A 144,179-nucleotide genomic window follows, 5' to 3' on the forward strand; every position below is an offset into this window, starting at 1 on the left:
ACCCTCTGGAGCAAAACATTACTGTGGAGGGACTCACATCTCCCTGGCACACTCTTCCCCCTCTGCCAGGAGCTGTCAGACTTGGCTGAGACTGACCCAGTCACCCTTCACTGTATCTTTGGGGAGAGAAGCCAGGACCAAGTGAGTGGGGAGGGGGAAGCAGGAGGTACAGGGAGGGAAACCTGGGCAGAGTGCCAGACAGGACAAAGGGACTAGGTGTCCTGGGAGAGGGGGGAGGGTACCTCATGGGGACACCCAGGGAGTTCAGCGGTCACACATTGGAGCAGCCCTACCCACACTGCTATTATTTGGCAGGACTCAGCAGGCAAATTCTTCAAAGATGTCCTCATTAGTTCTATTATGAAGTAACTTCTAGGACAAAAAATTTTTTTGCCTCATATAAAGGCATATAGATATTATTTTACAGAATAACTGGGCTCTGAACCCAGATATGGCTGGGTAGGGCTTGACAGTGGCACACCAGGCTCAGCAGGCCATACAGGGCAGGGCTTCTGTATGGTGGGTTTGCACTGGGTACAGAGGTTTCCTAAGAAGAGGACGCACCCCACGTAGAATACTGGTAATAAGTGGGCCTGAGAGGAAGCACCACACTTCGACCAACACCACACAGAGCAGACCTGTTACTTCTGTAAAGGACTAAGGTGAGCTCCCCCGAGGGCACTCAGAGAGGCAAATTTTAGACCAGGGTTCAGAAAACACCTCTATCAGGGCCAGGGAGTTGTTTTCTTTCTTTCTTTTTAATTTTCTTTTCATTTCTTAATAGTTTTGAAATGTACCATTGCATCATGCACATTAGGTAAGGTCCCCCCAAATACCCTCCATCCTCCCATATTTCCCCTCCCCTCCTCTCTGTGACCTCTTCCCTTCTACTTTCTGGACTATAGTTATGTTTTGCCATTTATATTAATGTGTAGGTAGGTGATTATATATTGATTTCATAGTAGTATTAAGTACTTTGGATACTTTTCCAATTCTTGAGATACTTTACTAAGAAGAATATGTTCCAGCTCCATTCAGGTAAACATAAAAGATATGAATGAAGTCTCTATCTTTTTTATGGGTACATAGTATTCCATGGTGCATTTGTTAATCCATTCATGGGTTTATGGGCACTTGGGCTGTTTCCTTGTCTTGGCAATTATGAATTGGGCTGCAATAAACATTCTGGTGCAAATGTCTTTCTTGTAAAATGATTTGTGATCATCTGGGTATATACCTAGTAGAGGAACTGCAGTATTGAACAGTAGGTCTACTTTGAGTTCCTCAAGTGTTCTCCAAACTTCTTTCCAAAAAGGACGCATTAGCTTGCATTCCCACCAACAGTATAGAAGTGTTCTCTTCTCGCCGAACCATGCCAACATCTGTAGTTTGGGGATTTTGTTATGTGTGATACTCTTACTAGAGTTAGATGATATCTCAAACTGGTTTTTGATTTGCATTTCTCTGATGATTACGGATAATGAGCATTTTTCATGTGTTTGTAGGCCATGTGCCTGTCTTCATCAAAGAAGTTTCTCTTCAAGTCTCTTGCCCACATAGAAATGGGGTTATTTGTTCTTTTCTTGATTAGTCTTTTTTTTTTTTTCCTTTTTTGAGACAGAGTCTCATTATGTCACCCTCACTAGAGTGCCATGGCATCACAGCTCACAGCAACCTCAAACTCTTATGCTTAAGTCATTCTCTTGCCTCTGCATCCCAAGTACTTTGGGCCTACAGGCGCCCACCACAATGCCTGGCTATTTTTTGGTTGCAGTTGTCATTGTTACTTAGCAGGCCCAGGCCAGGATCAAACCCACCAGCCTTGGTGTATGTAGCTGGTGCCCTACTCACTGATCTACCGGCACTGAGAGAGGGAGAGGGAGTTTTGGACTCTGTAGGCATATAGTCTCTGTGGGAGCTGCTCAACTCCAATACCACTCTGTGGAGACAGCCAGAGACTACACAAACGCACAGGAATGGCTGTGTCCCCATAAAACTTTATTTATAAAAACAGACAGTGGGCTGGATTTGGCTGAGGGCCAGTTTGCTAAGCCCTTGATGGTCTCCAGGAAATGAGTCTCTACTCCAGCCTGAGTGCCCTGATGTTGACAGCCAAATAAAAACCACTTGATCTCATCGGAGAATCACCTGTGTCAGCAAAGCTCTAATCTGTAAGTTTCAGCAGGAGGACAGGACAGTCAGCCCACTGTCAGCAGCAGCAACTCCAGTGAAGCCATTTCACTGCAGCAATAAAGCCACAACTGTATCTTATCAGCTGACGTTTTTTTCTCTCCTGCTTAGTGCCTGAAACGTGAACCAAGACTTTCTTCTGTTGGGAGGAACTAGATCTGCAATGGGGAGAGAAGGCAAAGGGAATTGAAGAAATTCCACTGAAAAATATTTTGCAGAGTCTGCTGTGGCAGCACCTATAGTTCCAGCTAATTGGGAGGCAGAAGTGGGGGATGCCTTGAGCCCAGGAGTTCCAGATCAGCCTGGGCAATATAGGAAGACCCCAAGTACTATCTATAAAAAAAACTAAAAACACACACAAAATGTGAGGCCCAGTAGCAAAGGCAGACTCCTTAAACCACAGAGAGCTGCTCTTCTGCCTCTGGGGCTGGGAAGCCTGGTCTCTGTGGGAAGAAGTGGGGAACACGCCCCACAGTGACAGCCCTTCCTCCTGCAAGTCTGACTACTGGACTCCCCTGGGTGGGGGGACATGGGGCAGGGGGAGCATTTAGGAAAGGGAAACACATCTCTCCCTAGAATACGGAGGCCCTGCTGTGTAACATGAAAACCTAAGATGCCGGCGGGAACCAGAGTGGGGCCTGGCTGGTTGAGAAGAGAATGGATATTAACTGGACATGGAACCGGCTTGTGTGGGCAAATGTGCCTGTAACTGCCAGGGACAGCAGCTTGTCTGCTTTAGAACGCAGTTGCCCAGTGTGCTCTGTTTCCTCCTACCAAGAGGCTGGAGCGCTCCCTGCAGATCCCTCCTGATCGGCCTGAGGACACTCACCATGGTTAGCGCCTCCACGCTGGCACCCATCAGACAGAGGTATCGGACCCCGTCCAGGATCCCATTGTTGGCAGCAAGGTGCAGAGGCGTTCGTCCACACTGAGAAGAGAGAAAAAGGCCTACGAGCTCTTCTTTTTTTATTTTTTATTAATATTAAATCATAGCCGCGTACATCAATGCGATCATGGGACACTATACACTGGTTTTATAAACAATTTGACACATTTTCATCACACTGGTTAACATAGCCTTCCTGGCATTTTCTTAGTTAAGACAATTATATTCTACATTTACTAAGTTTCACACGTACACTTGTAAGATGCACCGCAGGTGTAACCCCACCAATTGCCCTCCCTCTGCACATCCTCCCCATCCCTCCCTTCCCTCTCCCCCTTCCCCATATTCTTAGGTTATAACTGGGTTATAGCTTTCATATGAAAGCCATAAATTAGTTTCATAGTAGGGCTGAGTACATTGGATACTTTTTCTTCCATTCTTGAGATACTTTACTAAGAAGAATATGTTCTAGCTTCAACCATGTAAACATAAAAGAGGTAAAGTCTCCATCTTTCTTTAAGGCTGCATAATATTCCATAGTGTACATATACCACAATTTATTAATCCATTCATGGATCGATGGGCACTTGGGCTTTTTCCATGACTTAGCAATTATGAACTGGGCTGCAATAAACATTTTGGTACAAATATCTTTGTTATAATGTGATTTTTGGTCTTCTGGGTATATACCTAGTAGAGGAATTATAGGATTGAATGGCAGATCTATTTTAGATCTCTAAGTGTTCTCCAAACATCTTTGTAAAAGGAATGTATTAATTTGCATTCCCACCAGCAGTGTAGAAGTGTTCCCTTTTCTCCACATCTACGCCAACATCTCTTGACACAGCCAAGGAAGAGAATATGGAAGGACAGATATTGGAGACTCTCTCAATGAGTGAAATTACGAGGCACGGCCAACAAGTTCTTTTTATGCCTGTGGTTCCCAAACTTTGTGCCAAAGCACTTGAGGGGACTGCAGTGAATTCACAGGAATGATAAGGAACATTTGAGGATTTTGATGGAACCACCTAGTGAGGACACCAAGTGAACTACCAGCTCAAGGTAGTTCCGAGTCCCATCATTAGACTGTATCACCTTCCCTTCAATGATACCCTGTCTTTGCACAGCAGGGGTTGGAATTTGCTGTCCTAAAGACACAAGTATGAGAAAATCACTGTGGAAAATGAGGATGATGTGTCTAATCAGAGCCCAAGGTTTGGAAGGCTGTGTGCTGCCCAACAGGTGTACACATCCAAGAGTCAGCAATTGTGATTATGTATAAATGAAATAAAAAATAGGAGTTTTCTTTCAAGTTTTGTGTGTTATTTTTCTTAATGGCTATGAAGTTGTTAGGACATACTCACTAAGGAGTTTGTACTGAACCACTCAACTTGTTAACAGGACTGGCAGGTACTTCTTTTGCCCTAGAAAAGAATTCCTGAGACCTTAAGGATGCTGTGAGCTGAGGAAGATTGGGAAACTCTGATTTATGCTGTCTATGTGTAACTAATGGTTTCCACTATGAAGTTAACACATAGCAATATCCAAACAATATAGAAGCATATATGATAGAAAGCCAAGTCTTCCTTCCCTATTTCCGCTATCCCCTTCTTGATCTCTAGTTCCCTGCTCAAAGCCATATCTACTTAACATTTTGTCTTTGCAGCAACCTGGATGGACTGGGGGTCATTATCTTCAGTAGAATAATCCAGGCACAGAAAGGCCAATATCACATGTTTGTACTCCTCAGCGGGTGCTAAAAATGTGTACACATGGATCTAGGGAGTAGAATCATAGATACTGAAAGAATGATAGATAATGGAGACTCTGAAGAGTGATGGGGTGGGAGTGGGGAGGCTGTTGAGAAATTGGTTAATGGATACAGGTACATTATTTGGGTCATGGATACCCTAAAAGTCCTAACTTCACCACTATGCAATGTATGCATGTAAGAGTTGTACAAATTAAAAATAAAATTGGTGCATTTCTATTCAAGCTCTTATCTATGAATCTTTACCTTACTCGGGTGGACACCTAGGAGGTGCACTTCTGTTCTAGTATAAATACTGCAGTAACGTGCACACACATTCATGTTTACTATTATCTTCCACAATGATCTAGAAAGAGTTATTAAGCATTCAAATGCCCTAACATTAACATGAAAAGGAAAAAAGAAATTTTCAAAGGATAAAATGCCTGGAAGATGTGATGTAAAGAAGATGTCATTTTAGGCTCAGCACCCGTAGCTCAGTGAGTAGTGTGCCAGCCACATTCACTGGCTGGTGGGTTTGAACTCAGCCTGGGCCAGCTAAACAACAATGATAACTACAACCAAAAAATAGCCAGGCATAGTGGTGGGTGCCTGTTATCCCAGCTACTTGGGAGGCTGAGCAAAGAGGATCATTAAAGCCCAAGAGTTTGAGGTTGCTATGAGCTGTGACACCATAGCACTCTACTGAGGGCGACATAGTGAGACTCTGAATCAAAAAACAAAAACAAAAACAAAACAAAGAAGATATCATTTTGGTTATAGAATATGAAGTTTTATACAAGGGAAGAAAGCCAACCGAGGTGAGCATGTTGGGGTAGAGGAAACTCACAGTTTTGAAGGCCCCCAGTTTGGACAGACCAAAATGCAGACCCTTTAGTATGATATTCCAGGTCCTTTGCCACCTGGACCCAATGGCTCTTGATAGCTTCATTTTGTCCCTATCCCTACTTCCCCCAACATATATACCTACCCTATTTGACTACATGTTAGTGACAGCTCCCAGCACACACACATAGAGATACCTAAATAACTAAAAGTAGCCCAGCAATCCCATTCCTAGATATTTATACAAAGGAAAATTGTATCATTTTATCAAAAAGACACGTGCACTTGAATGTTTATCGTAACACGATTCACAACTGCAAAGATGTGGAATCAACCCAAGTGTCCATCTATTCATGACTGTGGTATCATAATACAATATGTGGTATTATGTATAAGGAAAAGAAATAGAAAATCAAGTTTGATGCCAATCCTTCTGAGGAAGGCCTGAGATCCCTCAAATCAGGGCATGCTGATCATCAGAGCATCAAAAACAACCAAGGGAGGCTATCTGTGGGCACAGGATTATTTGTTTTGTGAGACAGAGTCTTGGTCACCCTCAGTAGAGTGCTCTTGCATCACAGCTCACAGTAACCTCAAATTCTTGGGCTTAAGCCATTCTTGTGCCTCAGCTTCCTAAGTAGCTGGGACTACAGGAGGAAGGACATAACAATGCCCGGCTTTTTTTGTTTGTTTCTTTAGCAGGCCGTGGCTGGATTTGAACCTACCAGCTCTAGAGCATATGGCTGGTGCCCTAACCACTGAGCTACAGGCGCCTGAAGCAGCACAGTTCTGCTCCAGACAGGCTCTGAATTACAGTTCTGAGCTTTTCCATTGATTCCAAGAGGTTGAAACTGGGCAAATGATTTCTGCTTCAGCTGAGCAGAACTCAATGACAAAATCATCTATTGAAGGTCCTCTATGTACCATTGCCATGCTATATACAGCAAAAACACAAGTTTATATCAGCATTTAGAGACTACAATGGCCATTTGCAGTAGCAAAAATGTAGAGACTTTTCATTAAATAAGCCCTGAAAGTCTGAGATTTTCTTGCTGGAATTTTACAGATCAAAGGTCACAAGTGCACTTTTTTGCATTTAGACCTGGGTTGCAGCTGGAAAGAACACCTGTTCCCTGTTTAGGTTGGGTCAAAGCACATGAGATGCTTGACTCCCCCTACCCTGTCTCATGGAGAGAGCCGGTCCCAGATGCTGGGCACATGGGAGTTCCTGTTCATGGGGTGGCCAAGTCTAAAGGTAGTGATGTCAGGGTACAGATGTTCCTTGAAGTTGCTTTTGATGCGCTTCGAGAATCTGAGAAGGAAAGCCAAGGTCTTCATTCTACTTTATGTTATATTCGGCTGACTTGACAAGATTGGAATGGGATAAATGAAGAAAGCAACCGGCAGCTAATGGCTCAGGCCTAGGGTACTGGCATTTCATGTTCCTAGAATGTGAAGATGACCAATTTCGATTTCCATAGAATGAATCATAGAATATGCAAGAATAATTACTTTTTAGAGAAGTATAATTTTCCAGCTGTTTCGGACATTAATTCTCTTACCTGAAACAAATCATACTAAATCCCGCTGGCATTGTACACACCCTTGATAAGCAAACATTTCCCTGTAATTCAAATATTAATTTCATTTGTACTTTGTTTTTAATACAATCATAATAGAATAGTGCTTGAACTTTCATACAGCTATAGGACTCAAACCACATGAATATCCAACTGTTCTATATTCTTTGGTAATTAAAATCTAGATGGATGCAGGGAAAAAGGAAGACAGTAGCTAATTTCTAAGAGTCAACATACAGGTTATTTTATGAACCTAGGAGCACACAATTAGTTATTTTTATTTCTTTATCATTTGCCAAATTATCCCCTTCATCTTATGAAATTTATTTAGCACAAAAAACGGTATTAGGAATTTTTGAATAAAAAACTCTTAATGGGAAAGCTTAGGAAAAAATGTGGTCTAGGAATCTTAATCAAATTCAGTATCATTGGGTATTTTTGAAGATGCTCCACTTTGTACCATGTTCTCTGATTTTTCCACAGGACTGTATATACACATTCTGGATGCCCATCAGAGCTGAGCCAGGCTAGGCAGGAAGTACTTGTTAATGTGATAATTTTCGGTTACTCTTGGAAATTATTCAAAAGTAAACACATTAAAATATACCTTCAAATGGCAGAGCCCTGTAGAAAAGAACACATCCACCTGCATAACATTCACTTTGAACAATGAAGAGATGCAAACAAGAGATGCTTCTTGGCCCAAACCCAGAAGCAGGTGAACAGATGAACACAGGTGGAATCTGCAGGGATCTTGTTCCATGTGCATACCTTGAGATGTCCAAATTGCAGTTTGTGTCACAGAGGGCCACCACAATAGATGTGCTGCCATCTTTACTGGCCACCTGCAGGGAATGTTGCTGTGCCTGTCCTGGAAATGAACAAAACATCCCTGGTTAAGGAGAGTCTTGAGGACCTCCATGCGACACCGTCTCACAGCCAGATGCAGGGTGATGTGTCAGTCCTGCCAACAAACCCCAGGAGCACGAGTGCTTTTCACTTGGGTATGTGACCCAGACTCCACACTTCTGCTGCCTTTGGGTGAGATCTAATTGGCAATAGAATCATTACTGAAAAGCCTGAAGAAGGATTTAAAAAATCGTAAGTTGTACCCCATAAATGCATTATTGTACACAGTTATGATTTAATTTAAAAAAATCATAAGCTTTTCCTGAGGAAGTGAGTGGCATGCAGAGGTGGGAGGGCAGAGCAGGCTTTATATGTTCCACTCCGAGAGAGGGCAGGGGAGGAGAGGTTGGGTGGAGGGAGGGTGTTTGCTAATGTGCATGATGCGATGGTACATTTCAAAATTAGTAAGAAATGAGTATAATTGTGATGGATGTGTTACTTAGTTCAATGTAAACATTTCACATTGTATATCGAAGCAGTACCCTGAACCCCATAGATGCATCGATGCACAAAGTTATGATTTAATAAAAAATAAGTAAAGAAATCTGTATATTCCACTCTGAGTGATCACAGTCTGAGCTGACTATGACCTTGGATAATTAGGCTTGTGCCATACAATCAGAAAGAATCTACACTGCTTTTTGCCTCTGTATTTATAAAACATAAGAATTGTTGATACTCCAATGTCCTGTTTAATGAAAGTATTTGCAAAACACTTTACAAAACATTTACTCAGCAATCTTTATTAATTGCATCAGAAGACACTGAGAAAACAATGAGAAATAGTCTGCTCAAGGGCTATCATATAAATGAGAAACAGACCTAACATGCTTGTCCTCTGCCTCCTACAAAAATCAAGCCTGGGGATTCATGCAGGAATCCCTGATGAACAGCCATGTGGAGAGTTTTAGGTGCTGGGTAGAAAGTTTTGAAAAAATGCTCGCCATTCAGGAAATGCAAATTAAAAACACACTGAGCTATCACTACACGTTTGTCAGAATGGATAAAAATTTTCTTCGAAAATAGTGACAATACCAAATCCTGGCAAAGATGAGGAGAAATGGGATACATTGTTTGACAGCTTCATAAAAAACTAAACGTAACACCTTCATGGGACTCAGTGATTATACCCTTCGCTATTTATTATAGAGAAATGAAGACTTTTTTCACACAGAATCTCTACATAAATGTATATAGAAGCTTTATTTGTAATAGCCCCAAACTGGAAACAATCCAATTGTCATTCACTGTGTGGTAAAGTAAACTGTAGTACACCAGTGCCATGGAATAAAATGAATGAACTGCTGATAAATGCAGCAGCCTAGATGAATCTCCAGAGATTTGAACAGAGTAAGAAAAACCAATCCCCCAAAGTTGATTTTACATGTCTGAAAAGGCAAAATTATAAAAATGGAAACTAGATTTGAGGGAGTAGGAGCAGAAGGAAAGTGGATATGTCTCTAAAATGATGACACAAGAGATCCTAGCAGTGAAAGAAATGTTCAGTATCTTGACTATCTCAATGTCAATGTCAAAGGTTGTGATACTACCCTGCAGTTTTGTAAGATGTTACCACTGGAGGAAACTGGGTAAAGTGTACATAAGACGTCTCTATTGTACCTTATAACTGCATGTGAATCTATACTCACCTCGAACCAAAAAGTTTAATTTTTAAAAAACTCAAAATGAATGAGGAGGATATAGATGTCTTTGTTATCTTGATTGTGATGATACATACATATGAAAATTCATCAAATTGTACACTTAAATACATGCATACTTTCATGTCAATGATACCTCAATAAAACAATGGGGGTAGGGAAGGAATATAGTATTTTTTTTTCTTCCCTTTCTGAATAATTCAATCTGATAGCTATAAGGTGAGCCAAGCAAAATTGGCAGCCTCACAAAAGGGGGCACTTGGGGAGTGTTGTAGTGTCTCAGAACAGAGTGTCAGAGCCCAAGTAGGGTGATGAGGGGCTTGGCATAGAAGGCTTGTTTGATGTAAGGTGTTGGATACCTGGTGGGTTGAGGAGCGTGTCTACATAACACAGCTGCCAGGCACATTGATGTCTAAGCTGGAGTGAGCAGAGGAGGACATCCACACCTGAAAAGGACAGTGGTGGCAATAAGAGATGCCTATAGACAGGAGGATTAATTAAATATGTAAACATACATATTTCTGATAGTTGGAGAAATAAATTACTCACCTGAAATACTAAAAATGAACCTTGTAGTATAGCATGCAATTCGAGATAAGGGTGGGAACTCATGATTTTCAACATATATAGATACAAAACCTATAAATATGTATGCGTGTGTGTGTCTGTGTGTGTGTGTACACACATGTTCCTTAACTCTGTTCACTGAAAGGCCTTACAAGCCATTATACCTTAATAATAATGAGTACAAGTTGCACCTTGACCTTGAATTCTAAATACCATTCTCCATTAAAGGAATGAGGACTACTCAGAAAAATGCCTGAACAGATACAGGGAAAAAGTATCCGATAAGCTGAAATATATTTTTGTGTTAGAAACTAAGAAACAATAGAAATATATCAAAAGAATACAAAAGTCTAATTAAAATAACTACCTAAATCTGTGATACTCTGAGCACCAAACTAAATGCTGGTAGCATTTATTGAACTGAATAAAGTAAGAAACCAAGGGTCTATGTATAAATGCAAATGATAAATAGAAAATTTGATGTGTAATGAAATATTTGTTTTTGTTTTTGTATGGTATATTTAATAAGGGGAATGTCTTAATACTGACTTAGAATGGAAATGTGCACTACTAATGCAATAAAGGAAGATGAAGATGACAAAACAGTTTTGGATCTTGCTGTGGTTTTGTTTGAAACAGCGACACTTCGGTCAGGGTATCTTTTACTGGACACTAAAGCATATGGAGATAGGATAGAAAGAATGCTTCGCCTCAGCTTAAACATTGACCCTGACGCAAAGGTGGAAGAAGAGCCCAAAGAAGAACCTGAAGAAACAACAGAAGACACAGAGCAAGACGAGGAAGAAGACATGGACGCAGGAACCGAGGAAGAAGAACAAGAAACAGCAAAGGAATCTACAGCTGAAAAAGATGAGTTGTAAATTATACTTTAACCATTTGGATCCTGTGTGAAGAGGGAATGTGAAATTTAAGTCATTTCTTTTGGGAGAGACTTGTTCTGGATGCTACCCCCAGTCCCTTCCTCCCCTGCACTGTAAAATGTTGGGATTGTGGGTCACAGGAAGAAGTGGGTTTTTTAGTTGAATTTTTTTTAACATTCTTCTTGAATGTAAATTTGTACTATTTAACTGACTATTCTTGGTGTAAAATCTTGTCATGTGTATAAAAATAAAAAAGACCCCAAATTAAAAAGAAAAAAAATGAATCTCAAAAACACAGCTCATAACCTGAAGGATCTTACATCTCCTTGGAGCGAGTGTACTGAACTGTGAGAACTCCAGGATTTCTTCACCCAGCATATTTTTCCATCTCATGCACATGGTAGCCAAGTAGCTGTGGAGAAAATGAAGAGAGGAGTGCAGACCAGCTCTCCTGTCTCTAGCTTGGTTGTGACAATGCTACTAATTGTTAATGGGACTATCAGAGGAAGAGCAGGTTGCTAGCTGAGAAAGACAATGGTCAACGGTAAGTTTGGAAGATTTTACATGCAGGATGTTCAGGAAACAGGTGGTTTCACTGGCTTGAAACTTAAGAGAATTAATTTGGTTCTGAAAAGCTAACTACATGAGTTGGTAACTCATCAAAGGAAACCAAAGAAAAAGAAAAGAAGTAGGTGAAAGACTGTCCAGAAATGAACTGAGAAAAGGCTTTAGGCTGCTTGTAATAGGACAGCTTATAAGCAAGGACAATTATGAGCAAATGAGATAAGCAAAATATTAACTTTTTAAAAATCATAAACTATTCAAAAGTCAACATACAGTAGGATGTTCTACCAAGTTAATAGAATGTTATCACAAAAAGGTTATTTATGAAAGTGTATAATAACATTGTCGATGGAAAAGAAGCCATAATCCATAAAATAATTTAAAGAGATTTATTCTGAGCAAAATTTGAGTACGATGACCTAGAGCTATACTCAAGAAGCCTGAAGCCACACCCAAGAAGCCTTGAGCAAGCCCCTCTGGTGGAGTTACAGTTTGGTTTTATACATTTTAGGGAGACAGGAATTGCAGGTAAAGTTATAAATCAATACATGGAAGGCATACATTGGTTTGGTCCCAAAGAAGGGACATCTCAAAGCCAGGGCTTACAGATTATAAATTGGTCTAAAGACTCTTTAGCTGACTTAAGTTGAACCATCTTAAATTGGGGGCTTCAGTAAACTTCTTTCTAAAAAGGGACACAACCCTGAAAAGGATTCCCTTCCACTTCTTAAGACAAACAGGGGTGCAGTTTCACAGGGGATTTGGACAAGTCCTAGGGTCCTCAACAAATGCGTGGATCCCCGCGCCCCTGAAGGGGGTACCACAGAGTTCCTGTGCTATTCTAGACCTAGGTCGTCCCTGCTGGAGGGTCCCTGTCCTGCTGACCTGATCTCCGAGGGCGTGACAAATGGGTCTGCTACAGTGGTTAGCGCTGTGGCTCTGATGACTCTGGTCACCGCCCGCGCACAGCGCCTGTGGGGGGCGCACCCCGCGCGGTCCGAGGCGGCAGCGGGGCGGGGCCGCGCCCGGCGGGAGGCGGGAGGCTGCGGGGCTGCGAGGCGCGGGCGCCGCCTACCGGCCGGAAGTGACACACAAAAGCGGGGAGCGGGAGGTCACTCGCGGCTTTCGCCAGCACCACGTCTATGAAGTCTGTCTCCACTCGTCTTCCGAAGCCAAGGGGACACAGCCGGACGCCGGAAATGAGTGAGACTTGCAGCCGCCACCGCCGCCGTTATAAAGCCCAAAGGCCGCCGCGCCGCCGTTGCCACCCGGGTCGCCCGGCCTTTTCTCCCGCAGACTCGGCTCCGCCCGTCCAGGTGCAGGTTACCAAGTGGCCGGGCGCCAAGCAGCGACGGGGACACAGGGCCCGAGAGTGCCAGGCAGAGTGTGAGGCCCATACTACCACGCTGGGCAGGCGCTGTGAGTCCGCGACCGAGGGCGGGAGGGCGCATGAGGGAGAAGAAGGGGCGTCTACGGGGAGTCGGCGCAGGGGGAGCGAACAGCGAGGGAGGGACAGGAGCAAGGCGTTCCCCACTTAGCAGGTTATTTATTTATTTATTTATTTTTTACATATACATGTATTTATTAGGTTTCCATTTTTTTGCCTTCACAAAATTAAAAAGGCTTAATTTTAATAACAATAACAATGTTTAAAATAAGGACTAGAAACAAAAACCTCCTAAAGAAGGAACGAACATAAATACATTCAGAAAAGGAATCAGACAATTGCTACATTGAAATATTAAGCAATAATAATAATAATACAAAGAAAGCAACATTCACATTGTTAAATAAGAGTATGTCTATTATGGTATGTTTTGATTCTGAGATTCAGTATGGAGTCATCAGTTAACTTCTTATTTTTTTTTTCAGTCTCAAAAAATAGGCAACTAATATTCATAAATAAAAGATAATTTTGAAAAACAGATCATGCCAAATCTTGTAGACAATAGAAAAAGAAGAAATACTTCAAAATCATTCTACTTGATCTGGGTACACCTGATATTAAAATTGGAGAAGTTTTTTTTGTTTGTTTGTTTGTTTTTTTCAGTTTTTGGCCGGGGCCGGGTTTGAACCCACCACCTCCAGTATATAGGGCCAGGCCCTACTCCTTTGAGCCACAGGTGCCACCTGATGCTTACAAGTTTTATGATGAGAAGTTTCTGTAGGTTGACTTCTCATTCCTTTGTGGATGAGGAGGATGGAGAAGTTCAGGGGAGTGAAACAGGGGTTTTGAGTAGATCAGGGAGAGACATAACTAAGATGACGGTCCTGTACTCTGCACAGACTGGGCTTTCTTTCCTTTCCAGTGTGTCCCAGTGCTGAGGAGACTGCCTAGCGCCAAGTCATCGCTGGAGGAATGAGTGGATTGTGTTTAGGAGGTGTTGGAACTGGCCAAAAGTCACAAATGATGAATTAAGTGGCATCAAAGCCCTTAATTGTGTCATTTTGCCCAAAGGGTATCAGCCTCTTTTTAAAAGGCAGGTCTAGAAAAGGTAGAAAGTTGGATTTTTGCAGGCAAGAAAGATGAAAGGAGACTAAGGTAGGCTGTTCTGAGTGGAGCTATACAGGTTTGTGGTTAGTGGAATTTTCTTTGGAGGGGGGAAAATAAAGGCAAAAAGTTATTGAATGGACAGGAAGAAAGTTTAAAGTGGCTTGTCCTTCCTGAATAGGATGAAGAATTGGCATACTGAGGGTGTAAATGAGAAGGATAAAGGGTTAAATGTCAGACTGTATTTTTCAGATGGCAGGGTATTTCTGGTGATAAGTTCTGGAGTGTGACAGTAACTGAACTGAAATGAAGGTACAGGGATCTAAAGTGAGAAGGGGTAAGCAGTGGGAGGCCAGGCTGGTGGCTGCTCTGTCCCTGGATGTTGGAGCCTTCAGCTGATTTCTCCCACCTCAAGCTCCCTTCCCAGGGCCCACTCCCACCTCCTTCTTCTCAAGCTTAGAGACTGTAGCTATGAGCTTGCCAGACACACTGTCTTACAGTGAACGGAGCCCAGAGTAAGAGCCAAGAAATGAACAGAAAAATAAAACTGATGGCATCACTTAAGCCGCATTGTGAACCCTACTGCCTGAGGACAGTCTTGCTCCCTGACCTTTTCAGGCACCTGAGTCAGTCAACATATCGCATTAATGTACACAGCTATGATTTAATATTAATAATAAAAAAAACAACAGATTATTTTTATTGTTGAAAATCTGTTGTATTTGCTTCCAGTTACATCCAAATCCCACCTTGCAATAGAAAAGGACCCTCCCTTCTTGGTTTCCTCTTCCAAGTAGTGGGCTCAAAGCACACATTTTAAAGGGTAGGTAGGACTAATATTGGTCATTACTGACCTTTTCCCTGTTGAATTTGGTAGTCACTGCCAAACAGATATGCCAAGGTTGTGCAATGCAGTGTTTTGCTGCAGATCCCAATATAATGGGTCTTGATAGTCATCTCAGCAAACATCATTTTGTTCCTTTAGAAATCCTGCTGTCTCCTGAGGAATTCCACACAGACCCATACTCCTTACATCCTTATTCTCAAGTCATTGACTCCAATGACTGCTACCATTAGCAACTATCCCTGCATCAACCTCTAGTTCCTCCCTCCCAGGAGCACCTGCTAAATCCCCCTCCCACATGACGGTCTGGATAGGACTGTACAACAAGTGCCTCAAAGCTTCCATTTTGCGTCAGGGAACATAAAAGCCATTAATAACCCCTGAGACCAAGAGCTCAGAACTTCCTTGAAGACAAAACTGGCAAGTTAACTTTTATTCCTTTTGGAGTCCCCATTGGCAGGGAGCAGAAGCAGCAATCAATAGCTTGGGAGATTATCCTGCCACAAATGAAAATTACATAAAAAGCAACCCACAGAAGAAAATTGCCCTCCCTTGTCATTGTCAGCAGAACCTCCTCTCTTAGAGTGATGCCTTGGTAACCTTGTATAATAATTAAGTGGGATTACTGTTGGTGCCACCCTATTTTGGGTGGGTCACACCTGGATGCGCTGTGAGTGCAAATTCTGTCTCACTGCCTTATCCAGTGTTTCTCTGAGTCGAAGGAAGCAAGTATCTGGGCACCAGGTATGTCGTGTTCTGTGACCTCAGGCCAACTCCGCCTCTTTAAGGTATCACATTTCCCTTTGTTAGAAGTCTTCAGGCAATGGCTATATGGAAAACATGGCAGAGGGAGAGTTAAATGCTCTGAGTTCCCTACTCTTGCTTTTTCTACCAACTGGGTGTCTAAATCTATGATGTTCAAGCTATGAGAATCAAATTTGAAAGGCTGTGTATGCCTTTAAATATATTAATTAAATATATTAATAAAACTAGAAATTAAATCTTGTAGCCTATAAAATATGCTTCCTCTATAATCCTGGCTGTCCTCCTAGGAGTGAAAGGTTGCTTCTTTTGTCCTATGATCTGGGAGCTATGTCAGAGTGGAGACTATAGTGGAGGCAAGATATTGCAACTAGCTTCTCCTCTCTAAGTTTAGAATGAACATTGGCAATATTATGTCAGGGGATTCTCAGAGATCCTTTCACTTTACCATGCATGGTGAACCCACACTATCTTTACCTTCACACCAGCTCTCTCCTTTTCTTTGGATGCTTCAACCTCCAACTTATGATATATATGTATTTTTTTGAAACAGAGTCTCAAGCTGTTGCCCTGGGTAGAGTGCTGGCATCACAGCTCACAGCAACCTCAAACTCTTGGACTTAAGCAATTCTCTTGCCTCAGGCTCCCAAGTAGCTGGGACTACAGGTGCCTGCCACAACACCTGGCTATTTTTTGGTTGTAGTCATTGTTGTTTGACAAGCCCAGGCTGGATTTGAACCTGCCAGCTCCGGTGTATGTGGCTGGTACCCTAGCCACTTGAGCTACAGGTACGAAGCTGATATTTATTTATTTATTTATTTATTTATGACAGAATCTCACTTTGTCACCTTCGGTAGAGTGCTATGGCGTCATAGCTCACAGCAACCTCAAAGTCTTGGGCTCAAGCAATTCTCTTGCCTCAACCTCCTGAGTAGCTGGGACTACAGGTGCCTGGTACAATACACAGCTATTTTTAGAGATTGGGTCTCACTCTGGCTCAGGCTGGTCTTGAACCCATGAACTCAGGCAATCCACCTGCCTTGGCCTCCCAAGGCCTAGGATTAAAGATGTGACCCATTGCGCCCAGCCACTCTGATATTTGTCTTACTAGTCATCACTCCACTGAGCCATTAAACAGGTTTGACCTTAACCATGGATATGGATGAGGAAGAGGATCCATTTGGCATCTTTGGCCACTTTGCCTTTGATGAACTGAGTGGGGTGTCCCAAGAAGAGACCCTTGTGTTAGGATGGCTTGTAAGAAACCTCCAATGACACTGCCTCTTGGTATTTACACACTTGTGTATCACCCTCCCCTTAAATGTAGGTGGGACTTAGTGATTTGCTTTCAACCAGGAGACTAAGGAAAAGACGACAGGATATATTTCCATTTTGAGTTTACAAAAGATAGTGACTTCTATCTTGCTTACAGACTCTCTCCTTTCCTGGCTTTGATGAAAAAGCTGCCACACTGGGAAGGCCCACATGATGAGGAACTGAGGGACATCTCTAGACAATTCCAGCCAACAGCCAGCAAGGAACTGATGGCTTCAGTTCAACAAGCGTTGAAGAACTGAATTGCATCAACAGCTACATAAGTGAACATAGAAGTGTATCTTTCCCCACTTGAGACTTCAGAAGAGACCTCAGCCCCAGCTGACAACCTGCTTGCAGTCTTGTGAAAGACCCTGATGCAGAGAACCCAGCTAGGCCTCACCTGGATTCCTGACCCACAAAAACTGTGAGATAATAATTAGACATTTTTTAAGCCACTAAATTTTGAGGTATCCATTACAATAGATGACTAATATACCCCTAAATCACTGTAATCTTAGTGTAAGATGTTGCATGGCTAGGGACAAAGATCATCTCTCCCAAGGAAGATGATAGTGTGTCTTATGATATCCCTGCAGATACTTCTTTGTGATCAGAGACCATCCCTTGTACTCTTATACTGAAACAGTATCACTGTTCTCTCCACAGCCCTTACTAGTAGCTGCCAGGAGGTAAGGACTAAGTACAGGAATGGCAGGTGGAAGATGACCAGGGATGATGGAGTCATTATTTTCCCTCTTCATTTTTTTCTTTCTTACCCACTTCCTTTCCTGTTACATTTTCCTTACTGTCTTCTTTTTTCCCCAAATCCTTGGTAGCTGCTACCTGATGACCAATTGCTTGCTACAAGTGATTGCCAGGTGGTCTATTGCTCTTACAATGATACTATCAAGCCAAGCATCTTAAAGAGATTCCCCAGGGACAGGGTCTTCCCTTTTCTTCTAAATGCCCTCGCAATCAAGATGACCTTATAGTCAAGCTCAAATTGTGCTTTCCAGACACAGTACCTCACTATGCATAATAGATTTTGCAATAAGACCCACCCATTTCCTGGACCTTGCCCCTATCTACAGGAGAAAAACCCATCCGTACATGTTCTACTCAATAAAGTTCAACTGCCAGATACTCTGGAATAAGTAACTTTTTTAAAAATAAAAGGAAACCACTGTTTTCAGGAAAGTATTTTTATCCCTGGATCCTTTCAGAGCTGCCTAGTCTGTCCTCTATATGGCTTCAAAAAGGATAGAGAAAAGGGAAAGGGGAACTTCCATTTTCCTTAGGGGAAGGTGGGGAACATGGCACATTCTCCATACTTCTTGAGGGAAAGAAGGCTGGCCCTTATGAGCAGTAACAGTTATTCCTCACCACGAGATCCAAAAGGAAGGTTTCTCCCTCCCACTGATCTCAGGGCCTAAACACCCCCAATGCTTCCAATTCTAAAACTTCTGGAGGCAGAAAGGGGAATTTCTGGCTTTACTGTGCTGGAGTAATTTACCCCACCCTATAGCTGTAAGTAGTTTAAAGTGATTAGGGAGCAGGTGAAAAGATGGCTTGATCCAAGGTCTGTACATTAAGGATTTTCTCACTTTGAAAAGGCTTGAAACGTTTGAAAGTTTTAGCATAAACTTTTTGTACCTTTTATGGTATTTTAATTGCAAGACGTATAAGAAGGCTCTTATAGAGGATTCTAGGTTAAGACTGAGAAGGGTCATTATTAGCTTCCTGCATGAAACTCATCATCATTTAGAAGCTTAATGAGGCAAAGAATAGTAAGAGCATGCCCTCTGCAAGCACTTGAAAACTTTTTTTCTCTCCCAATCTCCTTTAGGCTATTCGGCGTCTTGGGGCTCTCAGATATAGCCCCTTCCACCCATACAGTGTTCCACACTGCTGCTCCCTCTTTCTTCTCTCTACCAATCCCTCTTTCCCCTTTCCAATATTTAAAAACTCTCCTTCTGTTTTACAGATCAATTGTGATAAACCTCAACCCTCATGACCAAACCCATACTGATTTCAGGAGCAGAATTCTCTTTAGCATTATGTGACCTCTAATGAGCATAACTGAAGTTCCATTTAGCAATGCCTTTGGTTTGAATCACACTTATGTTTACTTCCTCCATGCAAGGTTTAACAAATTTTTCCCCCATCTATTTTCTAACTTTACACCACAATTTCTATTGGCTCCACTATACTTTTTGGTTGCAGCCATCATTGTTGTTTGGTGGGCCAGGGCTGGATTTGAACCCGCCAGCTCAGGTGTATTTGTCTGGCGCCTTAGCTGCTTGAGCCACAGGTTCCGAGCCGGCTCCACTATACTTTTTAAAACAATGATGTCACTTTTCTCGATGATGTATGTGTATTTGTTTTCTTCCCCCAGGTTACCCTGTCTTTGAATAGTTGTAACACTTAAATTTTCCTTCTTTAGATCATAAACTGCTAGCAGCGTGCTGTAGCTCAGTACAGTGACCGCCCTGCAAATGGGAGGCTGTGCGTTTGAATCTCACCTGGGCCTGATTAAGAAAAAAAAAGAAAAATAGATTATAAACTGCTGAGATGAAGCCCTGTGTCATTTCCTCACCTCCAACTGAGTCCAATGAATCTATTTTGGCCACAGACACCTGATCCTTTTTTTCCCCTCCACGTGGTGAGGGTTTAGTGGTGATGCCAGCTCCTTTCTCAGCCTGACTTCTGCATCCACACCTTCCCTATTATTTCTACCTAAAAAAGAGGGAGACTTCACATCTGCATCCTTGCATCTACCCTCCCTTGATTCTAAGAGGTCTCTATGTTCAGAAAAATCTCTCCATATAGCCTTGCATCTCTGATACTGTTGTTTTTTCTTGTGGTGTATGTTTGTTTGTAACAATCCTGGTCCTGACAACTTCTAAGGTTACTAGGACTCACAACTGTGAAAACATCCTTTAAAGTAAGATAAGCTCCACCAAAATATTTCCAAGTGAGAAGAGGTTATAAAAATGGCTCACTGAACACACAGTAGAATCTCCGGAGTTGACCACCTCTGTTCATTGCCCACCTGCTTCAATTGACCCAATTTACACAGACGAGACGTGCACCCCGCGTGTAGGTATCAGTACAGTAGGCCTAGTTCTTATGTTGACCTCCTCTGTATGTTAACCCATTTGTTACAGTCCATTGAGTGGTCAACTTACAGAGGTTCTACTGTGTTCTTTAAAAATGGCCTTGCTCAGAAAAAAAAAAGAAAGAAAGTTTTAGAAACGGCTCCAGATTAAAGGAAACTAAAGACAAATAACAACCAAATGCAATATATAATTCCAAACTGGATCCTATAATGGATATTAACAAAGGATATTTCTGGATAAATTGACAACAATGGAATATGTCTAAGAGATTAGTTAAAAGTTCCGTACCACTGCTAAATGGCACTGCTAATTTATGTTGATAAGTTTACAGGGGAATGATTGAGTATGTAAGAGGATTTTTTTATTAAGAAATACACCATGAAATATTCAAGGAGAAATTGCATGATGTATGAGAAGTTATTTACAAATATTCAGGAATGTATGTGTATTTCTGTGTGTGTGTGTGGAGAGAGAGAGAGTATAAAAGAGAGAGGGAAACGATAGGGAAGGAGGGAGGGAGAGAAACAGATCACAAATGAGTCAAAATGTTAATGAGTGTTAAATCTATAAAGAGTATACTGTTGTTGCCATCTGTACAACTTTTCTATGAGTTCAATTACTTTCAAATTAATACATTTTAAAAACGGACCATTGACTATATTGTCTTGAGTTTTACATAACCTTTGAGATTTTTAGTTTTGATTCCCACAGTTGCTACGCCACACCCAGACCCCAGTTGTGTGTGATGATGGCATTGTTTTTTTTTTTAGGGACAGAGTTTCACTTTGTCACTCTTGGTAGAGGTCTGTGGCATCACAGCTCACAGCAACCTGCAGCTCTTGGGCTTAGGTGATTCTCTTGCCTCAGCCTCCCAAGTAGCTGGCACTACAGGTGTCCACCACACAATGGCTATTTTTGTTGTTCTTACCGTTTGGCTGGGGTCAGGTTCGAAACTGCCACTCTCGGTATATGGGGCTGGTGCCCTACTCACTGAGCCACAGGCACCACCCTGATGATACCAATTTTAACACAGTGGTCTCAGGTTCTGTCCCTGGCAAGAAGCTAGGATTCTCTTTCCACATTTGAAGCATGCTGACATTTGAACCGAGTTTTACAAAATATTGGAGAAGAATACTCCCAAATTGTTTTTTTTAATACATAATATAAAACAAAAATGGACCGAAGTTTTAAAGAACCATATTTATAGCAAGTAACCTCTAGTTCTTATTTGGTGCCAACATGTCATTTGTCTTCTGGAGTTTTGTGGTTTGAAAAAAACCCTGGTTTGCAGAGGTTTTTCTGCTAAGTCAGTTATCTGGATTTTTATCTTCCAAAAAAGTGTTTACCTCTTCTATTGTATCCTCTCCTGTTCTTGTCTTTCTTAAGCACTTACTATATATATATATATATATATATATATATTTTTTTTTTTTTTTAAGAGACAGAGTCTCACCTTGTCGCCCTCACAAGGTGAGCTGTGGCGTCACAGGTCATGGCAAACTCCAGCTCTTGGGCTTAGGCAATTCTCTTGCCTCAGCCTCCCGAGTAGCTGGGGCCACAGGCACCCACCACAACACCCAGCTATTTTTTTTTTTTTTTTTGCAGTTTGGCCAGAGCTGGGTTTGAAATGACCATCCTCCTCAGTGTATGGGGCCAGCACCCTACACACTGAGCTACAGGTGCCACCCAGCACTTACTATTTTTAATTTTTTTACTTTTTAAACAGTTTTATTCATAGTTCACATACCATACACTTTGTATATAACTAAGTGATTTTCAGCATGTCACAGGGTTATACATCCAGCACCAAAATCAATTTTATAACATTTCATGACTTCAAAAGGAAACGCCATACTCTTTACCTATCACCCCTTCCAGCCCTCATTCCCCACACCCCTTAACAACCAGTAATCTACTTTTTGTCATTATATAGATTTCCTTATTCTGAATATTTCATAAGAATGGAATCATATATGGTCTGGCTTCTTTCACATATCATAATGTTTTCAGGGTTCATTCGTTCATGTCGTAGCATTGTATTAGTACTTTTTATGACTGAGCAATATTCCATTGTAAGGATGTATCACATTTTTGTTTATTTATCCATTCATCAGTTGGTGGACATTTGTGTTGTTTCTGTCTTTTGACTGATTTTTTGTTTAAATTTTGCTTTCAACTGGCTTTCACTCATCTTAGTTTGAAGTTTTCTTTTTCTTTTTTCTTTTCTTTTCTTATTTTAGCGATTCTCTTGCCCTTAGCATCCCAAGTAGTTGGGACTACAGGCACCCGCCACAACGCCTGCCCGTTTTGGGTAGAGATGGGGGTCTCACTCTGGCTCACTCCTGCTTAGGCTGGTCTTGAACCTCTGAGCACAGGCAATCCACCCACCACGGCCTCCCAGAGGGCTAGGATTACAGTATGAGCCACCATGCCTGGCCCCAACTTTGACTGTTATGAATAATGACGCTGTGAAAACAGGTGTGCAAGTTTCTGTGTGGACAAATGTCTTCATTTCTCTTGGGTGTATACCTAGGAGAGAAATTGCTGGGTTTTAGGTTAATCTTGCTTAACATTTGAGGAACTGCCAGACTGTTTTCCAAAACAGCCACACCATTTTACATTCCCCCAGCAGTGTATGAAGCTTCCAATTTCTTCACATTCTCAGAAACACTTATTTGAGTTTTTGATTCTACTCATCCTAGTGGGTGTTAAATGGCATTTCATAGTGGTTTTGATTTGTATTTTCCTACAATTAATTATTTAATTGTAGTTGGAGAAAGAGAGGAGATAAACAAGTATATATGATCTACTCTATTTAACTGGAAACAAGTAACTTTTAAAATGCATGACAGAAAAAAATGTTTTCTTCTAAATATTTGAAAACATTCATATAGCAATCGTAAGTTTTCATCAACTCGTAATGTTTTCTACTCAGTATTTTTTCATGTTGTACTTACTGTGTGATTTAGGGACTGCATTATTATGCACTGAATCTGTTCTATAAGATTATGGCTTGTATGAAGTGGGTGGAGGAGTTCAAATGGTTTCTCAGGGTTGACTACAAGGCAGAGCAGAACTGATTGCCAAAGCCAGCACAGCTTAGTGTGGTTCATTCACTGTGTTGTAGATAAGTGTGATCTTCACGTGTTAAGTATCAAGGGAATATGAGAGTACTGACATAGGGCACATGGCACGTCTTCTGAGAGATAGATGGCAAGATGTGTAGATGGACTTTTACACTTTAATCATAATGTAAAGATGGGGTCCGTCATGCATGGTAATTGTGAAAGTTGGGTGGTGAATACATGGGTAATTATACTGTTATATCTGAAAATTTTTCATAATAAACACTTAAAAAATAAAAAGATGTTAAGTGCCTCATGATCAGAGATGAGGGGGCCGTAAAGACAGCTGGCAAGCGTGGATCAGTGTGCATCAAGACTAGGTTTGATGGCCTAGCATGGTGGTGCACACCTGTAGTCCCAGCTACTCAGGAGGCTGAGGCAGGATGATTATTTGAACCCAGGAGTTTGCAGTGAGCTATGATGATGCCATTGCACTCTATCCCAGGTGACAGAGTGAGACCCTGTCCCAAGAAAATTAAAAAAAAAAAAAAAGACTAGGTGTTAGCTATCACTCATAAAGCCATTTTCAGGAAGTGTTATTTCTTTGAGGATAGAAACCTAAGAAGGAAAGTGCCGCGGACCACCCTGTCGGTGGGCTTCAGTCCGAGGGAAAGCAGGAAAACGGAGTCAGGTTGGTTGAAAGGTCGACGCAGGAATGACAGTCTGGCACACAGCACTTGGTGAAGTATGCAGCAGCTGCGCTTTACTGAGTTTTAAGTACGGTTTTTATACAGTTTCCACAAAGCATTACAGGTTACACAAAGTAATTTTACAACTTGCTGACCTTTACAAGTTATATTTTAAGTTTGCAAACGTGGGTAGTTATCCATTACTACTTCTCAATGTTCTATCCTTAAGGGGAACAAAGGTTAGTGGTTATCAGTGAAACCTGCTTGCTTCCTCTTATCTGAGGAATGCTAACTTACTGCAACTTCTTATATTTAAACTTAAGTAATAGTAAAGATATAACTTGTTTAAAAGTTCTTCTATGGTATATAAATGTTAATTTCATGTTGATTATATATATGTTCTTATTTAGTGTTTATTATTAATCATATGTGATTATTCCATTGTGCGTTGATTGATTAAAAAGTAAGTGAAGTAAGATGTTTTTTAAGGAAAGTTTTACTGTGGGTGGTGATGGTGTATATCGTGCTGGAACATCTTGTTTAAACATCTTGTTTGTTGTGCCTGCATTGTCTTAGCCCACTGGCGTTTATGGTGGGGACTTGCTTTTGTGCAGGCTTACTTGGAGCCACTGAGTCTGGCACAGTCATACTTCTAGTGCTGTTTCTGGATCAACTATCATTGTGTTCATTCTGACAAGACTTATTGCTTACTTATCAGGACAAACAGACATTCAGCTTAACATACACGTACACTGTAACAGAAAGCCATACCCTTAGGTTAATGCGACAAAAAACAGCATGCTGGGCAACATCTCTGTCGCTGCGCACACTGGAGGTGCTGGGGGCTTCGCTCCGGGGAGCACAGACCTCCTTTCCATCGTTTTACAACGCGGACAGCGCCACCTCGCTGCGGCTTGGTGCCGAGGGTGCGGCAGGAAAGTTTTTTCTGTATAACAGAAAGAAAGAAGAAATGGAGAGATGGATACCATTTTTTGAAGATTTCTTTTGATGAAAAATTCCCATCTAACACCTTATAGTTCCTCTATGAATGATGAGTCCAGTACGTCTACTAAGCAAGTGGAGGTGGCCTAAGTCTGAGCAAAGTGGAGAAGGTTTGAAATAGATTTGAGTAGCATGGGAGAGTAGACTAATCCTCAATTTGTTTAGTAAGCACCTGATAATTATTTGGGGGATGAATGATGATTTCCACATAGTTCTGGGGTTGACGATGAATGTTATCACAGTGACACCAGACTTGTGAGGATTAATCCAATAGTGATCAGTTACATATTGGAATTCATTTCTGAAAAAGGCAGAGGGATGAGATTTTGCCAAATAGGAAGGATGAAAGGGGACTGAATGAGGCCTACAGGAAGTGGAGCTTTTTAAATATTGGTTGCCTTGTAGACCCTAAAGTCTGCCTTGATGAGGGAGGGAATGGAGGCAAGAATGTGGTAGATAGATGAGCATAGAAAAATGAATGACCTGGAGTTAAAGAAAATGCCCAGTTGATAGTACATATTGGAAGACTAGGGAGATGCAGTCAAAGAGTGGAATGTCAAGCTGCATTATTACAGATGTCAGAGGGGGGTTCCTGATGTTAAGTTCTGGGTGTGTCAGTGAATGAACTGGAATGGAGGTAAAGGACCCTAAGATGGGAAGATAAAGTATTGAGAGGCAAGGTTAGTGGCTGGTCTGTCCACATGGATGTCCAGGTCCTCCCCTGAACCTCCACCTCTACTGGACCCCATCCCCGCTTTTGTCCTTCCCAGGGCCTCCCCAAACCCTGCATTCTTTTAGCAACCTTAATCTTCAGATGCTGCAGAGTCAATGGCATAACTCTGGACAAGAAAACACAAGTATAGTAGAGTAAGGGGGCTTAGTGTATATCTGTTTTTTGTTTTTGTTTTCACATCCTGCATTCACAGATTTTTCCAGAAAAACTACCTGAAGTGCCTGCTAGGAAACTCACTCTATTTTTGAGTCCCAGTCTGTATAAGTGGAGTTATTTCTACTCCAGGCCCCTTTTTCAAGGGTAGATTTTTGCAAATTCTTCTCCAAAAAGAGCATTTGTAAAGGCCCTTGGTGAGTCCCCAATATCTGTCACCCTGATGCACAGCCCAGGACTCACTTCTGGGCCATGAGCTGCATGTATTTTAGGAGTTATCTACTGTGGCTCCACCTCGCCCATGAGAATCAAAGGCAGTACCTCCATTCTGATGGGTGGACTGTACACACAAACGGCAGGATGAAAGGAAGGCACTGAGGTCATCACCTTCCCTAAAGAGGAGGCCACCATGCCTGACAACAGCCCTGCAGACATGGCTTAGTACACAAAGAACAGCCCCAGGGTCACTTGTGCCAAATGGCATCAGTAAGCCCTGCAGCACCCTGATCAGCCTCAAGGAAGTGGTGCCTGGGTCAGACTGAGAAATGGGGGAGCAGGACAGGGTCATGATAAGGGGACATTGAGGCATAAATGCCTCTTTTCCACCAGCAAGAGCATTCCTTCCCATCTTCTTTTTTTTTTTTTTTTTCTTACTTTCTCACTCACTCTAGGCATCTTTTCCTTACTCTCAGCTTTGTTTTGCCCTGGGAGGTAAGGAGCTGCCTGGGTGACGTTCCTGCCACTGACATTTGTGTGAGCCTTTTGCTGTGCAAATGCCATCAATTTAGGCAGCCTATAGAAATACCTGGGGAAGGAAGCTCTTCCCCAAGGTGACTTTCCAGTAACAAAACCACAACATTGGGGTAAGAGTATGCTTCCTCAAGGTATGAACTTGCCCCACATGATGAATTCTTAGGCAGCATCTACCCTGCTCCTAAGACCTTCCCCCAACCAGCCCAGCACCCACCATAGCAATAATCCCCAAACACTCCCATGCACCTATGGTCAGCCTCTGGCCTGACAGCTTTTTCTAAAATCTGATGAAGTCACTATTTTCTGAAAAATATACCTGTCTTTGACCCTCTCTTCAGATACAGTAGACCTATCTTCTTACAGTAACTCTAAAGGATATAAAACAGCCAATGAGGGGGAAGGAAGTCCACCATACACTGTCCTTAGGGCAGGGCTCAGAGGCAGGAAACAGAGGCCATCTTCTCAAACTCCCTCAGGGAGGGCAGGAGCTTTGGGGGGCACATGATATCCACTCTTCAACAAAAGCTCCAGGAGACTCGTCATTTTTTGGAAGCCAAACTAGACATTAGGAAGAGCTGAACTAACTTCTACCTTTCCCTAAGCACAAGCTCTAGGTTGCTTAAAACCTAAAACAGTATACAGACACTCTTCTTATTAGAACTTTTTTGAGGAGACTCAATATCCTCAGTAAGGAGAATCAATATTCTCAACAAGTAATGTATTACCTGGGGCTGGTGGTGGTGGTGGTGAATTTTCCTACCTGGGAATGTTTCAGGAGCGTTATCTGTCTAGAGAGTAGAGCAGTTCTCTAAATGGTGTTCCCAGCAGCGGTAGGGTAGCTAGAGGCACTCAGTCAACTTGATGCCGGCAAATGTGACTGGACCAGGGCACGGGCCCCCTGTGGGGCATGGGTGGGAAATGATCCTGATGAAATAGCTGGTACTTAAATGCCAGACCTTTCTAGAGCTGTCTGCCCTTGTTTCTGATTTGTCTAATTCTTGTAAAAAAGAAAACTCTGACCAGCACTTTATAAAAACCTTTTACTGTGTTGTTGAAGGGATGGCCCTGGGTGGGCTCTGAGGTGGTGGGAGAGGGGGAAAGGCAAGCAACTGGGTTGGGGAAGGGTCTTCTGTGAGTTTGGAATCTAAGGGAGGAACAGGCTTGGTGGCAAAAAGACATCCAGTGGCGAGGAGGAAAGGTGGGCAGGTTGGGGGTTGTCAGACCAGGTGAGAGAATGGAGGTGGGAGGTGAAGGCTCAGCAGACTGGCTGGTTTTAGGTCTCCTATAGAGCTTTCTGAGTGGGAGGAGGATAAAGTGCATGATGTCTCTCTAGAATCCAAAGGTGACAGACAGAGGGAAGCATCTTCCAGCGTCTTCCGGAACAGAACTTTCCTGACTACAGTAATTACCCTATCACTTAATGGAGGGGAACTGGACATAACACATGATAGAAATTCATGATTTTGTGATCCTCGCCCCAGGGCCTGCAGAACACAGGAGGTACAAAGCTGCAGCCAGGACCAGAACACAGAAAGGAGGGCCTGCTGGCCTAGCTGGGCTGGGGCCACCTGAAGCCTGCACCCCCACTTTGCCCCCACCCACCACTTTGTATCCCTTGCTGCGCCTCCCTCCCAGGCCTTGTTCACTTACCCATTCCAGATATGCATAGAACATGCTTTGAAAATGGATCAGGAAAGAAGGGGTGAGATTAATCCTTTGTCAGAATAAAAAGCATTGTCCTCTCCTCCTCTGTTTCCCTCTGGCACATCCTTCAACCTGGAAAACCAGGAGACAGGGTGATAGGTGAGGAGGGTAGAAGTGTAAGAGTCACAAGAGTCCCTTCATGGGAGACCCTTGGCATAGGAGACTGATAGCCCACAACAGACAAGGTCGAATGTCAATAGTAATGTTAACAAGGTTCCTGTGTGTGTGTGTGTGTGTGTCCTCATTTATAAATTACTTTCACATTCATTATCCCTCGTGGTGCTCAAACCCACCAGGTGCAGCACAAGCAGCAAGGGTCACCTCAGAGAGGAAGCTGAGCTCCTGGGAAGTCAGAGGAATTACCCAGAGTTGGGAGACAGGATTCTGACTCCAACCTAGGGGTCAACCCCCCTCACCACCTCTCATGACCACATACTGGGCAACACCCAGGGCCACAGAAAGGCAGAGCAGGGACTCTGAGAAGTGTCTTAGATTACCTTGTCTTCCCAGGAGTGCCTCCTCTGAGGGCCCTTTTTCCCAGAGAAATTGTGTCTGGCAAGTGACTTCCTCAGAGGTCAGGGACCTGGGACCTCACAGAAGGAACAGGAAGGCCCCCCTTGGAGAGCTCAGGTCGAGTAGGCAGAACCTTACTTACCTTTTCATCTTCCACCTCTCCTTCCCTTCTTGGTTCCACCCTGGTGCTGAGAACAAAAAAATGACTGAGAGGCTGGGATTCGCTTTCCTCACTCCACTAGGAAGTGCAGACAGTCATTATTTATGAATAATGTGACTCTCCATTTTTGATAGAAATTTATTCCTTTTATCAATTTTTAAAAGTGATAAAATATTTTCAATTTTTCCTTCTTTTAAAAACTCAAAGGAGGATTGTGTGTGTGAAATCCTCACCTGATGCTCTCAGATGTCCTATGCTCAAGGAGGACACAGAATCAGAATCCAGTAGTCACATCTGCCCCCTCAGAGGACCCTGTGTCTTGGGGACAGAGCTCAGAAGCTCTTGACATTGCTCTCCATAAGGAAGGCTTGGTCGAGTGACACCTGACGTGGGGAATGTGATTCTCTATCAAGTGTCAGGAACCTGTTCTCCTTCAGAGAACCCACGCTCTCTGAGTGTGCCAACCCAGGACCACAACCTCACTGTATTTGAGATTTTATCCAGAAACCTTCCACTACACCCAGGCAGGCAGCCTGTGAGCCTGAGGTGGGACCTCACTCCTCCTGAGCCCCTAGCCCCGCCCCACCTCTTCCTCTACCAGAGTCATGTTCTACAATCTCCAGGCTGACCAGCTCATTTAGAAATGTGGGGATAGAAATGGGAACTAATGAAGAATCTCTCTTGGGTGTTCCTTACCTTATCAATCCCAGGCTATTGATAAAAATGTATCGACTACCAGGTATGTCAGGTACAGGAAGCATAAATCCAAACTCCTCAGGAAGTGCACTGGGGGTTCGCTGAGCATAAGCTCTGCCATGGCTCAAGGGTGGCTGTTCAGAAACAGAGAATATTCTCCATTTTTTGACTAGCTGGGCTCACTGAAGCAACTGAGAGCTGGGGGTGTCTGGGCTTGAGTGTATATAGTCTGGGCCTACACCACAGAGCACAGAAGAGTCACAGAGGGCTTGGGGGTGTGCAAGAGGAAGAGGGGATAGTCACAGCCCCAACTCCAGCCCAGCAGATCCCTCCACCCCTCCTGGGGCCTCCAGCCCTCTGCCCTTCCCTGCTATCCTGGTGTCCAACTCCACCCTTTCTTCATACCATATATTTGCCTCAGTGAAATTTTCTCTCTGTTTCATCTGTCACCCAGATTTTACCCGAGTCCCCTGTTACTGTGTGGAGCCCTTGACTTGGACCTTGAAAGTTTGAAATACTGCCTGGAATTTCTGCTTGTTCCCAGACGTTTATACTCTCAAGATCACACCTATCCTCAAATCCATGTATCTGCAGAATGCTTTTGCTTTACACTAACCTTGCTATGAAACCTGAAGTTCTTTCACTCTTAGTTTTATGATTGTTGAATAGCCAATTTTTGTTTTAAAGTCAGCCTTTCCTGTTTCAAATCAGAGGAACTGACTGAAATAATTAAAACTAATCATGTATTATTCAACATCCACAAAGCTAAAGTAACTATAAAATAAATGTTATGTAATTATAACTTTGAGTGATCTTGGAGATAAATGTATAGCACTTATTTTCTGAAGTTAGTGAAGCTTAAACTGTACAAAGACTTTTGGGGCATGCTCTACACGCACATCCTACACGCACAGCAGTACAGTATTTTCAAATCCAGGAATCATTTATTTTCTCCTTTTATTTCAATTTTTCCTTCATTATATTGTCCACACTTTTTCTAACCTTCATGAAATACAGTCCCAGCCCTCTACATCAGTTTTGTAACAGGTATGTGACTCCCCCAAGTCAAGCATAGGTCACTGTGCGCTAAGCTATTCACTCTCTCAGTCCTTGGTGGCAGGATGGGAACTAGGAGTGTCAAAGCCTTAGGGGAGAATCCAGTCTTGAGCAGCCTCACCTGCTTATTCTAAGGGCCATGTCAATGGAACCTTTTCCAAAGAATGCTTTGGTACCAAAAAGAAAAAGCTTGAAAAGATCTGCAGTCATCCCTGCAAATGTTCAAATATCAACTACCCGTCACACTTCATTCAGGCACTTCTTGTGGGGTTGAAATAATCCCAGTGGGCCCCCACTCCTTGCCCACACTTCTTTTCTAAATTCATCATGGCAGCTGTCCTGTGAACTGTCTCCTAACTTCTCACATCTGTCTTAAACTGCACCGCCCTTTATTTGACGCCCATAATGCTGTGACTTGATCTCTTAGTAAAGGGTGAGGCAGCCTCCAGCCTGGCAGGATCTCCTTTCAGTTCTGAGGGAGCAGGTTACCTGCCCCGAGGGTAACATCTGCCGCTCCCCCCCATGTGCATTCTCCATCAAGTTTTCATTTAATAAATATTTACTTCTGGAAACTAGATGACACAAAATCTGTAAGTTGGGGGCTCGGCCCTTGCCCTCATAATGCAGTTTTTGCATTGAGTCTTGCATAGTTCAAGAGCTACACAAATACAGAGCAGAGGTTTCCCCACCCCAGCCTTTGTAACAGTCAAGAGGTGTCGGTAACAAATCAGGTGCTATGGATTATAACTGTTCAGGCACATCATGCCCCTTCCCAATGCATCCCTGAATGTCTGCCCTCCCCAGTTTTCTGATACAAATTAATGATTCTTCGATATGATGGTCAAAGAACAGCTTTTCTCTTTCAACGTGGCATTCCTTGACCACATATCCTTACAAGCAAGTGTATGTGTGCCTAGGTTAAACATTGCAAGGAGTTTTAATCAAAAAGCTTTCCCCAAATGCTGTTAAGCTTCCTTTCCTTAACCTGGTAGAAGCTCCTTCGGAATTTCAGGGAAGAAGAAACCAGAGATATTGCATGCCTTTTTTTTTGTTTTTTGTACCTTCAATAATAAACTCCTTGCCATTGGTGGCACAGCCTCGTAGCTCTCATCCTTTCTACAGTAGCATCTGATACAAAAAATAAATTTGTTTAATTTATAAAGAATTTTACTATCAGCAGTCCCAGAAGATTTTTGCAACCATCCTGTGAGGTATCAGCAGGTATTACTCTGTTCATTTTATCAATGAATCAAACCATAGTTCAGAGAGGGTCTAAGTAATTTATCTAGATCACCCAGTGAGTAGCAGTGCCCTAACTAATGAACATCCTTTAATACTTCTGTTTTATACAGTATTAATAAGTGATTTTGTCACATAGAAAGTATGCCCTAGTCAGGAAACTAAAGGAGTTGTGTGGCTAAGAATATTCACTTTGTCTATTCAATGCTGGCAAATTTGAGAAGTTAAAACAAACAAAAGCTATTTTACCTAAGCTACCCCATCACTTCATAGCTAACTTTTCTTTTCCACTCTTCATAGTTTTTTTCTTTCCCTTTCAGACAACCTGCTTTTAGGAACTATATTACATATGAGTCCCAGTAAGGTATCATAAATAATGAAAGTTAAAATGTCATCCCTTCCAGGGAAACATTTCACATATTTCCATATACGTGGTATCTAACTGCTAAGCCTTGGAAGGACTCTTAGAGCATTTCAGGCAGCCATTGGTAGGTGACAGTGGTGGCTTCCAGGAGAGGGCGGCCTCACCACCACCCCATGGCATCTCCCAGTTGACCTCGCCCCACAGACAGATGTCTGGTCCCAAGTTCCACACTGCACTTGGTTATGTTGTCTCCACGAGAGCATGTTGCCCAAAAGCTCTATTAGAAGAACTCTGTGGTAAGACTTGGTACAGGTCAGTTACTAGTTTAGGATTCCCTTATGTTGTCAGTTTCTAGGAAGTTTCCTCCGTGCTTTGTCACTTGCATCCTGACCACTGTCCTTGGGATCACGTGCTTGGAGACTGCTGTTTTCAGTATCCCCAAAAGCCTGAAGAGCAGATTCTGAGGCAAAATCCTTTACAACTGTATTAAAGCACTAGCTGTGGAATGTCCTTCATACAGTCACACAACTAATGCGTCTTGATCGCATCCTAGTACTGTAGAAATGTCAACAAAATAAGACACTGCCTCCGCTCTTGGGGAGGTCACAGAGGCTAAATGTGATGCTAAATGCTAAAAAAATAAGTTAGAATAACTCCTGGGTTCAAGTGATCCTCTTGCTTCAGCCTCCCAAGTAGCTGGGACTACAGGTGCCCGCCACAACACTGGGCTATTTTTTAGAGACGGGGGTCTTGCTCTGGCTCAGGCTGGTCTCAAACCTGTGAGCACAAGCAATCCACCTGTCTCAATCTCCCAGAGTGCTGGGATTACAGGCATGAGCCACTGTGCCTGGCCCTTTCATCTTACTTTTTTTTTTTTTTTCTTGAGACAGAGTCTCACTATGTCACCCTCGGTAGAGTGCCATGCTGTCACAGATCACAGCAACCTCAAACTCTTGGGCTTCAGGGATTCTCTGGCCTCAGCCTCTCAAGTAGCTAGGACTACAGGCACCAGCCACAACGCCTGACTATTTTTTGGTTGTTCTCATTGTCGTTTGGTAGGCCTGGGCTGGGTTCAAACTCGCCAGCTCTGGTGTATGTGGCTGGAACCATAGCAGTGGAGCTACAGGTGTCAAGCCCTTTTCATCTGGCACTCTTGACTTCCTGGCAAATTGCTGCATTTTTCCCACTTTCTGTTCAGGACCAATAAAGGCTAACATGTGGAGGGTCCATATAAAAATAATAGGAATTTGATATATATATATATTTTTTTTTTTTTTAAGTAAAAGTAAAGAAATCTGGGTCTCTGAAAGATGTTACAACTTTCTCCAAGGTCAGCCAGATACACCAAGAGATGGCTTACAGTTCAAATCCAGACCTATGTGTCTCCAAAGCCCAGACTCCCTCTATTACACGGGATGTCTTTCCATCACCCAACACCCAGGCTTGCACCAGTGTTATTGGCAGAGCCTCAAGCCTCCACTCACCTCAGTGCACAAACTAGAAAGAAGTCCAGCTATCAGACAAAGTAAATAATAACAACAGTAACAACTACAAAAGGTCTTTCGCCTGTAAACATCTATCAAGTGAAGAAAGCTCACTTGTTTTATTCCAGAACTTCTCAGCCCTGAACCAGGAGTGCTTTCTCTGCTGGAGCCTGGTCCTCTCTCTGCCTTATCGACAGGAAGTTGAAGGGAAGTGATATTGTCCTGCTAGTGAGAATCACATATGTTGTTGCAGAAGCTTCTTGGGTCACACACAAGGTGGACGGAGTCACAACATATTAAAGTGGTAACAGCTCTTTCCCTCTGCAGAAGGAAAGATCCCCCAAATTGGCACTCTTGAGTTCCTGGCAAATTGCTGCATTTTTCCCACTTTCTGTTACATTCAAGCCCAAATGGTGAGTCCTGAGTGTACTGAATGCTTAGAGATTTTTAAAGTAAATTTTATCATCCTGTCTCATACATGCAGACAAGAAGAGAAGCTAAAAGGGCAGAGTGCATTGAATTTTCACAAAGCAGATGTACCCACGTAACATTGCCCACATCAAGAGAGAGCATAGTGGCAGCACCCTCGGACCCACCACTCTCATTCTCCCTCCTTGTCACTACGCCCCTCCAAGAGCAACTGCTACTCTGAGTTCTAACCATATTTTTTTGCCAACTAAAATTATATATGAGTATTTTTTACTCTTCTATGTTGGGCTTCTTACATACAAATATTATATTTGAGAGATTCGTTCTCACTGTTAAGTGTATAGTTTGTTCATTTCCATTCATGCACAATGTTCCATGGAACTAATAGATATCCACTGATTGACCAATTCGTCTATTATGGTCACTTGAAGAGTTTCCAATTTGAGACTGAGTATATCAGTGCTACTGTGAATATTCTACTATACATCTTTTGGTGAGCATATGTTCATATTTCTGTTTGTTATTTACTAGGAGCGGAATTGTTGGGTCAAGGGTACATATGTTCAGTTTTAAAAGGTCCAGTAAAAGATTTTTCCAATGTTGCATATTTTACCTTCCTACCAACAGTATAAGGAGAGTTCCAGTCACTTTATGTCTTCACCAAAACTTGCTGTTTTCTTTTTCATTTTAGCCAGTGTGTGTGTGTATGTGTGTATTTGGTGTTCATCACATATTCTTTTTTAAACTCAATTTTGTAGAGGTATAATTACATACAAAAAATGCAAATCACTTAAAAGATACAATCTGATGAGCTTTGAGAGATGTACACACCAGTAGAATCGCGGCCACAATGAACGGGTAGGATATTCCAAATCCCAAATGTTTTCTCAGGGCCCTTCTGCATTTTCTAGGAGACGCTCTGGAAGAGGAATGGGCTCGCTTCCTGGCCCAGGGCACCTCAGTGACCAGTCTCCAGTAGAGTAGTTTCTGGAATACTTCCCTGTGGGGCTGTGCAGTCTCCCCCGTGGTGGGCTCCTGTAAAACACAGTTTTTCCTGTATTTTGATGAGGGCAGAATTGGCAGGAGACCCAGGTAGCATAGCATTAATTCCATTTAATCTTAATTGATTTAAACTTAATTGTAAATATTTGCATAAACCTACTGACTATTATATTGTGCAAGGCACACCTAGATTTTACTAAGTTTCTTTCAGAATTATTGTGTGTTAAGAGTTATGTGGCTGTTTCCTCTATTGCATAAATGAATCTCATGGCCTATAAGTTTCTCAGCAGCAAATTCTTGACTTATTCAGAATTTTTCCTTATGCCTTTTTAATCAGGAAAACAGAAGACAGACTCACTCTGCTTCCCAGTAGTCTGGGGACCACTCTTCTCTCCACCAAATGCTAACAGCAGTGCTCACTTGGCAAGTCCTTGATTCTTTTCTTGCTTTTGGTTGAAGCTTCCAGGTTTGGAAGTCAAACAGAGGCTGGTGTAATCCCACCTGCGGTGCATCTTACAAGGGTATATGTGAATCCTAGTAAATGTGGAATGTAAAGGTCTTAGCAAAATAACTAAGAAAATGCTACAAAAGCTATGTTAACTAATGTGATGAAAATGTGTCAAACGATCTATGAACCAAGTGTATGGTGCCCTATGATCATACTAATGTCCACAGCTATGGTTTAATAAAAAAATAAAAAAACAAAAAACAGATGCTGGGTGAGTTTCATCTCTGGATCTTCTCGTCCGTGTCACAGTGAGTGAGCCCTTAGTCTCTCTGAGCTCCACCTTCCCCTTCTGCAAAAGCAGGATCATAAGGTATATTTCATGCATATCCGACTCCCCACACTCTCTTCACCTATTGAATGGTGGGTGCTACAAACACCTGCATTCCACAGGGGTTCTTCTATCTTTCAAACCCTGTGGGATACGCAGAGAATCACCAAAAAGGCCATGAGTTGTTCCCTCTATTAAAATGAGTAGGGGAAGAAATAGCAACTTTCGCCAGCCAAGGCCACTTCAGTAAAAGTCCATGTGGGACTCTGTGGGCTTTGTCTTACCCATGTAAGACTGAGAAATGCTTTTGCTAAGTGCCATCAGCAGAGTGCCTGCTCTCTTTTCACGAGGAGAAACAAAGACTTGGGTCTGACCTACAAAGGAGCACATTGCTTTGTCTTTTATGGCCCTAGCCTCTAGGGAAGCCCAGGGCAGGGACTCTGTTTGCTCAGATCTCATGACACCTTCCCTTCCAAGGAGCTAGACAGAGTTTATACTGGAGAGAACAGGTCTGAGAGCTCTGACTATTCTAAGGCTTTTCCCTGTGAGAGCAGGTCCCAAGCAGGTGCTGGGGAGGATGGTGCTGTTACATTACGAGGAATGGGGGAGAGAGGGAGGATTTGGCAGGTGGGTGTGCTGAGTGTCAGCTATCTGCGGTATAATATTGGTCAAGAGCATAATTAATTATACAGCCAGGAACTGTTAAACCATTCAATTTTGGAACAAGAAACAAAATTACTATCTCTAAGGTTTAAACAGGAAATAAACTTATCTGAGATCACACAGCTAGCTGAGATTTGTGCCCAGGTCACTGTGGCTCCATACAAGTATGCTCTTGACCATGGTATAATATTACCCCTGCTTCCATGTTGATTTCTACTTAATGTCCTGGAAACTCTGAAAGGTAAATTTTATTGCCTTTCATAGATGGGAAATGGACTTTGGCTTCTGCACAACACAGTTTTTCCCGTATCTTGACAAGGGCAGCATTGGCAGGAGACCCAGGTTGTTTGGGAAACAACATTTCCCAGATTCACAGGTCTAGAATCCTAGTTGAACTAGGATTTGTAATCAGGTTTGTTTGATTTTATTTATTTATTTGAGACAGAGAATCACCATGTGGCCCTCAATAGAGTGCCATGGAGTCAGAGCTCACAGCAACCTCAAACTCGTGGAGTCAAGTGATCCTCTTGCCTCAGCCTCCCAAGTAGCTGGCACTACAGGCACCTGCCACAACGCTTGGCTATTTTTTTTAAATTGTAGTTGTCATTATTGCTTAGCTGGCCTGGGCCAGGTTTGAACCCACCACCTCTGATGTATGTGGCTGGCGTCCTAACCACTGAGCTACAGGTGCTGAGCCTGATTTTATTTTTTTTTAATTCCACATGCAGGACTATCTTCATCATATTACCTGGTAATAAGGAAGATAATGATAGCTAAAATCATCAAATACCTACTGTGTACCAGGCACTGTTCTATGCATTTTACATGTTGTAATTCATTTTATCTTCATAAAAACACATAAAATATTTTGCAATATCATTCTCATTTACAGGCAGTGAAACTGAAGCACAGAATGATTATTTCCCAAGGTTGCATTGTAAATAAGTAAAGACCTTGGGATTTGAACGTGAGCAATGTGTCTCAAGAGCCACTTTTCAATCACTGTGTTAGACGCAACCCCAATGTCAGGACACTCCTACCACACATGGACAACTTTTGGGACTACTCTAATGTATCTGGGCAGGGTTGAAAGCCACAGGGTGAAATAAACATTGAAGAAAGAACTAGGAAAAAAGGACATAAGAGCAGCAAGTTTGTTAGCTAAGAAGGACTGCCATGGTTCTTTATGATCCACAAAATGGGTTTTCTTTGATTCTAATGTACAGCAAGACTGGCCTTGCTGTATCCACAGTGGAAATCACCCAAGTCTGGAATTGACATGAGAAGTTGATTTATTTTCCTTCTTTGTTACAGCAATTCACTGAAATTTATTTAGGACCACTGTCTTTCACTCAGAGGGAAACTCATAATGCAAACACATTAATCTTGGGAGACAGTATCTTTGATACTGGCAGTTTGGATAATTAGATTGTTGCTCTCAGTGGGCATGTCCTGTTCATAGGCAACAAAGGAACTTATCAGATTCTAATAACCCTTAGTGCATAGTATACAAACTACTGCACAGAAAGACATTTGCAATGTTCAAAGAAAATTCCATAACCTAGACTCTGGAATGTGTGGAAGTCCAATGTGCATTTTCCATCCATAACTGAAAGACCACTTCTCTCATTAGCCTGCCTAGAACATTTGGTACAGATTATTTAAAAGTTCTTCATTAAGGAAAATCTGGAATTAAAACCCAAGAGAAGTGTGACTCTGCAATCATCCAGGTTTGTATCCAAAGTCAAGACCCATCCAATATATTGGGTAAGTTTCTACCAATTAGTACACTTACAAGTTGAACCCTTCAAACAATGAGCAACTTTTAACCAGTAGTGTCCTTTGTCCATATCTCTAAGTTCAGAGAGTTCACAGACCTCCAAGCACCTCATATAAGGATGGTTCAGATGATAAGGAGGCCTTGGTACAAAGGCTCAAGCTTAAATCACCCTCCTAATTGGAGGTGATAAATCCTTTGGAATTAGTAACTCTCCTACTGCATCCTCTGGTGAATCCCAAGATGTATCTCTGTCTTGGACACAGACAGTAGAGCATGCATTCAGATAGAGATGCTCAGAGAAAGTTACTAAGCCAGATGGTCAAGATCTCCTGGGTATAAAAATCACCAGATGTCCACAAACAGTTATTGCAATCAAAGATACTAAGAGTGATGCCCCACTCTTTGGTACTTTTGCTCCCAACTTGGATTCTGCATTGTTCCACTCCAGTCCACCATCTTGATTTCATGGCTCTGACCCACACTTCTGTTTCTGTTTCTGTGAATTACCTCACTTTCTCCACTGCAGCCTGAAATCAGTGACTTTACCACTATAGACATCATCTATCCTTGACCTCAGAGAGTGTCCATGCAGGTATATTCCAGGTTGCTTTGATCAACGGTCATTTTTACTCAACTCAGTGGCTTTTTTCACAAGTTCCAAGGAATCTCCCTTGGGCCAGAGAGCTCTGGGAAATTGTGTGGCTCTAGAGATTTGCCTCAAAAGCTGTAATTTGGCAACGGGGGCAAAGAAGGCCAAATGGGTAAGACCCTAAGCTCAATCAGAGGTCTATTTTCAACTGAATTGTGTTACATTGGTTTTGGACAAGAGGATCTTGATGCTATTAATACAATTAAATGCTCAATAAGAGTGATCTAAGGGAGATGGCAAGGCTGGAGGGAGGTAAAGCCATCCTATATACTCCTCCTCCTGAAAGTATCACACTCCCCTATTTCTGCATTCAAACATGAATTTGTTGTTAGTTTTTCCTCTCATTTTCTCATTGTTGCATGTGTTATTGGTCTTCTCACTGTCCCTTCAACCCCCCACATGTTTCCCTCCCTGCCTCCCCAGCCCAACAGGCTCTCTCCTGACACAATCATTCTGCTCTCAGCACAGGGCACATATACCCCTGCTCTGAGCAGAGTACGCATTCTCAGCCAAGCTTGCCCGGGACTTTAATCCATTCTGTGGGCCTCCTTTTCTAACCTAGGGCATAATGATATTTAACTCACACTTGTTGTAATAACTGCAGAAATGCTATGTATTATAGTGCTGGGTAGGTTTTTCACTGTATAGACATTTTAACCCATTTGTGCCTCTTCCCTGCACAGCAGTGATCACCTCCTTCACTGTCACAGGGTAGAGATGGACCTCAGGAACAGCTTACTGGGTATAGCTATTATTTACTGAGTACCACGTGCAAGGCATGGGCTGCAGCATTTTACATTTCCTTTCCCATTTAGTGCTCACAAGAAATCCAGAGAGTTGTTCCATTTATTAGCCCTGTCTTGAAAATGAGAAAACTGAGTCACAGAAAGCTTATGTAACTTGCCCAACATTACGCATACTGTGTATGTAATTCCTGTCTCTACGAAATGTATCAAAACTGTAACCCAATTATAGTGAGTCCACTTGCTTAAGGCTTTGGGAGCATGGCTCTGGGCCATGGTCCTCAAATTTATCTAAGAATAAAACTCTTTAAGTTATTTTACAGAGTTTGGGTTATTTGCCACAAAGTGCTCCTCCTTTTCTAAGAATTTTTTCAGCCTACAATGATTTCTCCTTCCTCTAAGCTCCCACTTACTCTGTCAGTGTTTCTCATTAAGTGGCTAATCCCTTTTGAGCCTCCCACACAGCCCACACAGCCCACAGCTAACTAACTAACATCCCCTGCATGTGGTCTGTAAAGATGGCAGCACGTCTATTGTGGTGGCCCTCTGTGACACAAACTGCAATTTGGACATCTCAAGGTATGCACAGGGAACAAGATCACTGCAGATCCCACCTGTGTTCATCTGCTCACCTGCTTCTGGGTTTGGGCCAAGAAGCATCTCTGTTTGCATCTCTTCATTGTTCAAAGTGAACGTTATGCAGGTGGACGTGTTCTTTTCTACAGGGCTCTGCCATTTGAAAGCATATTTTATTTGTTTACTTTTGAATAATTTCCAAGAGTAACCGAAAATTATCACATTAACAAGTACTTCCTGCCTGGCCTGGCTCAGCTCTGATGGGCATCCAGAATGTGTATATACAATGCTGTGGAAAAGTCAGAGAACATGGTACAAACTGGAGCATCTTCAAAAATACCCAATGATACTGAATTTGATTAATATTCCTAGGCCACATTTTTTCCTAAGCTTTCCCATTAAGAGTTTTATATTCAAAAATTCCGAATACTGTTTTTGTGCTAAATAAATTTCATAAGATGAAGGGGATAATTTGGCAAATGATAAAGAAATAAAAATAACTAATTGTGTGCTCCTAGGTTCATAAAATAACCTGTATGTTGACTCTTAGAAATTAGCTACTGTCTCCTCTTTTCCCTGCATCCATCTAGATTTTAATTACCAAAGAATATAGAACAGTTGGATATTCCTGTGATTTGAGTCCCATAGCTGTATGAAAGTTCAAGCACTATTCTATTATGATTGTATTAAAAACAAAGTCCAAATGGAATTAATATTTGAATTACAGGGAAATGTTTGTTTATCAAGGGTGTGTACAATGCCAGTGGGATTTAGTATGATTTGTTTCAGGTAAGAGAATTAACGTCTGAAACAGCTGGAAAATTATACTTCTCTAAAAAGTAATTATTCTTGCATATTCTATGATTCATTCTATGGAAATTGAAATTGGTCATCTTCACATTCTAGGAACATGAAATGCCAGTACCCTAGGCCTGAGCCATTAGCTGCCGGTTGCTTTCTTCATTTATCCCATTCTAATCTTGTCAAGTCAGCCAAATATAATATAAAGTAGCCTAAAGACCTTGGCTTTCCTTCTTGGATTCTCTAAGCGCATCAAAAGCAACTTCAAGGAACATCTGTACCCTGACATCACTACCTTTAAACTTGGCCGCCCCATGAACAGGAACTCCCATGTGCCCAGCATCTGGGACCGGCTCTCTCCATGAGACAGGGCAGGGGGAGTCAAGCATCTCATGTGCTTTGACCCAACCTAAACAGGGAACAGGTGTTCTTTCTAGCTGCAACCCAGGTCTAAATGCAAAAAAGTGCACTTGTGACCTTTGATCTTTAAAATTCCAGCAAGAAAATGTCAGACTTTCAGCGCTTATTTAATGAAAAGTCTCTACATTTTTGCTACTGCAAATGGCCATTGTAGTCTCTAAATGCTGATATAAACTTGTGTTTTGCTATATATAGCATGGCAATGGTACATAGAGGACCTTCAATAGATGGTTTTCTTCTTGAGTTGTGCTCAGCTGAAGCAGAAATCATTTGCCCAGTTTCAACCTTTTGGAATAAGCAGCAAAGCTCAGAACTGTAATTTAGAGCCTGTCTGGAGCAGAAATGTATTGCTTGGGGCGCCTGTAGCTCAGTGGTTAGGGCACCAGCCACATGCTCTAGAGATGGTAGGTTCAAATCCAGCCCCGGCCTGCTAAAGAAACAAACAAAAAAAGCCGGGCATTGTCACGGGCTCCTGTAGTCCCAGCTACTTAGGAAGCCGAGGCACAAGAATGGCTTAAGTCCAAGAGTTTGAGGTTACTGTGAGCTGTGACACAACAGCACCCTACTGAGGGTGACCAAGACTCTGTCTCACAAAACAAAATGTGTGCTGCTTGCATGTAGTCTGCAGCCTGTGCCCACAGATAGCCTCCCTTGGTTGTTTTTAATGCACTCATGATCAGCACGCCCTGATTTGAGGGGTCTCAGGATTTCCTCAGAAGGGTTGCCATCAGGCTTGTTTTTCTATTTCTTTTATTCATACATAATACCACATATTGTATTATGATACCGCACTCATGAATAGATGGACACTGGGTTGATTCCACATCTTTGAGTTGTGAATCGTGTTACAATAAACATTCAAGTGCATGTGTCTTTTTGATAAAATGATACAATTTTCCTTTAGATAAATATCCAGGAGTGGGATTGCTGGGCTACTTTTAGTTATTTGGGAATCTCTATGTGTGTCTGCTGGGAGCTGTCACTAACATGTAGTCAAATAGGGTAGGTATTTAGTTTGGGGGAAGTAGGGAAAGGGACAAAATGAAGCTATGAAGAGCCATTGTGTCCAGGTGGCAAAAGACCTGGAATATCATACTAAAGGGTCTGGATTTTGGTCTGTCCAAACTGGGGGCCTTCAAAACTGTGGGTTTCCTCCACCCCAATATGCCCACCTCGGTTGGCTTTCTTCCCTTGTATAAAACTTCATATTCTATAACCAAAATGATATCTTCTTTGTTTTTTGTTTTTGTTTTTGTTTTTTGATTCAGAGTCTCACTATATTGCCCTCAGTAGAGTGCTATGGTGTCACAGCTCATAGCAACCTCAAACTCTTGGGCTTTAATGATCCTCTTTGCTCAGCCTCCCAAGTAGCTGGGATAACAGGCACCCGCCACTATGCCTGGCTATTTTTTGGTTGTAGTTATCATTGTTGTTTAGCTGGCCCAGGCTGAGTTCAAACCCACCAGCCAGTGAATGTGGCTGGCACACTACTCACTGAGCTACGGGTGCTGAGCCTAAAATGATATCTTCTTTACATCACATCTTCCAGCCATTTTATGCTTTGAAAATTTCTTTTTTTCCTTTTTATGTTAATTCTAGGGTATTTGAATGCTTAATAACTCTTTCTAGATCATTGTAGAAGATAATAGTAAAGAAACATGAATGTGTGTGCATGTTACTGCAGTATTTATACTAGAACAGAAGTGTACCTCCTAGGTGTTCACCCAAGTAGGGTAAAGATTCATAGATAAGAGCTTGAATGGAAATGCACCAATTTTATTTTTAATTTGTACAACTCTTACATGCATACATTGCATAGTGGTGAAGTTAGGACTTCTAGGGTATCCATGACCCAAATAATGTACCTGTATCCATGAACCAATTTCTCATCAGCCTCCCCACTCCCACCCCATCACTCTTCGCAGTCTCCATTATCTATCATTCTTTCAGTATCTATGATTTCACTCCCTAGATCCATGTGTACACATTTTTAGCACCCACTGAGGAGTACAAACATGTGATATTTGTCTTTCTGTGCCTGGATTATTCTACTGAAGATAATTACCCTGAGTTCCATCGATGTTGCTGCAAAGACAAAATGTTAAGTAGATATGGCTCTGAGCAGGGAACTAGGGATCAAGAAGGGGAGAGGGGAAATAGGGAAGGGAGACTTTGTTTTCTATCATATATGCTTCTATATTGTTTGGATATTGCTATGTGTTAACTTCATAGTGGAAACCATTAGTTACACACAGACAGCATGAATCAGAGTTTCCCAAACTTCCTAAGCTCACAGTATCCTTAGGGTCTCAGGAATTGTTTTCTAGGGCAAAGGAAGTACCTGCCAGTCCTGTTAACAAGTTGAGTGGTTCAGTACAAACGCCTTAGTATGTCCTAACAACTTCATAGCCACTAAGAAAAATAACACACAAAACTTGAAAGAAAACTCCTATTTTAATTTCATTTGTACATAATCACAATTGCTGACTCTTGGATGTGTGCACCTGTTGGGCAGCGCACAGCCTTCCAAACCTTGGGCTCAGATTAGACACATCATCCTCACTTTCCACAGTGATTTTCTCATATTTGTGTCTTTAGGACAGCAAATTCCAACCCCTGCTGTGCAAAGACAGGGTATCATTGAAGGGAAGGTGACACAGTCTAATGATGGTACTCAGAACTGCCTTGAGCTGGTAGTTTACTTGGTGTCCTCACTAGGTGGTTCCATCAAAATCCTCAAATGTTCCTTATCATTCCTGTGAATTCACTGCAGTCCCCTCAAGTGCTTTGGCACAAAGTTTGGGAACCACAGGCATAAAAAGAATTTGGTGGCTGTGCCTTGTAATTTCACTCATTGAAAGAGTCTCCAATATCTGTCCTTCCATATTCTCTTCCCTGGCTGTGTCTAGAGATGTTGGCGTAGATGTGGAGAAAAGGGAACACTTCTACACTGCTGGTGGGAATGCAAATTAATACATTCCTTTTACAAAGATGTTTGGAGAACACTTAGTGATCTAAAATAGATATGCCATTCAATCCTATAATTCCTCTACTAGGTATATACCCAGAAGACTAAAAATCACATTATAACAAAGATATTTGTACCAAAATGTTTATTGCAGCCCAATTCGTAATTGCTAAGTCATGGAAAAAGCCCAAGTGCCCATCGATCCATGAATGGATTAATAAATTGTGGTATATGTACACCATGGAATATTATGCAGCCTTAAAGAAAGATGGAGACTTTACCTCTTTTATGTTTACATGGTTGGAGCTAGAACATATTCTTCTTAGTAAAGTATCTCAAGAATGGAAGAAAAAGTATCCAATGTACTCAGCCCTACTGTGAAACTAATTTATGGCTTTCATATGAAAGCTATAACCCAGTTATAACCTAAGAATATGGGGAAGGGGGAGAGGGAGGGGAGGGAGGGGGGAGGATATGCAGAGGGAGGGCAATTGGTGAGATTACACCTGCGGTGCATCTTACAAGTGTACGTGTGAAACTTAGTAAATGTAGAATATAATTGTCTTAACCCAATAACTAAGAAAATGCCAGGAAGGCTATGTTAACCATTGTGATGAAAATGTGTCATACTGTTTATAAAACCAGTGTATGGTGCCCCATGATCACACTGATGTACGCAGCTATGATTTAATATTAATAAAAAAAATAAGAAGAGCTTGTTGGCCTTTTTTCTCTCTTCTCAGTGTGGACAAACGTCTCTGCACCTTGCTGCCAACAATGGGATCCTGGACGTGGCCCGGTACCTCTGTCTGATGGGTGCCAGCGTGGAGGCGCTAACCATGGTGAGTGTCCTCAGGTCGATCAGGAGGGAGCTGCAGGAAGCGCTGCACCCTCTTAGTAGGAGGGGACAGAGCACACTGGGCAACTGCGTTCTAAAGCAGACAAGCTGCTGTCCCTGGCAGTTACAGGCACATTTGCCCACACAAGCCGGTTCCAAGTCCAGTTAATGTACATCCTCTTCTCAACCAGCCAGGCCCCACTCTGGTTCCCGCCGGCATCTTAGGGTTTCATGTTACACAGCAGGGCCTCCGTGTTCATGGGAGAGGTGTGTTTCCCTTTCCTAAATGCTCCCCTTGCCCCATGCCCCCCCCACCCAAGGGAGCCCAGAAGTCAGACTTGCAGGAGGAAGGGCTGTCACTGTGGGGCGTGGTCCCCACTTCTTCCCACAGAGACCAGGCTTCCCAGCCCCAGAGGCACAAGAGCAGCTCTCTGTGGTTTAAGGAGTCTGCCTTTGCTACTGGGCCTTACATTTTGTGTGTGTTTTTAGTTTTTTTATAGATAGTACTTGGGGTCTTCCTATATTGCCCAGGCTGATCTGGAACTCCTGGGCTCAAGTCATCCCCCACTTCTCCCTCCCAATTAGCTGGAACTACAGGTGCTGCCAAAGCCGGCTCTGCAAAATACTTTTCAGTGGAATCTCTTCAGTTCCCTTTGCCTTCTCTCCCCATTGCAGATCTAGCTCCTCCCAACAGAATAAAGTCTTGGTTCACATTTCATGCACTAAGCAGGAGAGAAAAAACCGTCAGCTAATAAGATACAGTGGTAGCTTTATTGCTGCAGTGAAATGGCTTCACTGGAGTTGCTGCTGCTGACAGTGGGCTGACTGTCCTGTCCTCCTGCTGAAACTTACAGATTAGAGCTTTGCTGACACAGGTGATTCTACGAGGAGATCAAGTGGTTTTTATTATGGCTGTCAACATCAGGGCACTCAGGCTGGAGTAGAGACTCATTTCCTGGAGACCATCAAGGGCTTAGCAAACTGGCCCTCAGCCAAATCCAGCCCACTGCCTGTTTTTATAAATAAAGTTTTATGGGGACACAGCCATTCCTGTGTGTTTGTGTAGTCTCTTGCAGCCTCCACAGAGTGGTATTGGAGTTGAGCAGCTCCCACAGAGACTATATGGCCCACAGAGTCCAAAACTCCCTGGCCCTGGCTCAGTGCCGGTAGATCAGTGAGTAGGGCACCAGCCACATACACTGAGGCTGGTGAGTTCCATCCTGGCCCGGGCCTGCTAAGTAACAATGACAACTGCAACCAAAATATAGACAGGCATTGTGGCGGGCGCCTATAGGCCCAAGCTACTGGGGATGCTGAGGCAAGAGAATCGCTTAAGCATAAGAGTTTGAGGTTGCTGTAAGCTGTAATGCCATGGCACTCTAGTGAGGCTGACATAATGAGACTCTGTCTCAAAAAAGGAAAAAAAAAAAGACTAATCAAGAAAAGAACAAATAACCCCATTTCTATGTGGGCAAGAGACTTGAACAGAAACTTCTTTGATGAAGACAGGCACATGGCCTACAAACACATGAAAAATGCTCATTATCCGTAATCATCAGAGAAATGCAAATCAAAACCACTTTGAGATATCGTCTAACTCGGGTAAGAGTAGCCCACTTCACAAAATCCCAAAACTACAGATGTTGGCATGGTTCTGCGAGAAGGGAACACTTCTATACTGTTGGTGGGAATGCAAGCTAATGTGTCCTTTTTGGAAAGAAGTTTGGAGAACACTTGAGGAACTCAAAGTAGACCTACTGTTCAATACTGCAATTCCTCTACTAGGTATATACCCAGATGATCAAAAATTATTTTACAAGAAAGACATTTGCACCACAATTTTTACTGCAGCCCAATTCATAATTGCCAAGACAAGGAAACAGACCAAGTGCCCATCAACCCATGAATGGATTAACAAATACACCATGGAATACTATGCACCCATAAAAAAGATAGAGGCTTCATTCATATCTTTTATGTTTACCTAAATGGAGCTGGAACATATTCTTCTTAGTAAAGTATCTCAAGAATTGGAAAAGTATCCAAAGTACTTAATACTACTATGAAATCAATATATAATCACCTACCTACACATTAATATAAATGGCAAAACATAACTATAGTCCAGAAAGTAGAAGGGAAGAGGTCACAGAGGGGAGGGGAGGGGAAATATGGGAGGAGGGAGGGTATTTGGGGGGACCTTACCTAATGTGCATGATGCAATGGTACATTTCAAAACTATTAAGAAAGAAAAAGAAAGAAAGAAAGAAAACAACTCCCTGGCCCTGACAGAGGTGTTTTCTGACCCCTGGTCTAAAATTTGCCTCTCTGAGTGCCTTTGGGGGAGCTCACTTTAGTCCTTTACAGAAGTAACAGGTCTGCTCTGTGTGGTGCTTCCTCTCAGGCCCACTTATTACCAGTATTCTATGTGGGGTGCGTCCTCTTCTTAGAAAATCTCTGTACCCAGTACAAACCCACTATACAGAAGCCCTGCCCTATGTGGCCTGCTGAGCCTGGTGTGCCTCTGTCAAGCCCTACCCAGCCATATCTGGGTACAGGGCCCAGTTATTCTGTAAAATAATATCTATATGCCTTTATATGAGGCAAAAATTTTTTTGTCCTAGAAGTTACTTCATAATAGAACTAATGAGGACATCTTTGAAGATGTTGCCTGCTGAGTCCTGCCAAATAATGGCAGTGTGGGTAGGGCTGCTTCAATGTGTGACCGCTGAACTCCCCGGGTGTCCCCATGAGGTACCCTGCCCCCTCCCCCAGGACACCTAGTCCCTTTGTCCTGTCTGGCACCCTGCTCAGGTTTCCCTCCCTGTACCTCCTGCTTCCCCCTTCCCACCCACCTGGTCCTGGCTTCTCTCCCCAAAGACACGGTGAAGGGTGACTGGGTCAGTCTCAGCCAAGTCTGACAGCTCCTGGCAGAGGGGGAAGAGTGTGCCAGGGAGCTGTGAGTCCCTCCACAGTAATGTTTTGCTCCAGAGGGTGCCCCTTGCCTTGCCTCTGGGATGTACTGTCACTCCAGCATACAGCTGTGGCTCTGCCTTCAGTGTGCACATCCCTGTTCCTCCCTGTGTCCCTGCTTCTGAGGAGCCCCTACCTCCTTGTCAGTGGCCAGCAGTGGTGGGAAGAGGACCCAGTGGTGAGTGCCAGCTTTGCTCTGTGCCCTTGGGCAAGTGCTTTGGCCTCTCTGAGCCTTAGTTTCCTCCAGTGAGAGGGAAGACGATGATACTAACCACAGGGGCTTCTTGGAGGTGTCAGTGAGGTCTGTGAGTACAAGCACAGTGAGAGCTAGAAGCCTCCAGGCAGGTGGGAGCCATGCTGTGGACAGGAAGTGCATCTGTCTCAACCCCTGCAGCCACTTATGCCCCCTCCCTCCATTTCTCTGACTGGCCCAGGATGCTGGCAAAGGGATTGCCAGCAGCTTCTGCCGGCACTGTCTTGCATAGAATTCCCAGGAGTGAACCAGCCTGTCAGGGAGTTTGAGGTCAGAAGAAGAAGCCAAAGTAAGGACAATTCCATGTCCTACAGATCACTGTCCAGAGTCTTGGCCTCCAAATGTGTATGCCCCAGAAAAATACAAGATGGCTTTTTCATGTCCCTTTCCTTCTCCTAAAATAAAATTCATAGATAGAAACACTTCTACACAGATAATTTTAGAAGCTCAGTAGAATCCCCTAACTGAAATGTAACACAGACCTGGACGGAACATACGCAGAGTATAATACACTGCAGGTTCCTGCTGGGACACGGGGTGTGACCAGGGAACTTGGCAGGTATCTGGTTCAACCACATGATCACTGATGAAATTCCTACAAATGCCCACAGACAATGGAGGGCCCTATGGCAGCTCAAAGACCACAGCAGCACACTAATGAGATTTTCAGAGATGGAAGATAGAAATCCAAAATATAATTATCCATCAATTAATAAAATTGTGCCATGCTGGGATAACTCAATATACATTGAATAGTTGTCCTTAGCTCAAATGATATTAAATAGGTTTTGTTCCTATATAAATGCTCAGCAGATGGTCAGAATTCAGGGGAACCCAGGAGAATCTTCTCTGAGGGACATTTGTGTGCACCTTGTCTGGACACCTGACACCCAGCCCCAGCTGGGCACCCAACACTAAGGAACTAAAAATGCCACTGCAGGTTTCCATGGTGCCGCTAGGTGGCAGTGCCACTCCTGTTGAGAAAGTCTGGCCCCAATTTAGGAATCAAAAATGGGGGAAGAAAATTGGATCCTTTAGGAGCCCTACGAGTTTGTAGCAGCACAGTTATAACAGTAGCAGTGGCTCAGCCAGGGGAGATCAGCAGGAAATGAGCACCTGCTGGGACCTAGAGCTGGCAGGAAAGGTCCGGCCAGGAGTGACATCACACTGAGATGCCGTTCATGAGTCCCTCTGGGTTAAGTCATTTATACAGTTCCTGCCACGTGCTGGGGACACCATCTCTACCGTAGAGTGGCTCCTGGTCTGGAAGCGCAGAGCACGACGTAATTACAAAGTCATGTGGGTCACCACGAAAAGCCATACGTGGCCTGAGCTGCCTGGGGAGGGAGCTTCTAGGAGGACGTGACTGGCAGGATAGGTTTGATGGGTGCACAGGAGCAGATGGAAAGCTCCCGGGTAGGGGTGAAGGGAGAGGCCTCAGGCTACAGGTGACAGACACAAATGGGTCCGTTTTAGGGAGCAGGGCAGGGTGGTGGGAAAAGGGGCACCAGGATGACACAAGCAATGCATCATCACGTGGACCCTGTAGAAGCCCTTGGGTGTTAGCGGTGGAAGTTTTCACCCGTATGCACCTCCTCAAGGCTATGATCAGGGCTGAGTCTCCATCTCCCATCCTCAGCACTGTGCTTAGCACAGGGGAGGCCTCTGTCAATGTGAATCGTTAAGTATCCTGTGTTGGGGGCCTCCTGCTTCTCCCCTGTGGGACTTAGAAAGAAGAAAGTGACAAGGACATGGTGTCCCCTTCCCCGCTAAAGGAACCAGACCCCTGCACACAGAGGGGAACACACGCCCCAGCTGGTCAGGCAGGGATGATCTGATCTCCTGCTTAAACCGAAGCTTCACACCGGTTCCACCCAGTTTGTTGGGCATCAGATCACAGTGGAAACAGGCAAATCCATGTAGTCAGAACAGATCAACTATTGCCAGGGGCTGAGCAGAGGTGGGAGATGGCAAGTGACTGCTACTGGGTGCAGAGCTCCCTCTCAGAGCAGCGCTCTGGAACCAGACAGCAGTGCTGGAGAAACAACAGGAAATGTACAAAAACCTCCTGACTTGCACACCTGAAAGTGGTAACTTTGATGGTAGGTGCATTTAAAAAAAAAAAATCAATGGTGGGAGACGCCTGTGGCTCAGGAGTGGGGCCCTGGACCCAGATACCTGGGGTGATGGGTTCAAGCCTGGCTCCAGCCAAAACTGCAAAAAAAAAAAAAAAAAAACTTCAGTGGAAACAAAACAAAACACATCTGCAACATGGATAAAATTTAGAGAAGGGCCCATCGACCCATGAGTGGATTAACAAATTGTGGTATATGTACACCATGGAGTATTATGCAGCCATAAAAAAGAAGGAGACTTCACATCTTTTATGTTTACCAGGATGGAGCAGGAACATATTTTTCTTAGTAAAGTATCTGAACAATGGGGAAAAAAGTATCCAATGTACTCAGTACTACTATGAAATCAATATATAATCACCTACACACTCACACGAATGGCAAAACATAACTATAGTCTAGAAAGTAGAAGAGAAGAGGAGAGAGAGGGGAGGAAAGGGGGGCTATAGGAGGAGGGAAGGTATTTGGGGGACCTCACCTAATGTGCATGATGCAATAGTACATTTCAAAACTATTAAAGAATGAGTACAGTTGTGATGGATGAGTTACTTAGTTCCATGTAAGCATTTCACATTGTATATCAAAGCGGTACCCTGAACCCCACAAATGCATTAAAGTACAAAGTTTTCATTTAATAAAAAGCAATTTTATGAAATTGGAAAAGGGACGTTAGGAACCATGAGAATTATGATTTGTCTCTTTTTCTGTGACAAATCAGCTCTTTTTCTCCCCTTTTCAGGATATACACCGAGGACTCTTTGTCCAGCAGTTCAGGCCCTCACAGAAGCTGCCGCCAAGGATCAAGCTCAAGCTGTTTGGCCACTCAGGGCCAGGAAGACCACCCTGGTGGAGTCTCTCAAGTGAAGGCTGCTGAGGTGCTGGCCCAAACTGTCCTCCAGTAGTTCAAGCAGATTCCCGCCCTCGCCCCTGGCCACTAAGCCTGCAGGTAGGAGGCCCCTCCAGGGCCCTTGACCTATAGGCAGTGACTCTGCACTGCTCTGTTAGGAGAGAAGGTTCTGTTTCTGTGGCTTGATCCGGTGCCTTTAGTGACTTTCAATTATGGGTCAGGATGGCTGGTGGCCTTATGTGAGTCCCTCTAGTCCAGTGATGGCAAACTGCCCTGATAATAGCAGAACAAGGGCCTCGCAGACATCACAGCCACAGAAACTGAGGCTTATCATGCAACTATGCACGTGGCCCTCCTCAGGGCTCTGTCCTTGGAGGCAGAAGATACAGACCACATGGGCCCAAGCACAGCACAGTGAAGGAGGGCTGGGGGAAACCTCCCCTCTCATGCTTCTTCCTGGAGGGCTGCAGGGACACCCAGTGTTGTGAGGACCTGGAGCAGCAAAGTCAGATCCCCAGGGAGCCCCTTTCCTGCTCAGGTCAAAGTAAGTCAGGTAGTGGCTTCCAAAGGCCCCTCAGTGTTTCCACGCCTGTTGGTCTGGTCACAGGGACCCTACTGGGGAAGCTGCACCATCTCCCTGACCTTACACAGATAAGGTTACAGATTCACAGCAGGGCTGGCAGGACTCACTCCCAGCACTGCAGATCTGCCTCTCCTCCTGGGAGAGGGGCCCCTGCCGGGAGCAGAAGACAGAGCCCTCTTGGCGATGGTTGTTCCTGAACCCCTTTTGGAAGGAATTGATTGTTTTGAAGATACGAATAGAGGCCTTAGTAGAGTTTCCCACACAAAGTCAATTTGTGCTGTGTGCCTCGAATTTATACAAAAGAAAACAGATCTGTCCCTAGGTGGAACACCAAAGTGTTAAAGTCTGCTTTGGTGGCTTCCCTTCTCAGTGAGAGAGGAGGTCTGAGGAGTGTGTGTAGCCAGGGGACACTGAGATTTACACACCCTCTTCCACTTCCTTTCTCTGAATACAGTAGAATTGAAATGCAGGGAGGCAAGACTAATTAGAAAGGATTTCTAATTCATGTGATGCAATATGGCTGGGACACATGCTAATAATTACTGAGCCCCAACTGTGCCAGTAACTGGGCAGAATAAAGTGCGTGTGACTCCTTAGTCAAGCCACACCACAGCCTTCCAGGGAGTTTCTACCACCATTTTACTGCAGCCTGGAGGGGTCAGGTGGCTGCCCTGAGTCTCACAGCCGGTGAGTCAGTGTCTGGTGCCTGAGCCAGTGCTCACTAGTGATGCTCTGGGAAGATTATTTAAGGCACTCATTTTCCAGATTTGATGATCAGGGCCCTCCTCTGTGGGTGTCCAGGTCAGTGTCACCTTCTCGCTCTGCTCCTCCCACAGTTCCTTCCGTCACCCCTAGAGAGAAGCAGCTCCCTCCTGCTTTGGGGTAAAGTCCCTGTACTGTGAGTGGGTATAAGCAGGGGTATGTGTGTGTGATGCAGGTGTCACTGACCGGGATTTCTGTGAGGCCTCCTCAGGTGTGAAGGTCATGCCCCTGGCATGTGAGGTTCCAGGAGGGAGAGATTTCACCTGTTGCTCCACACTCAGCCTCAGAGGACAGGCACCCCTCCATCATCTCCCTCTGGTCAGTTTTCCATGTCTAGTCTTTGATGCAGCTCGGAGTGGCTGCTTTGTAAACTTGCCCCAGCAGGTGACAGCAATGTCACCAGTGCTTAGAGAGAAGTGGGACCTGGGAGCTATGACAGAACATCCTTTGGAGGGGACTAGAGGAGCCCCCAGCTGCCCTCAGCACGTGACCTTAGGAGTCTGATGAGGAGGCTGCTCCCCTGATCCTCGGCACCCCCATAGTCGGAGCAGCTTCCCCAGTCCCATGGCTGTTTCTAATTCAAGCCAACTGGCCAGGGGTGCACGGCTCCTGCTACCGTGTGGTTAGGCAGGGGGACACTGCTCTTCCTTCAGTCCCTGCCATTCAGTCCTTTAGAACCCATCTGCTGTCCCATTATCTCAGGGGCTGCTGGCCATGACTACTAAGGGGAATTGAAGGGAGAGACAGTCTCCCTATGTGTTTCCTGCTCCTGGGAGCCAGTGTCTTTGTGGTCTCAGGAAGTACAGCTCTGAGAAAGTCCTCTGGGGAATTGCAAGTCTTAAGAGAGTGACATTACCAGAAAGATACAGGACAAGGCAAAGGGGACCCCAAAAGGTGGTCTAGCTTGTATGGTTGCTGCTCCTTGGGGACACAAAAACCAAAGGTGTATATAAACCTCTTTAGAAGCGAGACCCTGGGAAGGACCCCGTAGGATTAGCAGGGCTCATACTGACCTGGGACCCAGGTGCTGCCACCTCCTCTCGGGTGATTCCCAGGTTGTGTCATGAACTCATTTCAGAGAAAAGAAACCTGAGCTCAGGGACATCGGGTGTGTTTGCCTAGGCAAAGTGGAAGGGCCCTGTCTGACAACTGCAGTAATCCATTGAGAATGAAAGGGAGGAGAAAGCCTGAATTTGTTGCTCACCTTTATAATCCAGATATTTCACCTGTAGTGAGATGTTTGCAGTCTTGTGGAAGATCAGAAGCTTTGGCCACACTGGTTTGGCCTCCCTGCCTGGTTAGTGGGGAGGAGGGCAGCTGCCCCACCTCGAGGGACACAGGCTCTGCATTTCACGAAGGTCTTGCTCACCCCTTCCCCCAACCCAAAGGAGCAGGAGAGGGAGCACAGAAGCCCAAGTCTGTCCTAGAAGAAAATTTAGTCTGTTAACTGTCACATTTCAAATCAGTGGATAAAGGACAGTCCAGTGGAACAGGAATGCATGGGAGGGTGTGACCCCTTGGTAATGTCACCTGTATTCAATACCAGAGGGGGAATTTGGTCCCAGATATGTTGGGAGTACCTGGCAAGGACAGAATAGGTGTTGGCCCCACTAAGGGCCACATTGCTTAATGCCCACATGGCCCCTCTGCTCCAGAGTTGTGGGTGGAGTTTTTTCCAGACAGTCCTTGGAAGAAAGGGGACTCATTTGCAGTTAATTGCAGCATCTTTTCAAGGTATAAGGAGGCAGGAGGCTGTGCTGCAGGCCCTACAGCACTTTCTCCCCTGCCCATGTGGGATGAGCTCCTCCTGGTGGGTGCACCTGCAGCCTCTTGTCTGAAGGGGCTGCTGTCAGGAGGCCTACCTCAGCAGCTGACCCCAATGGTGTTTGGGACAGAGAAGATACCACCAGCACTGACTGGCCAGGTCACCAGTCTCTTGTCAGCCTCTCAGCTTGTGTGTCAGCACCAAGCAGCACCCTGGAAAAGCAGAGCTGGGTACAGATATAAAGCACTGTGGGACTCTCAGACAGGACTGTGCATGCCGTGGACTGGATGACGCAGCATGGCTTTGCTGGACAACTAAGCAAAGTCCACACCTGAGCATGGTCCTCCCAGGATGGGACCTTATTCTGGAAGTAGCTGCATTGTCCCTCACAATGGCACTGCGCCTGCCTGGTAGACCAGGCTCTGCTCACTCCCAGGCCAGGGATCTGCAACTTGTGATCTCTCAAGATTTGTCAGGCCCTTTTCCTTTCATAGAGAGATGCCCACGTGGGGACATTTATATCATCAGACAGCAGAAGTTTGCTTCCTTTCAGAATTTTGGCCCTTTGCCATCACCGTTCTCTTGAGAATGCTGGAGGCAAAGGCTGAGTTTGAGCCAGGAGACAGGATGGGACATGTGTCGCCTGGTGGGCAGATGCATCTGACCTGTTTCCAGCAGCTCAGAGCAGGACCAACTCCCTCAGGAGGCCAGTCAGCCCGGGCTTCCTTGGATGATCAGTGGAGCTTGAGAGGAGGGTGGCGAAAGGGTGGTTGCAGGATTCTGGCTGACACATCTCAGAGCTCCTGGACAGGCATTCAGGCTGGCAGTGACCTCTAGTGAGCCTCACACCACCATTGTCTAGCTGACACATGCGTCACTCAGCCTTGTGGACACTAAGGCTGTGGAGTGGTGCCCCACAGGAGGAAGGGCAACATCAGAGGTCACAGGTGGAGTAAAGTGCAGGAAGGGCACCTGAAGGGACCTCCTGATGCCCCCAGAACAGCCTGTGGGCAGGGCCCTCTGTACCACCAAGCAGTAGTCAGCAAAGGGAAAGATTTCCTTCTGGGATTTCAGCATTTCCCAAGAAATTGTTCCTTTAGTAATACTAAGTATCAACACCATCCTGACCTCTTATCCTCCCAATAAGAACTGTCACTGAGGAGAAATGACTGCAAATTACCAAACAGTGTCTGCTTCACTCAGCAAGCCCCTGCCCATATTATTGACCCTGACAAGTGGTCATCTGGACACAAGGTTTGGCCCTGACAGGTGACCTAGACACAGTTTCCAGGTCATAGCTAAATGAACAAACTTATTTTAGGTAAGCACCTCAGCTTTTGTAAGACTTGGACTATGACGTCCAGAGAAATACACTAAAGTGTTGGCTATTTTGACAAGGTTGGGGAAGCTGAGGCCTTTGGGGCCACATGTGACCTTGGGATCATCGAGTGAAGCCTTTTTATTGAATACAAATTTTACAGAACAAATCCCTTTCTTGTTTGTTGTCTTCTTACCTTTCTCTTTGCCAACTTTTCTGATTGTATAATCTGAAGTGTATGAGTGTGTTTGCATGATTTTAAGAATAAGTCTGATCTCATTGCCCCTCCTCCTTTCCCTGTATCCAGCCCAACCTTTGGGTCTTCTTTCTTTCTTTTTCTTTTCTTTTCCTTTTTTTTTTTTTTTTGTCTGAGAGTCTCACTTTGTCGCCCTTGGTAGAGTGCCATGGTTCACAGCAACCTCAAACTCTTGGGCTCAAGTGATTCTCTTGCCTCAGTGTCCAAAGTAGCTGGGATTATAGGCACAAGCCACAACGCCTGGCTATTTTTAAAGATGAGGTCTCACTTTGGCTGAAGCTGGTCTTGAACCTATGAGTTCAGTCAATCTGCCTGCCTTGGCCTCCCACAGTGCTAGGATTATAGGAGTGAACCACCAAGCCTGGCCCTTTGGGTCTGCTTTTTCCTTCTCATCCCCTTCTTTAGATTATCCCATTATCCCCTTGTTCAGTCTTAAAGGTTTGGTTTTACATACAGGATTACCTTTGTGTTTGGAGCACAAATTTTGAATGTCAGATTGCCAAGTGAAATGTCACTTTCTTAGTGCCTTGCAATGTCTGCGGAGTGAATTGTGAACTCGCAATCCTTCCTAGTACCATTCAGCACCTTGAACCCCTTCCCCAGTGTATCTCTCATAAATACTTAGGAGCACCCACTTGCAGCCAGGCCCTGAGGCAGACAGACAGCTCTGCCCACACCTTGCTGGTGGCCCAGAAGGGATGGGAGGCTGGTAGGCCAGTGAGCAACTGGGAGGGTGAGGACACCCTGGGGCTGTGCTGGGCAAGCACAGTCTCTATTCTGTCACCAGGAGAACCAGATTTGCTATCAGCTAGCCACCAACCCCACATATTCCACCATTATTTATATGATAGTCTCTTTAAACTGGCTCACCTTTCCTTATTTACTAAAATACCTTGGTTTAAAAATGGAACACTTAAAATCCTTTGCCTAAAGAGAAAACCAGCACCACTGCCATAATAAAACTAAATACAATGAACACAAACCATGTGATTACAGTCTGACTGCATGCTCATGGCCAGTCCCTGTTATGATAAGGGAAGATGAGCAAGTATTGAGGAGATGCTAAAATCTTAAGGCTGCAAACTGAGACTTGCTGTTAGAGTATCTGAAAGGCCTTCTAGAAAACTTTAAAATGGAAAACTTCTGGGTTTTATGACTCGGCATTATTTAGTGCCATGGCCTACTACTGCCTAAAATCACTTTGCATCCAACATAAAACAATCCCGTGTGTTAGAGAGAGAAGCCGCCCAGCGGGAGCTAGAGCCATGGAGAGGCACAGCTGCTGTCAGAGAAGCGCAAGAAGCCCCAGAAGGGAGGAAATCCTGGCCCTTCTTTCCTCCCACCCTCTCCAGTGCCTCCCCTTGGCTGGCCCTAGGCAGACACCAAATGACAAGCAAGCCTGGAGAGGCAGCCCCTAGGCCAGCCTCTCAGGGTGCAAAGCAGGGCAGGTAAGGGTCTTAGGGAGGTAGAAGGGAAGGGAAATGCCGCCGCCTCCCTGGGAATTCCTGTGCCCAGCACACTTGGGGGCACTGGCTGGCCCTAGGCAGACACCAAATGACAAGCAAGCCTGGAGAGGCAGCCCCTAGGCCAGCCTCTCAGGGTGCAAAGCAGGGCAGGTAAGGGTCTTAGGGAGGTAGAAGGGAAGGGAAATGCCGCCGCCTCCCTGGGAATTCCTGTGCCCAGCACACTTGGGGGCACACACCACCCAGCCTGAAGCCAGACTAAGGTGGGGACAGCAAGGCGGGAGGGAGACTTGCGTCCTATCTGGCCAGCAGTCTCTGTGAGCATCAACAACCTGTACCCGGGCTCTGAGAACGTGAGCGTGCGCAGCTGCAGCATTATGTTGGAGCCTGACCTCACCAAAGGGATGCTAGAGGTGTTCCTGGCCCTGTCCTGCCAGCCGCACTGCTCCACCAACGACCAGTCCACCAAGGCCATCGACATCCAGAACACCTATTTGAATGGTATGCACCACCTGGTCCAGGGAGGGATCTCAGGTTTGCCTTTGACAGGGCTTAAGTCATTTCCCAAAGGGAGCTTGTCCCAAAGGGAGCTTGTCCGCGCCCCATGTGTCCCATCTGCAGCTATAGTAATTTACATTCCCACAACAGTGTGTAAGAGTTCCCTTTTCTGTACAACCTCACCAGCATCTGTTAATTTTTGTCTCGTATCATAGCCTTTCTAGTTGGAGTAAGTTGATATCTGATTGTTGGTTTGATTTGCATTTCCCTCACCATTAGTGATGTTGAGCACTTTGTTGTGTATCTGCTGGCATTTTTTCTTTTCGGAAATAGTCATTCATATCCTTTGCCCACTTATTTATTTATATTTTATATTAATATAAGGATACAAATGATGAGTCTACATTATTTGGGTTTCTGAAGTAAAGTTCAACTTGTAGTTGAGCCCTTCACCCAGACATGTGCGGCAAACCCTTAGTTGTGCCCATTAGGTGAGAGCTTACCAATCCCCCTCCCTCCTCCTTTCCCCTTGCCCCTATCCCTCCTCCCCTCTCCCCTCCAACTTGAATATTATTGTGTTTTTCTCTCTTGTGGGCATGTAGTTGTTTATCTATTGGTTTCATATTAGTATTGAGTACTACTTTTAAAGGATTTTTTGTTTGTTTGTTTTCTTACTGTTGAGTTGAGTTCCTTGTATTTTGTGGATATTAATCCTTTCTCAGACAAATAGTTTGGTAATGTTTTCTCTCATTCAAAATGTTGTCTCTTTGCTCTGTTGATTGTTTCCTCAGCTGTGTAAAAGTTTTTTATCTTTAGTCCCATTCATTTGTTTTTGTTTTTGTCGCCTGTGCTTTTGAGGTTTTAGCTGTAATATCTTTGCAAGAATAGTGTCCTGAATTGTGTTTCTCCATATTTTCTTCTCATAGTTCTATAATTTCAGGTTGTGCATGTAAATCTCCAATCTATTTTAAGATGATTTTTGCATATGCTGAGAGATAGGGGTTCAATTTCATTCTTCTGCATATAGATGCCTAATTTTTCCTGTATCATTTATTGAAGAGGGTGTTCTTTATCCAATTTGTGTTCTTGGCACCTTTGTTGAAAATCACTTGGTGAGGCCAGGTTCAGTGGTTCACACCTGTAATGCTAGCACTCTGGAAGGCTAGTGGATTGCTTGAGCTCAGTTGTTTGAGATCGGCCTGAGCAAGAGCAAGACCTGTCTCTATTAAAAATAGAAAAAAATATAGCCGGGCCTTGTGGTGGACACCTGTTGTCTCAGCTACTTGGGAGACTGAGGCAAGAGAATCACTTAAGCCCAAGAGTTTGAGGTTGCTGTGAGCTGTGACCCCACAGCACTCTACTGAGGGCGATATAGTGAGACTCTGTCTCAAAAAAAAAAAAAATAGCCAGGGATTGTGGTGCAGGCCTGTAGTCTAGCTACTCAGGAGGCTGAGCAAGACAGAGGATCGCTTGATCCTAAGAATTTGAAGTTGCTGTGAGCTATGTGCCACAGCACTTCTACCTAGGGCATGGAGTAAGACTCTGTCTCAGAAAAGAAAGAAAAGAAAAGAAAGAAAAGCAAGGAAATTCAATTGCCATTTGTGCCATGGCTCTCTGTGTCTATGTGATATTACCAATACCATGCTGTTTTGCAATAATATGAGTAAAAGTCAGATAATGTGATGCCTCCAGCCTTGTTGTTTTCACTTAGGATTACTTTGGCTATGCAAGATCTTTTGTGGTTTCATATGATATATGTGTTTTTTTTTCTATTTCTGTGAAAAGTGATATTGTTATTTATTTTTTTGTTTTGAGACAGACTCTCACATTGTTGCCCTCAGTAGAGTGCCGTGGTGTCACACCTCACAGAAAACTCAAGTTTTGGGGCTCAGCAATTCTCTTGATTTAGCCTCATGAGTTTCTGGGACTACAGCTGCCCGGCTCTTTTTAGAGATGGGGGTCTTACTCTTGGTCAGGCTGGTCTCAAACTCCTGAGCTCAGGCAATCCACCCACCTCAGCTTCCCAAAGTGCTAGGATTTCAAGTGTGAGCCATCATACCCGGCCAATATTTTTTCTTAAAATTTCTATGGAATAATTAATAATACATGGGATATATAATAAATACAGCTAAAAAACAGGAAATGCTTAGGGAGTATGGAAGTAAATCACAATATCTATGGAAATGCAATAGAAAACAAATTTATTTTAATTTATTCAGGGAAAAGCTTATTTAGAGAATGATCATGGCACCACTGGTGATTTGCATGAAAAGAAGTAAGTTTGGACACCTATATTTCAGCATCTATATTATCTAAAAATACATAGATCAAAAATTTTAAATGTAAAATAAATAAATTTCATGACTTAAAATTTAGGAGAATGTATTTTTAAACTAAGTAGGTACTGGAGAGCTGGGCAAGGTGGCTCATGCCTGAAATACCAGCACCTGGGAGGCCAAGGCAGGTGGATTACCTGAGGTCACAGGTTCGAGACCAGCCTGAGCCAGTGTGAGACCTTGTCTCTGAAAACAGCTGGGCATTGTGGCAGGTGCCTGTAGGGAGGCTGAGGCAAGAGAATTGCTTGAGCCCAAGACTTTGAGGTTGCTGTGAGTGGTGACGCCACAACACTCTACTGAGGGTGACGCAGTGAGACTCTTTCTCAAAAAAAAAAAAAAAAAAAGGATTCATAAGTAGGTACTGGGAAACTTTCTAAACCAAGATAGGAAACCATAGAAGTTTTTGACTTGTTGCCTACAGCACAGTAGTTATAGCACCAACCACATACACTCAGGCTGGCAGGTTTGAACCTAGCCTGGTCCAGCTAAAAAACAATGACAACTGCAATTAAAAAAAAAAAAAAAGGCATTGTGGCAGGCATCTGTGGTCTCAGCTACTTGGGAGGCTGAGGCAAGAGAACCACTTACCCCCAAGAGTTAGAGGTTGCTGTGAGCTGTGACGTCATAGCACTCAACTGAGGGTGATATAGTGAGACTCTGTTTCAAAAAAAAAAGAAAAAAAGAAAGAAACAAAGAAAACAATAGACGTTTTCAGAGAAAACATACTAATTTAGGAACTTAACATTTTTTCTAATTTTTTTCTGGCAAGTGAATTCCATAAACAAAAGAAGGATAGAATAGACTTGGAAAAAAAATATTTTAACACATTTGACGGATAAAAGGCTACTATCCATAATATTTGTATTTGAAAAGCTCACCAAAATTGGTAATCAAAGGGTAAATGTGTGAAATGGAAAAAATGCTAAAGTGGAGAAGTGCTCACATGTTCTCCTGCTACCACTGAAGCCCAGGCACACACTCAGGGAAGGTGTGTGCCTTCCTCCCGTCCCACCTCCTGTTGCATCCCCGCCCCCTTCCAAAACACTGCCCTGTCAAAACCAGGCTTCCTTTCCCATCATGCTTTAGGGATTCTCAGGAAACTCCTCTCTTATGAAAACTTGGCCCTTGAGTACCATCAATCCTTGCTTTCCTGAGTGGGTCACACCATGTAAGAATGAGCACATGGGGGAGTGTCTAGTGAGGCCTGGGAGGACTCTGGTCACAGAAACTAGTGGGCAAGTGATCTGAGCCTGTAGAAGGTCCTAGGCGTCCCCACCGTGTCTGGATTAAGGCTGCCTTCTCTAGACGGGAGAGAGTGAGTGACGATTTTGAATCCAGCTGTGGAGTGATCGGCTGCTCTGCCATTGAGGGAGAGAGGGAGTGAGGAAAGGACTGAGGAAGAAGTGAGTAAACATTAGGAGGTGGTGAATATTAGTTGATTGAATGATTGAGTCCACAATTCCAAAACATTTTTGGAAGTTTCACCATCTATTTGACATTATCAATAGAACTAAAAAGCCTCTTATAAAACTTTATGTTTGAGAAATAGATTCGGTTTAAAACAATTGTAAGGAAATAACCAGCTCAGCCACTACTCAGCCATAAAAGTGCTCACTCCTTCATCAAATCAACCCCGTGCAACATGCCTGAATGAAAGGTGTCATCTCTACCTGGGTCCTCCTCAGAGCATCCACACTGTGAGCAAGGTCACCTGTCCTGCCCCACCTGTTGTTGGTCTGCCCTCCTATGACTCACCTGTGTGAGAAAATCATCTCCACGCTGCCTTCCTGGAGGAAGCTCAATGGGCTCAAGCAGCTGATGTCGCTACAGCAGTTTGTGTATGACGTGCAGGACCAGCTGAATCCCCCGACCAGCGAGGAGGACCTCAGGCGCATAGCTCAGCAGCTCCACAATACAGATGAGGTGAGAGCGCCGCACACTCAAGTCTGTCCCAAATTCCAGCTCTTGAAGGTGGTATGAGCTGGGGAGGCAGAGTGAAAATGACCCAACTACCCATAAAATTTCCAGACCTGTGACTTACATCCAGCCTCAAGTGACCCTTTGAGCCGCAGTTCCCTGCTTTCCTACCTCACGGTAGGAGGAGTCATTTGTCTTGTTTTGTTTGGCTTACCAGCTTCTCTTAGTTGGGGAGCACATTGCCTGCTACCCTGGGTAACTGGGCAGCTCTTCACTCTCCCTGGGCAGCCAGAACTTCCCTGCTATTCCTGGAAGCCCCCAGAAGGGCTGCTTTCCAAGGTATGTGAATGTACCATTTCTGAACAGATTCTTTGGGTTCACAATTGAAAAAGGCAGTGAGGTGTTCTCATAGAGACAATGTTTGGGACTTGACTAAGACAGAGATATAGTGCAGACACACAGAGTAATAGAAATGCAAGGAACACATTAAAAAAAGAAAAAACAAACAAACAAACAAAAAAAAAACAGCCAGTGATGCCTGCTAGAAATGACCCCAAAATGGGAGTCTTTGCTCTGGCTGTGTTACATTTGGCACTGAGGTGTGGTTTGGAAATCTGTTCTGATTACACCACCTGCCCGACCCCAGAAAAGGGACAAAGCTTTTGAGTCCCTCCATGAGGTGAAATCAGGAGACACAAGGTACTCTGGGTCAAAAAGAGTGGATCTGAGTATTAAAACTGGAAGCAGCCCTGAAGTTATTGAAAGCCAGAAGCTTCCTCTGCAGTCTCGGCTGCCAGGTTTGCCTCTTTGAACCATGTGTTCTTGAGACTAAACTTGAATCCAATGACCCTGAAAACTAGAGCCTCGGGCAGTAATTTTGTCAGCCAGTAAACTCCCAGTTCTACAGCAGCTGATCTGCTGACTCCTCCAGGAATAGTTTAAATGATTGAATATGAGGAAAAAGACAGGCACAGGATCAAAGCATAGATTATAAGATACTACTGGATATTAAAAAGTATTTTCTTTGTAATAAAAAACTCCTTTCACAGAATTCCCTTGCATTCTAGCATTTGACTAGCACCTTTCTAGATGGCAGCATATAATCTGCTTTCTCTGCCATCATCCCTCTCCGCCCTGAGACTTCACAGTACACGCAGACTTAAAGAAAGATGACAATAAAGGGGCGTCTACACCATATGCCCCTCCCCCAGCCCCAGCCCTCCCACAGTCTTGCCTTCTTCTGGTCTCTGATCTTCAGATCTCACTCCCATTTCCTCAGGAGCCCTTCTGATGTGTCCCTTCTGGTCCAGGGCCACACTGCATTTGGTTAGCTGTGTCACTTCCTCACTCTGCTCCACCGGGGGACAGTTTTCAATCTCTGTCTTTTGTGACACTAAGCAGACAGAAGTCTTTAGGAGGAAATTGCAAAGGGTGTTCCACCCAATGCCATGTCAAATACTTCATAGATATTGGCTCTACCTTCAGGAGTTGTTCCACCTAGGCTAATTTTTAAACAGAATCCTAGACAGAGGCCAAGTGGAAGGTTTAAGCCAGGCTGTGGGTAGAAATGTACTCCTGTTGTGCACAGAGTCTGAGCCTCCCTGGGAGGAAGGCATCCACCTTGGGTGGCCATTATCCATAGAACTAGCCCGAAACAGGAGGGAAGACAGGATGTGGGACCGATGGGTAAAGGGAAAGTTACTTCTGTTTTTAGCCACATTTTTTTTTTTTCCTTCTGACTTCTGATTTTTTAAGGAAGTAAGCAACCATAAACCTGAAGTCACCTCTGGTCACCATCCCGCATCTCATTGCTCCCCCCATCTCTGGGGCTAACAGTTATCATGGCAGCCTACCTTTCCAGAACTTTTTGTATGGTTGATTACAATTTACATAATGGAATATAACCTTCTGAATCCTTTTTGAAAAATCTTTTGAAAAATGTAAAGACTTCAGCAAAGTTGCAAGAGTAGTGCCACAGACCCTCATGCATGTGCCCTATACTTCACTGGCACTGTAACCACTGTGCAATGGCGCTGAGCCCATTCACTTTTTTTTATGTTTCTATTTATTTTGGGATTCAGAATCCAGTCTAAAATCACTCACTGCATTTGGTAGCAATTTCTTGTATTTTTTTCTTTCATTACTCTGAACTTTGTGAAAACTCAAGGGTAGCTGTTGTCCACAATCTCTCTTCTGACACTACCTTGATGCTTTTCCCATTTAGTGTTAACTCTTTGAGAGTCACCCTGGGTCACCCCTCAGAACATCAGCTCAGACGCTCTCACTGGGGTCAGGTCCTTTCCTGCTGAATGGCTGGTGCCCCCAGCCAGGGCTCCTTCCCTAAGCCGGACAGTCTTTCGCCCCCTCTGGCATATCAACATCATGCAGAGTGAAGCAGTCCAGGATGTGCTACTCCTGTACCCCCGCTGGCTCTGCACCAATGTGCTGGGAAACTGCTGTCCATGGAGACCCCGCGGGCCCTGCACCATTACCGGACAGCTACACCGTGGAGGACATCCAGCGCCTGGTGCCCGACAGTGAGGTGGAGGAGCTGCTGCAGATCCTGGACGCCATGGACATCTGTGTCCAGGACCTGAGCAGCGGGACCATGGTGGACACGCCCGCTCTGGTCAAGACAGACAACCTGAACCGCTCCTGGGCTGATGAGGACAAGATGATGGTGTACCGCGGCATGCACATCATGCCAGTGGAGCACCTCACACACTTTCCGTACTGCATCTTTCACAAGGTGCAGGTGAACCTGTAACAGTGGATCCACCAGCAGAACACTGAGGGGATCACAGACATCGCCTGTGGGTGAACCGCTACAAGGGGACCAACCGCAGGCCGAGTTACTGGTGTTCCTGGTCAACCACAGCCAGGGTATGGAGGTGCAGGTGTGCGGGCTGGAGATGGGAAAGGTCAAGTGCTGCCTGCTGCTGGACTCGGTGTGCAGCACCATTGAGACCGTCATGGCCACCACGCTGCCGGGGCTGCTGACTGCGAAGCCTTAACTGAGCCCACAGTAGCCGGGAGCACCATGAGCCCGTCATGGTGAGACCTCCCTGATAAACACCATGGGTACAAGGAAAGCTTCAGCAGCATCATGTGCTTCAGCTGCCACGAGGTCTACTAGCAGGCCAGCCTCGGCATGGACATCCCCGTGTCCGACCTGAACCTCCTGATGCAGAGGAAGCTGAATCGCCTGCTGGACCCGCCTGACCCCATGGGGAAGGACTGGTGCCTGCTAGCCATGAACTTGGGCCTCCCGGACCTCGTGGCAAAGTACAATAGCAGCGAGGCTGCCAAGGACTTCCTTCCCAGCCTGATGCATACCCTGCTGCAGGAATGGACCTCCTACCCCGACAGCGCAGTGGGCGTCCTCATGTCCAAACTGAGGGAGCTGGGCCACTGGGACGCAGCGGACATTCTGCTGAAGGCGTCCTCTGTGTTCAAAATCAACCTGGAGGGCAAAGGCCCGGACACCTACGCCTCCAGCTGCAACAGCGGCACCACCTACAATTTCATTAGCTCGGTGGTGGCCCAGTGAGGTTAGCTGTGACCGCAGAGCAAAGGGGGTGCGGCCCATCCTTGCACCCGAGATGCCCAGGGCGTTCCTTCCCTCACCGCATCCCGAGGGCTGCCCTCCCCTCCCTCCAGCTGGTCCTCGGCCCCTGCTGCCTTCCTTCCTCTCACCCATTCCCTTGTCTGTGGACAGTCTTCTAGTTCCAGAACAGAGCAGACCTTGACTTTGGCCATTTGAAAAGCTAGTGTAGCTCCTCCGTATTTTGGACATCATCTCGCCCTCCAGTACTTTGCTTTTACTGGAATTCTACTGGAATTCCTAACATTTCCATGAAATTTTTTTAGCTGTTCTATGGGTTGTCCTTTAAAAACAGAAAAGTGCACATTTATCCGAAGTATGTATAGGAAATATACATATACTATTATGTATTATACTATTATGTATTATGTAAATATAGTATTTCCTATACTCTTTGCTTTGTTATACCATCTCCTCCTCAGCTTCTCTCTTTTATATGTGTAGGAGAAACTCCCACATACGGAATCCCACTGTATAATTTATAAACAGACACTATGTGAGTGCCTTTGCAGAAGAGAGTGTGTTTGAAATTGTCAGAGTCAGCCAGCAACTGTCACCAAGGAAACGCTACCTCTCTCTTCCTGCTGTATGCTGATCACCGCCAGAGGTGCTTCACCCTGAATGTTCTCATTTTTATTCTTTCCAGCGATTTCTGTGTTTCGTTTGGCAAGGAAAGGAGAGAAAGGGATCTTCCTCCAGGGTAATTTCATGGTCAGTGTTGTTGCTATGAGAAGACGTTGTCATTTTCTTTGGTTTCAATGTCATTGTAAATGTCAGCAGCAAACCTACCGACTTAATCATTCCCTGTCATCTCGGGTAGAAAGTTGACACAGTTGCAGGGTTAGGGAGAGCTGTGTAAGAATTCAGAAGGTCCCTGACTCATCACTTGTGGCAGTCCGTTGTAATTGGTGCATAGCAGATGGCTTCCACTTTTAGATCCTGGTTTGATAACTTCCTGAAACATAGAAAATAAAGAAGGCAAGTTTTCTTCAGTGATTTTAAATTGTGATCGAGTTTTAAATTGATACGAGGGAACATGTCGAAATTCTTCTGTCCTGAGAAGCATGTGATGTTAATGTTATATATTATGTATATATACATATGCACTAAGTACATACTTATATATTAATACTGGTATTTTTACTTAATCTATAAGATGTCATAAGAAAGTTTATGATTTTTCTTGTTTCTTTTTTTTAATAAATGGTTGTTGCATTACTTTTGTTAGTCTTTAATTCAAAATGATTTCTTTTTCTTTGTTGTGTTATCATTTCCAATAATCCCACATATCTTAAGACAGACCAATCTGAAACCCAAGAATTAATTAAGACTAAATGCTCAGAGGTTGAAAACACCCCATTTTATTTAGTTGATTAATTATTACTAACACTGGGAAGTTCAAAGAACCCAGATGACCTTCACATTTCTTCTTATTTTAAAGAAAAGAAGCCCCTTTCATTTTCCTTGGGTGAACCAAAAAGCCAAATGCAATCTTTGAGCCTGGACACTGGGGAACAGAAAAAGCTTCGCTATTTCTATGCGAAAGTGAAGGAAATGGCGCCACTAGCAAGAGAAAACCTATAGCAAAAGGTATGTAATTTGTTGCCCCTCTTCAAATTCAAACTACATTTGAAGTTCATTTTTTCACCCAAATTGTCCACAAGAAATATGATTTACTTTTCTAGTGAGAGGAGAAATAGTAATGAATAAAATTAACAACTACATATAGCAATACCCAGAATGTGTTATGCCCAAACGTAAATGTTGAAGCCTTAAGGAGTGGAATATCCTTTCCTTGTCTTAACTCCTCCTCTAGGTATTGGCCTCATTCTCTCCTACTTGAAAGGAGCTTCGTATTGCAGGGATATGGCAGAGGGGAGCTAAAACCAGAGCATCTGCATGTAAAACTCCAGAGAATGACTCTGATTGGACCAGTTGGGTCACGTAGCTGTCCCTGTGCAAATGTCAACGGCTTGAGGAGATTGAGTTACTAGGACTGGGCTCGCCCCAGTGACCTTGGGTGGATATTGGGGGGAGGTAGCAGTTCTCTCCAAAAAGGAAGTTCTGGTAACAGAGGAAGGGGATGAGGGGAGGGTGTTGGGCAGAGAAATGCAAAGCATCTGAAGAGTGTTCATTACCTTTGGGCTCTGAAGGTGTTGTGGTCATACTCAGGAACCATTACATCCCAAACTTCAAGAGCTTAAGGATCACTGAGCTCACTGCCCATCCTGGGAGATGCCCTGGGGGCATTGCATGGGGCAGTCTGGGGTCTTCTGTACCAGAGAGTGGTCAGGCTAAAACTGGCAAAGCCCCACCTGTGTAGCTGGCTCTGCCCCCGGGAGGAGAGAAACCGGACAGTAGCTCCTATGGCCACCATAAGAATCAGAAGATGCAAGGACTTGGGAGCCTGAAAGAAAAGCCGGTCATGGACCCTTTCTTTTGGAATTGCTGAAACGTCCTCAGGCCACATGTTCCTCATCACTGTTGGGCTGTGGTATGGCTGCTCCTGGGTATCAAGTTCCATCTTTGTTCACCCTGGGGTGTCTGAGGTCTCCAGTATGGACAAAAGCATCCCAAGGACAGAAAGCCTCTATGGTGTAGTCTTGAGGACACTTGTGGGACTTCCAGTGGACTCAGAATCTGGATTCTCACCAATTCTAAACAGAATCAGATCTCTGGGGTGAATGGTGGTGGTCTTTTCTGTAAAAAGGGGTTCACAATGACAACTGCAGGACTCACAGAAATCATGAGAGTACATTTGGCCTATCAATGTCCACAGAACATACCAGTCTTCCAGATCCTGAAAAGCCACTCCAAAGAACAGGGCCAGGCTGGCTATTCCTGTGTAAAGGGCTGCCGGCTGCCAGCCAGGCTGTACAAGCCAAAGGGCAGTCAGGACATCTGAGCCTAGAAGTGGAAGGCTTTCATTAAGGGTAAAAAGATGGTTTCAGTTCTGCAGATAAAAGTGTTCCGGAGATGAATTAGTCACAATTGCACAGCAGTGTGAATATGTTTAATGGCACTGACCCGGCCAGTTCCAATGGTTAAAATGGTAAGTTTTATGTTATGTATCTTTTATAATTTTTATATAAGGGGTAAAAGGTAAAGCTGGACTCTAAAAATGTCCAGGTAACAACAAAGCTGCCAGAGTAATGGACAAGGCTACCCACTGTATTTAGAGCAGCCCAGCAAAGCTGAGCCCCCCCACCCCAAAGTGGGATAAAAAAATGATTGCTTGCCTTTGGAAAGAATTTGGGACTTGGGATTTAAACAAACAAACAAAGAAACAAACCCTTTAAAGTTTGTTATAGGGGAAGGAGTGAGAGTTTTCATTGGCTTCTCTGTTTACAGTTAATTTTTTTTTTTTTCTGATTTGAATTCATGCACAGGATGGTGCCCTGGTCTTTGTAGGACTTTAGATTCTTGAGGGCTTACTGAGTCCACACTGTTTAGAAGGCTGTTTAGGAGGAGTGAGTAGCGAGCTATGTTTCATCATTCCCCAGAGGGTTGTTGAGCACCTATGATGCTGCCAACCCCATGCTGGTGACAGGGACACATAGCTGGGTGCAGCTGTGCCTGGATCAACAACCAGGCCCCAGGGCTCAGCTCCACAGCTGTCTGAGGAAATTGCTCTCCGGGCTATATACAGAGATCATGGCTGGGTTTTCCTGAGGGTGAGGTCAGACATTACCATTGAAACCAAAAGTCACATGCTGACGGGAGGCTGGAGGTGCCAAACTCCACAGCTTCCAGATGGGGGCTAAGGAGGACAGGTTCGTCTGCCCCAGATATACGCTCTGGCCAGAGAAAGTAGACCAAGGGCACCCCTGAAAGGAGGTTTCAAGGAGCAGTCAGTCCCTGTCCACCTCCACTGGGCAGAAAGGAAGCCCAGGAAATGCCCCAGGACAGAGCTGCTAATCCCTTCTAAGAACAAATTCTTTGTTGTTGTTTGTTCTTTTCTCTTTGAGATGGAGCCTCACTTTGCTGCCCAGCTAGAGTGCTGTGGCATCAGCCAAGCTCTCAGCAACCTCAGAGTCTTGGGCTAAAGTGATCCTCCTGCCTCAGCCTACCAGGTAACTGGGACTACAGGTGCTCACAACAATGCCCAGCTAGTGTTTCTATTTTTGGTAGAGATGGGGTCTTGCTCTTTATCAGCCTGGTCTCAAACTCTTGATCTCAAACAATCCTCCCAGAATTCTGAGATTACAGACTTGAGCCACTGCACCATCTAGGAACAAATTTTCCACCTGTGTGGACATGGTGGGGGTTGGAGATAGGTCCCAAGAGATCCTGGGCTGTTCCTGACACCATCACTCTCAGGGGCAAAGGCAGGTGAGGGTGACCTGGCAGGTGCCCTGGGCTGAATCTCAAGCCCATGGAATTCTTGTCTGGGTATAGAGAAGCAGCTCAGGTGAGTTGTGGGTGGATGAGACCAACTTTCCCACTGAAGTCACAGACTTTCACAACTAGGATCTATTTTGTTGTTGTTTATTTCATATTATTACTACTTTTTATTAAATCATTACTTTGTACATTGATGCATTTATGAGGTTCAGGGTACTGCTTCAATATACAATGGGAAATGCTTACATTGAACTAAGTAACACATCCATCACAATTATACTCATTTCTTAATAGTTTTGAAATATACCGTTGCATCATGCACCTTAGGTGAGGTCCCCCCAAATACTCTGCCTCCTCCCATATCCCCCCTCTCCTCCCCTGTCTCTCCTCTTCCCTTCTAATTTCTGGACTATAGTTATGTTTTGGCATTCATATGAATGTGTAGGGAGGTGATTATATATTAATTTCATAGTAGTTTTGAGTACATTGGATTCTTGTTTTTCCATTCTTGAGATACTTAGAAGAATATGTTCCAGTTCCATCCAGGTAAACATAAAAGTCTCCAACTTTTTTATGGCTGCACAGTACTCCATGGTGTACATACACCACAATTTGTTAATTCATTCATGGGTCAGTGGGCACTTGGGCTGTTTCCCTGTCTTGGCTATTATGAATTGGGCTGCAATAAACATTCTTGTGCAAATGTCACAACTACGATTTTGAAGACGGCTTGGTTCCATTACCCTCTTTGAGATAGATAGAAAAGACATTAAAAGATGTAGATGTGATCCCACAGTTCAGTCATGGACCGTTCTGGCTAAGTGTCAGGACATCGACCACCCTGAGGACCCTTTATACTGCATGTTATACTGTGTGTGCACATGTGTGTGAATGTGTGTCGTAAGTATACCTGTGTCTGCATGCATATTGTATGTGTGCATTTGTATACATGTACAGAAGTGTATGTGTATGTGTCCTGTGCACATGTGCATGCACTTGTGTAATTGAGTTGGTGTGTATGTGTGCAACAGGGGTGTGTGCATGTGTATATGTGTCTAAGTGCATGTGTGTGCAAGTTTGTGTGTTCATGTGTATGTATGTGCATATATGTCTGTGGGGTGTGGGGTGTGGGTAGGGCTACATCTTTCTCTGGCCAGAAAGGCTTGTTTTTCTGGCCAAGAGCCTTGAGTCCTGCTGATTCAGCTGTGAGAGTGTTTCCCACAATCAAAATGACTAAACGGAACATTGTGAGAACTTCCTTCCGCTCTGCCCCTCCCACTTGGTGCCACCCTCAGGCCTCAGATTCTGAGTCCCCAGCCCCAGCCTGAGCCCCACAGGAGCTCTGCAGAGCTGTCAGATTGCGTCACATCCAGTGTGGATGAGAATCATTTCATCTTCCAAGAAGGGAAGGCCAGTCACTCGAGAGGGAGGCCAGGGCTGCTGCCCCTAAATCACAGGATTTTCTGACTGGAATTCACAGGGAACCAGGCAGTGATGACTGAGGGTCCAGCTCCTGCAACCGAGCTGAGCGTCAGCAGCCACTATGCCCCTGGCCCGGCCTCCACAGCCACTGGCCCCTTGGCTCTCAGGCAATTTGAAGCAATGGAAGTTTTTATTCCCCTTGGCTGTTTCTAGACAGATTTTGATGTCACTGAAATCCTAGAAGTGTTTGATTGTATATACCCTATGATTTTTTTTTTCTAAGATTACAATGTCGCTATTTTTCAGTGTTATTAGAAGCTTTTCAGAAACATCAGTTTTCACGGTGACATAGTTCTGCAATAACATTGTTAGGTCGCAACTCCTACTATGAAACACTCAGGCATCGTTACCTACTGTTAATACAGCCAGGATAAACATCTTCAGGCACATTTCATTCTGTATTTTGGACTGGGCATGAAATACATGTTTTTGTGTTTTTTTTTTTTTTAATTTTGGGGACGAAAAAAATTAAAATCCAAGGAGAGAAAGCACCTAGTATAGTTGAGCAAAAACATTTGTGTTGCTGTCTATCTGCTTTTCTGTTTTCCTAGAAAAAGATCATTTTATTAACTGCTAATAAACCTTAGGATAATTTTTCTACATTGTTTAGCATTAATATCTTAGCTTAATGCTAAGACTGCACTATATGGTCAAGGGAAGAGGCTTCCACTTACAGATGTCTCTCTCTTCTAGTTTCCAGAAGTAAATATTTATTAAATGAGAAAGGTCACATTTATGTGGCCCTTAGGATAGTCAGGGGAGGCTGCTAAGGACTAGATTCTGCTTTTTTTTTGTTTTTGTTTTTTTGAGACAGAGTCTATGTCGCCCTAGGTAGAGTGCCATGGCATCACAGATCACAGCAACCTCAAACTCTTCAGCTTAAGCGATTCTCTTGCCTCAGCCTCCCAAGTAGCTGGGACAACAGATGCCCACCACAACGCCTGGCTATTTTTTTGTTGTAGTTGTCATTGTCATTTTAGCAGGTCTGGGCTGGGTTTGAACCCACCTGCCCCAGTATATGTGGCCGGTGCCCTAACCACTAAGGTATAGACCCTGAGCCATAGAAGCTTTAACACTTTTTTTTTTGTTTTTTTTTTTTTGAGACAGAGTCTCATTTTTTCACCCTCGGTAGAATACCGTGGCATCACAGCTCACAGAAACCTCCAACTCCTGGGTTCAGGTGATTCTCTTGCATCAGCCTCCTGAGCATTTGGGACTACAGGCATCCACCACACACTCAGCTATTTTTTGTTGCAGTTTGGCCAGGGATGGGTTTGAACCCACCATCCTCATTATATGGAGCCAGCAGCTTACCCACTGAGCCACAGGTGACACCTTGCTTTAACACTTTGGCCCTCCTAGGTCCCACCCTGCCACCAAGGACTGAGAGTCAATAGCTTAACATATGCCTGGCTTGGGGGTACTACATATCTGTTACACAGCTGATGTAGAGGGCAGGGACTCTATTTCAAAGATTACAAAAACTGTGGACAATACAATGAATCAAGATTGAAATAAAAGAAGAAATTGATAGATTCCTGGATTTGCAAATTGAATCACTGAATTGATTTATCAAGGATGTGTGTGTGTATGTGTGTGTGTTTGTGTGTGTGTGTGAAACATGTCCCCAAAGTCTTTTGTACAGTTCATGCTTTGCTAACTCCAGAAAAATAAGTCCTATAAATTTATCCCCAAGATCACTGCAGTTATAGTTAAATTTTTATTTTAGTTAAATAAAATTGTTATTATATACTTAGTTTTGTATTAAATATACATATTATTGAATAACAAATAAGATATTGAATAACGAGTTGCTAGTTTTAATTATTTGAAGCAACCCTTCTGATTGGGAATGAAAATGGCTGACTTTAAAACAAAATGTTTGCTAACAAACTTCTTAAAACTAAATAAATGCAAAACAATTTTAGGTTTCATAGCAGGGTTAATGGGAGGCAAAAGCATTCTATAGATAACATTGTTGTGACAATGTGTGTGATCCCAAGACTATTAATGTCTAGAACAAGCGGAAATTCCAGGCACTATTTCAGACTTTCAAGGTCCAAGTTAAGGGTTTGCATGGTAACAGGGGCTTGGGTAATATCTGGATGATGGGTGAAAGAAAGAAAAGTTCACTGAGGCAAATATATCAGATAAAGAAGGATAAAGTTGGAAAACATGATGGGGGTGGGGGGCAGAGGGCCCAGGAGGGGTGGAGGGATCTGCTGGGCTGTTGGCAGCAGGAGCAGGATAGTGGACACACCCTCCTCCTGCTCTTCCCTCTCACCATAAGAAACTCTCTGTGACTCTCCTGGGCTCTGTGACACAGGCCTGGGACCATATATACCTAAGTCCTTGCACCCTCAGCCCACAGTAGCTTCAGGCAGCATAGCTATTGAGAGAATGGACAATATTTTCATTTCTCTGAATAGTAATCCTGAATTATGGTGGAGCCTACACAGTACCATTATTTTCCTTTTTTTATTTGTATTAAATCATAGCTGTGTACATTAATATGATCATGGGGCATCATACACTTGGTTCATAGATCGTTTGACACTTTTTCATTACACTAGTTAACATAGCTTTCATACCATTTTCTTAGTTATTTTGCTGAGACCGTTACATTCCACATTTACTAGGATTCACATGTACCCTTGTAAGATGTACCGCAGGTGTAATCCCATTAATGCCCCTCCCTCCACCTCCCTCCCTCCTCCATCCCCTCCCTTTCCCCATTCTCCCTATTCTTAGGTTGTAACTGGGTTAGCTTTCTCCAAGGCCCTGGGTCCCTACCCTGTGCTACCCTCCCTCCGGCTCAGCAGGGCAGAGACTGCGGACAAGGGTGAACAAGGCGGGCAGAAGTGGAACGCAGTGAAGTCGCCAAGCTTCTCAGAACTGACAATCCCGCCCTGAGCCCGGTCCCTGATAAGACAGCCCGCCACCTAAGCTGTTCACTCCCTTTTGGTTTTCGCCAATATTCAGGCAGATTTCCCGCGCCAAGGGGTCTAAGGGGCCGAGCATTCAGGTCTGAGAAGTCTCAGGTTCCCTCACTCCCTTCACCCGGTCATCAGCAACATCTCTGAGTGGCGATGGGGGAACAGGCTTGGATCACTGTGCTCTGCGACTGGAGAGGCTGTGATATTTTTCACTGAGTCCTCTCCTGGCGTCCACTGGCTTCTATCTGGAGTGAGATCTAATTGGCTTCTGTGCGTCCGACCCTGGCAAATGGAACTGCACAGCCTCGAATCATCCCCCCACTCGTCTCAGCCTAAGGTTCTCTGCATGCCACGCGCTTAACGTGGAGCCTGTTTACGGAAGGAACATCGGTTTTCCCAGGAGCTCTGGAGAGTCAAAAAGCATTCCTGGGCTCAAGGATAATATTGGCCTAGATTTGTCAGGTGGTGTCAGGTTTCGATTTGTCTGGGAGAACTCTCTCTGAGGGGAGAGACAATGCAGAATGACCAGGCACGCGTGTTCAGTACCCCTGTGCCATTAGGATGCACTGATGCCAGAGTTGGATCCGTACTGGGGCGCGGCGGTCACACCTGTGCAAGGGAGGGCCCCGCTGTCTGACTGCCCAGCGCACAGTGCAAAGCTCCTGCCCACTCCAGGCTTCCTTTTCTAGTCCCTTTTCAAAACCCTTTGGCTTTGCCCCTTGGCACTCACAGATTCCCGGCAAAACTCGGGAGCTTCGTGTCAGACGACTGAATTTAGACGCCACCCTTGCCTTTTGTGAGCCGTGAGATGGGTCCCTTTCAGCTACTGGGTGACCATCACACTCACTTGTCTGGCTGTCGGCGTCATTAGATCAGACGGCGCACACGATACACAGTTTTTTGTCGAAGCTGTAAAGTAGACCGACAGACCAAACAGATCCTTGGAAAGTTGAACGTGGCAGAAAGGCCTCCACTTCTCATGAGCACTACTACTTGTCCCATCCACAGCTGATGGAGTGCCAACTCAAACTCGATTTTCCCTGTTACCTAGAGAAGAAGAAGGGAAGCGAACGCGAAAGTAGTTGCCAGGCTAGGGGTGATGGCGGCTACTCGCCCGAGAATGTGGGTCTTCCTTGGCCAGGACCCTTTAGGGAACGTGAGCGGATGGTGGAGACAGTATCAGGTAATGGGTGAAAGGTGTGGCTTTGACGCCTACATCTCCTCGTGTACAGGGCAAATCGGGAAAATCAGGTGGGGGTATCTCTTTACACGTGGTCTAGTCGGGGCACCAATCTTTTACTTCCACTGAAGGGAAGTGAAATGCGTCTTTGGTTGCAGAGCTTCAGAGACCAACGTCTCGCCCCAGCTCCCCCAAGCTCTGCAGCCCTCGCTGTTAGGAGAGAAGGAGATTTGGGTTTTCTGGCGCCAAGGCTGTCGAGCCGGGTCCTGAGCACAGGCAGCCCTTTTCGCTGGAGGTTGGGGCGCCACTTGCTCTCCAGACCTGGCTCCCCTGACCAGGCCTGGCCTCTGTAGAACCCTGCCCTCACCGAGCTCCAGAGGGTCAGCCATCTTTGCCATCTTCTGCCAGAGGGTGTTGCATTTAGTAAGTGTTCCGTGTGTATGCCCGGCCCGGGGAGACGAACCCTGCCTCCGAGTACGATTCTCAGAGCCTCCGGCCCCCGGCTCAGGGAGCCAGAGACAGGACTGAGCCACGCATGCCCAGGCCCCTTCCTCCTGGTAGAGGCTGACCAGCAAATGGAGGTTTCTCCCCATGGCAGAAAGCAGCCTCTTCCCCATGCTGCCCTGAGCGGTGTCCGCAGGAAAAGGTAGTGTGGATTTCGTTGCCAAGCCCCGGTGGTGGGCGTGACTGAGAGAACGGGGGCTCTGCCTCTGCTCCTTGTCTGGACCTCGTCTCCACGGCCCCTCCTCAGGGCATCCGGGGAACACCAAAGGAGGCGTCCTGAGGGCTGATTCGAAGCCCTCTGGGTCCAGGCTGGCCGTCTAGAACCCTTCATACCCCTCCTATGTTCCCCCCCAAAGCCTCACCGGAAAACCAAGCTGCAAGGCCAAGCGGCAGCCGAGCTGAGGTTGGGGTTTGGGGCAACCGCGGCCTTTGCCTGTGAACAGGAGAGCCAAGCGTCCCTACCGTCTCTCTCCTTCCCATCCTACTGAGGCGAGGGTTCCCTCCGGGTGGTCTCACAATCTTTGACACTGAGTCCACCCCACATTCCGAGGTCCGATCCACACCTCGCCACCCGCTCCCTGCCCTGACCAGTAGTCTTTGTTCTCCCCTTGAACACCACCAGCCCTCCCCACCCCAGGAGGGGGCCTGCTGCACCAGGGACCTCCTGCTCCCTCAGGCCCCACCCTGCTTGTCCCTCTCCAGGGTTGGGGGTGGCTGTTCTCAGCTGGGCCTTGCCTGCAGCCCAGGTCTCCACGAGGTGAGGGCAGGACCTGACTCCCGTCCAGGGCTGGCACGGGCTAGAAACGCAACCCACAAGGACGCGGGGAAAGGCTGGCCTTCGTCAATCAACGCTAATTGAAAACAGACCCTTTGCAGACCTGGGAGATGAAGAACGGATTTCCATCATGACCGTTTGGGCCCAAGTATGTGGACACAGGCTCTCCTGCACCGTGTGGAGCAGCAAGTGGGAGAGCACTGCGGCCACGTCTGGCAACGTCTAAATGCACATATCCCACAGATGAAACGTTCAAGCCATGAAGATCTAGCTCTCTGTAGCCCAGGGTCCAGTGCAGCGAGCGTAGTGTGCAATACAGAAAAATCGGCCGTGAGCCGATGGTCAGCAGAGGGCGCTGATGAGACCGTGTCTCAAGAAAACTCGCCAGCCAGGATAAAGAGTCAAGGGCAAGTCCTAGAATCCGGCTGGCAAGGGCAGCGCTCACCTTCCAAAATCCTAAGTCGTTTGTTTCTCTTCCTGATCGATATCAAAAGCGGTCGATTTAGCTTAGGAATCAGCTAGTTACCGGACAGACGCTAAGGGAGGGAGGCTGCAGAGGCAGGGCGGGGAAGCGGGATGAGGAGAAGGAGGTGGAGCGATCACCCTGGTCCCTCGCCAGGATGGCACAGCACCTCTTGGAAGATGGGAGAGCAAAAGGGCAGGGGTGGAGACATGGCCTGGGGATTGTGAGCGGGGCAGTCCTGGGTTTGGGATGGAGAGGAGTGCCCGCGGCAGCAGCCATTGACTTGCTGGGTGTAGGGCAGAGGTCCCGGTGCACAGACAGGGCTTTGGAAGGACCCTGGCCACGGTAACCTGGGGACCCAGAGCTGGCGTTCAGAGGGAAGGGGACTGAGCTCAGGGCGCAGGAGGAGGAACAGCTGGGAAGCAGTGGGAGTGCCCTGGGCTGGATCTGGCGGCGGCGAGTGGGACAGAGAGGCGTCCAGGATCCGAGAAGGGACCCTTGAGGGAGGGGGCTTCTGAGGACCGTTTGGGTTTCCGCGGATATGATTTCGGAGATAAGGGAGTCTGCGTGCGCGGGGCTGTCCCGAGATCGGGTTGCCACAGACCTCTCCCGGAGACGAGAGGTCGTGGTGTTCAGAAGGGCCACTTGGTTCCGTTTTAGCCGGGAGAGCGGCCTCTCTCAGGTGCATTAGTTCATAGAAGTCTTTAAAGGATGACTTCAAGGGTCCCGCTTTACTCACCCCACACCCTCTCTTCTTGGAGTGGGCGGGCCCTGTGCTGGTGCTTTTTGGCAACTTCCATTGTGAGTCTACTAGGCGGGGCTGCCCGGCCAGGGCCCCTTTGGTTGGCGCCCTACTGCTCGACCAATAGACCGGGAACATTGAGGTCTTGCCCACCCACATCTGTTTCCCTGCTAACTCTGGGCCCCACCTGTCCTGGCTCAGTTGTTTTTCTGTCCCGCTAGGGATTGGAGTCTGTCTGCACGTGTAGCTGTACTCAGCTGGGTCTCATCCATAAGTTCCCATTCCTGTTCCCGTAGGTCCCGCTTTCCCTCCCCCGCCACCACCCGGGATGTGGGAAGAAATCCGACAGGAAAAACTGGCCAGATCCAGGAAGAAAGTCCAACGTGCCAGGGCGGCTGCTCCCAATACAGGCCGAAGACCCCACCCCACCCCAGGCTCCCAGGCCAGGACCAGGGCTACAGTCTGTGTGCCACACCTGAGACACGCAGAGCTGCCTTCCAGGGCGCCCTCGGCTCCCTCCCCAACGTCTCCTCAGCTGTTCCTGGCCCCTAACAGACAGCCTGGTGGTCCCCCAGTGACTCTGGGCTGCTGATTCCCCCTAGTCCGGGCTCTGCCCTTGGCCCCGGCCTCCTGCAACCTCAATCTTGCCCTCCCTGGGTTTGGCGTCCTTTCCTATCCAAGGCCCTGGGTCCCTGCTCTGTGCTCCCCTCCGTCCCTCCCTCCCAGCACAGCAGAGAGTGGGGAGACGGGTGGACTCGGTAGGCAGGAGTAGAACACATTGAAGTCACCATGCTGTTCACTCCCTTTCGGCTTTCGCCCATCTCCACGCAGATTACCCGAGGCAAGGGGTCTAAGGAGCAGAGCATTCAGGTCTGAGAAGTCTCAGGCTCCCTCACTCCCTTCACTCAGTCATCAGCAACATCTCTGAGTGGCGGATGGGGAAACAGGCTTGGTTCACTGTGCTCTGCAACTGGAGAGAGTGTGAAATTTTTTCACTGAGTTGTCTCCTAGCGTTCACTTGCTTCTATCTGGAGTGAGATCTACTTGGCTTGTGTGGATCAGACCCTGGCAATGTGAACGTCACAGCCTCGCATATTCCCCCAATCGTCTCAACCTGAGGTTCTCTGGCTGCCACACGCTTTCCGTGGGGCATCTTTGCAGAGTATCGGTTTTCCCAAAAGCTTTGAGGACCCAAGAAGCATTCAGGGGCTCAAGGATAAGACCTGCCTAGATTTTCAGGTTGTGTCAGGTTGTGATTTTTCAGGTAGACCTCTCTCTGAAACGATGTTCAGCTTGGCCTCTTTCTCTGATGTTCCCAGATTGACTGGGCGCGCGTGTTCACCACCCTTGTGTCATTATGATACTCTGACATCAAAGTTGGATCCGTACTGGGGCGCGGCGGTCTCCCACTTGTGCAAGGGAGGGCCCCGCTGTCTGACTCCACAGCGCACAGTGCACAGCTCCTGCCCTCTCGAGGCTTCCTTTCCTGGTTCCTTTTCAAAACACTTTAATTTTCTTCCCCCCTGGCACTCGCATATTCCCGGCAAAACTCGGGAGCTTCTCATCAGACGACTGAATTTAGGCGCCACTCTTACCTTTTGTGAGCCATGCAATGGGTCCCTTTCAGCCACTGAGTGACCATCACACTCACTTGTCTGGTCGTCTGCGTCATTAGATCAGATGGTTCACACGATACAGAGTCTTTTGTCAAAACTGTGAAATAGACCAACAGAGGATAACTATTCCTGTCTGACTGCAGTCAACAAGTCCTCACCAGTTGCTACTTCCCAGGAATGAATTTGTCTGAACTGTGGCCTAATTGCTGTATTCATCCAGGTTGCAAATAAGTGAAGGATTACCAGCATGTTCGAATGCTGAGTACTGGAGCCAGGAGCATTGATCTTCATGAGGTATTCTATGTTGAGATAGTGTTTTTATCCCAACCTTGAAACAGAAAAGTAGTCAAAACTTTGCATAAAGAAACAAATGCAATAAGTGTAACCTGGTTTCTGGTATCTTCAATGAATCCCCAATAATAAAAATAAGTCTTCAGAGACTCTTGTTAGGATGGATTTAGATTTGTACGTTTGGAATGAGGCTCTCAGAAATGTCTCCTGCTCAGCATCTGCAGTTTGTATTGTGTGTGGCTTCTCTTTTCCAGGTTTTTGAAAACTGAGTGCTGCAGTGCATAGATTGAGAGCTGGCAGCCATAGCAGCTCAGGCAAAGCAGAAGAGGTAAGGCTTGATTTGACCCCCACAGTAGAATGAATAAACAGCTGATTTTGTTAATTGATTTGAAGAATAGGATATCAAATGATGAAATCACCCCCAAATAGCTGGAATTACTGGCATATTGTGTAGTGGTGAGCCGATGGTTTTCTGACGATATCTTTTCTTGTGCGAATGGCTGTTGGTTAGAGCAGGAAGTGAAACTGAAATTTAGTTTCTTTACAGGCTGCATCCCCAGAGGATGGATGTCAGTCTGTGAAGGACCAAGAGCTGCTATCAGCTTGGATTCTGAAAACTTAACTGTTGAACATTTGGTGTAGAAATATGCCTTGTGTATCAGGACATTCTCAACAAAGCTAAGAGAGTATTGGGCAACAGTTTTCTGTAACTGGCACATTTGGTATCATTCATTAAATTTTCTAGCATTGTCCCTTGCCAGCCTATCCAACAGGAGCTTATACAAATTGGTTGTTATGTTGGGAGCTAGTTCTTTAAAATGGTAATTGTTAGTTCCCCTTGAGTAATGTTTTCATTCATTTAACATGAACTAATACCATAATAAAGAATGGTCTTTGGTATTGGTTGTTACAAATGTGTATTTGAAGAAAAAGTAAATTTGACTATTGCTGTCAGGTATTAGCAGTCCAGTTATAAGCACTCAAGCTTGTAAACTTCCTTACAGTCAAAACTCTTTGCTCTTAACAGTTTTATACCTTAGAGGGCAACAATTCCAAAGCATTTAAGACATGGACACAAAGGGTTCTAATCCCTGCTGCCTCTTGAGTACTGTCCCTTTGCATAGCTTTGTTCAATCTCCTTCAGCATTTAAATGACTTTGTAGCCAAAACCCTTGACAGTATGCAAGGCCCCATCTTGCTGCCTGCCTGGCTTGAGGCCCATCAGGCAGTGCTTACTCATACTGTTTTCTGGTTCATGAATGACTGTTTCCCCGAAGAGACCTGGGACTAGGGGTTGCCTGTTTTTTTCTAGGTGGGATTCTTTCAGCAAAAGTGTTTGAGTGTAAGGAGATCAGGTAAGCTGAAAAATCTTTGCTCAATTAGGCTCTCCTGGGAGCTTCCAGGTGACTGATTTTGTTTGGGCCTGCTGAGAATTTGGATTCAACTTGGTGGGTTTTTAAGAGCCTTCTGTAGTAGGTTTTTAGAAATACTCTCAAAGAATGGGTTGATGGCAAGTACCTTGGCCTTCACACACCAGAGATATTGGATCTCACATGAAGGCCTGGCTGAATGGGCCTTCACGTGCATGCCTTAGTCACTACTACTTGGTGCTGATGTATTGAAGGATATAGTTGTGATAGGTAGCCCTGGGGGAAGGTGTGTAGAATCATGGGGGAGGGGTGGGGACAGCACTCAAGAGAAGTAGAGGTTGAGACAAGTTCCATGGAGTCCAAGGCTCCATAAGGAAGGAGGTAGACCACTTCCTTTCAGTCCGTTAGCATACGTGGAACTAGGCTCCTCCCCCCAGTTTCTTCAGCTAGGGGTTTTGGTAAAAATCGCACCCTCCTAGAGTGTGGTACCTTCAGCATTTGGCTGGAGTCACTCCCCTAGATAAAACAAGTGACCCAGAATAGGAACATCTGGGTTACTTTTAGGGCCCCAACTACACTGGGGGAAAGCATTCTCATGAGCTCAACCTGCTGGCACTCAGCATACAATATGCCTGTTCTCATAAGCCTTTGCAGGGAGGCCAAGGGCTGACTTGGGAGGGGTGTCTAGAGCTTCAAGCCAGGGATGACTTCATAGGAGCCAAAACGCAGGTAGTATGATTTATAGGGGGCAAATGGAGAGGAACAAGAAGTAAAAGGCCCCTTTCCCAGGTGCTGTGGCTTGCCTTTTGTGATAGAGTTGGCCAGGCCAACTTTGGCAATAGCCTGAGCCTCCTGACAGGAGCCCCTGGCCTGCCTTGACCATCTCTACCCCATGAGGGCTCCCTGGTGAGGCCCCTTCCATGTCATATCGCTAATGCTGCTATAGTCTCCTTGACCTCATGGTGGTCTTTGGCCAAGGCCACAGGACCCCCTCCAGGGTCCTCCTGGTCCACTGTCCCTTCCTGGGCCTCTTCCCCACTGCCTGGGCCCTCACCCAGCTCCAGGATAGTGAGTAGGTGACCCTGCTTCGGGGACCGCTTGTGTAGGCTGAGCAGAAAGGGCTGGGGCTAAGAGAAGATGTCCACATTGTTGCCAAGGTCGATCCACATGACATTGGGGAACTTGCTGGGGTCCTTAAGGATGTCAGTAGCATGGCCCGCATCAGTCGGTTGCCGTTGAGTGCCAGCGTGGTGAGGCGGGGCAGGGTGCTGAGTGCTGGCAGCAGCTGCAGGACCACGTCGTGCGTGAGGCCTGTGAAGCCCAGCTCCACACTGTCCACCTGCTCCCCACAGCTCTGCAGATAGCTGGTCACCCGTTCCAGATCACGGGAGGTCAGTGGGATGCCTGACAGGTCCACCGTGTTGTCTGGAGGGCTCCCGGCCAGGACAGCCTTGAGGCTGAAGGGGAAAGAGGCAGGCAAAGTCAAGCAAATGGTACAAGCCTCCTCAGAAGCAGCAGTACTCTCAGCCTCTAGTGATCATTTTTATAAAACTTGCAGATCAAACTCAAGGGAGAATCCAGGGAGCTCCACGCCCTTGGCACTACCCCACAACCTGTCTGGCCAGAACCCAAGTTCTGACTGCCCTTCCTGTCTCCATAAGGGGTGTCTGCGTTTGCATCTTTACATTTTCCCTTCCTATTCTGTGACTTTATACTCTGCACCTGTTATTATCCTAAAAAATGGAGTTAATGGGGTTGTTATGTGAAGTTAATATATGTAAAACAGAACAATGCCTTGTATAGGTAAGTGATGGACAAATAGTTGCTGCTGCTATTATTAATTACTTGGGTTGAGCTCCCTGCTTCTACCACCCTTGGCTGGTAGCTGTGTTGCCCCAGGATTTGCACAAAGGATCTCAGAGGCCCCATATTTCCCATGTGGAGGGATCTGTAGGGTGAGCCCTGCAGGGGAGGGGACGGGGGATCCAGGTCTGCGGCTGAGTGTTCTCCACCCATCCCACTCCCAGCTAGCTGCCACCCTAGTCCTTTGTTCCCCTGCTTCTTGCCCTGGGTCAGAGCCTAGGCTGATCCAGCAGATGGTGTGTCCTTTCCACCAGCCCCTTCTGTTCGCTAGTGCTGCTGAGATGCTCATTCCCCACATTTTCAAGTGCCCTGGGAGGGGGTTCCCTCCCTGTTCAAACAGCACATGTTAACAGCAGCTCAAGAGTCAGCCTGGGCCTCCTGGCAAGGCAGGGTAAGTCCCCTGCTTCGGGGATCTGAAGCTGTCCGCAGTTTGCTCATTTTGCCTCTGACTGGGGTCCAGCCCTAGGGTGTTTGAAGGTAAAGCTTTCATGGCATAACATTTAAGTGCTTGCAACACTGCCTGGCATCTATTCAGCAGGATTTAACTGTTGGCTGCTGGTATCAATGTTAATAAAGCAGACCCAGTACCCCAGGGAGACCGTGGTGACCAGCCCAGCCCCACCCATACTAGTCAAACAGCAACAGTGCTGTCTTCTGCCCCATTCATTCCTTCAACAAGTGTGTGTTAAGCTCCTACTGGGAGCCAGGCACTAGGGTCACTGAACGGGATGGACAATCTCTGCTTTCATTCTTGGGGTGGGGGGAGGCAGACCACAAACTTGAGGGAGAAGTGATAGAGTAGCTGGGCACTGGTCTATACAGAGGGTGGTGGCATTTGACCTGAAGGGAAGAAAAAAGGTTCAGGCCATCAGAAGAGTTGGAAGAAGTTCCAGGAGAAGACAGAAAGGCCCTAGGGCTGGAAAGGGTTGGGTGTGATTGTGAACCACCTGGGAGGCTGTGGCTGGGACTGGGGAGTGGGGGAAGGACAGGTCACAAAGGGCCCGTCTGGATTGCTTTTAAGTGTGATGAGAAACCAACAGAGGGGAAGGAGACCTCATTTTCAATGGCTCCCAAAGAAGAATGGCTTCACTGCCCATGAGTTGGGGGAGATAGAAGAGGCTCCTGGATTCCAGTTTCCACACCCCCGTCCTGTTCTATCCCCGTATGTGACCCTTCCCTCCACCCAGGTGGAGCTCCATAAGAGCCTCCCAGGGGTCTCCTTCCCAGTGTTGGGGTAGGGGTGGCCAGAGTGGAAGGAGGTGCCGGAGCTTGCTCTTCTCCAAGAGGGAGGGGGACAGTTCTTCCCTCCCCCACCTTTGGGACCAACAAGCAAAGCCAGCAGTAGCATCAAGACCTTGCCAAAGAGTCTTCGAAGGCCAGGCACCCTGCCCGTGGTCATTTGCAAAAAAGGCAGGAGTGCTTCCTCCTCCAGGAAGCCTTCCAGGGTACCCTCTCTGTTTCTGATGGTACCTACCAGTTGTAGCTCACAAGGTCTAAGTCCTATGTGCCACCCTCCACCATCAATCTTCTCAGGGACTATCAAGCCCCTGAGAGTCCTTTCTGCTGTATGGACCAGGGTTTTGATCTGGGACCCTTGGGGGCACCCCAGAGAACTGGGGGGTTCAGTTGGGAGTGCCCACTTTTAGCACACCAGATATGAGAAGCTGCTCACGTCCCCTCGCTTCCAGCCCCATCTAAGTGGGCCCATACTCCCCAGCTCCCACCCTACAGCCAGGGTGCCTCCTGCAGCTCCTCACGCCCACCAGGAATACCCTCCTGGCTGTTCCTCTGACTGAGTCCTCCCTCCAAGCGTCCCTCTGGCTCTGCCCTTCTTCCAGCCCAGGGAGGGGCACCATGTGTCACACACTGAGACTGGCATAGACGCACTGTGGATTGCAACTCACCAGGCCTGTGGCTTCCTCTTCACCAGTCCCCGGTGTCGCCTCCACTGGGAGTGGGGGCTGAGGTGGTATGTACCTCTGGTAGGTACCATAAGAAACAGAGAGGGTACCCTGGAAGGCTTCCTGGAGGAGGAAGCTGGCGGCATAGCTTCTCCATGGTGCCCAGCGCATCGCTTTCCTGCAGAAGGGGGTAGGTCCTGAGTCGCTGGAGCAGCTGAGAAGATGCCCCTCACAGACAGCAGTGGTTGCAACCAGTCTGTAGAATGGTTTTTATTTTGTTGTTGCAGTTTTTGGCCAGGCTGGGTTTGAACCCACCACCTCTGGTATATGGGGCCAGCGCCCTACTCCTTGAGCCACAGGTGCTTCCCCAATGGTTTTAGTTTTTGTGGATTAGTTGCTAGCACTGAGAAACAGATTTATGTATCTAAGTCTTGGTTTCAGGCAGTCCGACAACAGTTGGCAGGAGCTGAGTGCCCACTGACCCCTTGGCCAGGATCCACCCAGGATCTCCAATGGCCATCCTGTTCATTCGTTTGCTCGACAAATATTTACTGAGCACTTACTAGGTGCCAGGCACTTTAGGAATCTGAGATATGGCCATGAACATCCTGGTTTTGTATTTCACATGGTAAAGAGGAAAGTGTAATATTTTTACCTATTTCTCAAATGTGGGAATATAAAAGAGTGAAGGGGGCAGGTCTTTCCCAGCCTAATCCATTCATCCATGTTACCCCTCTGGCCCATCAGTATTTGAGTTTGAGACTCTGGGCATTATGGGCTGAATTGTGTCCCCCACAAATTTATATGATGTCCTAACCCCTAATACCTCAGAATATGACTAATTGGAAACAAGGTCTTTAAAGAGGTGATCAAGGTAAAGTGAGGTCACAGGTGAGGCCTTGATCCAATATGACTGGTGTCCTTATAGGAAAAAATCAGGACATATAAGTACAGAGGGAAAGACCATGTGAGGACAAGGCTAGACAGTGGTCATCTACAAACCTAGGAGAGAAAGCAAACCTACCAATGTTGGACTTCCGGCCTCTAGAAGTGTGAGATAATTAATGTCTGTTGTTTCAACCACCCAGACTGTGGTATTTTGTTCGGGTGGCCCACCCAAACAGAGACACTGGGATAAAGGATGCAGCAGGAAGACCCTGGAGAGACTCCAACTCTGATGTCCCCAGGGAAGTCAGTCCAACAGGCCCTGAGCCAGAGCTGTGTGGGAGCAGGGGTGTGAATCCCATCTAGAGGGGTGGAGTGTGGGCCACGAGGGTTAGCCAGACCAAGGGTTAGCAAGTGTACTTCATGCCATGGCCAAGGGTTAGCAAGAGCCAGGCAGAGAACCATGGGTGGCCAACAGCTCTGGTGAGGGGAGGGTCAATGCCCTGACCTGTGTAGCCCCCAGCCACACAGTGTGCACTCAGCAGGCTGCTTTGCTATGTGACTCCAGGATCCCTCTATTAATGGAGGAGCTGTGCAGAGTAGTGAAGAGCACACACCTGGGGCCAAACTGCATGGATTCCAGTTGGCTTTAGTCACAAAGTGTGGCCTTGGGCAAACACCTGACCTCTCTGTGTCTCTGATGGGCATCTGTGAGGGGATCTCACAAGAGTTTTAGAGTTTTTCTGAGGGTTTAAGTGAGTTATGACTTGTACTGTGCTTTGGTAGAGACCAGCATGCAGCAAGCACTCCAGGCTGGCTCGGTCAGCGAATACTGTGCTGCACCAGCGCACTGAACTTGGGCAGGGGAAAGAAGGGAGACTACTTCACTCAAATTGGAGCTGAGCTTTTAAGAGCAGGTGGGTTAGTGATTATTCTATGGAAACAGGAAACAAGCAATCCCTGAGTGAAGAGGAAACAATCTGAGCAAGGGCTTGGGGGTCTTGGGAGGGTTGAGACTTTGGGTAGAAGAGGGCTTCAGAGGTGAAGAGGGCAAAAAGGCAGGGCAGGGGATGACCCACTCAGGCAGGGCCATGGTGAGTTGAGGGGCCTCTGGACCCCCAGCTGGGGGTACCATTGGATTTATCAGGCAGGGGCTCCAGACAGGTCTGAGCTAAATGCATCCATCAGCAGCTGATGTGCACCCCTGGCCAGGGAATGAACCAAGGGGGATGTGGGGGCCACCAGACACATAGGAGTGAGAAAAGGAGAAAGAAGTAGAGCCTGGGCACCAAGGGAAAGGGTGGCCAGTGGGGTCAGATCCCCAAGGAGGCCACAGGGTCTCAGCCAGCACAGGCTCAGGAAGGGGCGGTTGTGGTGGGGGCCCAGATGAGGGCTGACTTTGGAGGCCAAAGGGAGAATGGGAAGTGACACCAGAGATGGCACACCTAGGGCCACAGTTCCCCACCTTGGAACTTTGCACACCAGGATCCTAAGACACTGATGCCCTGGCCACCTAAGTGATGGTGGGCAGCTCGGGTACAGGGATTTCTAAAAGTTCTTCAAGTGATTCCCTTGTGCAGCCACGGTGGAGAAGTGCTGCAGGCGGATTTGGGTGATCTGGCCAGCATCACTCCAGGAGCCCCCTACCCAAGGACAGAACGCTGCCAGCCTCCAAAGTTGAGAACTGAGCTCAGCTGACCCTCCTTCTAAAACCTCTTCCCAGAGTTTCTAAGATCCTGGTCAGGGGCCCTCCCTCTCCACCCTCTAGGCCAGGGCAGCTTAGCCTTGCGGGAAGGGAAAAAAGAGGAAGAGGACGCGTCAATGCCGCGCCACAGCCACAGGGGGGCAGCCGCGCCAGGGCGCGGCTCGTGATGACTTAGCCGCTGCCATTAGAGAACCGACCCCTCCCTGGCCAAACGGGGACAAAGACAGGCACACCTACCAGAGCTGTCTTGAGACTAGGCGTGCGCCAGTATTCTCACAGAAGTGAGAGTTCCCATCTGCTTGTCCAAACTGAATAAATAATAGCTTCCGGGACACAGTAAACATCTCTGTGAACTTGGGACTCAGAACGTGACACCCCAAGTATGGCACCTTGGCATGCCGAGCACTGTGAGCAAAGGACATTGGAAGGACTTGGAACCAAGGTCCCTCTGTCCTTCTCCTGTCCTCTCGTGCCCCCCCCCCCCCCAGGATTCCTCTTTGCTTAGGAAGCTCATAGAAGCCAGAACCCCTCTCACCAAAGCCAGCCAACCCCTCTCACCAAGGCCAGCCACAAAACTTAAAAAGGTCACTCTCCCTCCCTCTGGAGTACTCTCCTTCCAGGGGGGCTTTTCCACCCTGGAGGCGAAGTGTAGCTGAACAGGCCAAGTGGAGTTGAGCAGCCGCCCGCTGCTCCCCTCCCCTTGCCTACACAGGCCCTTCGTTGGGTCACTTAGGGCTGATGGTGTCATCAGACCTGAGAATAAAAAGTTTTCCCTGGGTTTTGGAGTCTTCTCTCTCTCTCTCTCTCTCTCTCTCTCTCTCTCTCTCTCTCTCTCTCTCTCTCTCTCTCTCTCTCTCTCTTTAGATACAGAATCTCACTCTGTTGCCCAGGCTGGAGTGCAGTGGTGGGATCCTAGCTTACTGCAGCTTTGATCTCCTGGACTCAAGCCATACTCTCACTTTAGCCTTCTAAGTAGCTGGGACTACAGACACATCACTATGCCTGGCTATTTTTTTTTTTTTCGTAGAGACAGAGTCTCACTTTTTCACCCTCGGTGGGGTGCCGTGGCAGCACACAGTTCACAGCAACCTCCAACTTCTGGGCTTAGGCGATTCTCTTGCCTCAGCCTCCCAAATAGCTGGGACTACAGGCGCCCTTCACAAGGTCAGGCTATTTTTTTGTTGTTGCAGTTTGGCTGGGCCCGGGTTTGAACCTGCCACCCTTGGTATATACACCCTTGGTATATGAGCCACAGATGCCGCCCAATGCCTGGCTAATTTTTTTAAGAGACAGGGTTTTGTTGTGTTGCCCAGGCTGTTCTTGAACTTCAAGTGATTCTTTCACATCAGCTTCCCAAAGTGTCAGTATCGTAGGTGTGAGGCACCATACCCAGCAGAGCTTCATTTCTGAAGGCTCCCACGTCACACAGAACTTTGATTAAATAAATCTGTTATGCTTGTCTCTTGTTAAGTGTCAGCCGTGTCCCTTATAATGGGTGAAGAAGGGTGTCACAGCATTCTGCCCCTACAAACTCATTACAGTCCCGTACCTCACAAGAATCCCAGAACTACTCACACTCCCACTCGGCGTATGAAGGAACTGAGGCATAGAGGAGTTAGCAGACTGGCACACAATCTGTAAGAAGGAGTTGGGACCCACATCTCATCAGAGGCACCGAGGCTGCTGCTGTCTCCTAACCACCATCCCAGGTGTTCCCTGCGCTGAGAAAGCTTGTCTTCTCTTTGGCTTAGCTGAGCTCAAGGCGTTCTATCACCTACAACCAGAAAAGCCTTTAGATCAACCACCTACTACTGACCCAGCTCCTGGGGGAACAGGCCTGGGGGAACAGGCCTGGCCCAGAGTGCAGGACGAATAGGAGAAGGTGGGGCAGGGAGGAAAGGGAGTGTCCTTCCTGCAAGTTTGCAACACTGTATGGAGCAAGAGCTGCAACCCAGGCTGGAGCTCTGTGATACCAGCACTGCCTTGTCCTACGTGTCCAGGTGCCCTGTGCCCAGCACTGGCCAGGACTGCAGCCCTATGCTCTGGGAACTTTCTTCTCCTCTAAAGTGGTGCAGCTTAGCAGCCTTATTTATTTATTTATTTATTTATTTATTTATTTATTTATCTTTGAGACAGAGCCTCACTATTGTCCTGAGTAGAGTGTGGTGGCATCATAGCTCACAGTAACCTCAAACTCCTGGGCTCAATTGATCCTCCTGCCGCAGTCTCCTGAGTAGCTGGGACTACAGGCATCTGCCACATGCTTGGCTAGTATTTTTCTATTTTTAGTAGAGACAGGGTCTCCCTCTTGCTCAGGCTGGTCTCCAACTCCTGAGCTCAGGGAATCCACCCACTTTGGCCCCCTGGAGTGCTGAGATTATAGGCCTGAGCCACCACACCTGGTCCTCCAGCAGCCCTCTTGTGTGACCAGACCCCCCTGCTGACTGAGACGACATACCAGCCCTTTCCCTGGAACCTGGAGTTGATAATAAGCAAAACTCCTCCATGGCTAGAACCTGACTGGTAAGCTGGGGGCATAGGCAGCCCTTCAGGGTGTAGAGTGGACAGGGAGGGAGGCCAGGTGGGCAGCCAGGAGGTGACATCACAGTACCTCTGGGGATGATTCTCTTCCAGGCTTCAGCCAGCCTAAAGTCAGTGTGCTGTGGGTGGGGTGCAGTCAGGGAAACTTAGGACACTGCTGAGTCAAGTGTGGGGTGGGGCCTCTCCAGACCTGCCCAGTGACACTGCCAGGGCCTTGGGGAAGAATGAATGTGTTTGGGGGCTTCTCACGGACCCCCAGGGAAAGATGCTCCAGGTCAACTGCAGGCCTTCCCCAGCATCTGATACTGCTCCATTTCTGCACTGCCAGGCAAGGTTTCCATCTGCCACCTTCACACCCCATGCACCCCAGAACTGCCCCGGGACCCCACCAAGCACAGCCCTCCACTGCCTGCACTCAAAGGTGACCCTTGTTCATTTCTAAATTATTTCCATCATCCACCTGTCCAATGCTGACTGCCCTGCTCACTTCACTGAGCACCAGGCACTGTTGCAGAGGTGGGGACCCTGTGCTGGTTTTCTCTGCTTACTCCTTCCCCATCGCCTGTTCCCTGCCCTTCCCTGTGCTCAAGAGGGCTGAGCTCTGGAGTTCCCTCCACGCTTCAGCAAAAGTCCTCACCCCAGCATCCATCTCCTTCCACGCTGGATCAGGGATGGCCTGGGTGACACCAGAACCTACAGAATGGCAGCAGTGATGGTTTGTGACTTCTGAGATGAGGTCATAAATGTACTGCGGCTTCCCTCTTACCACCTGCTTTGGCACAAGTCAGCACAACAGCCATGATGCGAGAGGACTCAAGTGGTTCTACGGAGGGGCCCTTAGGGCAAGGAACGAGGCCTCCTGCCAACAACCTTATAATGTGCCATCTTGGAAGTGGACCTGCCACCCTCTGCCAAGCCTTCTGATACCTGCAGCCCTGACTGATGCCTCGGGAGACCCTAAGCTAGAACTACCAAGCTAAGCTGCCCCTGAATACCTGACCTACAGAGGCTGTAGGACACATGTCCTTTGCTTCTAGCCACTGAGTTTTGGGATAATTTGTTACATTGTGACGAACACAGTGTGGCTCTGGACCCTGCATTCTCACCCTGCTCTGCCATCAGGTCCCCCCACTGCCTGCAGGGTAGCAACTTCCTGCTGCTTGGAGGCTTTGGTGTCTCAGTGTTCTCTGCTGATTTCTTTTATCCTGCCCACAAGCCTTTATTAACCCTTCTTAAAAATTCACAATGGAATGTGTCACTTGCTTTCTGCCTGGAGCAGGATGCAATTGTGAAGGAAAGAGACATCACCATTGTGGTGGGGAAAGCAGAAAATAAATTAGCAAGGTGGTTTCAGAGACCAGCAAGTAAAATGCAGAAATGAATGAGGAAATGAACAGGGCTCAGGTAGACCAGGAGGCCGACCCTAGGCAGGCTTGTTGAGAAAGGCCTCTTGGGAACTTTTAGGAAGGAAGCTCAGAGGAAGGAGGGGGTGTCATGTAGTCAGCAGGGCAGCAAAGTCCCTAGGGCAGGAGACAGAGGCAGCTGTGTGGTTGCAGCAGAGCATGCAGGGCCACAGTGGGAAAGATGAGACTGCCTTGCTTGTACAGAGACGGTGCTAAAGGATTTTCAGGGAGATGCATGTGATCCCACATACATGTTAGATGGCGTTCTCTGTACAATGCATACTACTAACAGCAGGCTGCACCTACCCTCAGCCTGGGGAACGCATAGCTTAGGGATCTCCCACCCTTGCCTCATCCACAGCTAGGAGAGTTCTTCAGAAGAGCCATTCCCCTGTCACACAGCCTCGGGCATTGGCAGGGACCCCCAGGCCTACAGCAGGGCTCGCCCCCACTAGCTGGGTTTGGAACTCCTGAGCAGGGACCAGACCATTACTCTTTAGGTCTCTGAGCCTGCAGGGCTCATGGCCCAGGGACCAGGTCTTCCTGACAACTAGCCTGCTGGGTCTTTGCACACCACTCAGCACATGGCAGGTGCCCACCAACTGGTTAGCACCTTCTGGGCACTGTGTGCTCACATGTGCCAGGCACACAGAAGAGCTTCTTGTGAACCATCTTATCTGACTCTCCAAACAGCTTGACAGGAGAGAGATTATTTTTATGTCCATTTTAGAGTTGAAGAGGACCAAGTCCAAGTAATTCAGTGATTGGAGAAAGGTTACAATATGCCATGGATTGAAATCATCTCCCCAGAATTCATATGTTGAAACCCTAATCCTCAAGGTGATGGTATCAGGAGGTGGGGCCTTGGGGGGATTAGGTCATCAGGGTTGAGCCCTCATGATGGGATTAGTGCCCTTACAGGGGAGGCCAGGCCAAGGAGCTCCCTAACCTTTCTTTCTTTCTTTCTTTCTTTCTTTCTTTCTTTCTTTCTTTCTTTCTTTCTTTCTTTCTTTCTTTCTTTCTTTCTTTCTTTCTTTCTTTCTTTCTTTCTTTCGAGACAGAGTCTCACTTCGTTGCCCTCAGTAGAGTGCTGTGGTGACACAGCTCACAGTAACCTCAAACACTTGGACTCAAGCAATTCTCTTGCCTTAGCAAGATAATTCTCTATGAGGTTTCTGTGAGCTGTGATGCCACAGGGCATTGAAGTGAGATTCTGTCTCAAAAAAAAAGCTGCTGGTGATTGAGAGATGTGATAGAAGGGGAAAAAAAGACAGAGGAGAGCTCAGTGTGGAGTTGCCTGGCTCTCCCCTGACTTCCCGGGTGGGGAAGTGTGTCCAGCTGCTCATCCCTGGGTAAGTAAGCCTGGCACCCCACAAGGCCCAGCCTAGGCCCCAGCTGGCAGGACAGGAGTAGAACCTCCCTCCAGAAGGGGCTGAGGAACAGTTTGGGTGCCTGGAGAGTCCTAGGGCTTTTCCTTCTGAAAAGGAAGGGGGATGCTGGGCAAGGTGGGTGGGACAGCCAACTTTTTCAGGCAGGAAATGAACATGACCCAGGGGGTGGGTCATCTTGGATTTAAAGACAACTAACTGGGAGTAGTGGGGATTGAGGTAAACTAGAGAGCCCTGTGCAGGGCTGCTGTCATCCTTGTATGGCTTCTTTGTGCAAATAAGAAGTCCGCCTTTAGTAGGACACAATTCTGCACCATGGTCATGGTTTGGTTGGTGGAGAGAGGGCTGGGTTTTAATTATTCCCTGCTTCTCTCCAATCTCTACCTCTCTCTGAGCATGTATTTGTGCAGTGTACAACCTGAACAACTGTACATGGTGTACCTGGCCCTGAATAACAGAGATGGCTACTCAGCTGCAGCCCTGTAGGAATCAGGGCTTCATGTTGCTGAAGCTTCTAGTTTTTTAAGGGCTGCTGAATATAGGGATCATGTGAAAAATCCTGTTTGTAAATGTTGGCAATGAATTCACCCCGGGTGCCAAACCAAACCCATCTGTGCTGATGGCACCAAGGGGGGGTACCTTGGGGCTGCTCTCTTGGTGCCTGCAGGAGGGGATTCTCTTGCTCAGAAAGGTGCCCACCTCATACCCCGGTAACTGGACTGCAGAGCCCTACCAGCTTGGGGCGTGGATGTAGCGTGCCAGGCTGATGATGAGGTCGTGAGTGATGGGGTCCACCAGGTTCCGGAAACTAGCATAGCGATACAGAACGTCATCCAGCGAGGTCGAATCCATGCCCTGGTCCTGCAAGAGCAGAGGGCGCCAGAGGTCAGGATGGCTGCTTCACTCACCTTGCCCAACACACTGGGACAAGTGGGCACAGGCCACTGGGTGCCCCTGCTGGCAGCTCAGCATCCCCCAGAACTCTGGCAGGGAAGTGTCTGCAGGTCCCGAGGGGGCCTGGATGAGCCCAGGCCTCTTTCTCTCTCTCTGAGCCGAGGAAAAGTGGGCTGGACGTTCACGGGCACCACAGTCTATGCAGGTACCAGTGTGTTCACCTCTCCTGTGATGTCACTGGCCTATTCCTCTCCATTTTCCCAGAGGATGAAGCCAAGGGTGGCCTGCCACAGTGTTAGTGGCTGTTTCCCCACTGGGGGCAAAATTTGGAACCAGCATGCATAGCAAAACTCCTCTGCCTTGTCACAGGATCGTTCATTGATAAAGAGTTGTGTTTTCAGCTTGGTGCCTATAGCACAGTGGTTACAGTGCCAGCCACACACACCGAGGCTGGCAGGTTCGAACCAGGCCCGGGGCCAGCTAAAACAACAATGACAACTGCAACAAAAAATAGCTTGGCGTTGAGGCAGACATCTGTAGTTCCAGCTACTCGAGGGTCTGAGGCAAGAGAATTGTTTAAGCCTAAGAATTTGAGGTTGCTGTGAGCTGAGATGCGACAGCACTCTAGTGTGGGTGACATAGTGAGACTCTTGTCTAAAAAAAAAAAAGTGTGCTTTCTTCCTGCTTCTGAAGTTATATTTACTTCTCCTTAGGCAGATGTGGCCACAGTACTCCTCTGCCTTGGGAGCTTTTGAGTTGCAGGCCAGAGGAGGAGGAGGGTCCCAGCCCCAGTAGCCAGGAGGGAGTGGGGGAAAGGTGTGGGTGACCATCTGAGTTGCTGCAGGGGCTTGCTTCTTGTTTTGTTGGGATATTCTGGTCTTTTCTAAACACCTTCCCCACGATTCTGAAACATCACAAGAAGGTGGGACATTCAACAAGATGGGATCTGTGCAGAACAAGTTCCCAGATACCGACTCCTCCAGCTGTCAGAATCTCAGGAAGGTGGGGATGACCTAGACCCAGCCTGGGGCTGTCCTGCACAGACACCCATCTGCTCTTATCCACCATGGGATGAGCTGGGCAGGAGGCAGGGGGAGGGCAGCGACTCGGCTCTGTGGCTGACATTTCTATAATATAAAAAGGGTCTTTCCCACGTGGGTCTGGAGGGGCCAGGGTGTCTCCTGGGGGAAGGCTCTCTGAGTCTCTGAGCTGGTCAGGTCCAACCTGCACCGGTAGGGGCATTCTGCCTCCTGCCCCTTGGACAGCTTTGTTGGTGCTATGGTGAGGACAGGAGGGGCCGGTCTGGAGGGCTTTGTTTTCCACATGGCAGGAATGAACCTTTGAGGCAAACTGCCAGCCCTGCGCCAGGGTGTCTGGCTGCTGACATAATTACAGGGACCTGTGTCCGGGGGCTCAGGGTCTGGCACAGCTGCAGTGGCAGGAAGCTTCTCAAGTGTTGGCCTAGAGCCTGGCCCCTTGTAAAACCAAGTGTCACACTAGCCTTAGACCTCTGGTCCTGCTCTGGCATCTTCAATCTCTCAGGCAGTGCTGTATCCTGAAGCAGATGACCTAATATCACTGAGCCTCAGTTTCCTCATCTGTCAGATGAGGACAGTGACTCCAGCGTCATGAGTAGATAAGAGAAACACCACCAAGTGACATATGTAAAGTATCTGGCAGGGAAGAGAGTCACCAAGAGTGGATGCCCTGAGCCCACTTCACTTCCATTTCTTTATTTCTGCCCCCTTCACTGGGAAAGACCCCTCCCCTTATATAGTGGCTCTTAACTCCTTTTTGGATCAGAGACCCATTTGAGAATGTGTCAAGAGCCATGATCCTTTTTTCAAGAAAAACACAGGAGTGAGAGAAGGGTTCGGACCTTCCACACTGGTCGCATGGTCAGGAGGATGTGTGGGAGCCATGTGACCTGTGGAATTCTGGGACACAAACCATCACCCAGTAACATGCAGAATCTCAGGGCAGGAGGAGGCTGGGAAGGTGGGAAGGCCGAAAGTCAAAAGGGCTTGTGGTCTCGGGTCTCAGAGGCCTGCGTGGCCAAAAGAGCTGTGGCCTAGTGCCTGTCTCCCCAGCCGAACCTCGCGTACACCTTGAGGCTCCCCTTCCTGGGGCCAGAGAGGTAAGGAAGGAAGGAAGGAAGGCAGAAGATGATGGTGAAAACAGACACTGTCATTCCCATGGTCAGAGGCTAGACTGTGGCCATGGGAGGAGGCCAGAGGCTGCAGTTATTTTTCTTCTATGGGCTGTCTGCAAGCTAGGATCCTCCTCTGTGGCTGTCAACATCATGTCAGCCTCTTTCCCTCCCCTGCTTCCCCTGTGCATCCCCCCCTGGCACCTAGTGGTCTTCCCCTTACAGCCATCCTTGCTCCCTATCCCCGGATGACCCTGGGAGAAAAAGCTGGACACGGGCCCAGCTGAAGCCCAGCTAACTGAAAGTCTGTGGCAAGGCCCCTCTCTCTGTGATCTCCTTCTCCCTCTGTGAAATGGCAGGTGAACCACACAGTAGTTTTTAAGTTGTATTCTAAGATCTTGGGGCTGACAGGTGGGGGCAGGTTTGGGCAGGAGAGGGGAGAGAGGGGCAGCAAGGCTGTGGGCTGTGGTGCTCAGGAGTTGCTCCTGGCTACAGACAGACACACAAAGGTAGTTCTGTTGTCAAAGAAAAGCCTGGACACTCTGCTTCGGTGACCATTAGGGTTTCTCATGCTCCTGCCAGCCCCACTTCATCTTCCCAGCTTCCGCCACATTTCAAGGCCAGTCGAGGCTGACCTGTCCTGGAAAGACCAAGAAAACCCTGGATGCCAACCCAGAGGCTGTGGCAGGTCTGAGCAGATGCTGAATGTCCTTTCCCAGAGCCACGCTCCCACCATCCCCTCCTCTGGCCAGTCGCCCCAGGTGCCCGGCTTGCTGTGGCTGCCCTCTGTGTTTGTACCATCCTTCCTTGGGATGGGGGAGTGGGGAGAGGGGATCCCCAAGGCGGGTGCTCTGGGTCACTGTGAGTCATGGCCACCGCCCTCCCTGTGAATTCCAGCTGGGTGGGGCTCCCCAGTGTCCCAAGGCCAGGGCAGTGAAACCCAGGTGGAGCCTGGCCAAAGGCTGCTGCATGCTTTATTGCTTTATTTTTCTATCTCGAGTCTGCCTAGGTCCTCAGAATGCTTATGCTGTTTCAGGGCACTTCACAGTCTCGAGGACCTTGGCCACGTTCAGGTGTCCTCTCCACATCTACTCCCAGTAAGCCAGTTTACTGGGGATGACTGTGTCCCCGCCCATGGGGACTACTTATGGTACTGGGTGACGGAGGGGCGCTCCCTGAACACTCAGGTGTCACAGAAGGCTGCAGCCTGGGCCATAGCCCTGGGAAGTGTCCCATCTCTGCCCCTGTAAATGGCCGCACAGACACTGCCCAACACTGCCTGTCCGGCACTCCACTCTGCCCTGACTTCCAGGAAGAGATGGGGGGACAGGCATGTGAGACCCGCTGCCTGTGTGAGGAACCTGGGAGAACCAGATCCAGATGTGGCCCCTCCTGAGCACATCCCTAGCCCAGGAGGGGCTGGTTTGCCTGCAGAGCTCCAAGCATTGAGGAAAAGCTCATCTTCCTCAGTATGGGTCTGGGTTCTATCTTTAGGAATAGCCCCCAAACCCAGCTATTCAACTTCAGTCGTGTGGGACCCACTTCCTCGCGATGGTGCCTCCTGGAGAGGCTGGTTGCAAGTGGGGTAAAGGGTACAGGGTGGAGGGTACGGATTTCTAAAAAGCGAGTAGAGATTCACATGGGCGGGGTTGGTATTAAAACAGCATTTCTCGAAGTGTCTTCTGAAGATCTCGGGGAGGAGTCATTGAAGCCATTTTGGGGGCACAGCCACATTCTCTCCCCACCGGCCCAGGGTGTGGATGTCAGACCTACTTCAGCCAAAGCAGCCTGTCACAAGGCGGGCATGTGGGCGCGACACGTCCGAGAACCCGCTGTCTTCTGGGGTGTCACAAACATGGGAAACACCACCTTCCTCATTTTCTCCTTTGGAGAGTATAGTCATTTTATAAAAATGTATTTCTTCCCCAGGTGAACTTACTAATTTTAAATGAATGAATAAAGATGTTCTTGTTTTAATTTCTCCCACAGAAAATAGCATTAGATATGTGATTCAACCCACGTAGAGAAAACGTCTTTGAGGGCCTCAGTAATTTTAAAGGTATTAAAGGGCTCCTGAAACCCAAAAAAGTTTGAGCCTTGGGGTGAGAAGAATGTGGCGCCCTGAAGGAAGGGGTTGAGAGTGGGGTGCCAGGTTAGGAAGTGGGGGCCCCCTGGGAAGGATGTAGCTTCCTCTGGACCTCTTCTCTGTCCCCCACACCTGACGCCTTATGAGGCTCTCCGGCAGTGCAGATACAGATTTGTGTGGTGCCACTGAGGGTCCAGAAGAGCCCCGGCCCACACTGGGGTCTGGCAGAAGGAGACACATCCAACCCAAGGGAATGTGTTAAAAAATTTGAACCACTATGGACCCTATTGGTAATTGCAGGAGGAGAGGAGTCCATGAACAGACCACCAATTATGGCTCTCATGGTGCTAACTCCCCTGTGCAAACATATTTACATCAGTGCAAACCTATTGCCCTCCACCAGCAGCACCAGCTATAGGAGGGGAATCCACCAGTCGATCTAACCGTTTCTGTTCCAGTGGTGCAAACATTCCTTGTGAAAACCATTTCAAGGAAGCTGTAGCACTACCCCTAAAATCTGATTTGTAGACTTGGTACAAGGCAGCCATCATCTGTGGCTGGGGAGGAGGATCTGGTTCCTGGACCTTCCCAGCCTAGGTCACCTGAGACTAGGAATGTCTCTCTCTAAGTTGGCAGGAGGGGTGTGAGGAGACACTGGGCACAGTTACTGGGCAAGAACTCTCCAGAGGGTAGAGAAAAGATCCTCCTTAGAACAAGGGAGATCCAGGAGAATCCACGCCATGTCAAAGGGAGTGTTGCACAGCCACAATTGCCTCTCACAAGTAGGGATGGGTAGTATTTGACTCAGTGGAGTCAAATAGAGAGGTCTCTGAGAGATCTTGTCAAACACCCTGACATCTGCGGGGGGTATTCTGTCAGGCAACCAGAAAGTGGAGAGGATGGGCTGTGGGCTCAGGATTGCAGAGGAAAATTTGTTCCCTTTTGCTGCATGCAGCATGGGAAACCAGAGGTGAGAATTTCTTGGCATAAAATAAGAGCCTTCATGGCTCTCAAAGAGGTCCTTTGTTCCTGGCTCACTCACAGAAAGCCCATGGCAGGCTCCCCATTTGGGGGGATGTCTCCCTTTCCGGTTGGCAACAGGTGCATTCTGTCTAGTTGCTCCTTATCTGATCTCTATTCTCTTTCTCACCCTCTCAGTTTGCCTTAGTGGGGATAATGTGTACCTTTTTATTTATTTTTTTGTCATTGTGTTCAACTCTCCAATTTCAGTTTCCTAAAGTTCCCTTCAGTTTAATTTTTCTTCTTTTGGACATGGGCTTTTGGTGAATGTTGCTTCTAGTTGTTCATCTTGTCCCATTATTTATTTATTTATTTATTTGGAGACAGAGTCTCAAGCTGTCACCCTGGATAGTGCCATGGTGTCACAGCCCACTACAACCTCAAACTGTTGGGCTTAAGCAGTTCTCTTGCCTCAATCTCCCAAGTAGCTGGGACTACAGACACCAGACACAATGCCCAGCTACTTTTTTTTTGGGGGGGGGGGGCGCTGTAGTTGTCGTCATTTAGCAGGGCTGGGCTAGATTTGAACCCACCAGCTCTGGTGTATGTGGTTGGTGCCCTAGCCGCTGACCTTCCCCTCTTGATATGTTACAATTGTATATGACAATATTGAACTCTATTGTTTAGCATGATTAAAAATTTCACTATAAATCAGTTATTTATTCATTTCCAATAAAATTCTCTCTGAATTCTGATATCTCTCTGTTTGAGAGATATCTGTTGATATCTCTCTGTTTATTAGCCTATATGAATAAAAAAATATCTCTAGTATGTTTGTTTTAGTGGTTTTGGTCAAAATGTGGTTGATTCTGTCTTGGTGAGTATTCATGAAAATTGTGATTTCTGCAACTATATATTGATGAATATGTATTACATTTATGTGAGAAAGCTACTTTTGTAATTTGAAGGGCAATTTTGAAAAGTTTTATAAGTGTATATTTGAGATATAATTTTTCTTCTCGTTATTGTAAAACACAATATAAAATTGACAATTTAATTATTCACATCAGTCATGTTAATTATATTTACAATGTTATGCAATGTATGTCTAAAATGCACATATCTTGCGAGACTAAAATTCAGTAATATAAAACAAAAACCCATTTCACCATTGCCTAACCCCTGAAAAATATCATTATTTTATTTTGTTTCCAAGAGTGTAACTACATCAGAAATAGTATTATATAAGTGTAATCAGATATGCTACATCTGTATATTTTTGACTTATATTTAAATATGCATAATGTCATCAAGGTATATATCTCTATTGCATCTATGATAAGCTTATCTGCTTCTGAAAACCTCAAAAATAATACATTATATTCCAAATTGTATTTCTTAGTAAGGGCGGTTTGGATTGCTTTCATCTCCTGGTTTTTGTGAACATTAGTGCATTAATGTGGGTTTGTAAATAGCTGTTAGAAAATACATGCAAGAATTTATACCTATGTTTCTTCTGATTTATTGGTTTAGTTGCCTGCCTTTTTGTCAGTACAAAACTACTTTGATTACTATAGCTTTTTAATGTTTTGAAATCAGAAAGTGTGGTGTCTGTAACATTGTTTCTCTTTCTAATGATTGTTTGGATCTCTGTGGTGCCTTAGGATTCTAGGGGATTGGAGGGGTGACTTTTTTCTTTTTGCAAAAATAAAATGGGAGTTTTAAAAGGATTACATTTAATCAGCAAATAAATTTGAGCAGTATGGGCATCTTCTCAGCATTAAATCTTCGAGTGCTTGAACAAGAGTTTATTTCCATGTATTTGTGGATTTTTTCTGTTCTTTCTAATTGATTTATACTTCTTTTCCATTTTCATAAGAAATGAAAGTATAAAATTTCAATTTTTAAAATTGCTTCAGACTTATTTGTGACAGAACAGTTGGTAGTTCCAAGAAAATGTTTTATGAGCTAATGAGAAGATTGTATATTCTGATATTCTATGTCTCTATATACCTATTAGGCCTAATTGCTTTACAGTATTTTCAAGTTTTTTTTTTATTAATAATCTGAATTTATTTATTACTGAAAGTAGAATATTGAAGTTTTCTATTATATTTTTTTTTATTTTTTGCTGCAATTCTGTCAATGTGTTTACATTTTTTGTGACCTTCAGTTCAAGAGAAAGATATATATATATATATTATGCATACATATATTATTTATGCTTCCAAGCAAGACAATTTTATTATTTAATGAACTTTATCTCTTGTGAAAGTAAAGTATATTTTTTAAAATGTAATATTTTTAACATAAAATGTGATGTGCCTACCATAATTGTGATCTCCTCTGCTCTCATATTCTTTTTTTTTTTTTTTTTTTGAGACAGAGTCTCACTATGTCACCCTCGGTTATACCGCTCACAGAAACCTCAAACTCTTGGACTTAAGCAATTCTCTTGCCCCAGACTCCCAAGTAGCTGGGACTACAGGTGCCCACCACAATGCCTGGCTATTTTTTGTTGCAGTTGTTATTGTTGTTTTGCAGGCCTGGGATTGGGCTCGAATCTGCCACCTTGTGTGTATGTGGCCAGTGCCCCACTCACTGAGCTACGGGAGCTGAGCCTGCTCTCTTATTCTTAACATCTTTTTTTGGCATGTTTCTTCTATCACACCAATTTTAGTACATTGCTTTTATTAGATACGAAGTTGAGACTTGTACACAATGTAGTTGGATTTTTGATTGTCCCTTTGTGGAAGGGATTTCCATATGTCTTTTAAGTGGAGCATCTATTGCATCAACTTCATGTAATTTTTAAAAAGGCAACAACTTATTCTTTCTCTGATGTTTTCTATGTTTGTCAGAATTTGCTGTTTTTCTCATTGTTATCCTTTGTGTCTCATTGACTTTTAGAGACATAGTGTATTTTCACATTTTCTTCTCTGTATCTCTGTAAGTATTCTTTATTTTTATCATGAGAATTTCCTAAAATCTTTTGAATTTACAAGATACATTAAAATGGTGTAACTTAACATTACTTCTGTATAAAATTTTATTGTCTTTCCAATTTTATAGCACAATTAAAATGTTTTATGCACTATTATTATAACACCACAGTTTTCTTTTCTTTTTATTTCTTTATATTTCTTTTGAGACAGAGTCTCCAGCTGTTGCTGTGGGTAGAGAACTGTGGCATCACGTTCAGAGAAAGCTCAAACTCCTGGGCTTAAGTGATTACTCTTGCCTCGGCCTCCCAAGTACCTGGGATTACAGGAGCCCGTCACAATGCCTGCCTGCTTTTTGGTTGTAGTTGTCATTGTTTGGTGGGCACACTCCTGGAAAACAGGATGGGGATTGATCAGAAGCTGTGTAGAGAACTGTGGGGCCAACGGGGGACTTTCCCTTGGGCTCAGAGAGCTGAGTTGGGAGGAGAGGTCATTGGCCAGAGACAAGGGAGCTTGTGTGCAGATGTGCCACAGACACACATGTGAACACGATTCACTGCCACCGGCTCACCTGTACTCAGGCCTGTCCCCTTTCAGCAGTAGATGCAGCTCCACCCCTTCATCTCCCCAAAACTCTGAGAACCTTGGTGTCTCTTCCTTAACTCCCCAGCTGTCAGTCCCCTGTTTTTGGATTCATTCCTGTCTCTCATGTCCCTTCTGCCCTCTCTTTTCCTTCTTTTTTCCCCACTCTTCCCCTCTTGCTCGCCTTCTCTCTCCTCTCTCCTGGTCCTCTGCTGGGGATGCTGGCTGCTCTTCCCTCCTTCGACCAGTAGATGGGAGCCTCTCTGCAGCAATGGCACCCACATTTTTGTTTGGGCTAAAACTCAACAGGCTCTTCTCCCTCTGCACCCTGGAAGTTCTGAGCTTTGGGTGTGGTGTTCTTAGGAACCACTCTCGGTCCTGGGGATAGCAGAATCCCCAGAAGCCCACACATGGGGGAGGAGGAGCCTGGAGACACGACTGGTCTAGTTCTCTGCTTCAGAGCTGGGGCCCCAGGACACCTTTTCATTGCTCCATTAGTAAAAGAAAAACAAAACAAACAAACAAAAAAATCGACCAAAACCAAAAACCTCTCCTGTATTTAAAATCCAGGATATCTTACAGAGCATATCAGGCAGTCTCTGAGAATTTCAGAAAACGTGGCAGCAGGGGCCTCATGCTTTCTGGGGCACAGGAGCAGAAGCAGTGTCCCGTGTCTCTCTGGACAGACGAGGTGTTTTCAGATCCGCCTTGGTGTGTACACCTACTCCACCCATTTCCCCCAGGCAGAAAGTCTTCTGTTTTCCAGGAGTGTGTTGTCCAGCTGGAAGTTCCCCCAAAGCAACTTCTGTGAGGTGGAGACCTCCTGTCAAAGGAATTTCATCAGCATCTTGCAGTGTAAAGGCAGCAAGGACTAAGTATCTGGGCACAGTCTTTGTGGTCTCGGCCTCGCAGCATTATTTGCCATCCCAGTGCAAATACCTAAGCCAGGAGAATCCTGAGGTACCCCAAGAGGGTACCGTACACCTGAAGGAGTGGGCTGCCCATTTTAGAAAACCTTGGAAACTGTTCTGTAATGGGCTGTGTGTGGTCGTGGTGGGGAGTTCAGCTGACCAATTTCCAGATTTATCATCACCAGGGTATTGGGAACATATATGAGGGTAAAATATGTTTTTACTCTTGGAAAAATGTAAAAGAAGAAAGACCTCAATTTATTTCTGTTCAATTATGTCTTCAGTGAGACAATGGGCATTTATGGAGCGCCTGCCATATGCAAGGCTTCAGGGTGTAATGTGGGGTGAGGTCAAGTTGTTCCTTCTTTTCACAGGAGAGAGGAGAAGAAAACAGGTAAAAGACCTGGATACAGAGTCACACAGACCCATGCATCTTCCAACCAGCCAGTCCCTCTCTGCTCATTTTGTGCAGGTGGGAGAGGATGTTCCCAGGACACAAGGGCATCTTAGTCTGGGGCCTGGCACGAGCTCAGTAACACCCAGTGTCGGAGGCTACCCTCTCGCTTGGTATCCCTGTAGGCTCCAGTTTCTTCCTAGAACAAGGCTGGATGGCTTCAACAGGTGGCATAAGGAGGGAAGGTTAGTGCATGCACTGGGGTCAAGCCGCCTGGGTTCAAATCTCCTGTCTTCTGCCCCCATTAGCTATGAGCCCTTGGAAAGTTCCACCATTCCTTTGGGCTGAAGTGTTCTGCCTGTGAAATTGTTCATAATTATTGTTCTCGCATAGCTATAGCCATGTGGATTGAATAAGAAAATCCATCCAAAGAAGGCTCTTTACATGGTGCCTAGCTCATGTAAGCCCCTACTGAACACAGGCTATTATTCTGTCCTATTGTTTTATCTTCTACGCTCTGCCAGGTTTGAAACTGAGATTCTGAAGAGACTGATACCAGCTAATGGATTTTTCACTCTAAGATTCAAAAGTTTTGTTTGGTTTTGTTGGGGAAGGGATTTTCAACCACTGCTAATCTGGTCCCATGTCCCCAAAGACACGAGTCATTTCTGGACTTGGTGCCAGCAGCACATGAGTAAGTAGAGGCAGTGTCCACCTGTCAGCTGTGTCTCTGTGAGGGAGGCTGAGACAGCACCAGCATACAGAAGGTGCACAGTTCATTCTCTGGGGTGAACGGACAATTTCCCATTGCAGGGCCCAGACTGTCCTGCTGTTCTATCCTACATTCTTCCCCCATCCGATCCTGCCCATCCTTAGGTTCCAGCCTCAGACTTCCTTGAGACCATTCCCTACGACTCACTCTCCCATTCGATCATCTGTTTACTTGCTCAATTAGTGCACATGCATGCCAGGCCCATGACAGATCCCAACAGGGCAAGGATGGACAAATCCTTATTACTGTCTGCCAGGAGATGGCCGTGGGGTAGGCAGACAAGTACCTGGGTGACTACAATTCATTAGGCAGTGTCACCATGACACCTGTTCAGGCCTGTTTTAGGGGAAGGGGTTGATCTGAGTCCTAGAGGAAGTTATTAAGTGCCTGTGACACAAACAAGGCCTTCACAACTGGGAGCAGCTTTCTCTGATCCCTCAGGGAGGCTGCCCTGCTCCAAGAGGCTGGAGAGGATGCAGAGGGTATGGAGGGGTGGAGGCATGGACAAGGAGCAGGGCTGGAGAAAGACAGTGACCATGCTATGAAGATGGCCGCCTCATCCAGGTGGCTCTGGGGCTCACAGGGCAGAGCACCCGTGATTGGAGCAGAAAAGGAAAGGGAAGAGTGGAGACCCCAAGCACTGCAGGGGCCTGGACTCAGCCTGGAGAGAGGTGGCTCTTTTTCAGCACCCAGAGGTAGCAGGAGGTGGGCAGTTCACAGCAACCTTCGGATGTGCCTAATTCATGTGTGTAGCACCTGTGGTGTCTCATGAAGGGATGTTAAAAATAAATGGTAACCATTTGCTGCAGTGTTGAACAAATGGCATCAGCCCGATGGGTCTCAATTCCAAAATGCATTCTTCCAACCCTGGCAATTTTCAAGACCCTCACTTGGTGAGCTTCCCCAGAGCATTTGTCTGGGCCTGATGTCACTAGAAGTGATGCTGGGAGGGTCTGAGCCTCTAGGAAGGAGGTGGACCAGCTAAAAATCACCCCAGAAGGTCTCTCATCACAGGGATTCTCATGGGTCCAGTCAGCATTTTGTCCCAAGGGTACTTCTCAGCACCGTGGGACACCTCCCCCATCCAGCCAAGGCTTTGTAGTTCTCAAACTTCCTAATTCTACAACCCTTAAATACAGTTCCTCATGTTGTGGTGACCCCAAACCATAAAATTATTTTTGTTGCTACTTCGTAACTGTAATTTTGCTCCTGTTGTAAATCTTAATGTAGATATCGGATGCACGATTTATTTTCATTGTTACAAATTGTAGGTTGAGAACCGCTGCTCTAGTGTCATGCAGCTATTCACTTGGTCACCTTATTCTCAGCCTAGGGTTCATTTTTTCTCCACAAGAAAAATATAATAGATTACTTGGCCACAGAAACTAAACCAGGACAGAGGAATTAACTTCCCTTTTTGTTCTGTGACTCAGAACTTCTGACAAGTGATTACCAAAAGGTGCGTCCTTTTCTGGCGGTTCCTGTGTGTTGGGAAACCCCAGACTGTGCTCTTAATGTAGAAACTCAGGTCATCCCCAGGGCTTCCTCCACCCTCTGTGTCCTGGGCATTTCCAAGCTGTTGTGTTGAAGTGCAAAATTTTATGTAATAATACATGCACACGAACTAGTAAATTCATGAACACAAACTAGATTCAACAAGCGTTTTGAGACCTTAGCCTGGCCTTACATTAAACACGGGTATTACTTCTATAGAAAAGTGAATTTTTGGATCCATACAGAAAACAAGGTCAAATCTGAAAGATCAGCTTCCAAACTTCCTCCTTGTTTATAATGATGTTTTAATCTGGTTTCTGTCCATTCTTAGCTCAAAAATCTGTTAATAAGAACGTGAGATGCTGATGAGAAGCTCTGGTTTAAACACACACACACCACTTACATCTACTTTCTTCCACTTACGAGTTCTGTGACTTTAGATTTTAGTTCCTGGATTCCTCTACAATCAGATCCTGAGAAAAAGATTTGGGCATAGCCAATTTTTTGGGGGGTAGAAGATCACGGGGTGCAGAAGGGAGGCTGGGGATATGAGACAGGGCCACGGGAATCTCACAGTAGCTTCCTCAGTCCTGCTGGGGACCCACATGGGAACCATATAGGTCAGACCCAAGGAAGCTGGGGTCTTTCACCTGGCCCCACAGAGGCATGCATGACATTGTCACATTACCTTCCTTTCGTCATGTTTCTGTTTGGTCTTCTCTTCCCAGACTCCTGCTCAGTTTCAGCTATCTGCTCTCTTCTAGCCGGGACAATTCCAGATGCCCGACAGTGGGGTCCTGAATCCACAAAAAGTGTTCTCTTTGTCTTTTAGGAGCTGACTCAGGTCTTAGTCTTCACACCTGACAGGACACTGGCATCCCCACCACCAACACAGCTCCATTGCCCTGCTCATCCCGGCAAGTTTAAAATGAAAATGATGGCAAATTAGAGTCATACCGAGAAGCCACAGCAAGTCTTTCCTCATTTGGCTGAAGCCTTGGTGCCCTCAGTGCTGCCACCTGTCCCTTTCTCCGGAGTATACCTCCATCCTCACGCATGCACGCACACACACACACACACACCGGTGTGGCCAACAACCACTCAAGCACACACCCCAATTTCAGGTTCCCCATCTTGATGGCTAAAATACTCCCAGTGACCAACACACAGCCCTTTTCTCCTACATTGCCATTTTACGTTACTTGAATGCTTGTGTTAATCTAATAGTTTAGATTTATGTTGGGTTCTGTAGCACATTATATTTTGATCAATACTAACATTCCAACATTTAGATGGAATAAGATAAGAAAACTCTCTTAATCTCTGCACTTGGGTTCCATCAGCTGTCAATAATTCATCATTTGAGTCCTTCAGACAGATTTACAAGTTTGAATATATTGCATCCATCACGGAAATTAACTTTAGGGGCAAAATGATGTGCAAGGTCACACAACTTCTCCAGGAGGCAGATAGTGTGTTTCAGAGATGAGTCAACTCTTGACACATTTATGTGGAGGAGGCAGGCTGGCAGCATTGAAGCAGCAGTTTGATAGGGGCCCAGGTGGACAGGGACTGCTGGCAGGGCATCACTCAGTGTCCTGTAAACAGAGCTCTCTGCTGGCAGCAACAGTCTTGTGCCATGCACCAAACACAACGCACCATGAACCACTTGAAGCTGGAGAGGGTGTAGTTGTGCTGTGTGTTAGGCAAAATCAGGCATGGATCATGTCAGGTGAAGGCATCTCCTTTGGTGGAATTCTGCTTGTCCTGCTCTCATGGTGAATTCTTGGGAAGCAGAACTGGAGTTAAGGATTCAGGTTGACCTGATGTGACCAATAACTTATTCTCAGGAAGGGAAAGAGGCTAGCAATGTGTGTGCTGTCAAGCCCAGTGGGAAGCTGGAGCTTTGGTGCACTCCAGGAGTTACCCCACCTTAGAGATGAGGACAGTCCATTTGCCAGACAAATCACCACCCATCTTGGAGGAGGCCAACTTGAACCCTAGACATGAACTCCAAGACACATCCCATTTTTGGGAAGGCTTGTCTCTGTAGCCTTGGGAAGTCAAGGAAAGCCTCTAGTAGCGTGTGAGGTGGTCGTACAGGCATTTCCAGTGGGTGGCTTTTGGCATTTAGACATGAGGACCAAGTAGACAGGGCAGGGCAGCTCAGACATGGTCCCTCCAGACATGCCTGCAGTCAAGGAGGAGGATGAGACCAGGCCGATTGAGCAGGTCATTGGGTATCAGGCTGGACTGCACTGCCCACCTTCCCACCTTTTCCTCAACCTCAGTTTCCATGAGAGACTTATGCAGCTGAAGGTGGCTGGGAGGCACAGACAACACTACAAAGCTCAGTTTCTCTACCTGGCTTCATATTATTTGGCTTTGATTCCTGTAGCTATCTATAGGATGATGACTACTAATCTTAGAATTGTTTTCTCCTATCTCTAGGGATGTGGATATGCCATTTAAACTTTGGGATAGAGATGCTTATTAGGGTTAGCACAGCTCATCTCCATTTCTTCTGTGTAAATAGACAAACAAATTTGCCCTCAATTTTGCTGACTCAAGTGTTCAAGATGCAATGAGCCTAGAGCCTTAGTGCTCCAAAGTAGGTTTCTGTTGTCCCGCAGCAGGACAGTGAGCAGAAAGCTCAGAGAGAAATGTGGGGAACACTCAAAGAACCTTAGTTACAGTGTTCTCTCCGTGAGATTTATGTTTCTGCTTCATATTCAGAGGCGATAGTAGTGAATACTCCAATTCCTGTGTCTCCTGGTACCCCAAAGAAAGATGAGATATTTGTAGACTTTTTGGTCTAGTTATTCCTAACCAAGGAGGCATGTTTAGAGCGACAGAGATGACAACCCTCTGAACTTCTCTCTATGAAAGTGGTGTTCAATAGTGAGGGTTCACAGAAATGTCTTCTGCTTTTAAACTCCAAATGCTTCAAGAAATTCCTTGACATTTAGTGTCTTTTGACATAGGCTATTTTGGGTGCTACCAGATAATTATTCCCTTGCTTTTAACTATGCACAATCTGAATGTAAAACCTTGTGCATAAAGTCTTAGTCATGCTTATTGAGACTCCATGGCAAATTTGTGCATGTGTAAATCATGTGGCTTTCACTCTTCAAGTCCATTCTCTGCACCATATACCAGAAAGTGATGGGGTTCTCCCTCCCCTCCAAGGAGAAGGTGCCCTTGTCATGATCAGCAGCATTATATGGGAACGTCTCTGTATTGCAAATATCCACTATAACTTCATTGCTATTGGAGAAGTGGTTAATAAATGAAGGTAGCAGAAAATATGATTTCATATCAGTTAATAAAATTATTCATGTAGATTTAAATACTTTTTACAGTTGATTTAAAATTTGGGACTGGTTTATACGTGATGATACAGGTTGTTATTTGCATCTTTGCAATTTTATTTCAATTTAGAAACAGTACAATTATTACTTTTTTCCAATAACGGAGCCTTTGAGAATTAAGCTTGTCTTTTCTTAAAACACATTTTATGAAAATGATTTTAGTATGATTTTAACTGTATTTCTGAGGAGTATTTTGCAAGGAAACTCCTTTAATGGGACTTAAACAGAAGATCCTTTTGAGACCAAGGTGGACGGTTTTTAAGAACGAGACCTTGTTTGTGGGAGAATGACCTGAATCTTTTCTACAGTTGAAGAAATTTCTGAAGTTTCTAGAAATGGTTTATTAAGGACATGAGTCCAATTGGAGTAAACATTGGCTCATACTCAGTTGGTTGCCTGGATCACACTGGGACCAGGCCAGCTGGATCTGTGCAAAGAAACAGGCAACTGGCAGTTGCTTTTGGTTTCATAGGCCTCTGCATGGGTTACCTTAGGATCATTTATGTCTAAATTTTGTCTTACTTCAGTAGATCTTATCTTAATATCTGGGTGACTGGTGTGCAATTGTCATACTTGGTCCTATTGATTTGACTTCTAAAGATCCCCTGTTGTCTTGTCGTGCACCTACAGAGTGCATCCCAGGCTGAAAGGACAGGGTCCTTGTCACCCACCTCCCTGGCCACAGTCAGCTGCACTCAACCATCTGCCATCGTAAGGGGCTGTGGCCACAGGGCCTCCCAGGGTAGCACAGTGTACCTTGCCAAGGGCACTCACCACAGCTCCAAGCCCCAAAGCCTCAGTATCAAAGGAGATCCAGGGGAACAGGAGAAGTAGGCAACACACTGACCCTTTGGCCCTATCTGGCTCTGCTTTTCTGATGCTGCAGATACAGATAACTGCACTACTTTATGAATCGTATGTTATTACAAACTTAAGACAACCAATGACTCTGATTCTATTGTGAATTTATTTTCCCTGGAATCTAGAAACCCTTTTACAATCCCCTGAAGTGCTTGTCACATAAGAAAAAGCCAAGTCCGAGTGTTGGATGTGAACTGGTTCCTCTGATTCAGGGGAGATTTGGTGAACCCCAGGAACACTCTGCCCAGGAAAGGGAGGAGAGGCTCTCAGAAAGGGAATGGGGTCTCTATGTCCTCTTGGTTCAGGGCCCTGGAGCAGAGGGAAGCACTCTGACAGGCTCAGGTAGTCCCCCAGCCATCACCCTGATTCCCCAAATGTCCTTCCATGGAAGCAGGAGAAGCAGAGTTCAGACACTTCTCCCTGCTGTGGTTGAGAAAGTCAAAAGCTTGAGTGTCCAGTCAGGGTTTATATTTAAAAAGAAAAATATTTCAAGAGTGTTTGAGATGAGAAATCAGACTGCAAATGATCCACAAAAAAGCATATATGCAGCATCTAGAAATAATTACCAACCGCTCGGAAGAAGCAAGGGGAAGTTTTTGTTAAGGGCCTACAGAAGCCTCCCAGGGGGCTTTCACCCCCAAAGTTTCAGCCACTTATGACAACAACTGGGGGGTGCTCAGCACCTGGGGCAGGAGTGGCAACCTGTGTGTGTGTGTGTGTGCGTGTGCGTGCGAACACGCGCCCATGCCTGCATGTGCCGCGGTCCCTGGCAGGGTCAAAGAGACTCAGATCCTGGTGTAGCTGAACGGAGAGGTTTTACAGTCCAGCCTTTGACTCTGGCTGTAGGCACAGACACCTACAAGGTGCTTTCAAAACTGTAGATCGTAGGCAGCGCCGGCAGCCTCCAGAGTCACTATCCTGGTTGCCGGAACCTTGGGGCCAGACAGGGAGCCTAGAGAGAAATCAGATGTATGCTGAGAACCACCCCCTGAAGGCTACCACACATCCTGAAGTCGAAATGCTGAGGGACTGGATACCTGCATTTTGTCTCTTCTAATGGATGGTTCTTATTTATTACCAGGCATTGGGGAAATGCAGGGTAAAGGTAAACAGCCAGGACCTTCTGCTACTGGACCTCTCAGCAGCAAAATCTCTAAAGGGGACAAGAGGACTGGGCCATCATCCACTACTGAAACTTCCAGGATTCCTCAGAGCTCCTTGTTAGCCCCCTGGGCTCCTTCAAACCCTTAGACCCTTACTGCTTTGGGGTTTACTTCTGATTTTTGTTCTCTGGCCATCTGTCAGTTAAATATTTATTCAAAAATAAAGAGAAATGCATGCCAAATATTTAACAAGTCACAGGAAATAGTTGTAGGGTGGCTGTAACTTCTTAAGCCTAGAGCCGGTGGAAGATCACATGATTTATTCTTCCATGCAGAAGAAAGGGTGGTGTGACTGCCCAGGCCTCAAATCCCACTGCAAGATGGCCATTCAATAAAAGCTCAGGACTGTCTTTATCCATTCATTGGCCTTATTTTTTATTTTTGAAAATTAATACATTCACGGGGTGGGTTATCAATAGCTCTTCTCCTTAACCACTGCTCCAAAAATGTCTCTGAACAGAGAATGATTTCACAGCCACAGCTAGACTACTGAGTGAGGTCCAGGGTGATGAAGAGAAAGAGAGCAGGCAGAAGTGTGTTTATTGGCTGCTGCAGGGAGCAGGGAAACTGGAGAGAGAGACCAGGAAAGCCTTGGGCTGGAGGCCCCAGGTGTTTGTGCCCAGAATGAGTGTTGCTCCTGCAAAAACAGTCCCGCCCTGAATGGGGGAGGCTGAGCCCTTGCCAAGGGGGTGCTGGAGGCCTGGGCTTGTGAACTGGCTGTAGCAGGCAATCTCAGCAGGAAAACCAAGGGCAGGTGTATGTCCACTGCTAACAAAATGCAGACTTGATTGGCTTGACTCACCCAGAGCCTCTGAAAGCCTGGAATTGCTGGTTGATGTTTAGAACTCCAGGGATTTCACATAAAAATATGTTTCTGGCTTCTTGGGAAATTTCAAAAGGATTTGGGCCCTCAAGCTGTTTGGCTGATGAGCCATGGTCAGCCAGAGCTGCTGGCCTTCTGACAAAAAGGGTCTGGCTCTAGGTGCCCAGTTCCACCCAGACCAGGTCAGGAATCGGAGTTACATGCTATATGCTCAGCTGGGTGGGCTTCCTGTCACCTGAACATCTGGTCTTTCTTCACCCACTGGGAAAGACTCAGACTAAGGGGAGGTAGGGAAAGCCAGGGAACATGGAACAAGGCTGGGGTGGATGCTGTCAGGTGGAGTAAAGTAAACACTCGCAGATCTGGAGGCTCGGGTGACCATCCTGGCTCTGCTCTGTTATGCCAGGAGCAAGAGGGGAGAAGGCGGAGACCCATCTGTAGACTCAGCTGTCCCTCAGTAGGCCCATTTGACAAATGTCTTTCTACAATCCTTACAGATCCCTAGCCTGCTGGGGGGGCTCTCCACCCCATCCCAGCTGTGCTAAACCCAAGGCAACCTTAGTAGATCTGGGACAAATAGGCCTGTATCCTTTATGGACAGGCAACATCTACTTTAAGGAAGTGAGTGCACAGGAGGGTCATTACTCGGTTTTTCTGAAGGAAAGGAACCCAGAAAGGTCCTGATTCACCAAGCTTTAGGCTGATCTGTGTGCTAGGTCCCTGCCAGGTGCTGAGAAGTTTGAGCAACAAGCAGCCAAGAGGCAGCACTGAGCTTGGGGTGGAGCCAGCAAGGGATGTGGAGCCGGATGTGCTGAGGACTCAGAGGGGACTTCCTGGAGAGAGCATGTGGGCTGTGGGGATGCGGGTGTCCCCAGCAGAAAGCACAGCCTAACAGCTGTTCGCATAAAGTGCAAGGAGTCCCTCTTTGGTGTCTCTAGCCCGCTATTCTTTTCTTTCTTTGTTTTTTTTAATAAATTTTTTATTTCAATTTCACATGAGAGCACAAATTTTTAGGTTATATTGTTCTCACTTCCAAAGTAAAGTTCAAGATGTAGAAAAACCCCTCACCAAGGGGGTTTGCTAAACACTCTATCATTGTGCACTTAGGTGGGATGCACCAAATACCTTCTCTCCTCCAATCAACTACCCTTCCCACATCCCCCTCCCATTTCCTTCCTCACCTCTCCCCCTTTCTAGACTATATTTTTCTTTTGTCATTTATATAAGGATGTAATTGTTTATATATTATTTTCATATTGTTATTGAGTACATGGGACTTTTTTTCTTGAGATACTTTACTAAGAGGAATGTACCTCCATCCAGGTAAATATAAAAGATGGTAAGTCTTTATGTCAAGAATGTTTCAATCCATCCAGGTAAACATAAAAGATGTTAAGTCTCTATCTTTTTATGGCTGAATAGTATTCTATGGTATGCATGTACCACAATTTGTTAATCTGTTCATGGGTTGATGAGTGTTTGGGCTGCTTCCATGACTTGGCAATTATGAATTGAGTTTCAGTAAACACTCTGGTGAAAATGTCTTTGTGGTAAAATGATTTTGTAGATGCCTAATTAGGGGATTGTGAGATCAATGTGAACCTCCATAGAGTTTATATTAGTTTGCAATCCCACCAGCACTGTAAAAGTGTTTCCTTTTCTCCACATCCACACCAGCATCTGCAGTTTTGACAGTTTGTGATGTAGGCTAATTTTACTGGAGTTAGGTAATATCTCACCTGAGTGGTTTTGATTTGCATTTCCCTGATGATTAAAGACGATGAGCATTTCTTCATGTGTTTGTTGGCTATTCATCTGTCTTCTTTAGAGAAGTTTCTGTTCAAGTCTCGTGACCACATAGAAGTGGGGTTGTTTGCTCTTTTTTGTGGTGATTAATTTGAGTTCTCTGTAAATTCTAGTTATCAGGATTTTGTCAGATTCATCACAGGAGAAATTTCCTTCCATTCCTAAGGCTGTCTGTTTGCTTTGTTTGTGGTACCCTTAGCTACACAGAAACTTTTAGCGTGATCAAATCCCATTTATTTATTTGTAGTGTTGCTAGATTTGCCATGGGTATATTCCTCATATAGTTTTTCCCAAGGCCAATATCTTGAAGTGTGTTTTCCTCACACTCTCTTCTAGAATTTCTATTGTTTTATGTCTTAAATTTAAATCTTTTATCCAGTGAGAATTAATGTTTTTCAGTGGTGAGAGGTGCAGGTCAAGTTTCAGTCTTTCACATGTGGCTGACACGTTCTCCCAGCATCATTGGTTAAACAACAATTATTTTTCCTAGTGGGTCCTTTTGTTAGGCTTATCAAGATCATCTGGCTGTATGTGGCTGCGTTCCTCTCTAGATTCTCTAATCTATTCCATAGATCTGAATCTCTGTTTTTGTGCCAGTACCTTGCTCTTATGAGTACTATAGACTTGTAGTATAATCTAAATTCTGATAACATGATGCCTTCAGATTTATTGTTATTTCTACCTGGGTTTCCCTGGGATGCTGTGTGGAAGCTGGATGGGCATTCTAAGGTCTCTTCCTTGCAGGTTTTAGGGCATCACTCTGCCTGGTAGATGCTGGTGGTGTTAAATGGTTTCCTTGATCTTCTATCTCCTATAGTCATCATTAGGATTCCAGAAAGCCAGCCTGTTGTCTGGTTTAGGAGGCTGGAGACTCCTGCAAACTTTTCTCATTTGATGGCTCCTAATTAATCAGGAGCATAAGTGGCTATGTCTTCATAGCCATCCTATAGTCGCTGGGTACCCCCCCTTCCCTGATGGCATTTCCACTGTGTGAGAAAGAATAGCACCCCGGGAATCCACAATGGTGTCAGCCTAGCCAATATGGACTCTGACAGTCATTAACTGTGTCCTAGAGGAGGCTTTCCTGAAGATGGGGTCACTCCACTGTTGTTTTCTGTAAGTCATTTGTTCATTATTGACCATGAAAAGAAAAGGGAAAAAGGCAGGGCAGTCCCAGAAAAGTAGAGTGGAGGGAAGACAAAGGAGCCTGTGTGGCCTTTTGTGCCCTGTTGAGAAAACCAGGAGGAAGGAGCTTGAGGACCACCCAATGCAGAAAAGCCACATTTTCAAATCCCCAAGCTATGGGTCTCACCTACTCCTAACCTGGACAGTCAGTGGATCAAATAATAATTGGAACTCTTAGAACACTCCCAAGTTTTGGGGGTGGCCATGATCCCACCACGAACTGAGGCCTGGAGGCAAAGGTGTGTTTCCCCAGGGCAGGAGGATGTATCGAGTGATTATAAGACGTACAGAGAGTTGCAGAGACAGGTGGCTTTAGTTCTATCTTTTCTCCCTTAATTGTAAAATACTAATTATATTACGTCATGTGTTTTGATTAGTGAAACTTATTTCGAGTAGTCTATCTGATTCTTCCCATCTAAGGAGGGGAAGTCAGTCCTTCCCACTGACTTTTGAGAATTGAGAGATTTCACTTAAAGCAGAAAAATAGGCCCTTCAGCCAGGAAATTGAGAGTCTGTGATTCTGTGGGCAAGGAGGACTCCACAGAGCTGAGTATTCCAAAGATAGGCTTCCACCCAGGCCATGCAAACACTGGGCTGCTAATAATACAATGATCAGACCCTGCAACTTCTTTCCATTCTTTATTTTGTCCCATTTTTGAAAAATCTGACACATATTCCTGACTTGCAAAAGAGTATGTGAAATAAAATTTAATTGAAATAAATTACACACTGCCACATTCCCACATAAAGGTTGTGAGAAGCCAGTGAAATCCACACTTTGATGAATTTCAGCTCTCGCTATGCCAGGAGACTTTTGCCATGTAGAGGACCAGGGCATCAAAGAGGTGTTTACCGTCCTCATCCACCATGAGGAGGTGTTTGTCCTTGAATGCTGAATTAGCAGCCAACATCATGGCCATAGCCACAGATAACGGTGTTGGTCTGTTGGGCCTGGCCTCTGTTTCTGAGAAATATGCAAGCATTAGTACCTTTGACAGATGAGAAAAATGAAGTCTTGGCAATTAGGAGCTTGCTCAAGAGCATGCAGCTGTTAAGTGCTGGAATTGGAGCTGTCTCCCAAGCTGAGACCCAGGTGCTCTCCTTGCTCCTGGGAATCCACAATGGTGGCAGCCTAGCCAATTCAATCATTTGAATGTGTTTCAAGTAATTTGGGGCTTCAAGCTAATGCTGGACATGACATTAACCTGTTGTTTTCAAATGTTTATCCGTGACGCATAGTATGCTGAAAACTTGTCTGTGTTTGCAGAGAGAGGAGATGTGATAGACCTTACCCAGCCAAAAAAAGGCTTTTTTTTTTGGGGGGGGGGAGGGATGCTCATTTCTCTTTACCCATTCCAGTTTTCTAAACTTCTTTCACAGGGGTGAGGGGGAGGAGTTTAGAGAGTTTAACCATGTCTGTAACATTTCTGATTGGTTGTGGTCAATGCTGCAACAATGTGGCTGTCAGATAGGAAAAAAAAGAAGGACAGCCTAGGCCTTGGTCAGGTACATGGATACACTTCTGTGTTTGGAGTGACCATCAGTGACCAGGATCAGACTTCCTGAGGCTGCATCCCTGTGCATCATGCAGAAGAGTGTGTGCAAAAGCTCTTAGCAAGTGAGACAGCCGGGTGTTAATAGTGATGGTGAAAGGAAAAAGAAATAGAAAACAAAAAAGAAAGGCTGACCTGCTTTTTTATTCACGGCTTCAAGGAACAGAATTGGGTTTTATTTCTAGATACTAGAAAGTGAAACTTTCACTGTGACTTTTTGTTTCACATGTATTTAAAAAATAAAATAACCTACTGGTTGTTTGAAAGCAAATGAGGCTCCCTCTTTCCTTCCTGAAACATCTCCCCATCCCCAATTTTAGCGAAACTGTGTGTGTAAACAGTATCTTAATTGACTTCAGGTTAAGGAAGTCTGGAAAACAAGTTACAATTTATAAAAGCATAATGGACATCCTTGAGACCTCTTCACTAATCCAACTACAGGGATTTATTTACCAACCACAAAGTGGGTGCAGGATGTTTGCTACATATTCAGTGGGTGGAAACAAATAGCAGAAAGACTGGACTAGTGTGCTAGAGGACTACATTTGGGGAGAAAAGATTATCCCTGCAAAGCAGAGGGCCAGTGCCAAAGTTGGTCCCAGATGATCAACCCGCACAATGAAGTTGGTAATGGAGGCTCATTTAGATCTCATTCACGTCTAATCTCTCTGTCTCTGTTTAGTGCTGTGTCTCTTTTGAGATTCAGAAAATAAATATTTGAATTTGCAAAGTAAATTGTCTTTTGGTTGTTCATTAATGATCATGTACATTTTCCTGTTTGATCCCTTGGAGCTAAATCTCGGCCTTTAGGTTTCACCTGTAAAGCGGGATCATGGGCTTCTTTGGTAGTTCAGAGAGGCGGCATCTGGAGCCATAACGCCTGGTTTCAAACAACAGCATCCCCAGTTCCTGCTTCACCTGGGCACATTACTCACTGTCTTTCCTCCTCAGTTTTTGCACCTGAAAAAGGGGAGGATCATAATAATGGGACTTACGTTTAGGGTGGTATTAGGGCTGAATGACGCACAATCTCTCATCCCATTCTTAAAACAAACAGATAGTATCTGATTAAAAAAAATCTTCCACCCATGAATGATTTTTCCCCATTTTGGTAATGTTGGATCTTCTTTCCTTTTCATTTTAGTAAATCATTTTAAAGGATTTTCATAGCTTGACTGAATATACTGGCTGGCTACTAGGAGTTTTATGACCTGGGGTTGGGGGTCAGTGAGGTTGCTTCTAACAGTCTGAGTTGCAAAAGGTAGAAGAACATGTTTGCAGAGGAGGTTAGGGGGCAGGTAGAGCAGATCAATTTGTGTAGACTAGATGCCTCCTGAACAAAATCCCCAGTATCTTAGAAAAGCAAACTAATCCAGATGGCTGACTGGCTGAACAGGCAGAGTTTAGCAGCCTCTTTCTGTATTAGGTGGTCACCTCTACTGTCCCCCACCCCACATACACATGCCAAAAAAGACAGACTTAGCATCTGGGCCAGTTATCCCAAAATTTAACATTTGTAGTGCTCCACGACGACTGCACATTGAAAAGTTTATGCTTCCCCATCATCCCCTTTTTATTTTGTAATTGTCTGTTGTTCACAGTACTGATTTGTAGAATTGGGCATGATAAAGAGTAGTTATTTTAAATTTATCCAATATGCCCATCTGTATGGATAGAGACGGCGGGTATGGACCAAAGTGTCTCATTTCTTTATGAAAGGAGAGATGTGCCATTCCCTCTCACACATAATAGACTGACATTAAAACAATACAATGGCCCTGAATGTTGATAAATGTGACTGCTCTTGTGATACTGTTTTTGGTGAGATGACTGCAATCCATATGGGCTCCAAGAAATACATTAATGTTTTCATGAAAGATGTGCACAGGTAGTAAATTATCTGCAAATAACCTTGGGTATCAGCTTTCAGTGGACTGGATATTTATTTACTTAAGGCATTTTGTGTTGGTGGTTTCATAGGTCTGCTCCTACCTCACGTGTGATTTTGGAGGAGGCAGTGCACAGCACAACCTTGGCAAAAGCCAAGTTACAATATTGGCTCCCCTCCCATTTTAAAATTTTATGATGAAACAAACTACAATTAAGGGTTAATGTGTTCATTTTAAGTGACACAATGCAAAACAGGAAATGATTGAACCAGTAGAGATCACTCACTAGTTTATTTAACTGGGCATGTACGGGTAGGGAACTCCTCTGCTGAGAGAAAAAGCACACAAAACATCACCCGGTCCTCCTAACATTGGTATTTAGATAAGGGTGCTACAAAGCAGAGATTGGAAACTCTAACACCACAGATGCCTGGCTGCTGAAGCCCAGCAGAGATGCCACTTGGATCCCAGGCAGCACTTATCACTAGGACCTGGCACTGAGGTGGCTGTATCCAGAAAGATCTTGCCAGACCTTTTCACTTCTCAGGAGAAAATGGAAATCCATTTTGTTATGTGATTTTTTTTTTTTAAGTTAACATTGGCCATTCATTACTTTTTTTTTCCTTAATAGTTTTGGGGACAGAAAATTAAAAATAAATGTGAGTGTCTCCAGCTTGTAACCTTTGGTAAGGATGGATGTATTTATGTGTACAGGAGTGATGGGATGTATGATACTGCCACTGAGCCACCATGGGGAAAAGAATGTGGACTTTGGGGACTCATAGTCAGATTGGGCAGACCCATCCCTGCCCCATGAGGAAGCGGTTAAGGTGGAGGGAGAAAGTAGGGAATGAAAAGGCAAACAGACCCTGATTTGCATTCTCTTCCCCAAACTCTTCAGCACCCCCTTCAGCACATAGGCCTTGCAGAAATGGGCTATTAAATAAACATATCCTGCTGAGACAGGGGATTAGTCCAAAGTTACAGCAGATCCTTGTTAACCGACATTCCTATCCTCAGTTCCCCTGGTAACTAACCAACACCCAACCTTGTAAATCTAACCTGGCAAAGGCTTGCTTTTCTTCCCCACCCCACGTGAAAGAAAGGTATAAAAACTCTTCTTTTGTCATGCAGGTGCATAGAATTTTCATATATGAACCTTTATTGGTCGTCCAGCTGATAAAGGACCTGATACTCAATTGAAACAGTGTGTTGGGTTTTTCTCTACAATTCCACTTGCATTGGGTACAGTATTTGGAGGCCCCAATGAGATCTCGCTAGCTGGAGTGTCTGAATCCCTGTGACACCCCCTGCAGAGGGCAGAAATTAAGGTGAGGCACACCCTGAGACATTCCAGGCCCTTTAATTTCCTGAAATCCTATTGAGAGCTCTGAAGAAACTCAGATGGATTCCACCAAAATCCTGGGTCTGAAACTCCCTCTCAAGAGGTAAATGTTCTTTTTCTAAGTGTAGTTTATTTGTGTTCAGGAAGTAACCTTACATTACCAAGAACAGTCCACCGAATAGTCACAGAGACTCCAGTGCCGTCGTGATGCTGCTAAGTGCCCCAGGGATCCAGGTTAGTGCAGAGGAAGAATGACAGGCACCCAAGAAGGAGGCACAGGGACTCCTGAATACTGCCCGGGAGAGACTCATGAGGGAGAGATAGGAGCTCCTGAGAGTTGGCTCATGCTGGATAGACCTGTCCCAGGTTCCTGAAAATAGCAGGATGCCAGTGGGGAGACTCAGCCTCAGAGGCACATTTGATTTGTTCTTTGTTCATGAGTTTGTTTGTCATTATTGTCATCAGTGTGCTGACTATTCTTAGTGTCTGTTCTGATTTCTATTCTTTTTGATTGGGTTCACAATTGTGGGAACTCAATAAAATGAACCCCTGATACCCCCCCAGTGCATGTTAAAGAACTTTACTGCTGGCTTCTCCGATGACTATGGAGTCCACTACTCTAAGAACCATCTCCGACTCCTCTGTGAAGTTGAATGGCCCAGATTTAATGTAGGGTGGCCTTCTACTGGCTCCCTTGACCCAACTCTCATGACTGTGGTCCATCAAGTGGTCACTGGGAAGCCAGGTCACCTGGACCAGTTCCCCTACATTGATCAGTGATTGATTTTAGTCCGTAATCCCCTTCCCTGGCTTTGTGTATGTGAAGTGGGTATAACAAAGCGAGACCACTCAAGGAGAGAATAGGCTCAGATGCACGTGGTAGCTACCAACTGGCCGGAAGAAACTGGCATATGCACTGGGAAATGTCTAAGACAACAAAGAATCGATCCAGGGTCCCCACTATTTTAATGGAATTAGGTGTCTGATCAACCCCTGGATGATAGATTGCTGGCAGGACTGTTGAGAGGTGTAGGAGAGTGTGTGTGTGTGTGTGGTGGGACTGAGACTGGACACCAACTGTAGAGTTCCCCATTTCCCTTCACGAATCCTAGGACAGTGTTGGTTTACCTTCTATGGCTAAGTGACAGTTTGTGTAAGAAATCGAGGGTACCCAGGTTAAGAAATCTGTTGGAATTGTGTGCATGTGAATGCTTGGAAACTAACTGAGATGGGTAATAATAGGCACGAGGAGTTCATGTCCCCTGCCCCTTTTCATAGGGAAAATAACTGTGTGCTGGCTGCTGTCTGTATCCCTGTCTATAAAGTGTTTGCAGTTTGTCTGAGGGAAAGGGATGAGAAGCACATGGGAAAAGGCTGCCCTGTTAATAACTGTGCTGAAAAATTTTGGAAAAGGTCTTGTGGAGAGACTACTGCAATATGTCTCTGGGAAGACTGAGAACTTTAAACAAGAATAAATTACATGCCTGATGTTCAGGTGATTGTGGTATCATTTAAGATAGAATTTGTTTTAAACGTGTTACTAAAGTTAAAATGTTCAAAGTTTATAGAACTGCTACCTCTATAATATTTCTAAGTTTGCTGGATTTGACCTTGAGCTTGTGTTGTTGATTTTAAATCTCTGAATTGGGTGAGCTCATTCCCCTACTTAGGCCAGCAACTGCAGGGCACAGCCTAGCCCACATGGCTCCTTTCTTCACTGCTCCAACTTTTCCCACTGGCTATTCTGAAAGAAACTGGATGTTCCAGGTTTTCTGCTTTCTGTTTTGGATGCAGATCCTGTCCTTGATGGCCATCTTTACTACATGGCTGTGTTTGACTTAAGGGAACAATGAAAAGACATCAGAAAGAATGCTTATGTTATGGTATTGTTGCTGGAGTTTCTTTCTTAAGTGAATCCTTAGTCTCAGGGAGTAAGAGTTGAGCCTATGGGTCACAGATGAATGATAAATTTTGATTTTGTTGGTGGGAGGGGCAGGCAGACAGAGTGAATTATGCCAGAGCTTCTGTTCGTTGGGAGGAGGCCCAAGTCAGAGGAATTCTGAATGGGTCCTTTTTCTAAGATTACTATTGACACTATTAGAAATTTTGCCAGGCTTGTTAGATATGAAGATGCCTTTAAAACTGATTAAGTGTTTTAACAGATGAATGAATGCAGTCCCTTCACTGGAGCAAGGTTATTAGGTTTTTGTCATAGGGAGGGGATTAGGATATTTACTCTTTGTTCAGGCTGCTTTAATCCTGGATTTGCTCAGTTCAGAGGGTGTAGTCTGCAGGGTGCAGCCTGTTTGTGCCTAGAAATGGGAATGTGATTTCTGAGCTCATCTGAGCCTAAAAAATGGGGTGTCCCTGTCTAGCCCTGAGTGGGAAAATCCTGTATCAATATTATATTCCACAAATGTCTCTCTTTTGTAAAACATAATAATTTGATTATTAAAATTATTTGGGAAACTGAGTCTTTTTCAAGAATAAGATTCTTGCCTTCTAAATCTTCTAATTATTAGTTTAGCCAAGTAAATAATTAACTTCATAGTAAACTGTGATCTTGTTTTCTAATAAGTAGTTTTTTTGAGAGTAAAAAACAAATAGGCAGAAAGGAAAATCGCATTGTGTAAGAAAAGGATCTTATGTGGTAAATTTTCTCCTGAAACAGAATGATTATTTAAGAAAGTAATAGGCAGGACAATCTAGAACATTTAGAATGTTTTCAATTGTCTGTTCAGGATTGAAGAAAGTTCATAAGATTATTTTTGAAAGAATTTACATATAATCCAGATGACTATCCAGTACTGCCTTTAAAATCTTTTTACTTGTCATCTTGTTAAAGAAATGTTTTCAGCCTGTAATATTTGACAAATCTTCCAAAATGAAAACTCTAAATTTGTTCTTTTTGAAATATCAAGACCACTGAAAATCTGAGAAAGACATATTAAACTTACTCAATATACCAAAAATGTATAGAAAATATTGTCAATTATGAAATAATTTTATATAGATTATATTTATATGTATATTCCAATATATAAAATATTAGTCTGTCTTAATATATATTATCATTAATAATTTTAATTCATCACAAAAAGTATGTTTTGTAACTGACTGAGTTTAAAGTTTATCCTTTAAGAGAAATTATTAAAAAAGACTGAGGAATTCTCTCCAATTCAAATTTTTGGTGTCTTTGATAATTAAATTGCATCGCGCTAAAGGAAAACTTCTAAGACTTTAATTAGAAAACTAACCTGCCTGTAAGTGTTCGTAACCTAACTTCAAACAGAACAAAAATCAGTTACATGGAACTCAGCTGGTTTGTTATGGTTTTTTGTTTTAAACATTGCTGATTCTTTCTGTGTTCTGTTTTCCAGAAGTCAAGAAAACCATTTTCTGTCTTTTGAGCTTCAGGAATGTATATACTTATAGGCGGAAGGTGAAACATTTATTTTTCCTCTCTCCTTGATTTCTCTTGAATTTGAAAGCCATTTGTAAGTATTCCTAATTTCTGACAATACAATTATTTGCATAAGTTCAATAAGAATATATTTGGTTCTATAGGATATTATAAAAACACTGGTATTTTACCAAGGCTTTCACTAGAATAGCATTTTCAGAGGTGTCCAGACTGCCTTAAGGAATTAAAGTTGACTTTATAAGGCCAATAAAAGATAAGTTCATTGAAAAAACTGGCCAGATACCCATCAATAACATTTTCTGGTCTGCATTAAATAAAGAATGTCACTTTTTGACAGGTCTGGGAACCAAAATTTGCTTGGGGATCTCAAAAGACAAAGAATTTATCCAATACATGTAGGTATGTAATGGCACATATGAAATCTGGGCTCATGGAAGGCTTTCAACTCTAACCTGAGATTCCGTATAAAAAGTTTCAGCAAAGGGAAAGAAAGGCCTAGGCAATTTTAAAGGGAAGAAAGGCCTAGGTAACTAACAATTATTCTTTATGCACTTTATGCAAATGATCACACCCAGTATCCTGAAAGTACAGCTTATTTTGGCAATTGAATTAGTTCTGCTATCATTTGTTTTTAGTAAAGTGAGAAATTAGAAAGAGAAAAGTAGTTCAAAGAAAAAAGAAACTGTACCCCACCTGTATTAGATTCCAGCCTTGTCTGCAATGCCAGCTCATAAAATGAGACATAGCTGTTTTACTAAACTGATCTGTTAAATGGGACTAAGATATGGGCCAAAGAATATAAAGCTATATACAGTAATTATATTTACTCTGAAGACTTAAGTGTCAACAAAGTCACCTGTTGGCCACACTGAAAACAATTGTGTAGTATTAAACGTTATCTCTTTTGTCTATATAGATACCTTGAGAAAAAAAAAAAAAAACTGGAACTTGAATGAGAATTTCCCAGTAAATGATGTGAATGTAACATGGCCTCATAAAAGGCCCAATATTCAACTGATGTGCAAGAATATTCACTTGAATTGTCCAGAACTTTGGATCAGTTCCATAGGAACTCTTAAACCTAGGTATTATCTTAAAAACTGTGCTAAGTCTGTAGATAAGAATACTAATGTTCTCACTGTGAATTTCAAGGTGAATCTTAGCCTTGAAATCCAGAACTTGCCGATATTTATAGTTAACTGCTAAACGGTTTCATTTTCTTACACTGAACCCAACCTTGACTATGGCCTTGTCAGTATAAGAAAGCCAGAGAGCCGCAAACATATGCAAGGTGGCTGAGGTCAGGCAGAAGCCAGATGAAAGCCCTGAGAATTTCTGTGAAAGACTAAATGAAACATACAAACTGGCAAACCGTTATATGAAATTAGTAAGGGAGGAGAGAATGGGCCAATTGAGTAAAAATCAGCCAACCAAAAGCCTCTGAGCTGCTAAAGGAAAAACTATGAACAGTCCTGGTGCCAGGCCTCCCTGACCTGGCCAACCCCTTTTAAACTATACATATCAGAGAGGAATAGAACAGCTGAGGAAGTGCTCAACCCAAATCTATTATCCTTGGCAAGACCAGTTGCTTATCTCTCTAAGCAACTTGCCAAAGGCCCGAAAAGATTGCCTCCATACCTGAGAACACATGTAGCCCCTGCCATACTACTGCAGGAGGCTGATAAGTTGACTTAGGGACAAAACTTAAGAGTCCAAGTACCATATGAAATGGTCACTGTTATGAACACCAAGGGTATCATTGGTTGATCAACTCATGCGTCACGGAATACCAAAGCTTACTGTATGAAAATCAGAGGTTGGTTGTAGAGGTTACATACATGAGGCCATACACTTAGGAAAGAAGCAAAAAGAAAATTAAGAGACTTCTTGGGAGACACTTTTCCATTCCCCTACGTACACATGCTTCATTGTAAGCAAGGAAAAAAAATCAATGAAGAAAACACAAACCCTTTTTACAGGACAGCAACTATAAAAAGGAAAGTGGTGGATTCTGAGGGGAAATGGATAAAACTACTGATCGAATTGGATTTGGCAGTTACATGAGACCTTCAGTCCTCCTGCCTGTTCCTGTTCTTTGAAAGGTGGTATCTGTGCGTCTCTTCTCAGTGAATGTGCAGCATTTGTTGAACACAGCTTCCATTTCCCCAGCCTAGATGATGTCATAGAAAATAAACCCCCGATATTACCAGGACCTGAAAACCTACAGGGAGAACAATGTGTAGGGATATATTCTCTGACTGTTACTTTAGTTCTTTGGATCTGCTTTTATCAGATAACCATTTCATTTTTTAATGAGTCATAAATTTGTAAGGAAAAGCTAAAATTAAACACTTTAGAGTTATTGTAGGAATCCAGCAATATACACTAATTGAAAGAAATGGATCTTGATCTTTAAAAACTTTATTTACAACAAATGGTGTTGGCACAACTGGATAAACACATGTAAAAGACTGAAACTCAATGCACAACTTTCACCACTTAAAAAATTGATGCAAGATGGAAAAGAGACTTAAATATAAGACACAAAATGATAAAAATCTTGGAAGGAACTGTGGGGAAAACTCTTGACGATGTTGGACTGGGGAATGATTTTATGGACAAAGACTTCAGCAGTCATTGCAACAACAAAACAAAAAGACAACTTTCAGAACAGGAAAAGATATTTGTAACGTATGTATCTGACAAAGGGTTGATAACTAGAATCTACAAAGAACTCATATTAATCAACACAAAATAAACAATCCCATCTACCACTGGGCAAGAGATATGAACAGAACCTTCTCTGATGATGACAAATGCCTAACATTTGAAAAAAATGCTCATCATCCCCGATCATCAGAGAAATATAAATCAAACCCACCATGAGACATCACCTAACCCCAGTGAGAAGGGCCCACATCAGAAAGTCTCAAAGCTGCAGATGACGGTGTGGATGTTGAGAGAAGGAAACACTTTTACACTGCTGTTGTGACTGCAAACTAATAAAACCTTTGTGGAAAATAGTATGGAGAATCCTCAAAGAACTCAAACTAGGCCTCCCAGTTGATCCTGCAATCCCATTACTAGGCATGTACCCAGAAGAAAAAAATCCTTTTATCATAAAGACATTTGCACTAGACTGTTCACTGCAGCTCAATTTACAATCACCAACATATGCAAACAACCTAAATGCCCAACAACACAGGAATGGATTAAGAAGCTGTGGTATATGTATACCATGGAATATTATGCAGCCATAGTATTCTTTTGTATTAATTAATTATTATATTAATCTTTTGTATTAACCTGGATTGAGTTGGAACACATTCTTCTTAGTAAAGCCTCACAAGAATGAGGAAGCAAGAATCCAATGTACTCAATTCTCATATGAAGGGAGTAGATGACCTAATAGAAGGTGGAGGTGCTTTAAATTAAGTAGGCAAAGTGAAAAAGATACTTCATGATACGCTGTGCTCTTCTCTTTCAGATGTAAGGAGTTACTCTACTGGGTGCCTTGTTGGAATGATTACAAAAACATGTTTCTGACAGTGTCTCAGAAGTTGAAGGATACCACCTTATTGGACAGAATTTCTATTGTTTCAAATCTAATGTTTAAACAAATAATATTTCAAGATGATAGTCAAAAATTCTTTTACAATGAAATGCAAACAATTAAATGTCTCAGGCTATAGGAAGCACTTGTACTTGTGGCATGAGCCAAGGTCCACATGGTCCTTGAGACCTCCTCCATGCTGCATACTAGGGGCTACTGGTATAAGATTCCTCGGGCACTAGCAGCTACTTTATCTGGCAGGTTCACTATAAATTCATGTTGCATGTCTTTAAAATTTTCAAAGTTAGTTTTAGAAAACATTATAAATGCACAGGCTGATTTCATTTTTTTTTTTTTTGTGAGTATACTTACTTCCCATGTTATGTTTAAAAATAAAAGTTACTTTGTGCAGACACGGGAAAGAGATCTGAAGAAATCCAAGACTCTGCAAATCAATATTCTAGTGATTTTAGTGGTAGTTGAAAAACACTTTATAGGTTACTTGTCCATTCACTGTGGTGTATGCACAAAATAAAGCCAATGGCAACACACCTTCTTCTACTCACTCTTCACAAAACAGTTACATTTCCTTAAGGATGACTTGATCAGTTATAGTTTAAAATTTTTCATAAAGAACATCTTTGTTCTTGTTGAAAATTGAAGTCAACATAATTCAAATCACCAAGTCATAGGGTCCACTTTAAAATGTACTTGTAACAAACCAAATCTACATTTTGAATCATTTTAGCTTTCATAATTTAGGAATCTTGCCAGATGATTATGAAGACAGTTGAAAAGTCCAGTAAATTACTTTCTTGCATTAATACAATTTGCATGAAAATATCTTGCTAAAAAGGTTAGAGACCACAGTGAAAGCCAGCAAGAGCCTACAAATATTTGAAAGTTGGAAAATTTTATCAGTTAGAGAAAATACATGGCTAATTTTGAATATTTGATTTCTGAAACAGAAAATGCAACAGATAACCTTGAGTCTAGGCTAGCATTTAAAACCACATATGGTACTAATGTTCTGTACCTTTCAAAAAGTGCAGGACTTTAGTCCTCTTGGTGTCTTTCTGCCGGCCCTGTGTCATACGATGGCAAAGATGACGACGCCAGGGCCATTTGATGTTATCTCTCCAGGAACGTCCTTCATAGCACTTGTCCAAAGGACCGATTTCATCTAGTAAGGAAGGGAAATTTTCAATTACTTTAGAATATATAAATGTTAACATTTTATGGAAATCCCCATTAAACAGATCAACAGACAGCATGTAAACAATTAACAGGAATGGAAATACTGACTGAGTTCTTTCAAAATGAGACTATATAAAAGAAATTTAAGTTTTAGATTTTTACCAAAGTCTGAAAGTACTCTGCATTGTAACCAACTGAACTACATAAGGGTCTCGAATCACAGATTTTTAAAGGATATACCCTGATCATGGAGCTGGACAGTGGGAGGGTCTGTAATATCAGCTGAAATACCACAATCTGGGCAAAACTTCAGTATTACAATTGTAGAGTACAATTCTTTGGAGTTGCTTTGATCTTGCCTGGATATACTTCCGAATCTATCTAGTGCAACAAATGGTTATATAATTATTAAAATGATTCCCTTCAATAAATATAAAAAATTACTCCATAAGGCCATTTTTAATGTGAACACCATTCAAAAGATAAGAAAACCAAGGTGAATTTGAGGAATTTAACTATGTTCATCTTTAATAGTTTTCTTTTTTTAAATCTCTCTCTTCCATGCCTCAATACAATGGACAGTAAATCTAATATATAGAAACCTCCCCCGCCCAGCATCCCTGGCACTCGTGTGGTCTCTCTTCATCTCTCCTACTCGATGACACCACAATGAAGCTACTCTCGTTCTTTCCACTGAAGTATTTTCTTAGGCTAGGGACCTGGACATTTTCTAGGCCTCTTCTTCATCCCTCATTACCATCATACCCAACAGGGTCCTTGGATACATTTCTGAATGTGAACCATTCTTCCCTTTTCTAGTTCCACTTCACCTTTCAAGAACTCACCATCCCTTAACAAATTTTCAGAGGTTTTCTTTTTAAGTTTAATAATATTTTAATAATTTTCCTTTGGAAATTATGTGTATGGCCATGATTAACTCCTTAGCTTATGGTTATGATTTCAAAGCACCTATTACAAACACTCAGGAATCTTGGATAATGAAAAAATATGCCATACATAGCGGTTCTCAACGTTTGTGTCACGACCCCTTTGTTCAATTTGTAACAACGTGGCCTTTAGGAAGGTTGAGAACCACTGCCATAAAGAGAGAGACAAGATGGCTGACCAGATACCCTAATGCTGGATCATCTGAGAAAGTATTTTAGATGAAAAAGAAAGAATCAATCACAGATTGGGTATAATTTCTATAGAAAAGCATCAGAACCTATAGATGATTCCATAACAAAGTTTCAGAGTAGAACACAAAGGAGGAAGACATCCTAGTGTACAGTGAGAAGGGTAGAGAGAGCAATTTCTTCTCTTTCCCCCACATCTCTGGCAGTTGATGGGCTCTGTACCTGCTGGAGAGACTTTCTCCCCACATGAGCACACAGGCTGCTGCCACCAGTGAGCTGGGAACTGCTTGTGGACAGGTCACGGGCCTCCCAACCCACAGACAGCACTTTCTTCCCCCAGAGACTCAAAAGGGGATGGCACGTGCCATATTGCTTCTCTACCTAACTTGGGCCTTTGTCCTTCTCAGAGCTCTTCAATTCTTCAGGTTTTGTTCTGTTTCTTTCCACACACACAGATTTCTCCAGCCCAGACTGTGAAATCCACAGGGTTCTAGGTGATTTGCTTGACTCCAGAACATGGACCTTCTGCCCAGGGTGGGCATCTATTTGTACTCCTGAAACAGACTCTTTTCCTGCCCTTCTCACACATGTCACTGCCAAGAGCAACCCAAAGGCAACTCAACACCAGCCCCTTTCTCCCACACATTGTCAGGACCCATTCTATGCAGTCTCAGAGACATGCCCATAAACAAGCACTAACAGCAAGATTAGGCTGCAAGTTCTTCAAAAGGACACTTGCAACCTGAATGTTTATACCACCACAGTTCACGACTGGAAAGATGTCAAAACAACCCAAGTGCCTATCAATTTATCAGTGGATAAATAAAATATGATATATGTATACTATAGAGTAGTGATCATTCATCAAAAAATGGTGACGATCTATGTTTTTTAACAACCTGGGTAGAACTGGAGGCCATTCCACGTGGTATATCACAAGATTGGGAAAAACAGCACATATACTTCACACTAAATTGCAACTAGTAGATCGATAGTTATGTGCACATCTGGAACTAAATAGAAATCAGGTAGGAGGAAGGGGAAAAAGACGTTGAGTAAATTCAAACTAACTGGTCTAATGCACACATTCTGGGTGAAGGGCACACTTACAACTTTGACTTAAAATTTATAAAAGCAAATTATGTAACTAAAACATGTGTACCCCTGTAATATACTGAAATAATAAAAAAGACCTGCCGCGGACCACCCTGTCGGTGGGCTTCAGTCCGAGGGAAAGCAGGGAGAAGGAACGAGGAAGGTTGAGAGATCGGCGAAGGAATGACAGTCTGACACACTACGGGTTAAAGTATGCAGCTGTAATTTCACTGTGAAAGTATGCAAGTATTTATACACCTTTTTTTACAGGCAGGGGGCGTCATACACAAGAGTTATTTTGAGTTAGTGGGAGAGTTACAATCATTTACTTAGATGTACAGATCTTTCCTTTATGTTTGCAGTTTTTCATGCTTAGGTAAGTTCTGATTATTTGAGACATTTTCAACAACAATTCAATTGCTCTGCCTTTTGTTGATAACAGTCAAAAGCATGTCCAGACTAAACAGTACAAAGTTTAACTCATTATAAAAGAGCTGGTCTCAGCATGGTTGTGAAGTTGTTTGCTTCTTCCTCTTTCCAGAGATAACAAGGTTTGCATTTTTTTGCTAACTGCTCAAGGCAAAGGGAAGGCTGGCATAATTTCTTACTTTTCTGTTTATTCTGTTTTCCCTGCCTTTGCGTGATTGTACTATTTTGATTTGTATATGATCATTGTTTATTCTAGTTATAAATGATTCTTCTTGTAACAAAACATCTATACATTGTCTGAAATCATTGGTATTTACTGTGAAGGTATTTATTACTTAAACATCTTAGTGTCTGACTTATAGGCGGCATTGAGCCTAGCAAGCTCGTGCCTTATCTCATCCTGCAGTGCAATGGGTCCGGCCCTGAGAAAGCACATTGTGATTAGTAATAGAACACACAGACTTATGTTAAAGAAAAACAAAGTGATAAATTTTAAAGACTGCCACGGTCGTTCAAGCTCCTGCGGGTGACTTGGCACGTAGAGCACCGTTTCTGATGCCGTTTGTGCAGGGGTCGCTGGGGGCGAAGCTCCGTGGAGCACAAGCCTCCTTACCGGCGTTCTAAAACGCGGACAGCGCCGCCTCACTACGGCTGTGGTGCCGTGGGTGCGGCAAAGACCTAATACAGGTTCAAATGTAACATATTAAAATTTGTAGGAATGTCAAAATAAAAGCTGACAAAATGCTGACTCTGCGTCCTTTAAGCACTCAGCTCTCCCTCACTTACTCCCTTAGTCCTGCCACCTCTGCTTCCTACAATGCTTTAAAAACTCCGGCCATTCCACTGGCTGCCTCCTTCTCACACTTCAAGTCTCAGCTGACTTGCTTCTTCCTCAGTAGGCCTCCCTTCCTCTGTGATCCAGTCTACGTAGCGCCCCTGCTCATACTTTTTACTTTCAGAAAATTATTTCCCTTCCACACCCCTCCGGTCACCATGCAGCTTGGTGATTTGTTCTCTTAAATGGATGACTTGCCTTCTTTTTAGTTCAATTTTCTAATCCTGGAGGATTTGCCATTTTAAATTGCTGATCTACATTGATTTTTATTTTGATATTTGATGTTTAGATAGAACATTTATTTTTACTTTCTATGTAATTAGTGGAGGATTTATTTTTCCATGGCAAACTTCAGACGGAGGATTATTTATATACTTAAATTATTCTAGCCTAACTTATATGAACAGCAAAAAGGAAAAACAGCACATGTCAATGAGAGATAAAGGTAATATTAGTTAGAGGTGATGAAGAAAATAATGCTCAGTTCCAGGCTACTGCCTAGCTTTTCATGGGGTAAAAAAAGAACACAGCCCTAAACCAAGAGTTCACTGATTGTTTGGTCATATGTTGGCATCAAAGCCTTCCTTTTTTTTTGGAGACAGATTCTCACTATGATGCCCTGGGCAGAGTGCTGCAGTGTCACAGCTCATAATAACCTTAAAGCCCTAAACTCTTGGACTTAAACGATTCTTTTGCCTCAGCCTCCCAAGTAGCTGGGACTATAGGCAACCGCCACAATCCCGGGTATTTTTTTGCTGCAGATGTCATTGTTTTGCTGGCCAGGTCTGGGCTTGAATCCACCAGCCCTGGTATCTGTGGCTGATGCCACAACCACTGTGCTATAGGCGCCGAGCCAAACATATTGGAGAGGGCACCTGAATTTGACTTCCTATTTTGTACAGTAACAATAATGCTTTTGATGACTTGCTCATCAGAAAAATTAGTGTCCCAAGCACAACTGGAAAAATAAGGGATTACTATGCTGTTCATTGCTTTTACTTATAAAAATTATTGTTTTCAGATACAGACCTTCTGTCACCCTCTTTGCTCACTGCCCATATGACATGGTGGGTTTCCCTGAGCATGGTTTATACAAAGAGAAAAAAATCCATTGGGTTATTGTTCTCTTAAACACTAAAATTCACCATTTAGGAGTTACAGAGCCTCAGAGTTTCAAATAACTGCTGAAAACAGAGTTCAAGAAAGAACAATAATTTCTCATGGGGCATTAAACAACAGTGACTTCATTGATTCAGCACTTGCATAAATTCTCTGTGTAAAGGGGTAAGGCTTATAAAATATTTACATGGATTGGCACTTTTATTTCCTTCGAAAAGGCTCAGAGTTAGTAATGAGCTAAAAGATATTCTGACAGATGTAGTACATTCATAATTCACTTTCTTTTTCTTTTTTCTTTCAGATTAATACTATAGTACAAATGATTAGTTTACAGTGCTTACATTAGTTAGGTAAGGTCCCTGTTGTAGTTGTGTTCTACCCCCGAAAGGAGTGCCATATACCTTTACATTTTGTCTGTTAGTTGGGGGGAGTATAATTCACTGAATTTGAGTTCTTACTATTTGCAAGTATGGACATCTGTTTGAAGCATGGTTCATGGTTCTCTTATATAGTTATGTTTTTTCCTTTTTGTTCTTTGGAGACAGAGTCTCACTCTGTCTCCCTGAGTAGAGTGCTGTGGTGTCATAGCTCACAGCAACCTCAAACTCCATGACTCATAGCATCATCCTGCTTCAGTCTCCCAAGTAACTGGGACTATAGGCATGTGCCACCATGCCTGGCTAGTTTTTCCCATTTTTAGTGGCAATTATGTCTTCTTCTTGCTCAGCCTATTCTTGAAGTCCAAAGCTCAACCAATCCACCCGCCTCAGCCTACCAGAGTGCTAGGATTACAGGTGTGAGCCACTGCACCTGGTCTTGTATAGTTTTTATGTGGCCTCATGATACTACATGGGAGCTTCAGCAGAATCAAGATTTAATAGCTATATACAAAAATGCCAGCAACAAATTCTAGGATAGATCTGTCTGTATGTGTCCACCTGCATCAAGATGTTTTCTAGGAAAAATAGATCAAGACGAATGGATGCCAATACTGCACTGATGAGAGAGCTGTCTTCTTTCTTAGCAGTATCCGGTCTATATTACCTAATTATTTAAAATATAAGTTGTTACTTATTCTAAAATATATCAAGAAATAATCAAAAAGACTTCTGCTAATAAACAGTATTAAAATAAAATTTCAAAATTGATATTACATTTCTGTGCATATATACATATAAGTATATGTCTCAAACTTATGTGTACATATACATATATATATAAATGGGAATAATCAATGAAAAATGTAGGAAAACTATTTCTTCAGGTAGAATATTGTCCAAACTAATCACTTTCTCTTACATAGAAATAAAAATTAAGTCCTTCATAAGGCATTCTAATCTGAATCTACTTTTAACTCTTTTTAGAAAACATATTAACCCCAAAGCAGACCAGGTAATGAGATGCACATATGAAGTAACATCGGTTTATTTCCATGTGTAACTCATATAAAACTACAAATATGTAGCTGATAATAATGATAATAGAAAAAAATTCACATTTAAACATATCTCCCCTTGGGTTGAAGAACAAATAAATTGATTTCCTTTCTTTTTGTAAAACTGCTGTATTTAAAATTGTTCTCTTGAAACAATGAACATTTCATATTATGGGAAGTCTTATAAGCTTCAGTAGGAGTTTTTTTTAACTCAAAAATGTGATAATGGTAGAAATGTTTTATGTAAATTTGAAGTAAGGTGCTTATGCTAAAAGCCCTTAGGATTTCATTTATTAATTCAAGTTCATTTATCATTAAATCCAAGTTCTAGAAATTGAACCAAATAAACCACACCATAATCAAGTCTAACAACTCATAAGCAACAACTCTTAAGGAATATTTTTGTTCACTAAGAACAAAGTTGAGTATCCCTTATCCAAAAGAGTGGGTCCAAGAATGTTTCAGATTTTGGATTTTCTCAGATTTGGAAAACCAGCATTATGTACACTTCCTGGCAGAGCATCCCAAATTCAAACACCTGAAATCCAAAACGCTCCAGTGACCATTTCTTTTGAACACCTGTTGGCATTCAAAATGTTTCAGACTTTGGAGCGCTTTGGATTTCAGATTTAGGATGTTCAATCTGAACTAAGAGAATGTATATTTAGAGTGACATTTTCAAAGCACTACAAAATTATTTCCTTGGGAATATGTGTAATGAGCATTTTCTTTACTCAAGGAAAGGAATGGCTATCAATTTAAAGTGCTTCTGGTGACATTGTTAACTATATCAATATTTTCTAACCTCACTAGTTTCAGGAAAGGTAAGTGAAATCCGAAAGTATCATAAATGTATTTACCTTCAATGAAAGGTGCATAGATGTACATGGGAGGAGTACGCTTAACCTTTGGTGTTTCCCTGCGGATGAAGGCGTTTGCCAGGCAGACCTGTGCCAGGGTCCGGCCACTGTACTGAAATTTGGACCAGGTGAGAAATCTGGCTTTAGGTACCTGCTCCAGCCTATACGGGAAAGAAAGGATCTAAGTTAGATGTGAGGGCTTAAAGAAACTTTAAAACTACATAGTTTAATTAGATTATATCTCAAAAACAATGCTACCTAAGCTTTCTCATGAGAAAAGAACATTATAAATGCTCCTAAACAGACAGTATTATGACAGGAATAGTGTGAGTAAATTTACATTCGTGGATACAGAAATGAGATGTCTTTCTCAACCTAAGCAAAGGAGCCGAGGTTGTCACTGTTTATCAAAGGTTATTTATTTGTATTAGATTAAATCATTTCCATATATACCCACTTGAATTCTTCCTGCCAGCTGTACAAGGTAAGTAGCAGTCCATTACAATTAGTGTTTCTTAATACTTAAGTCTATTTCTTCTGGGAAAAAACACCTAACTTGGGAATTGGCTCCATCCACTGATTCTTCAAGAACACAACACACAGTTGCTCTGCAGAGAAGCAACTGATGCAACTGGAGGATGCAAGATCCTGTCTTGTTAGCACAATTCTACTTTTTAAACCCTGGGTTCACAGTACAATTCAAATTTCCTTGAGGCCAAATATATACAGACTTTTGTAAAAGCTTATGTTTAGTAAATAAGACAATCTTTTTGGAATACAATGGACATTATTTTGTTTTCATTATCTGATCAAGAGCTTACTAAACAAAGACAGTCTCACAACTCTTATACAATTCATTAAATAAGACTTCAGTTGATAACACAAGAATATGGAGAGCTCTTTCAAAATTTTCCTATTGTTTGCCCAAAGAGAGTGATTGCTTAAAGAGCTCTTTACCATTTCAAGTATTACTAGACCTTCAGTATGATTTTTTAGAAATCTTCTGCAATGAAAGCTATGGAATTCCAGGTGAGTCTAAATGTCATAAATAAAAGAAGGGATCCTCCATCAACTCTATTCACCTGGACAAACAGCATATCAGAAGTAATTGATAAAAGAAGAACCCGTACACTCTGGCTTTCCTGGCTTGTATCTATTCATGGAGAGTAGTAGAGGTGTTTCCTGCTTTTCAAAGGAAACAAAGGTGATGCTACAGAGAAGTGCAATTTGCAAATGGCCAGTGCTTCCAATTGTGCGTTGATAAGTCTCCCATGAGAATGCTGGAACTACAGAAATGTAGACTTGTTACAAGACTCCCTTTGTAACATCAAAATCACTAAAGACATCTATCATTTCACTTTGGGATTATAAAAATAACTAAAAAGGACTAACCTTTATAAAAAGTTTAAAGGCATTGAGCAAGATGTGCATATCAATGATGCATCAAAAAGGAATTCATACATAAGAAGTACATGACCATTTGAATTTTTTAAATCTTGCCATTATAAATCAAGTATCATTAATGATTTTTATGGAGTATAGAAGAATATTTAAAATCCACTTATCTGACTCAGATTCCTTAGCACAGTGGTTATGGTGCTGGCCACCTGCGCCGAGGTTGGTAGGTTCGAACCCAGGCTGGGGTCAGCTAAACAACAATGACAACTGCAACAAAAAATTAGCCAGGCATTGTGCAGGCACCGGTAGTCCCAGTTACATGGGAGGATGAGGCAAGAAAATCACCTAAGCCCAGGAGTTTGAGGTTGCTATGAGCTGTGATGCCAGGGCAGTCCACTGAGGGCAACATAAAGAGACTCAGTTTCAATTTTAAAAAAAAAATCCACTTACTTACTAAAGTTAATCATACATTTAACTAATACAAGTATTTCCACAGAGCTCTAAATGAAGCCACCAGTGACACCAACACACATGGGATTACTCCGGCCCTACAATGCCAAATTTAAGAGATAGTTTAATGTTAAGCTACAAGACTGTCATGTTAATCTCTAGTTCAAATGACAATAAGAACAATTTAGGCATTAAGAGAAATAGAAAGAGGTTCCTATCTGCTGTTAATACAACTTAGCAGTATAACATCCTGGATATGTTTACAAACACTTGGAGCCACACTACCTGGGTTTGAATTCTACATCCACCACTTACTACCTTAGGGCATGTTTCGTAGCTCTTCTGTTCCTCATTCTTTCCATATGGAAGGTTTGATATACCTTAAAACAATTCTTGTACAGCCCTTACAATTCCATTACATACCCAATCACAAGAAGAAGCTTTATTATATTCTCATTCTACTATTATCAACAGAAATATATGTTTATTTAATGACTTCAATCTGCAAGCCTCTATAATTTTCTGGAAAAAAAATCATTTTGCCTTTGATCTAAAACAAAACAAAAACCACTGATCTGATACAAAGAGCTCTGTAGACAAAATACATTTGCCTTTTCTTTGTTATCTATACTGTTTTATATAGCTTTGTTACATAATACAATGCTATACAAAGTTTGAAATGTTAAAAGGGCTGTTGTTAACCATTGTCTCAATGGCTTGCAGGATCAAATTGGTTTACTTTTACACTGGAGTCCATGGTACATTAGCAAAAATAATGAAGGGGAAAAATGCTAACATATCTCAGAAACTCTTGCTAGAACAATGTAAGAAGAGGACAACACAGTGGTGGAAAGTGTGGGCTTCAGAGTCACAGGGCTGGGCCTCCGTCTCTGCTCAGTGCCTGGCTGCTGTGTTCTTCTGCAGGCACCTGCCCATAAGCACCAGCTGCCTTCCCTGAGCTGAGAAATAAATGAATCTTTGTAATAGAAACCAATCAATTCTGTGTCTGACAACAAGCAATGCTCAATGTATGTTAGCATATGTCAATCCTTTCTAAAAGAATTATTGCTATTATTAACATTATTGCACAGCAAAAGCTGCTGTCATCTGTCTTACATTTGTGCCATAAATGTCATTTACTACCTTTATAGAAAACAGGCTACTCTGGAATTGAGCAGAAATTGGTCATAGCTACCAGGAGAAATTATCAACTCGTCAAAGAATTATCAGATCAGTGTAACTGAGTCAGATGGATTCAAGGATTTGTTATGAGTTACATTTCTCCTTCAAAAGAAATATGGGTGAGTAGTCTCCAAAATATGGGTTATTTTAATTTTACAAAGGAGTAATTTGTGCCAGCTGATAACTCACTTTCAAAATAACAAACTGTGTTATGTTATCAAACTAAGAATAATGGTAATAATTATAATGAAGATAATCTGTATGAACCACTATAAATAATTCTGCTTTGTGTGTTTTATGCTCATTCAATTTTCAGAACAATCTTATCAGGAAGATATTATGGCTATCACCAAAGATGGATGATGAAATTGGAGCTCAGAGAGGCTGAGCCACTTACCACAGTCACACAGCTAGTATGTGGTAGAACAGCCTTAGCCCCAAAGCCCAGAGCAAAGATCTTAAAGACAAATGATTTAGACACAAAGCTGTGTAGATTGCAGTGATAGAAAACTGCAGAAATGGATAAAAAAAAAAAATAAGCAAACTACATGTAAACAGATGTCCTTGAAGAGAAGTACGAAAGGAGATAGGACATAAGCTAAAGATGGATAGTTAGTCAAAGGAATTTGTTTCTAAAAAATCAAGACATGAATATTTTTATTGGGCAAGGAAGCCAAAAGCATGCAATGGAGCGTAAAAATTTTAGTGTATAAAGCAGGATTCTTTATGAGGCACGAAATGAGGGGCCAAGGCATAGAAATCACTATCTCCTCTTTGTGACAGGAGATGAGGAAAAGAATGAAAGCTAGTTGGAGAGGAGGAATGATGCTCAGGTCAGGGAAAAAGGGGAGAAAGAGAAGATGTGCGACATTAAGAACAGTCACGACCCACACTCCTACCATCAGTGACCCACACGATGGACGGCATCAGAGGAGAGTGGCAGGGGGTACTAGGAACTCAAGCTGACTGTGGACATCTGGAATGGCAAGGGAAGTAAAAAGACTGCTTGACTGTCCAGTTCCACTGAGGATCTGGCTTATGCTGTGAATTACTTATCTGGAATAGCACTAATCCTCAGAATTGTGTTAGGTTCTGTTACAAAGAATACTTTGCCTGTGTTGCCATCACTGTGCTGCTTAAGGTGGAACTGGTAGCACAGGTACAGAAGGGATGCAGTCAGCCAAAGACTCATCCAGGACCAGCAGACTGGGAAGGTCAATGTGAAGACAGGGCTGGGCATGAGAAAGTAAGGACAGTTCTGACGATGTAGCCAGGAGGCCAGATGACAGGCCTCAGGCTGGTTTTGGAAAGAAGTTAAGCCAAGAAGGAGCTGACAAGATCATGTAAACGGAAGCTAAGATGAGTGACAGTAGAGAGAAAAAAGGTAGAAGGTGCAGGGCAGTGTGGTAGTGGTGGAAGGAAAGTGGTTTGAGTCAGGAAGTGGACTTCTGGACAGCTGCAGAGTGACTCAGGCCTGAATGGCTGAGTATAAGACAGGGCTTTAGGCCACAAAAATGGACATGGAAGGGACTGCAGACAAAGGAGATAAGGCACAGAGTAGAAGAGAGAAACGAAGGACACCAGGGTGGATGAACCTAATATACTATCCATGTTACCGTCTCTAAATCAGTAGAGGCTACCAAGGAAAATACCACACTGTATTTCTAAAATTACCTGAAAAAGGTATGTTGCTCCACACACTCCTTCCAGAACCTTTTGGCTGCCTGGGGACTTGGCATTTGAAATGCAATGGTGCCATCAAATTTGTTCTTCTGAAATAAATACACAAAATCTATCAGCATATTCCCATAAAAGGCAATGAGAAGCTACTGAGAAACATGGATTTAGATGGCTCTATAAAAAGTCTTTCTTCTTGAAAAAGGTAAATATTGTATATCTAATGTACTCATACAAAAAGGACTTTTCATAGATTGATACACCATTTTCTATGAAAATCAAGTAGAAGTTATTCAACATCAACCAACCGACCAACTTCTGTGTCCACTAAACTTTTATTGCATTCCTATTCATCTCCACCACTGAATTAATTTAACAACAAAAACCTATTGTTCCTGGGCGGCGCCTGTGGCTCAGTGAGTAGGGCGCCAGCCCCATATGCCGAGGGTGGCGGGTTCAAACCCAGCCCCGGCCAAACTGCAACCAAAAAATAGCCGTGCGTTGTGGCAGGCGCCTGTAGTCCCAGCTGCTCGGGAGGCTGAGGCAAGAGAATCGCGTAAGCCCAAGAGTTAGAGGTTGCTGTGAGCCGTGTGAGGCCACGGCACTCTACCAAGGGCGGTACAGTGAGACTCTGTCTCTAAAAAAAAAAAAAAAAAAACCTATTGTTCCTTCCCTACTGTGTGCTAAGAATTTATGACTTTTTCTGTGCATGTCTGTGTGTGTGTTTAGTAGCAAAAATATGTATATGTAGGCTGATCATCAAAAAGACTGACTTTTTTATAATGGAATAGAGAATAGTTCATTTTCTTGAAATTTTAGTGGGAAAGAATTTATTTAGCTCAAGGCTGTAAAGCAGCAAACTGACGCAAGCGATTAGATATGCCAACGGTGATGAACGATTGCTTACCTCTTCGAGCCTCAGTCTGAGTAAAAACTCACTGCCCTTACAGGAGACCTTTGCGATGTTACCCCAGTCAAAGAGACAGAACATCAGCTCTTCCTTATAGATGAACACTCCATTGCCAGACACGCCCAGCTTGATGTTCTGCAAAGAATAACCGAATTAACCATAATTAGAGCTGTCAAAGTTATATAATCAAGAGGCTAAAGGGCTCTCTCAAAGAAAGAATGGCAACTTAATGCTTTTGTATTTAAATTATAGTAATAGTACACAAATTAATAGAAACTGTAAGACATAGTCGCATCTGAAATCTATTTATCTTAAGGACTCAGCTTTGATTTGCCAAACAGTTATTGCAACATGAATATAGGACTCAATATTCTTTCTCTTTGTTCGTTGTTTTGAGACAGAGTCCCCCCTTGCCACACTCAGTAGCGTCCCCTCGCAGGTCATAGCTTATAACAACCTCAAACGCTTCGGCTCAAGCAATGATCTTGCCTCAGCTTCCCAAGTAGCTGGGACTGCAGGCATCCACCAGGAGACCTGGCCATTTTTAAAGACAGGGTCTTACTCTTTCTCTGGCTGGCCTTGAACCCATGAGCTCAGGCAATCCACCCAACTCAGCCTCCCAGAGTGCTAAAATTATAGGCATCAGACACCATGCCTGGCCCTAGGACACAATATTCTTCAAAAGCGATAGGACATATGTTCTCCAGCTCTGAACAATAACAAGGAAGAAAGGAAACAACTGTATCAACTATCCTGAAGGTAAAGAAAATAAAATACGCTTTCCTGAAGGCTATTCAAGCCTTTAGAAATGATCTGTTGGTCCACCCTAAGATGCACTCAACCATCTTATTTGAGGCCAATTTAATTCAGATAAATCACCCTGGAGTATTTATTTATTCAGATAAATAAATTATGTGAATTTTACTTAATTCAGATAAAGCTGTTGAAATGATGTCAGTAGTTCACAAAGCACAAATCCACCACAGAAAATTGCACTGAAATCTCTGAATTCTTTCAATAACTTTTTCAATAAGTCAGAGGGCTGACATTCACTTCTCAACAAGCATTCCTTTGACTGGCATACATTAAAAGACTATTAATGAAGCTCTTTATAGTTTTCTTTCCCCCAGAGCTTTCATTTAAAATAGATGACAATTGAGAATAACAAATAGCCTGAAGGACTTTTAGAAAACTAAATCAATGGACAGCCAAAGTGACTAATTGCCTCCTCACATTTCAAGTAGTGCTAAGGGTCTAAGATGCACAATCTATAAAGTATACAAATCCCCATGGTCTTTAGGGGAGAACTGGATCTCATCCATGACATATAAAATTCCAGTCTTAGGTGCACATCTGGAAGTAAAACTGAATAGAAACCCAGTAGGTAGGAGGTGGGGAGATGGGTTAGGTGAATTCACATTTAACTGGTATAATGCCCCTTTTTGGGATGCAGAACACTTTTAACTTTGACTGAAGTGATCAAAAGTGTATTAGGGGTAAATCATGTCTACCTCTATACTATTCCCAAACTGATAAAAGAAATATCATGTCTACCCATTTAGTAGTCCCAAACTGAAAAAAGAAATATAAAATTAAAGAATACTATCTAAAAGTATCCACATTCTGAAAAGTCAATAATAGGAAACAAGCTGTCAGAAAAACATGCTGAAACAAACACCATCTTCCGTCTACCTGTCACTTCATAAAGCACAATATCTTGACTACGTTTATTAAGAAAAATTCAACAGAATTTACATGTCTTTTAAAAAATACAAGCACAGGTCGAGGAAGTTAATGCCAATTGCTTTCTCTGCTGTGATACTTGAATAATTCATAGAAACAAAACTACATTAGATCAACCCAAGCATGGTTTTAAAAATCTAGTCTATTCCTTTACTCACCCTGTCCTTACAGCCACAACTCTCTCTAGGTATAGAATAAAAAGGTGGAGTGAATCAGGTGCATGTGCCAAAGTAACTTTGCCAAAACCATCCCTGCCCACGTCCACAGGGAGCAAGGTGGAAGATTGCCCACGGTGTCATGTTCTCACCACAAGAGAGGAAGTAACCCAAGTGGAAACACTGCACAAGACATCTCCAGTCTGAAAAAATCTTTGGACAGGACAAGAGAACCATTTTATCTGACTTAAAAATAAGGGCAATGCAGATTCAAGTAAACTGCTTGATTTTGGTATTGCTCTACAGCATGGTTTTAGGATTATTAACATTTGTGTGAATAGAAATTCAAGATAAGTGCCAGGGAGTAAAAGGGGAAAAGCATGTCTTAACCCCTCATATGTGAGTTCTGCCACCGGGCAGCAAAGGCAGAAAAGGAAAGTCTAAAAAGAAACACCTGCTCTGCCTTGCTCACCACCTCAGGACGCTGCCCCATGTGGATAACAGCGGGTCCCTTAATGGCTGGCTGCCAAATGGGTTTGGAAATTTCTCACAAGAGATCATGGAGAATAATGGAAGGGAGATCGGGGTATTTTACACTCAGAGCCCCTCCCTGCATGGTGGCATTACGCTGCCTGTGTTCCTCTGACACTGGCTCCTCTCAAGACAACCATCTCCACAC

General features: G+C 44.5%; 1 protein-coding gene, 1 non-coding gene and 2 pseudogenes across 2 annotated transcripts; 3 read left to right on the forward strand and 1 right to left on the reverse strand.

Annotated features, from left to right (window-relative positions):
* The first annotated feature begins 10,943 nt into the window (after positions 1 to 10,943).
* On the forward strand, positions 10,944 to 11,535 carry LOC128570269 (endoplasmin-like). Its single transcript, XM_053569231.1, has one exon. It carries the CDS (start codon positions 10,944 to 10,946, stop codon positions 11,268 to 11,270), a length of 327 nt encoding a protein of 108 aa, XP_053425206.1. The 3' UTR covers positions 11,271 to 11,535.
* Positions 11,536 to 17,083: 5,548 nt separating this feature from the next.
* Positions 17,084 to 66,279, forward strand: LOC128570277 (death-associated protein kinase 1-like; annotated as a pseudogene).
* A 14,791-nt stretch (positions 66,280 to 81,070) lies between these two features.
* Positions 81,071 to 81,144, forward strand: LOC128571468 (small nucleolar RNA SNORD65). Its single transcript, XR_008375875.1, has one exon. It is a non-coding gene; the product is annotated as a small nucleolar RNA SNORD65 (small nucleolar RNA).
* A 1,815-nt stretch (positions 81,145 to 82,959) lies between these two features.
* On the reverse strand, positions 82,960 to 117,098 carry LOC128570278 (leucine-rich repeat-containing protein 75A-like; annotated as a pseudogene).
* Between the last annotated feature and the right edge of the window lie 27,081 nt (positions 117,099 to 144,179).

Source organism: Nycticebus coucang, chromosome 18 (assembly GCF_027406575.1).
Source record: "Nycticebus coucang isolate mNycCou1 chromosome 18, mNycCou1.pri, whole genome shotgun sequence".
Classification (NCBI taxonomy): Eukaryota; Metazoa; Chordata; class Mammalia; order Primates; family Lorisidae; genus Nycticebus; species Nycticebus coucang.

What these genes read in the sequence shown, in the direction of transcription:
- LOC128570269 (XM_053569231.1), top strand. Translation starts at nt 10,944, where the DNA reads ATGGAAATGTGCACTACTAATGCAATAAAGGAAGATGAAGATGACAAA.